General features: G+C 37.7%; 3 protein-coding genes across 4 annotated transcripts in view; all 3 read right to left on the reverse strand.

The window, feature by feature from the left end:
- Nucleotides 1-6,700: 6,700 nt before the first annotated feature.
- Nucleotides 6,701-45,294, reverse strand: Nab2 (Nuclear polyadenosine RNA-binding 2). 2 transcript variants are annotated; one of them, XM_071585139.1, is made up of 13 exons: nt 45,125-45,294; nt 44,944-44,986; nt 41,461-41,625; nt 40,567-40,971; nt 39,192-39,643; nt 36,693-36,992; nt 36,389-36,485; nt 35,935-36,297; nt 33,748-34,338; nt 30,549-30,657; nt 29,601-29,737; nt 22,286-22,377; nt 6,701-8,395 (listed from the first exon to the last, which is right to left on the reverse strand). In XM_071585139.1, exons 1-13 carry the CDS (start codon nt 45,161-45,163, stop codon nt 8,285-8,287), a joined length of 2,904 nt encoding a protein of 967 aa, XP_071441240.1. In that variant the 5' UTR covers nt 45,164-45,294; the 3' UTR covers nt 6,701-8,284. The 2 variants fall into 2 exon arrangements, with proteins under 2 accessions (XP_071441240.1, XP_071441241.1); XM_071585140.1 differs by lacking the exon at nt 44,944-44,986 and having other exon boundaries at nt 45,125-45,142.
- Nucleotides 45,295-48,437: 3,143 nt separating this feature from the next.
- Nucleotides 48,438-81,986, reverse strand: BTBD9 (BTB (POZ) domain containing 9). The gene is made up of 10 exons (XM_071584924.1): nt 81,882-81,986; nt 80,791-81,041; nt 69,351-69,480; nt 65,414-65,644; nt 62,630-62,981; nt 61,706-61,949; nt 57,605-57,834; nt 53,494-53,683; nt 52,850-53,036; nt 48,438-50,946 (listed from the first exon to the last, which is right to left on the reverse strand). The coding sequence occupies exons 2-10, from the start codon at nt 80,976-80,978 to the stop codon at nt 50,605-50,607; spliced, it is 2,094 nt and encodes a 697-aa protein (XP_071441025.1). The 5' UTR covers nt 80,979-81,041; nt 81,882-81,986; the 3' UTR covers nt 48,438-50,604.
- Nucleotides 81,987-96,022: 14,036 nt separating this feature from the next.
- Nucleotides 96,023-144,179, reverse strand: part of LOC139687510 (myelin regulatory factor) — a 51,395-nt gene continuing 3,238 nt past the window's right edge. Inside the window, exons 2-21 of the mRNA XM_071584702.1 lie at nt 139,703-139,838; nt 139,563-139,645; nt 136,073-136,155; nt 132,988-133,539; nt 130,891-131,098; nt 129,239-129,332; nt 126,244-126,422; nt 125,502-125,709; nt 124,843-125,043; nt 123,999-124,247; nt 119,628-119,784; nt 119,296-119,491; nt 117,049-117,126; nt 112,545-112,839; nt 107,701-107,815; nt 103,820-103,968; nt 100,490-100,655; nt 100,213-100,393; nt 98,620-98,827; nt 96,023-96,315 (exon numbers count right to left, since the gene is read on the reverse strand). Of these exons, the coding sequence (XP_071440803.1) occupies nt 96,232-96,315; nt 98,620-98,827; nt 100,213-100,393; nt 100,490-100,655; nt 103,820-103,968; nt 107,701-107,815; nt 112,545-112,839; nt 117,049-117,126; nt 119,296-119,491; nt 119,628-119,784; nt 123,999-124,247; nt 124,843-125,043; nt 125,502-125,709; nt 126,244-126,422; nt 129,239-129,332; nt 130,891-131,098; nt 132,988-133,539; nt 136,073-136,155; nt 139,563-139,645; nt 139,703-139,838 (3,622 nt within the window). The 3' untranslated portion in view covers nt 96,023-96,231. The remainder of the gene's footprint in view (nt 96,316-98,619; nt 98,828-100,212; nt 100,394-100,489; nt 100,656-103,819; nt 103,969-107,700; nt 107,816-112,544; nt 112,840-117,048; nt 117,127-119,295; nt 119,492-119,627; nt 119,785-123,998; nt 124,248-124,842; nt 125,044-125,501; nt 125,710-126,243; nt 126,423-129,238; nt 129,333-130,890; nt 131,099-132,987; nt 133,540-136,072; nt 136,156-139,562; nt 139,646-139,702; nt 139,839-144,179) is intronic.

A 144,179-nucleotide genomic window follows, 5' to 3' on the forward strand; every position in this document is an offset into this window, starting at 1 on the left:
TTCCTTCTGATCCAAGGGCTTCTTGGCGGGAAGAAACAATATTTAAACCTCGACGGAATCACGAGCACAGTTTATGTAAATGGAGAGATTTTTTAAATGGTGTGCACGAACATTAAATGGATCAGGGAAATCCTCTCGGGTCTTCCACCAAGCTAGAGTCTCCATTGCTGCCGACGTTTCGATAACCATCGTCCTCGGGGCTCCTGAATGACCGAGTCGGTTATCGAAACGTCGGCAGCTATGGAGACACTAACCCGGTAGTGGACTCGAGGTGTTTCACTCATCAGATACGCCGCGAAAGCACGTGTTCTCACATTATTGGATGGACTGCTTGAAAATGAAAACCAATTCCTGCAGCAAAATGAATTTAAAAAATATTAGTCTAAATCAATTGCTCATATCGTCATTAATATGCGCGGAAACACATTTAATGGTTTCCTGGGTTAAAAACACGATGTGCACACAAATTGCCCGCCAAATAAGAACAAAGGAGCAATACTACCTTTATTATTCACTTGAGTTTACACAAATTCGTAGGATTAGTTTAGAAATATATTTTAGAGAAACAAAGATATGTGGACGGCCTTGGGTATGCATTTATAGATGCTACACTATGATTGGGACCGGCAGTCACATCCGCGAGGGAGTAAAACACTATGTAGGTCAATGAAAAATTGCAAAACGTGGCTCACCTACCATTTTTATAAATTCAAACAACTCATTAGGATTGGTTTAGAGTCATAAGAAAATTAATTTGCTTGTTTAGGAGCACACCACGCCAAGGCAGTACATAGTGAGGGCTTCAATTTTTTTGCATAAATAGGGAACACTCACAAATCAACTCAGGCTAGGTCCGATTGGAATACACGAATCTGGAAATTTTTGAAATCGAAAAGCGTCTTTTGGAAAAAACCATTTTCCCATGTAGGTGGCAGCACGTTTCACTCGGAATTATCAAGGATTTCAATTCTAATATGTACTTCCGAGAGGAGCGACAATTATTAAACTGTCACAACCTCTATCTAACTATTACATAATTTACTAATGTGTATTATGATGCATGCCGACAGCTGAGCAGACGATTCGTACAAAATCATCAGCTTCCGCTAAATTCGATAGTCTTGGATTATTTCTTTAAATTTGCATCAATTACTTGGTAAACTGCTGCTGCAAAACTGGGCGTCTCGCATTCTTTAAAAGTTAACTTTTAAAGTCCATCAGTTCGTATTTTCGAATCAGTGTTCATTGTGCCCGGCAGAATCAAATCGTATCAGTCGAAAGCATTTGCAAAATCCCGTGATCACAGACGACAACGTGAAGAAGAAGAATAAATTGCCCGCCTGCATAAATAGGCCTACAACACGAATTTAAACCATTCACATCTGTACGGATAAATTGGCCCGGCGAAGCCGCGAGTTTCACTCATAAATCTAGTTCCTATCTCGCGTAAGAGCCAATTATTATTGATCAGGTTGACAAGGTGGGTAGCGTGATGCTGCTTACATTTACTCATACCACCAGTGACCGTGAAGATTCTTGGGGTTGTGCGCGCTGGCAGGGCGGGGACCTGATCCAAGACATGACTTCGCGTTATATAACCCAAGTCTCGAGTGTAGGAATTTGACAATACAAAAGAGAAATCAAGAGTCTTTTGCCTCTTAATTATCAGCAGACAGACTAATTCCTTTCAGACCCTGTACTGCTATTCTAAAATCGCAGTTCAAACATTTTTCATTTTACATGGGTTTCTCATATAATTGTGAAACGGGTTACGCGCAGAGCCACGAAATTATTTTCACGGAAAGATATTAAGCCAGGTACCTTTGTCCCTAATCCGTGCAATGAAATTATTTATGCCCCTTGAGGAATAAGTGAAAGAATGAGATTCACAAGCTAACAGCTTCATTAATCTAAGACGCACTTATGCTTCCAATGGACTGACTACCCCTGCTCATCAAAAACACACGCAAATAATTTCATGCTAATGACCAACTCAAAGAATGAAATGCGCCAACGTTCTATATGAAGGGTTAGTGATATTTCTTCATGGATTAAAAAATAGATTGGAGAGTGCAGCGAATCAAACATTATGAAAACATCTACTAAAATGATACATACCTGAAAACAGTGTTTCCCGAGATCGCTTCGCTGCGCTTTATGTGCAAACTTGATACAATCGTCTTTAGAAGTGCCAGAAATCGCAGTAATTTGAGAAACAGGCAATTGTTTTTTTTTACAACGCGAAAAGCAATTACGTGCGGTATCGAAGTGTTGACCCCGTTTAGTGCACTGCTCAATTTCTCTATCGTCAACTGTCTACCCTGTGGTATTTCGTCATTAAGACGATGCTCATATAATGAATGATGAAGTAATTTAATGGCCAGTATTCATTAACAAAAGGGAGGTTTTTAAAAACAGCGATTTTTTAATTGTTCTCCCACTACAAAATCGTATGTTTCTTGGTCTATCACAGAATCCTTTCAATGCATAGCAAAGGATTTATCGTAGATACGGCCTAAAGGCAGTAAAAACTAGTGGTTCTCATACTGTAAGCTATTAAGGTGTTGCACAGGAAAGAGGAAATGGATGGGAAATGTCAAATAGGTATTACATGCTTTTACAAAAAATGTTAACATTGAAATTCCCACTGGAATTTCATTATTTGATGGCTCAATATTTCATGTAATGAGTTAAACTGTCCATGAAAATTTTTGGAGAATTTTATTTTAAATTTTAATTCGACATTTAAAAAATTGCTCGTGGAGATCAATGTATCAGGAGATTGGCTTTTCTTCTTTCCCACAAAAATTAGTCCTAATTACACAAACTTCCCTTTACGGCTTGTGATTTTTCCCTCGGATTACTATGACGAATGTTATGCTAAGACAATCACATGCAAACGGCAACATTACCAACAAGTTCTAAGTCTCATTGGGACATTTTCAGCAACCCCTGTAAAATTTTCATGCTGAATCACATTTAATATATTCAATAATCACAAAAGTGCAATTTTAACGCAGATTTTGATTCATAACAAGTTGGTTGAGCAGGCCAACCCTCTAACCAATTCAGAATGGGCTTTTATTTTACTGCCATAGCTAAGAAACTAAACTGATCAGTGGAGGAATGCTCAACTGATTTGCATTGTATTTCCAAAGGAATGGGATTCTTCAGCTGGTACACCTACGGCTCATACCGTGATGCAATTTTTGACAAAAAACGGCATGAAATAGATTGTCCACCCCTTCCCCCCTACTCGCCGGATTTAGGTCCCCATGACTTCTTTTTGTCCCCCAGACTCAAAAGGGACATGAAAGGAAAGCGTTTTGACACTGTGGAGGAGGAGGTAAAACAAAAATTGCTAGAAGCCCTAAAGGACATCCCGATAAATGAATTTCAGAAATGTTTCGAACAATGGAAGCATCGTTTGGGGAAGTGCACTGCGGTCAATGGGGAATACTTTGAAGGTGAACAAAATATAATGTAAATATATTGAGAACTAAAGACTCTATAATAACATCCCTGTTATTTTTGGGTCCCCCCTCGTAATCATCTAATTAATGGGGGGTTTGCATCCCCATATTCCTCCATATCCAATGTTCTAAGATAACACGATAGGTTTCCCTATTACATCCCTCCAAAATATGCTTAAATGGCTGTTTACTGGTCAACTCTATGGTTTGTCTTCTACCATGAGTCAATTTCGTTCATGTGGCAAATTTGGATCTTGAGGATATTCAATTCCTTTAGCTCTTCTTGCCCCTATACTGAGTAACGGACCTGCCTTTCCCCCTATTCTCAGCCCCTTCCTGGAAACTGCAGATGGTCAGCCTATGCTGATGACGTTGTGATCACAATGCCTGCAAATTCCAGGAGAGAAATAGAAAAACTCGCAAAAGAATGTTGCCATATAGTGGAGTCATGGAGTACGAAAGTGAAATTAAAAATTTCTGTTAATAAGACTAAGTACGTCCTATTCGGGAAAAAATTGTCACGAAACCCAACTATAAAAATCTAAGGTCAAAACATCAAAAGATCCTCCACATTCAGATACCTGGGCATTGAATTCGACGAGAGACTAACATTCCAAGAGCACGCAAATTACGCAGCAGGCAAGGTCAAGAAAATATTTAACTGCTTAAGAAGGCTGTGCAGAAACCGATTTGGCATCACCACTAATAGCATAAGAACTATATACAATGGAGTCACCATCCCAATATTGGCATATGGCTGTGAGGTGTGGGGAGAGAGACTCAATTACAGCAGAATCCGGAGAAAACTGGAGGACGCCCAAAGATCTTGCCTAATTGCAATATCTGGGAGCTACAATACGGTCTGCAATGAAGCTCTACAAATAATAAATGGGATACAGCCGATAACGTTCTCAATAGAGGAAAGAAGAATCAAGGTACGAATGAAGCAGATGGAAGAGGCTGCTCTGGGAGATGTAGCTTTGTCTCCAACTGAGAAATGGAGCAGGAACAGGAATTTTATACGAGCGTATTTCCTGGATATGTGGGAACGGGAATGGGAAACATTAAGAAAGGGTAAAACAACCAGACAATTTTGACCTAGCGTGAAGGAAAGAATGAAGATCTACTTTAAAACTTACAACGGTATTACGCAAATTTTAACGGGCCACCGGGAGTTTAGATCATACCTCAAGAAAATAGGGAAAAAAAAGGAGGGGACGTGTGAATGCATGATGGAGGAAAATACGGCAATACACAGAGTCCTTTATTGCCCAATTTATGCCAAGGAAAGACGTGAACTGGAGGCTATACTTGGATATTTGCATAACGTCCAACAAATTGGGCAATACCTACAAGAGGAACCGATTAGGAAAATATTGGAAAGATTTATCAACAAAAGATAAAGAAAGAACGGGGAGATTAACGGAAAGGAATGGCATGTAACTCATATTTTGTATTTTGTAAAATTAACAAAATTGTATTGGGGGTTTAAACATAAGGCACCCCAAAAAAAACTGAAATTGAAACAATAAATTGCCCGATCCTGCTCGAACGGGCCCAATTATTATTATTATTAGTTAACTTCCTCTCCCTAATTTGATCTCAAATATGCGCCTCCCATGGTATTAGCCTTTCATCTATTCCCATCATGATACTAGCCCATAGCCTCCCACTGCCTTTCAAAGTTCTCTCAAACATCAACAACTCTGTTCCATAGAATGCCAAACTCCACCCAAAAGCCTTTCACGCAGACACTGCTTCCATGTACTTTAAGAACTGTTGCCTCTGTCATTCATGACTTGGCATTGAGGTTTCTGCACCACGTCCATATTTTATGAAGGATGAAGTCACCTGCAAAAGTGAGCACCCTTTTTGTTGGCCTGCCGGCATGTTGAAATATTACTCATCCCCTTTTCATGATGGAAAAACTACATTCTCTGCTCAGTGCCTCATTCATATGACATTTTTTTAAAGCTTAAAGCAAATCATTACCTTACTGAAAATCATACGTATTCTTCTAGTTCGAGAATTTTTTCATGCATTGTTCTTGGATTGCTTCAAATCTATTATTAGGGCACTCGATAAAATACAGTCCAGGAACATAAGAAACCCCATGTATATTTGAAGGATAACTACCATGCATTGAAATTTTCCAATTCATTAAACGTTCCATCAAATGTAAATTTGGGATAAATTATGTTTCTATCATTTGGGGCCAACGCCTGCATTGCTAATTTGGGAAATTGCATTAATTTGTCAATGCATGCATTGTTGATGCATTGTTGAGGCAATGCATAGGTACCAAACTTAAATCGCCCAGTATCGACAGTCACCATAAATTTCTTTGAAAACTTGAAGATAATTTAGACTACAGCTTATAATTCATGCAAATTATTTTACCTATTAAAGTTAGCTTTTGCATGGTTCCAAATGACTACATGTTATGTTCAACATACCTTCACCCAACATTAATTCCTTATTTCTTTGCAAATTCATTCTAACTTCATAGAGTCTAAACAGATTATTTTTCTGCTTCCTCCAATCCTTTCGCAAACCTTTCTCCCTTCTATCACGGCCTACATCATCTCATGCCCTTTCAAATATTTCCTACACAGACTTTTTTGTCTTTTCCAGATTTCCGTTGAAACTTCAACACCCACCACATTGCGAATTGGCTTGCCCCTCCGTCCAACTTATTCACTCACTTCTTCACAAAACCCAAATCTCAAAAGCCTCTTAGTTACACACGTCCTCTCGCCTCCAACACTGGATTCAGACCCAAGTTCAGCTCATATTTTCTATGTTAAAGTTAAAAGTCTTTCCTATGAAATAATCTTCTCTTCACATCTTTACTTAGTGTTTTCCCATTACCAATTCTCTCCTTGTAAATGCTTCTTTTGCTGACACAACTCTCCTTCTAATATCCCCATTACCATGCCCATTTCCCCCTTTCTTGGGAATGCCATCACTTTCATGCGTGGCTGCAAAACTTGGTGCGTACAAAATTAATCCAGTGAATGGAAATTCCTTGGATCTGGACAAATACTGCTAACACCAACTTGAGTGATTTTCCGGTAACAAGAAGTTGTGGTTTTCCATGAATGCAATTTCTCGTTCGGGTTAGGGGGATAGGAATTGAAGCCCATATTGGATCTTAGAGCATGATGAAGTCACCCCATAACCTAGATAAAGTCATCAGGTTAAAAATAATCCTCGTAATCTATTACAGCCTGTTAAATAATGGAGGATCAATTAAATATAAACTTTTGAGAATATTTTATAATTTTCATTCAAAGCAATAATTCCAAAATGCCCTCTTTATATTGACCTGGTTTTGTAGTTTTCTAAATTGCATGTTATATATTACAGCTATGTAAGACTTCTAAGGATTAACCAATTCCAATAGAAATCATTACACTTCTGTAGCACTATAAAAGGCAGTCTCCATTTGTTCTCACACAATTTTCACAGTAAAAACTTATAATGAGGTATTTGCTTCTAACAGCTATGCTGACTATTTTCACTGACATTTTGTTTTATAACATCCATTAACAACATCTCCACAGATGTAGATCAATACAATGCAAGTTTCTAAACCCACATATGTGTCATCAGTGCAGCATTAATTTCCAATGCATTGCAAGTGCAATAAATACAGAGAATACAGCAACAAACAAATTAAATATATAGGCACATGTGGATATTATGCCTGGGCAAGTTTTAATCGAGGTTTACCTTTCATGGGGTAAAAAATAAAACTATCTAAATTGCTCTGTGTACAGACAGAAGAGATATTCCTCATCCATATTTTATTACTCATATGGCCATGATTAATATCAAGCAAATTAGAAACCATGATAGAGAACCATTAAAATGAATTCATGAATAAATAAAAATGGACAACACAAACTCCTGCACAATTGCCACCATTCTGACTAGAGCAAATACTCCCAGCACCAATACGACGACACTCTCCTAAATAATGAATGCCATGCCTGCCTCAATAAGTTAGCATTATATATCAACACTTCCCATCATAAATATCCTAAATCCATTTTAACATTTTTTATCTCATCAGTGCAGCACCAATATTCAATGCATTGAATGATTCTAGCAGATCTATAATGGAAGGCACTCATATAACACCTAATAAGCTTTGAAATAATGAAAAATGCAGGTACGTACGCTACACCTGCAAGTATCATAACAAGGGCATTAAGGTTTGGAGCAACTAATACCATATCCTTAATGGCTGCAATTTAAAAACTTATTTCTTAAATATACAACTGCATAAGGGATAAGGAAAACAGGACAAGAATTATGACAATTCCTAATCTGGCTGTACCAATAACTAATGTTTGACCCTTGACAAAATTTGCAATTGGGAAATTTCCTCAGACTGCCCAATTTGACGGGTGGAGACATTCTGAATCGACTAGGTGGCAGGAACCCACCTTCACTCAGTGGTAACTGCAAAGGCACAAAAAATTAAAATAATTGCTTGGATAATGAAAATTATTCCTACTTGTTTAATTCAAAGAGGACTCATCCTTTCAGGTAATAAATAATGTTATTCAACATTAAATTTTGCCAAAAGGAGAAGAATATTCACACGTATCCAAGGAGTGAGGATGACAGAGGGAAGGAACAGAAGGCAATGATTTCCACCACACTATAGAGAGGCATTTATGAAGGTGGCAACCTTGTGTCCGACATGCGAAATCACAAATGAGCACAGATGGCATCAGCTCCGTGAGGGTAGCAACGGCCCTCTTCCTGCTATCAGACGGAATTCCGCTCAGACAGGTTCCTCAGGCTTTGGTCGGGCACACCCACTTCAGCTTCTCCTTGGCTGGGATTGGCTCGCGCTCATGCATATAGGGGCAGTCATACTTGTTGCAGCCATTCCCAAATCGGCACGGCTGGAAACAAATTAAAGTAAAACAGGCTTAAACAATGATTCGTATCTAATGCATACAATAGCTTATGACAATTGTTTGTGGCCAAGTGACACCTAATTTATAGTTGCATGGGCTTTTAATTAATATCCTTACAGCTGTTCACTATTGCCCACATGATAGATTAAACTTCTGTCAATATTCACCACCCAGCTGCTCTAAAAATAGGCCCTCATTATGAAGAGAGAATGTTTCCAATGAAAATGACGGTCGGTACAAGTGAGACTTTGTCTGCTATTGGCATTAAAAAAATAAAACAAACTGACAATTATTATACACATGAGGATTTCACATGGTAATCATTGCCACAGAACAAGTTATGTGTAAATTACATGTGTTACACTTCCTCGTTGCCCCCTTCTACACTTTCGAGCATAAAATGGTTTCATATCATGAAACAAAATTTCTAAATCAGAGTAGTGCAAGATTCACAAAGAGCTGCAAAGTGTAATTTTAGAGTTCCATCTGTGCACCACAATTATAAAGCACTAACACCAGCAAATCACCAAAAATATACCTTTAAATAACATGAAGATTGTTGAATACATAAGTGAGGAAAATTAGGTTTTTAATTAATGAACTTAATGTGTGAGAGTTAAGTTAAAATTTATATTCGGGAAATGTACACCAGGATAAATTAACTAAAAATTATTAAGTTTATTTTTAACTTCATAATAACTTGAAAAATTCTCCCTGGAAAACAATCACATTCTTTGTACTCATGTACTACATCTTCATACCAGAACATCTTGTGCAATGTTTCTTTCAAAATAGCACCAAATATTTTTCCCAAAGACACTCCTAGAATTATTTTTGCCTCTGAAAGTTAAATTGTCATATACCTGTAAGTATTAGACGGCAATTAAGTGACTTCATGTTTTCAGATTACATAATATAATTATAGTTATTTTAATTGCATGCCTTAGCATTGATATTTTGATCATACTTTGGGGTTTCAATATTTCAATTTACCACACCCTATTTTACTATTACCATTGATTTATGGCCCAGTAAAAATATTCTGATAATCCTTAAAGCATTTTAGGTAGCACAAATCTCAGTTCAATGTCTACATGGATGAATCTGAAGTTGTAGAAACAATAATATCCTTATTCACTGAATTATTTTATTCCAAAAGGTAAGCATATCACTAGGTTAAGGTAAGCATACCACTAGGTGAAGTTCCACAAATTCTAATCACACAAAAACATAACAACCTATCGATCAGATCCCTCTTAACTAGAGGATCCCAGATCACTCTTGTTTTGTCTGATATGTGTGAAATACATTAACAGATTCACAGCCAATAGCATTCCTTTATTATTTTCATTCTTTGATTCTTAAATTTTTACTTGAGTACATTGGTTTTAAGCTTAAGGTTCTAAGCTTAAGGAAAACAACAAAAAGGAGGTTCATCTTACATTATTACACACATTTCATCCTTATTATTTGTTTATCTATCCAGGATAATGGAAAAAATAACAACAACAAATGTTTCATCTATTCTGAAGGCATACATTGCGGATTTTTAATAAGGGAGAGACAGGATTTCAAAAAGTCCTTCGATGGTTGTTGAATGGACAGGTTTGATAAGCATAAAAAATCAAATGCCTACCGCAGCATTCCAATTTGAGGAATAGAATGGGTCTTACACAATTGTGTTCACTATTGATCATTACTATAGTTTATTGATTTTTAATTTGAGGAATAGATTGGGTCTTACACAACTGTGTTCATTATTTATCATTACTAGAGTTTATTTATTTTTCAAAGTTTATTTTATTTTCAAAAAAGTCACAAGAATTAAAAAAGATATTTCAATAAATTTCAAAGAAATAAATCAGCAGAGTAAAATTAACACAAAGAGGGATCCAAAAACATTCATGTATATAAGGCTGAGTACAGAAACAAAGCATTAAGTTCAGAGGGCCAAACAGAGATCTCATGAAGGGCTCAAGATAGATATTCTCTTGGAACAATGCAGAAAATAGTCAAATGTAAAAGGAAACAAATGAGTATGATAGTATACAGACTGCAGGGAACAGAGGAAATAAGAAAATTAGAGGAATATGGACTGAGGGCTGATGTAAAAACTTTTAAGAAAGAAAACTGCAGATGTAATAATGGGAAACGAGGATTTCGCATCGAGATGGAACAAATTGTAAAAGGCTGAAATATATACAGCACAATTTCGTGCAAGAATTGTATTAAGAAGATTTAGGAAATATTCTGGAAATTCTGGAAGAACGGTAAACAGTTTATGCAAACTTATTCAAACATTGTGGCATTGTAAAAGGAAAAAGATGGGCCATGCTAGAAAAATACAAAGAGAAAACTTGCATTTTTAAATGTGTTGGCGCTTATATTGATGATAACCAGGACAAACAAGCATTGATGAAGTTCTGGACAGAGTGAGACAAGTACCCTTTGATAGAAGCTAGAGAAAGCAGAATAAACAGGTAAATAGGGCATTTCAGTTAAGTTGAAGAATTTCATATAAGCCTACAAGATAATTGTAGCATTGTACAGGGTTGTTGAAAGCCAAGCCATCCTCAGAAAAGAGGGGGAATCAGAATGCTTGATAGCTCCTATGCTTATGTGCACGATACCCTGTAATGCACCGAGATTGCATGTACGAGGGTCATCCGGAAAGTAGTACCCGTTCGTGCCGCATGAAGTGCTGACGACGCGAGTAGCTGCTGGACGAGGTCAGATAGCTTCAGTGGCTTGTCTGCCTTCTCTGAGCCAAGTTGCGTGACGCTAGCATTGCCTGTGTTGTTTCTGTGATTGTTTACAATGTTTAAAAAAATTGAGAACGCCGCCAGTTGTGAAGTGAGGGCAGTGATTAAATTCCTCAATGCAAGAAACGTTCGCCCATGTGATATTCATCGCCAATTAAAGGAGGTGTATGGAGACAATGTAATGGACGAGTCGTCTGTTCGGCGGTGGTGTCGCAACTTCAACATGGGGAGGGGGAACACACACGACGATGAGCGTTCGGAGAGACCGTCTGTCATTACAGACCAACTGGTGAGCTCAGTTGACGAATTCGTGAGGAACGATCGGCGCGTCACAATTGATGACATCTGTGAGCATTTTCCCAATGTTTCTCGAACAATTGTTCATGAAATTGTTAAACACCATCTGCATTATGCAAAAATTTGTGCAAGATGGGTCCCTCGCGTATCTCAATGAGCTGGCGGCGAAGGACTATGCAGCAGGAATACAGAAACTTGTCACACGTTATGACAAATGCCTTAATTTGCTTGGAGATTATGTTGAGAAGTAGTTTAAAGTATCCTCTTTCAAATAAAATTTTTTATGTTTGTTAATATTTACTTTTGTGTCTTTATTTCACGAACGGGTACTACTTTCCGGATGACCCTCGTAAATCTCATTGGGGCAGAGTAGACGCAATAAAGGAAAGAGGAAGACCTAGTCATTGAGATATTTGAAAGATATACTTCTTTCATAATTTATTTCTAATCTCAAAATAAGTTTTTAGTCATGCAGATGATTGGCATTGCATTAAAAATATTTGGGCATCACTACAGTAGTTCCATCAACACCCAATTTGCTGAAATATTTTTGAATATCATATTTATACCTATCTTGCTTCCATTTATTTTAATCCATCTTCCATGCTTTAAATTGTTTGTAGAGTAATTTTCCATTATTAAGTCATTCCACATAGATCTTACTAAAGGGGGGATTTAAGCTCAATACATATATTGGTTGCTTACTCAAGCAACCAACGTATGATCATTAATCATATTCATTTGAGCCCTCAGCTCATCCAACATCAAGTTTGGTGTGAATGGAAATTTTATTTTATACGAGCCTGTTTCCCTAGTTTTTTCCCAATTCAGTTTACCAGATTCAAATGAAACAGAATAAACTACAAACATTTACCCTTTCCAAATCATTTCATTTGCAGATACCTAATTGCACACTTTATGTAAACTGTGACTGAACTGATCACGGCAATGCTCAATGAAATTCTATGTTTGATATTTTAGATTGAGAAACTTCTCACCGTATTCCATTGAAAAATCAATGTAGGAGTCTTGCCCTTGGTTTTACATCACACAAGGTAGTGACCTATGCAAGTTAATATGAATAAATCAGTAAATTAATGGCCTTTGAAAGGTGCCCACGGTAATTGCCCCCATGAGATCACAATAAACAAGAAACCTCTTTTTCATTTTCAACAAGATACTGTTTTCTTGAATGTCTTTGCTAATGAATTAAAATGTTTGATGACTAAAAAGAATATTAAAGCAATAGATTAGTCCTTACACAATAGTGTACCAAAGTATAATTAGCTAAAAAATCACTTATCAGATCACATAAGTAGCTCACAAATTCTTCATTGCCTCATTTAATATTGAAAAAGGGATCATACCTATTTTTAATAGCATAAACATTGAAGAGTAATAATTCAGTGTAGCACCGCAAAATTAACGATATTTAACCAAGAATGTCTAAAGAATAGAGGAATAGATTTGGCAAATCACAATTATGCGCACACAAATCAATACCTAACATATATCACATACAGGGACGGAATGTTCCACAAATTCATCTTTACTTATTTCAAAGTGATTACCTGCATCACTTATTTATAATTATGTCCTTTCGAGTATTTATTCTAAACATAAACGATATTCCATGCATTATTTCTCCAATTATGCTCAAGCGACGAATGCAAATTAAAGAGAAGTATTTACAATAAAAAATCAAACAAGTTCTGAGTTGAAATCAACTAAATATATGCCGCATATAACATACGTATCGCTAAACAAAATTAATTTAGACATTACATTCATAAAATAGAGTGAGTAGTTCAGCATAGTTTTTACCAGATACTTTTTCGAAGAACCAAAATTGCTAATTTCACTTCATTTTTCCCTCAACCATTCTGGATATTTTTAATGCAAAATAATAGTTTTGAACGCACTCATACGCTCAACTCTAATGGTTTTAATGGGTCACGTGATGATCGCCGATGTAAACAAACCGCTGCCATTTTGAAAATAAACACAGGCGGAGTTACTAAGGTAGGAAACCCTGGCCGGGGTGTGATTCCGACCCGTTAGCGCGGTATCACTCCGTCCGACACTCGTTCATAGTCGCTTTGGATTGTGATAACCACTCCCAGTGGTATAATACCGACAGGCAGAATCACTCTGCGGCTCGTAATCGCTCCGGGTGGTGAGGCTCATTTTGGGCGGTATCATACCGCAGGCAGGTGAACTTCGCCGGCATCGGTATGCGGTTCGTAATGGACAGGCCTCAACCGCATTGCCTTTAGTACTTGGGCGCCACGCTGGACTTGGGCTCTCCTGATCACCACCAACTATCATGCTTCACGCGGTCTCACTCTCCTTCGCCTTAGAATATTTTCTTATTCAGTTATCAGAACCACTGGTCTTCTAGCCGTCCTCATGTAAAATTCTTCCTTCTATTTAACATCCCACTCTATCATTATAAACCCATTGTCTGTCTTATTCGGATTTCGTAAAACAATGACTTCTCTTCGTCTACCACATTTTCAACCAGCGGAGAGAGCGCCTCGCGCATGCCGGTTGCAGACGACTGTAAACAGGCCAACACGAGCAACCACATCGGCGGCAGCGTGGCGCCCAAGTACTAAAGGCAATGCGATTGAGGCCTGTCCGTTTATTACATTTGGGGACAGAAGAGGCGTGCCATTTCCCTACGAGAGGCGGAGGGAAATTAGGAGGAAACTTACGCAATGTTTGTATGTATTTACCTCCAAGTAAATATAAATAGTTTTTTTTAATTAAAGTGTAGATCAGCGTGTAGGTCAATGAGTGAGTCTATAAAGTCTTCTTTGGTAAATTATGAACCTTAGAATGAAGTGAGGGTAGGGCGAGCAATAGTGCATTAAACACGAATCAGACAGCACCAGACGGCAAATTTTATAAGAGATTAAGGAAGCGATCCTCGTTAAAAATTCAAAAACACCGTAATTTCTAGTAAACATTATCCTAATTAATAGCCAATTTCCGAATTTAAAAAGCAAAATCGCAGAATGTCATCACCTCTTTCAAAGCACAGGCGTAGATATAATTATTCGTAGACAATAGTAAATAGACAGAAGGTGTATTGCCGACGGTGAACTTATCCCGAAATCCTTTTCCATTTTTACAGAAATGAGAGAACAAATAGAATCGGGGGCAGTGTTTTTATTGCAGTCAAAACATTCTTGCGTCAGCAGTGCTGCGGTAATTCCAGGTAATGGTTTGGAACGCGTTTCGTGCTCAATTTAAAGTCCTCAATCCAAAATAATTTATGTACACGCATTTTACGGACCGCCGGACGACAGACATGAATCAAAACTAGAATAAGATCAGCGAATCAAAGGTTTCTCATCCCAACACAATGATCGCGACGTCAAAATGGGTGGAGATTTCAATATCCCTGCTATTGACTAGAGCACATTAGGTTTTAAAACAGGTGGACAAAGACATCGGCGAATCGCTATTGAATTCTTTTACGTTGAACTCCTTGCATCAGGTTGTCACTTCACGCACTAGGGGCGCTAATATTCTTGATCAGTTAGCAACGAGCAATCCCGAAAAAGACGAAACAATAGGAACTATAGAAGGAATTAGTGACCACAGGACAGTAAATGCTAAGTGTTCGCTATACGGGGTCACATATAAGAAGCCAAAAGAAAAATGTACTCGCTTAAAGAAGGGGACTATAATGGCCTACAGAGTCAATTTGCAAATTTTAAGAAAGATTGCAATCACCAAAATACTGAGGATACATGAAATCACTTCCTTGAGATCACGCGCTCAGCAATCAACAAGTTTATTCCCTGTAAATTTATAAAAGATCTACACCCACACAATTCCCCGCAAGCCGCCGAAAGGGCGTGGGGTGTTACGTCACCAACCGTAAAAAGGAACAATACCACATGCAAAACAACAAAATGGAAAATTACACCCACAGCAGCGCACACACGCATGCAAAAATCCCTTCATCCAATACTCATGCAAAAACATATGCCATAAATCAACAAACAACTACACCCCAGGATGTGCAGCACGAAAGCCATCCAACAACAGCAGCAAAAAGATAACACGGCTCCTATACTGTACAACGCGAATGTTAGAAAAGCATTACGACGTCAAAGATATCTCGGGCGTATGCCAAGAAGGAATTTCAGAGAGCGTTAAGCGAATTCAAAAGGAAAAGATAATTGGAAAATTTGATTGAGAATCCGAAAGCATTTTGGTCGTTCGTCAGTGAGGCCCAGGAAAATTAGTCAACTGTTCATTCGCTCGAAAAAGATAAAGGCGAAAAAGTAACCAACAGTTTGGAAAAGGCTAACTTATTAAATTCCTTCTTTCAAAGCGTCTTAACTAATAGCTCACAGAATAAATACCCCTGACAGCTTACCAAATCGTGCCGGTCAACCGATGCCCAAAAATTGAAATCTCATTTAATGGAATAGAATGTTTTCTGAAAAAAATTAAGCCTAATAAATCCTCCGGTCCCTATTAAATACCCGCTCGTATATTTAAGGATCTAGCTTCCGAAATTACGCCTTATCTATAAATCATATTTAAGACGTCGCTGGTAGATCAAAAGGCTCCAAGTGATTGGAAAACGGCTAACGTAACACCAAAATTTAAAAACGGAGACAAGGAGGAACCGAGCAATGACAAACCTATTACCCTCATATCCATTTCGTACAAGGTTATGGAACACATACTATAGTTGCTAATTCGACCGTGAAAAAACTCGATAACCAGGAGTTATTAATGAAAAGCAGCACGTTTTCCGAAAGGGTATATCCTGCGAGACACAACTTATGCTTTTTGTCCATGATATTCTTATTTCGGGAGAAGGCAATGTTCCAGTGGACGTGATTTTTCTAGATTTTAAGAAGGCCTTCGACTAAGTACCAGATAGTAAACTACTCGCAAAGCTAAAAGCATATGGCATAGACATAAACATCCGAGGTTGGATTAAAGAATTTTTGAATGGTCGGGTACAAAGAGCAGTCATACATGGAGTTAGCTCAAATCCAGTAGAAGTTACTTCATGTGTTTCCCAGAGAAGTGTTATCGAACCTCTTTTATTCCTACTTTACGTTGACGCCATTGACTCCGTAGTCCCTAGTAAGATACGTTTATTAGCCCATGATGCAGGGGTATACCGTGATATCCGTGATCCTGGGGACACAGCAGCTTTGTCAGATAATGTTAATGCTACACAACGCTGGTGCGACACTGGGCAATTAGAATTAAACTTAAAATAGAGCGTAGTGATGAATTTTCGGAAAAAGAGCGATTCCCTCCCGAACACTTACTGCATCGAAAACACCGAAATGGAATGGGTCGACTCGATTAAATACCTAGGCGTTACCCTCACTCACGACCTCTCCAGGGTGAAGGAGGATTCCACGAGGAGGAGGGAGGATTCCACGGGAAATACGTGGACAAGCCAAGAAAAATTATTATTTATTAGAAGAGGGCTGGAGAGATGTGATTAAAAGGCCAAAGAGATATGTTATCTTTCGCTAGCTATTCCCAATTTAGAACATGCTGCTAGTATGTGGGATCCTCATGACGTTGGATTAATTGCCGAATTTAATGGCGTGCAGCGTAGAGGAGCTAGATTTGTAAAACGTCGTTATGATCAACTTAGTACTGCATCCAATATATTAGAGCAACAAGAATGGGAATTACTCATGGAGCGAAGGTTGAATTACAGATTAAAGTAGTAGTAGTTTTTAGGGGAGGCGACCGACAGCGAAGGTCATTTGCGCCATGGGGGATGGACAGGAAAGGATGAAGGGTGGAGAGAAACCCGGCGTCGGCATTAGCCTACTCTTTACGAAAGGTGCCAAGGGGTCCGCAGTTTAACGTCCCATCCGACGGACGGTGTACTCACTCTCAAGTGCCCTCCACAAAGCACCTCAAGTAGGGATCGAGATACCTCTGAAAAATATTCAACACCGCCGGGATTTGAACCCGCGCCCTCATGGTGGGAAGCCAGTACGTTAGCCCCCGCACCATCTCGATCCCCACTGATTAAATCTCTCGCATAAATTGGAAGGACGACTCTCTAGCAGTGATATTGAAAATGTATTATTACCCCTATCGTATTACGGTAGGAGAGATCATAATGTTAAAATTAAAGAGATTAAGTGTAGAACAGTTTATGATGTCATTTTTTCCACGAGCGATAAGGGATCATAATAACATAGTCCACTCGCGGTGGGGTTGTGTTCGGGTCAAATTATTCTGGTGTGTATTCACCCCCTGCCACACACACTGGCGCTGGCTTGTAGGGTATATATAAATAAAAAAATATACATAAAGAAATAATCTTTCTGACGTTAAGAGATAGACAAATCACTGGGGATCAAGTTTCGGCTGCAGGACCTTAACCTTGCCACTCTTCGACGCCATGAGTAGCGTGCAAGCGTACGCTAGCTGCCGATAGACAAACAATTACCGATTATCCTGACTTTCTGGCATCGATGCACTTTCAATCAGGGCGCCACAGCATCATTTTTAAGATGATCAAATCCAACATTTCGCTGCTCATTAAATTTGTTTTTTTGAACCTCCTGATGTTGAAATTTGCTCAATTTAAATTTTTTGAAATCCCCGGCAGGCATAAAACCAGTATAAATTTAGCTGCATTCATCCTTGAGCCACCCTTTCACGAATAAGGTTAAACAAAAACAGAGAACCAGTTGGTCCTGATACTTGAATTGGAGAAATTTATGACAAAAAACCTCTTGCATAAAAACAAAAAACCGCCAAATCTCGAATTGCGGGGTCCAAAGAGCCTTGAAGTGCGGAAAGTAGAAACGTCCGCTAAATAAGAGAGAAAAGCAAGTTCTCCCGTGGTGGGACTTGTTGCCAAACTCAACACGATGAAGCTTCGTAATGAGGTATAAGACGACTGAAGAAGACTTCGAGAAAAGGGGACTGTAAAATGAGGGCACGTTGAGGAGGCAGGAGAAGGCGCCCATAACGATCTCGCGATTCCAAAGGCAGGGGCCCTTTGCAGGGACTGGGAGCGCCTCTTGGGCAGGGGTGCACTCTCCCAGTCTGGGCTGAAGGGCTCTCGGTCGGCCGAGGAGATAGAATACGAAAGAAGTGACCACCATTTTCACACACGGACTCGGTGGCTTGGACGTGGAGAATCCGCTCCGTCACGGCCACCCAAACAAATCACTCGAAGGAATACCACGCTTGAGAGAGAGAGAGAGAAGTTGACTGTAACCGTGGCGTTAAATAGCCTACGTTTATAAATGACACAACATTCTCAACAGAGGAAAGAAAAATCAAGTCACGGATGAGGCAGATGGCAGAGGCTACTCGAGGAGATGTAACTTAGTCTCCGACTGAGAAATGGAGCAGGAAAAGGAAGGTGCATTGATATAAGAGCGCATTGCCGTCGGCGAATTGAGAACGGGTAACATTAGAATAGGGGAAAACAACCGGACAATTCCTACCTAGCATGAAAGGAAAGAATGAAGATCAACTTTGAAACTTACAAAGACATTGCACAAATTTTAACAGGACTCGGGGAGCTTAGATTATAACTCAAGAAAATAGGGAATAAAAAGTAAGGGACGTGTGAATGCATGATGGAGGAGGAGACGGAAATACACAAGAGTCCTTCATGGCCCAATTCATTATACCAAGGAAAGACGCGAACTGGAAGCTGTTCTTGGATAATTGCATATCGTCAAACAAATTGGGAAATATCTACACGAGGAACCGAATAGGAAAATATCGGATAGATTTATCTACAAAAGATGAAGTGGGAACGGAGAGAACGACGGAAAGGAAGGGCAGGTAACTCACATTTTGTATTTTGTAAAAATTAACGAAATTGTATTGGGTGTTTAAAAATAAGGTACCCCGAAAAAATTGAAACAATAAATTGCCCAATTCTAATCGAACGGGCCAAATTATTATTATTATTTCTAAATGAGTTGAATGTTCAAACCCGATGATTCTAATTTCTGATTCTTTCCATTAGGATTAAATTTTAAGTTAACCCTCACGATATATGTATTTCAAAAATGTTTTTGCTTCCGAGATTACTAAATCAAAACAATGTGTTTACTTCTCAAAGAAAACGAGGATTTATTGAGGAAGGTGATAAGTATCTGCATTTCTCTAAATACATTTCAGTCAAATTTTGCAGCTTCTAATTCTCCCCCCTTTCGCCGCGGACTAGTGGTAATATCCAATTATTTTTACGTGACTTCTCTTTGTCTAACGAATCAACTTTCAAGATATCAAGTTTTTCTTTATGTTTACTAATAAAATAAATTGGTTATGTTAAAAAATTAAATAAAGAGTAGAGATTTCCTGGAAATTTTAAATTTTTTCTCCAATATGCAAGAATTTTACGTGGAAATTCTCCAGTTTCCGAAATATCACGGCACGGTACAGAATATTTGATTTCAATTCCCTTGAAGATGTTCCAATGTCTAAATTTGCTATGCTAATAACTTCACAATCGGGTGCGGCGCTTAAAACCGGACGAATTTCAATTTGGATTTCCCGCCACATCGTAGTTCCATTGATGGTTGTGATTGGCGTTCTTGAAAGCTATGGGCATCTATTGAACAGTCATAATGGCCTCAAAATGGATATTGTGGCTAAGTATAATGCTTCGGAAAAGTCTGGGGAAGGTTTCTCTAATCCGGCGAGGAAATCTCATTCTCACTGGAAACGCGTGCTTGCCCGGATTTAAGCGCCGCACCCTCGAAGATTATCCACACATTATTTCCATTTCTCTCAATTTTTTCCTGGTTCAATTAGAAATGTCCTCACTGCACCTTGCAATAACGTGCACTGATTTTCCCTTCTTGCTTCCTCATAGATCTTTCGCCTTCATGTAGGGTGCAACATGAATCTCCGTTCATCACCAAAGCACGATGAATGATACTCAAAGATTCTCCTCAGCTGATGTAAATATATGCAATAAAATATCTCATCATTTCACCTGGATTCAAGCCTAGACCCTCCAATCAGGAGTGGAGCACTCTACACCACCCTCTTGAGGATTATCACAAGACAAAAACTACCATTGTCATCAGATTCCTTGGGCATACCCCCATTTATTGATTGGTGATAGGTTTTCAATAGTGTCGTGATTCTATATTGAAAGATTTTGTACTTTTTCACAGACTCCATTTTAAGTAACAATAAGCAGTCACCGGCTTGCGAAATCATCAGGTAAATTTTTCTTGAAAAGCCGCACTGGAATATATATGCCTGGGAAATAGGGGAGGGGGGTTGCTATACCTGGGGGGTGAGCAAGGTGGGATGTTAATGGTGGGGGTCTGAAGTCTGTGGAGAAGTACAAAATCTTTTAATGTGGATTATAAATACTTCTACAAAATGGAGCCTGAAACCATAAGAGCATATGAGGGTTGTATGAAAAGTTTCCGACCTCAACATGAAGATGGCAGCACTCTTCAACAATTGTTGTAGAATGTGTTTGCACACGCGTTCAAAGGTCCTCACCAAAATATCAGCTATCTTGGACACTCAGTTGTTGTTAGACAATCATTTAAGGGCGTGATTGTGAGGATTTTTGTGAAAATGGAAAATATTTAGTATCGAGCTGCCATTAATATTAGTTTTTAAAAGGCAACACAACTCTGCAAATCAGAGAAGAGATGGGAACTGTGTATGGGGATTCCGCAGCATCATTTAAGGCCATTACAATTAGGGCAGGCGAATTTAAAAGTGGCCATACCAGCTTGGTTGATGATGAGCACTTGGGACAGCCAAAACCTGAGACTACCACCGATAACATCAACAAATTTCACCACATGGTCCAGAACATCCATTGAATTAAGGGCAGAGAGAGACAGCAGAGGCTATGGGCAAGTGGAAAGAATGCCATTGTCATCACTGCATGAAGAATTGGACATGCATAAGCTATCCCCGCGCTGGGTGCCACGTTGGCTCACTTTGGACCAAAAATGCATTCCAATGAGAATTTCCAAGGACCATATTTAGAGTAGTTTTAGCAAAGAGTCATATTTTAAATTGATTGTTAACTGTGGATGAAACTTGGATCCACCTCTATCGTACACTTCCGAGACAAAAGAGCAGTCGTAACAGTGGACTGTGAAGGGTGAACCTCCTCTGAAAAAGTCAAAGACCGCTCTTTCAGCTGGGAGGGTGATGGAGATGTTTTTTGGGATAGTGATGAAATTGCATTCATTGATTATCTCCAGAATGGTAAAACAACAATGGGAGAGTCACTGCTAGGCAAGCAAAGGCAGAAATTGCAAAGAAAATGACTGCATTATAAGAAGAGAGCGCTTTTCCATCAGGACAACACACCTGCTCACACTTCAGTGATCTTCATGGCTAAAATTCACGAATTGCACTTCAAATTGGTCGACCACTCGCCATATTCACCAGATCTGGTCCCCACGCCTTTGTCCTAACCTTCAAGTCTTGCCTGGAGGACAGAGGTTTCACATCGGACGAGGAGGTTATTGCATATGTCAATGCCTATATTGCAGAGAAAGACCTCAACTTTCATTTGGAAGGGTAAAAAAAGTTTAGAGCATCGCTGGAAAAAGTGTATCACCTTAAAAGACGACTATGTTGGCATAAAATATAAATTTGAAGGAAAATGCCTCTCATTTTTTTTAGGTCCGAAACTTGACCACCCTCAAACTGTGATTCCACTCAATGAACATCAAACTAAATGATACTTTAAAATTAATCCATGCATATTGAAGCAGCAAATGATGCTGAAACGATGAGATATTTGTAAACCTAACTATTAGCACCATGCAAAATGTGCACTTACCTTTGGATGATAGAATTTACAGTTGACATTTGTGCATTTTGGGAAGAACCTGCACTGAACTGCCATGGGTCTGGGAGGAAACCGGGTCGGAGCTGAAAAAGAGTGAACATATTTTTCATAAAATCAATAAAATGAGAAGAAAAAACCAATAAGGAGGCTGTCGCTCAGAGCTTTCAGATCATAACAAGAGCCGTATGCCAGCACTGGGAGAATCCCTCCATTAAAATTTCACAAATGATATCCTTAATTCTAGATGATCCCAAGAAATGTACTGTATCAAAAAACAAATGGAAATGTTAGATACAGGGTTAGGCCCCTTTGAGGCTCCCAGAGCTGGGTGACCACAATTAGAATGGGACTAAGTCAACTAACTGTCCTTGCAGTTTGCCCATTGAGAATAATTATTATGAGGTAATCTACCGGTTGAGGTAGGTTTTTGGATGGACATAATTACTACTTAAATAATTTGTGACCCCTAGCAAAACACAACATCCTACTCTACATCAGGTCCCTCTTCAGCTCTGAGTACTTTCTTCCTCCCTTTATCCCATCCAACATCCCTATCCTGTTCCTTCCCTTTCCTCGTTCGCCTAACATTCTCCCCTCTATTACAGTCTTCAACATCCCACTGCCGGTCAATACCCCCTTGATCCACTTTTCCTGTCTCCATAGGATTTCTCTCAACAAGCCACTCTCTTCGCCCACCATACCAAGTACTTCCTCGTTTGTTTTCTTCTCTGTCTATTTCACCTTCTCCATTCTTCTACACGCCCACATTTCAAAAGCCTCCAGTCTACGTCTATCCTCCTGCTTCAATGACCACGTTTCCGCGCCGTAAATAGCTACGCTCCAAATCAAAGTTTTTATGAGTCTTTTCTTAACATCCTTACTCAATGTCCCCATCATCAACTCCCTCCTCCTTGTGAAAGCCTTTTTGCCTAGCGCAATTCTTCTCCTTACATCCTTACTACTTTGACCGTGTTGGTCCAAAACACTACCGAGATACGTAAACTTTTCTACCTGCTCTAGTTTTTGCCCTCCTATTTTAATGTTATCACCTCAATTTATTGTTTAATTCTTTGTATTTCATTTTGCCTAACTTTGTATTTACATTCTTCCATTTTCTCCGCTCATCCATCCTTGTAATCATCTCATCCGTGATCCATGGTTACCTAGTCCTTGAGAATAATAATAAACAGATGTTAACACCATCAACTTGTCTCAATTTCACATAAAGGTTTTGCTATTTTAGAAGTAATGACAATGACTTCTAGCTTTTAGAAACAGAAAACATTAATGTAACAAACGCCAAGAAATATTGGGGCATCAAGTTTCCATTTTTAGCTTCTTTACTCAGGTCACATTTCAGATACTTTCCATGACTTTTTAGTGTCTTGATTCCATTTTTTAGTGTAAAAGGCTCTACTGCCAAAATTCATCAGAAGTTGTGCCTAATTTATGGACCAACAATAATGAGCTAAAGAAAGGTTAGACAATGGTGCCCATACTTCAAAAATGGCCACAGAAATGTCCATGATTAGGAGTGGAGTCCCAGTATCCAGACGGACAAAATCATTCCACAAAAAGGCTAACAAGTGCAATATGATTAACGATTGATGATTAGTGCTATGGTTGGTTAATTTCCTCCTAAAGGACATACCTTGTACTAATGCGGTTGATATGGAAAAGCTTGGATATCACAAACTGTGTCAAAGGTGGGTACCAAATGCTGAACGACCAACACAAAGAGCAAAGAATGTTGAGAGGACAAGCATTTTTGGGCCACTACCAACAGTCCCGACATCGCACCTACAAACTATTTCCTCTTCTTACACAAGAAACAGCGGTTTGGTGGACAATGATTTTAAGATAATGAAGAACAAGAGGCCACCAGTAAGAACTGGTTCAATTCCCAGCCAGCAAACTTCTATGCTAAAAGATTAAAGAGCTGGTGCAGCATTGTGAAAAGTGCTTAAAAGTGAACACTGATATTGCACAAAAGCGAAGTAGGTTACTAGGAAACTAAAACGGTCAATATAAACGATTTCTAATGCATACCTGTAAATTTCATAATCAAATGGACCTTACTCTTTTTATACGCCTCATACATAATACATGCTACGAAAACAATGGGTCCTAATTGAACTTTATTATTAATGTGTTCACTTAATTAACTACATTGCCATGAATTTAATTTTAAAGAAAATATTACGAAGTTTACTATTTAACATAAAGAACTTGACCACAAACATTCTACTGCCTAAAAATCATGATTTCCATTGCCAACATCATCATCATAGTGAGTCTCATTAATTGGCAGCAGCAGGTTCTGGAAATTTTCTAACAAATCATTACCTGCTTGTAGTCATGGGCTTCCTTCAGCGTGAACTCGGTGGTTAGCCCAACGTTTTTCCTTCTTCAGTCCTCCATATTCCCACCTTCAATCCACCCAAAATTCCACTATTCTCTTCTCCCCAATCATTCTCCCGTCTAGCATGGAATTCCACACTAAAATACCCCTCAATGTCTCCTTCATACATATTTCATAGCTTTTTCCAGTTTCACCCCAAATTTCCTCTCTTTGCCCCACCCCCCAATATGTAACACTTCGGCATTGATCTTTTACTTTATCTAACTTACAATGCAGCAATTTCAAGGAGTAAAAAGCGTTTGCCTAGACCGGAATTCAAATTTGCATCCCTCTATGTCCAGCCAAGTGCTGTAGCCAGTTAAGATGCCTCTTACCTTACAATTTGTCCTGCTTTTCTAAGAATTGGTCAAAGGTAAACCCTTTCCGTTTAAAGTTGGCTTCAACCTCAAGGACTTCGGTGTAACATGCACCAACAAAAATAACCCATGACCCTGTATGGTATTTGATAATGACATCTCGTTCCTTTAAAGTCTCTAAAATTTCAGATTGTAAGAAGATGCCTCTTAGGGTAGCTTAACTGGCTAGAGAACTCGGCCAAAGACATCGAGAGATCCGGCTTAAAATCCTGGTCAAGGCGAATGACCTTTACACTCTGAAACTGTTGCATTGTAATGCACATTAGGGGATGATTCCGCTGCAAATTACTGTTGTGGCATCTTCCTCAGTTTTTTAGAATATTTATCTAACTTATTTTCTAAACTCTTGCCAGAGCCCCATTCCACACTGAATATCTAATAAATGTAAATAATTTACATGCTGTGAAGCCTAAACCATAAAATTCATCAAATAAATGTATCTATCACCCAGTTACAGCCAATCTGTTGCACCTACATGGTATGGTTGACCATTTCCCTCAGTTCGCATTTAGCTAAAAGTATAATGAATACTCATTGACCGTATTACTTTGCAAATATTTCTGGGGGAAAAATGATATACCCAGGAATCCTGCTTAACAAGCACCTCACATAATGAACAAAAAATACACTGCCATATGTGTTTCAGTTTTATTGTGTTTTGTCATTTAAAGTGAAGAAAATTTTCCAAATTCAGAACACTTTACATTACAATAACAGATAAAATTAAAGTGACCATTGCAAGTTTTCAGGAACAAATGGCCACGAAATAGTAAATACTTGCACATTACAAAGTTCTACTTCATGATGTGTATAGATCTATCCCAAAGTTAATTAGTACCCATTAACTGCCAAGCACATACATTTTAAATTCTTCCATTTCCTTTAAAAATTTGGAGTATAGATTAGAGAAATACTACTATTTAAGCACGATAAAGCATTGACACTCCTAAACATGGGGAAATTATGACAATCACTACTGGAGACACATTCACTGACTCCTTGTCTTTTCCCAGTTTCTCTGATATTTTTGCAACTGCTTATACTTAAGCACTCTTTCCTCCCGTGCACACTGCTTGAGAACAAAGTTTAAATCCTAAGTTCATCCTGATGCAAACAAAACTGACCAGTATTTGAAATGTTACCGGTCACATTGTGGCTCATTAACTCCCTAGTTAGCAGGACGCTGGCAAAGCCTGAATCCTGATCAGAAGAATATATTTGAAGAAATAACTTGCATATTATTTATATAAAGGTGATGCAATAGGCCTGCTCTACAGTTTCTTTCCTGGAAAGAATAAATTGAGCTTCTTACTTTTTAGACAATATATTAACTAATATTTCCTTAAGCTGTAACAGGTTCATTAATTATTATAAAAATATTACTCGATACAGTCAGTCTGTTCTTTTTCCTAACAAAACTGTCGCTAGATGGTGTGCTGCTAAAAGATGGTGAATGTAATTTGCAATGTCCAGAAGAAATTCTGCATCCAGCAGGTCGGTTTAGATCAGCCTTTTGGCACATAAAGAAATTGGTAAAAAGAATGAATGTAATGTTTTATTAACATTGTTGAGCAGTTTATGACATTCAAGAAGTACCTAGGTTTGGTGCTAGATTGAACTGCTGATGAAATATCAAGCAATGGACAGGCTCTGAGTGATTGAAACATTATACTTCTAAGTTGCTTCTATGGGTTCAATAATTCTATGCTTTGTTTGCATATTAATACAAGTTTTCAATGTATATTTTTATTATCATTGTGTCAGGGAATGTAGACAGTTGTAAATTTCATACCAAATACAGACGAAACCTATATTTGCATGGTCAGAATTTAAGTTTTACCAAAATTCACAACTTTTTTTTTATCACATCCCATGCAATTTCCTATTATTCCAACGTATGCAGTACCCCATATTCATTCAATTTCATTTTCAGTTTTCTTGCTATTTTCATCACTGTGCTGGATTTAAAAAAAATACACATTCTAAAACAGTTGCTCATGTAGATCAGCCTTGGTAAAAAACTATTTTGACTTTGTTTCATACAAATATACGCCCAAAAAAAGATAAGAGAGAGCAGTAATGTTTTAGTGAAGAATTTGAATATGGAAAGCAGCGCGGAGTGCTACTATTGGCAAGAATGTGAACTACTTGAACTCATAACCTCTGTCCGCCAGGAAAGGATTCGTGCTAAGAAACGGATTCATTATTTACCGACTATGAGTTAGCTACGTAATTAATGCATTGCGATAACACCTGAGGTAAACTACTCATATTGCGCAAACGTTGAAATTATGAGGAATGAAAGTGACCTCTGACCCAAACATGATGAAGTTAGAAAAGTGCCAAAATTGGTGACAGATGACTGGGATCATTTGTACTGCCTTGAGGCAACAGATATAACAGCGATGCACTCCTGATCGATAAAATCCATTGAAACTTGCTCTATCACATCAAAACTACACTGAATCAAAATTATTTTTATTTTCTTTGAACAAATTTGAAGTTGGACAACAGACTGCTCTGGTCAAATGGACAGGTAGATCGGATCAGATCATGAGTTAAGTTTTCCTCAATTACTCAGAAATGTAAATTTCATCCTGCTCGATAATGATAGGAGAAAAGAACATTTCCAACATTGAAACGTCTTCTTTCCCCACTATTTACATTGCCCCACATTTTACACTTTTTCCAGGGGTCCTTGGAAAAGTGCAAAAGGGTGTACCGGGTGCATCAGCTTAAATCCACCGTTTACTCACAGATGGCAATAGTAAGCTATTAAGTTACTATGGACACGCCATTCTTATGTTTTTAGAAAATTGACATCTGTAAACAACATAATCCATGAACATCATCAGCAACTTCATACAACAACCTAAATTTTCATTAGGTGATAATGTCAAGTTTCTTGTTTAAAAAAGAGCTACGTGGGAAGCTCTGCTCTAATTTGAAGAAATCGGCTGCTGAATCGCATCGATTGCTCACTAAGGCCTATGGCTACAGCTCTTTATCAGAAACAATGCGCAGAGATTGATTTCGTCAGTTTAAATACAGCCATTTTGACCCGAGCGATAAGGAGCGTGAAAATCGGCCCAGGAAGGTTGAGGACCATCAATTGCAGGCTCTTTTGGACGAAGATGATACGCAATTGCAAAAAATACTTGCCGAGCAATTGGGTCTTACTCAATCAGCCATTTCCATGTGCTGCCATGGGAAAGGTTCAAAAGTTCGGAAAATGGGTGCCACATGCATTGGACGATGGGCAGATGGAGCGACTTCAAAACACATGCAAAATCTTGCTTGGCAGACAAAAAAGGAAATCATTCTTGCGTTAGATTGTGACTGGCAATGAAAAGTGGATATACTTTGAAATCCTAAACGCAGAAAATCATGGGTTGATTCTGGTCAACCATCAACATCATCCACAAGACCAAATTGCTTCGGAAGGAAGTCGATGCTGTGCATTTGGTGAGACCAGCAGTTGCTGACCATCCCTCATTGCTTTGCATTCAAATGGTGGAACCAAAGCTGGTTCCTCATAATAGTCTCCATTTCTGTCAGGGTCTGCAAGCATCTTGGCCCGGCACAAACTATCTCACTACTAAAAGGATCATTGCACTTCTTGAGAATTCCTGACTTGCACACCATAATGTGATTCGAATAGCAAATTCCCATGATTTTCAAAATATTCAACCCAATTTTATTTTAACTTTTTCAAATATATTGTTGCAACTTGACAATACATGTTATGAAAATCAAATCAAGTCAAAAAGTAGGGCAAATCTTTATAAATAATATCCTGGATGAGATCCTTACACTCTACGATAAAAAAGACCCTCAGTGAAGACTATATTATCCTTTAATTGCATTTGAATCGGCTAATAAGTGAGCATAAAATTGGCATTGGTAATAGTTGAATTTTTTTAGAAATTTTGAGTGCTGGTTATATCAAGAGTTCTCATTTAACTCAATTAATGAATAAGCACAGGCACCTAACACATAGCAATTGTTGGCCATTATAAACTTTGTAATTTTTCACTAAGTTTTTATTTTTCTAACAGATATAGATGCCACAATGTTAGGGTAACTTTACTGTGGCCATGATGCTGTCATATCACATTTGACCTAAAAAATAAAAACTATGTAGAAAATTACGAAGTGTCTAATTATGTACCAATAATGGGTATCATACTATTCCACAAAGTAAAGCTTGAGTGAATTATTTAAAAACCAAGAGTATAAGTTATTTCAGGAATTCAAATACCGCCCACTCAGAAAATTTACTACAACTACCATGAGTGTGAAGAAGGGTCTTTAAAAAATGTACGCAAAGAACAATTCTCATTACATATATTGATATCAATCAAATATTTTTAATTGACATCATACAATTAAATTAATAATAATATCAATTAAAAGAATAAAAATAGTGGCAGGTGTTAACTGAAGTTTCCCTAGATGTTTCACCAATCTCACAATCAATGAAATTCTCTATGCATAGGTAAAATGAGTCAAGAAAACTTCAGCTTACGTGGAACAGGAGCCGCAACAATGGAGCGAGGCAATGCGTGCGTGAATGGACAATCCTTGCGAGTGCAGGCAGCATCAAATTTGCAATTGGGATGAATATACAAGCACTTATCACCAAATTTACATGATGGGAAAGCTCTGGAAATAAAGAATCAGGAAGGTCATCAATATTTTTGCACATTAAATTGAGCAATATGTTTCAGGTGAACAGGTTCAGCAAAAAATTATACATAAATGAATCTCAATGTTACACTCATAATAATGAATAATCACATATTAAATGAAACTATGAGGCTGGCTGGTTTTTTGATCCTTGTTTATCATAGCCAGCCATTTGGATAGCATACTATTATGCACCAACTGCGAGATGCTTTATTCACAACACGCATTTATATTACATCATTGCATTAAACATTGCAAAAAACACAGTAATCAACCAGAAGGTCGGTTTGGTAGGTGATTGTGGAGTTCACCAAGCCCAACGGCATGAGAAATTCACACATCAGGATAGGGGAGCCAGTTCCTTTCCCTGAGCCAGTTATGGTTTCCCAGGAAGATCTGGTACCAAAAAAATCACATAGCTTGGGTGGAGCTGCAGGTGCCCAAAGAGTGAAAGAACTGGAGGGCCTGGGAATCGAACCCGGGCCCTCCAGTCAGTAGTCCAATGCTCTACCCCTGCACTACCACAAACCACATCATTACCATCACGTTACATCATTTATACAGCGCATAAAGAAGATTAAACAAAGCTTTTGTAGATTATTTTCAGGGGCAGACTTCTCTAAATTATGCACACATTTTATTTTGTTTATACTATCATTTTGTTAAAAGAAATGTAAGAGATGGAGAATTTTGACACCTTCCAATGAGTACACGGAAGTCATTACTTAATTCAGTGTCTTTTGATACAACCCACTACACACTCGTGGGTCCATAAGCTTACACTTACTTGCAAGGTATAGTAGGATGGTGGTATTCACACCTCTCCCCATGTCTACATGCAGGCCAAAACCTACACCTTTCTACATTCTTGGGCTTTGCAGAGGACTCCACAATATCTAAAATGACAGTAAAAAAAGAGGCAGAGGAAGTGAAAAATGTCTTGAGCATAACCCACACAAATCAAAGCATTGGCACTTTTAAGAATTCACTGTTTCATGGCTCAAAAGCCTGCAAAACATCTGTGGAGATTATTTTCTGTCGTCACTGTTTTAAGAGCAATCAAGGCAATTAGCTTCCTCTCTTCTTCCTCTGCTTTTGCTACATGGACTCGAGGAAAACTACTTTCTACTTCCCTGTTTTGAGGTACCATTATCACTGCTTTCTCCAGAGAACTCAAAAAAGGGCTCTGATTACTGTCCTCTCACCAAGAACACAGCCTATCTTCATCGAGACAGTCACCAGTGCAAAAAAATGTAAAGAGTAGCCAGCACATTACTTTCTCCAGGAGGTGTGTTTCATGACCAAAGATAAGGAGAGTATTGACTATTGATGATGTTAACAGGGGATAAGCATTACTCAAGTCTTACCATGTCTTTGCGCCTCTAGAAGGAAAAATCAAGGAATATCCATTATATCACCTCATCTGTGGAGAAGGACACCTATTGTGAAAATGATGGAATAGAGTACGATGAATCACACAGCATCCTTGAAACATTTGGCATCTTCATCTGGAGTGATTAAGACCTGGTATCCCCAGACAATGAGTCAGACTTTCCAAATAAGGGGTTATTTCCTACGACAGAGAAGCAGGGTGCTGCATGGGGCCCTCAGGGTATCCCCCTTGTGTGCACTGTACCCAACAAAAGTTATCCTCTCCCTGCAGTGTAATAATTTTACCATGATAAGGGTTTTGCTCAATTGCTACAAAACATAGGGCAAACAAAAGGATAGTTTGTTTACTTTAACATGTAAAATTTTCAGGAAATTATTATAAATGATAATGTTTTTACAGGCATTTTTTATAAATTTTCATTTCTCTTTTTAAAATAGCCTGGTATATTTCACATGAAATCAAACATTTTTGCATGGCATGAGTAAATGTGTTATCTTTTTAGAAATCTTTCCTTCCGAGTGAGAACAGATTCAACATTCACCATAATAAGAAGAATGAGCTTGAACGGATGATTGAGTTGCTATGATGCCACAATCTTACGGCTAAAACATCATTGCAAATCCACAGTTTATGGTCTTTGAAAAATGTTGTGAGTGCTACTATAAATGGTGAACAGAATAACAACACATCATTCTTTTTCAGTATCATGTCCCAAATCTCCCTTGGTGGCTTATTTAGATTTTATTTAAATTTAGCATCTTTTTTATGGCAACACAACAGGAAGCCAATACAGTCAAATCTCGCTACTATGCCACTCTCGCTATTATACCAATTTTGCTCAGTCCCGACAAAATTCAATACAAAATAAATTTACTATGCCACCCCCTACTCTCACTACTATGCTTCTTTTATGCTGAGCTTTTCAAGGAGATGTTGCTTGCGTGGGATGGACGTCTCGGCCGGCAGGGAAGCAAGAGTACTGGTCTGTCTCAATAACTTCTCCGGCCATCCTCCCGAGCTCCAGCTAAACAACATCCAACTGGTCTTCTTCCCACCCAGCACGACAGCCAATATGCAACCAATGGATCAAGGAATCATAGAGAACCGCAAATGCCACCACAAGAAGCTCCCGCTATGCCACCGGCTCGAGGCCATGGACGAGGGAAAGGAGCTCCAGTTCACGTAGATCGACGCTCTACTAGTCGCCCAGCATGCTTGGGAACAGGTCGGCAAGTCGACCATCGGGAATTGTTTCGAGAAGACCAAGTTCATCCAAGAGAAGATCCAAACTGAGGCACAGGATGAGGAACTGCTCGAGATCTGGGAAGCTCTGCCTGCCAAGGAAAAGATACCCGAGAACGGGGAGATCAAGCTGTCTGACTTTCTTGAAGCCGGCGAGCACCTCGCAACTGGCGGGGCTTTTATGCTGGAGAAGATTCCGGAGGAGATGCTGTTCAGTGCGGAGCCGGTGGAAAGCGAAGATGACGAGATAACATTCGAGGAAGAAATCGTTCCATTTGAGGATGCCCAGCGCACTTGGAGCACTGTCTGGAAGTCCATGCACCAGAGAAGCGGGAAGCCCGATGTGATGCTGGTGTGCCATCGGCTAGACAACGAGATCCGCCGAAAGAAGATGCGACAGCCGACGATTCTTAAGAGCTTCGGACTGATGGGTAACTTGGCAAAATAAAGTCATTTTTACCAATCCTCGTTACTACGCCACTCTCGCTACTATGCCACTCTTGCTTGGTCCCCACAGGTGGCATAGCAACGAGATTTGACTGTATTTGTAAAAGACTAATACTATCACTATAAATGAATGGATATTGACCAAAATGTAATCATTTCACCGACTCTTGCTAAGATGTTACGCATGAAGTAAAAAATTAAGCAAATATCATGTCACTTATTTTAATGGATTTTACGTAATTGTGCCGGCAAAAAACCTATCACATACAAAAAGATGTGATTGTGACCATTTTCCAAATTGTGTCTGCCTGAGTGTCTCTTGGTCCACGAAACATACATTCCAACTTCTATCCCAAAGTCAAATATTATCATGAACAGAACAACGTTCCCTGTACCAAGTGTGAAGAAAGTAAAAATCATGCTTACATAAATAGAAATGGCATGAACCAAGCTTCAGAGCAACAAGCTTATCTTTTAAGCCACATGGCTTGCTCTTGAAATATTGTCCCAAACTCAAGTAACAAATGGAGAGAAAAAAAAACAGCCAAGCTAATTCCATTACATTTTTTAATTTTATGACTTGTGCTTCAATGCATAGTAACCTGATGATAATAACTATGCATTGAAACTGGGTCATAAAATAAAAAAATCAAGTGGCATTAACATAACTGTTTTTTCTTCCCACAGTGAAAGCGTTCCACAAAATCGAGCCTGAAACTACGAAGGTTACTATCAAATAACAAAGTTTTGAAACAGACTGCAGGGATCATTACAGAGTCAACTCAACCCTTATCAATCATAATCCAGCCTGAATCGATCACTGCAGTTCCACCAAGTTCAATGTCTCAGATGAACTGAAGGGCACAATTATAGACTTGCAAAGAGGTAAAATTTCTGAACTTACCAGATACATTCAGCGTGGAAGTCCTAAAGATTACTGATCCTGAGGAGTGGGTCACCGCCCTCTTGTCCTTTGAGGCAGTGGTGTCTGCAACAGCTATCAATTCCCCCTCTTGCATGCTCTCCTTTGAGTCCTCCTCCCCAATACCCTCGTCCAAGCACTCATCCACACCCGAAGGGAGGAAGCACCTTGCCTCTACGCCCAAATCACTCCTCACAACCCTCCCGGCACCACTCACAGTGCATGGGTCATAGCCACTTAGGGTCACAAAAAACTGAGGGCTGCTCGCACGAGCCTCATTCAACGTCTCCTCCGTAGTTTGCGGCACTTGCCTCTCAACAATTCCAATGGGGGTCTCTTCTGGAATGGAGCAGATCATAGTTGGACCCACTTCATTCCCTTCCGAGTAAATTAAGTGTCCCGAAGTCCTTCCAACATTTTGACTATTTTGCTGACTTTCATCGACCCCTTCCATTATTCTCGAGTCTTCAACTTCCGAGGTCACTGCATTCATAAGATTTCTTGGTTGAGATAAACTGATCACACCATTACCATCATCATTTAATATTACATCTTCTACAATGTTACCACCGGCTGTAAATAAATAAGGAATATATTAAAATGGAAATTGAAAACATATCTAGAAAATAAATATCTATTTCCGAATAACAAAAAACATCCAGGTCCTGATCTTACTGCCATACACCAATGTCTAATCATTGAATGCTGTGCCCTGGAGCTCAAACTTTCTTTAAAGTATGTTCCTGTACACGCATACCGAAGTTATCATTCTATTTTTAGGCTACCACAAAGGCTAACGCATAAGCTTCTTTCTCTTCATTAGTTTTAGAGTCAGTTTCGTGAGTGCTCTAGGATACTTGTAACCTCTTTTTACCACTTTTTAATTTTTTTTTAAATTGGTTATTTAGGCACAATCCAGTTTTAATTACTCTAATTTGCCAACCTAGAATGTTCAATTAAAGCATCAATTTTTGTATTGTTTTAATTTTATATTTTGAGTGAACTTTTTGTAGTGATTATTTTGTTTTTAAATAATGAAAAAGTCCAAGATAATGCTTAGAGAAGTAATATTAATGTTAGTCTGAGAATGTCGGCAATCATGCCATAGACATTGGTGCTATTTGCTAATACTTCCAGAGCATAAAATATCCCTAACATATGAAAGTGTATATTTTTTATAAGAATGTAGGTAATTATATTTTTCTCAAAAAACCTAATTTTTTTCTCAGAGTAAGCTTACGATGATCTGGGATTATTATAGTATAATTTTGGAAATAGTGTGAGTTGGCACTTGAAAATTTTTGATAAACTATTTTTTATGCACCTTATTGCAATATTCACATTATAATTTAACTCTAATTGTGTTCCAGTCTAAAACTTAAGTACAAAACATTAGCCTCATTTTGACACCAATGCATTACAATAGGTTCATAAACAAGCAACCTGTGACTATTTTAACAACTACTGTTGACTAAGGAGGAACGCATTTAACACAAAACATTTCAAAGTAGATAACATAAGACTAAAACAATCTGAAAATAACAATTTAATCATAACTCACTATGTCCACACCTGAGAAAAATTTTAAGAAAATCCACGTCACGAGGCCACATCTAGAGGTATCTAGCCAAATGATTGGTGATTTCAAATGGCATGATCCTCACATAAGCCGGCATCAGGGTGAAAATATAAAGCCTCTTTCTTTGACACTAAGTCCAAACAAGTTCCCAGGCAATGAAAGTGTCAAGATAGAGGTCCAAATAAGGCCTATGATTTGCATTGACATTTCATGCGAATGAGAATGAACTATGGAGCCACTGATGCTATTTAAAGACACTATGGAACTCTGCGAACTAAATAAATGACTAGATGGTGTCTTGGACCTGGCCAGAATGTCATAGACATGTTCATTCGAGCAATGATGTGAATCCTCATAGTTTACATCTTAATTACCAATGCCAGTAGCCTTGAACAGAATGTCAGTTAATTATATGCTATGCGTATGCCATTCCTAAGTATAAACTTGTATAATACTAGCACGCTTTGAACACTTGCCCAAACAGCTTACTCTCCACATGTATAATCATATCAGTGCATGCACTCACAGCACAAATTCACAGCAAAGAAGATTATAGAGCAAGATGGGAATATAAAAGCAAAATGTCTTACCTGAAGCAAGACTTGACTGAGAAGACATGCCATCATGTAAACTAGCAACCAAGTCGGGTTGTGGCTGGTTCTGCATTAGATTAGGTGGACTTTGAGCAGTCCTTGATGGACTTTCACCGGATTGAGGCTGAGACTGAAGTAACTGTGCCTGAGTTTGAACTAAGAGCCTTTGGGTATGAATTAATTGATCTTGGCTTTGAATGGTCTGTGCTTGGTTCTGAAGCAGTCCTGAAACAGCATGGATTGGTTGCTGCTGACAATTCTGAACTGGTGGTTTCTGATTTTGAAACAACTGGACCATTATCTTTGGTTTGTTTTCAAATGTTTTTGGGTGATTGACTTCATCCTGAGATGACCATCCCTCTGTTTCAAGGAAGAAGTTGCATGGTGATGAGAAATCATTAAAATTATTTACCATCAACGACTGGTTAGGCATTATCAATTTAATAACTACCTTGGTCATAATGAGAAGTAACTCTTGGATTAGGAAGTGTGACAGCAATTTTACTTGAATTTTCCCTATTCTTTCTGGTCAATAAACCCGGATTCCTCTGTAATTAATACACAAAAGATAAAGATGTAATTACATCAAAAAGGACACAAAAAGTGCAATCCGATCATATTTTTTTGCTCGGGTACAAATCACAAAACGACATCCATGAAAAATAATGACTGAAGGACAGAAATGGCCAGCTATATATTCCTTAAGGATGACTAAATGTTTAATAGAAATAGTTAAATCTTGAAACTCTTCTTACCAATTGCGGCTCAACTCTGATCGGAGCAGATGCCACTGACTTCTGCGCTTCTGCCACTGCTTTAAGGATTAGATTCTTGTTGGCTTGTGCAGCTAATGGAACCTTTGGCCTGCCCTTGACCCTCACCACACTCGTCACCCCCACTGCCCTCACGGGCCCCAGGGATACCCGAGACTCCTCCCTTGCACCAGGTCTCTTCCCCAGCCTGGATTTGATTGATCCAACACGAGAAACCGGCATGACTTTGCTGGTAGGTTGGACATGAGTTTCATCTGAATGCCTTTTTTCATTCGGCTCAGCCTTGAAAATGAAAAGGGTACACCACACGGGTAGGTAGAGAGAGCCATTCAAACAAACAGAGAGGCATGTTGAGGTTTCACAAATGAACAGTGATGTCGATAATTCCAGCACTAATTATGCAACCCAACCTTTTTGAAGTTGACAACAGTACGTCAATCTACGTAAAAGTCCCCCTATAGACAAATTACAGAACTGTGCTTTAAAACTTGCTCCCCTTGAATTCTCCCTCCCATTATTTTCAATCAAGAATACATTGTTTAGTAACTTACAAAGTCTAAAAAGAAAGTGCAAATGTTCTTAATTATCTCAATAGTTTTAGCCTCAACTTTGTGGAAGTTCATTTTAATAAATGAAAAAGAAACACTTTGTTCCAATCCACTTAAAGTGGTGGATTGGAACAAAGTGTTTCTTTTTCATTTTTTAAGTCCAAATGTGTCTGAGGATAATAAAAGCAGGTGACATTTTCATTAAGATCAATTACTTATTCAATATGTGCTGGTATTTGTTCCCTAAATTGAAGTTTTTTTTAAATATTATATTAAAGTGTTAATTTTTCCTAATACTACATTAGGAATGTATGAAAGTGAATTTTATTAAAATTTTATAGAGTTCAATTCACTTTCTCAAACACAAAAGTTCATGCACCCATCTAACTTGTAGATGGGCTTGATCCCAACACATTTTCTAGAAAAATAAAATGCACTAAGGGATGGGTACATGCAGGCCCCAACTATTCAGTGATCTATTTTCTGCGGACAGAAAATGTCACCAACAACACTTAAAACAGAGTTCCTTTGGAAAGTTTTCCAGATTTCATGAGTGACACAAATGTTTTCAACACACTACTAATGTGAAATATTGAGCGTGAATTATCAAACAGTGAAGAATGAGACAGTATATGTTTCCCATTAGCATGCATCCCATTTGCATTTGGGCACTGTTTTCTATTTTTTCTTCGAAAAGTATGGGGGTGGAGTAGGCAGTGAGCTGGAAGACGAAAAATGAAAATTCAGAGGAGAATAAGGGGGAGTGGCACCTATGAAGGCACCTAGACGTGTGGTTCAATCACAGACTTGAACTTCAAATTGGAATACGTAAGAGTACTCGGAGCAATGGAAAAATAAACAAGCAATGCCATGCACATTATGAGAGAAGTCTTAAATCAGTGAAATTTAAGCAGGAAAAGGTATGTGAAGCACCAAAACTAATGGGGCACCATGACATCTGCCTCCTGGCTAAAGCAAAGGACAAGGAAGTTGTTTTCATTGGGAAAAATCCAATTACATGAAACTGCAAATAATTTTAATGTCAAATACATGATCTTAATTGCACCTAAATAAATAAATCCAACTGTCCTCGGTGAAACGGCTGAATATGGCAAGTAAAAAAATAAGTCTGTAAGACATGCACTTGTTAGCATCATTAAAAATCAAAGTACCATATTTTTCCATCAATAATGCGCACCTAATCTATAATGCCCAATCAGAACTTTGTAATTATCATCAATTTGTATAGATACCGCACACCCAGGGCTTCATTGTTATCTTGAACGTGTATAGATGCTGCGCATCTGTATACACACACACACACACATATATATATATATATATATATACATATACACACACACACACATATATATATACACACATATATATACATACATACATATATATATATATATATATATATATATATATATACATAAAAATTATGTATAGTGTGAGTAAAAACACATCTATATCAGATGTGTGTAAAAATACGTCTATGTTTGGATTTTTTCAATGTTTGTTACATAACATGCATCATCAGTTTTTAGATAATCTGAACATTTTTGTGTAGATAACGAGCGCGTTATCGATGGGAAAAACAGTGGTCAAAAAATGTAGAATGCGCGTCATGTCACAGTGAATCTCAAAAACTAGGATAATTAGATACACATAAAATACATCAATTCTTATGCAGCATGAGTTTCAATCATTTATCTCATCTCCACCCAAGCATATGTCATTAGGTGAATTTTGGGAATGATTTCAAAACGCCATAATTGACCTTAAGTGCATCATCACCAAGTGGTGCAAGCAAGAAGGAAGAGTAAGCTATTGAGATTTAAATGCACCACCCGCCCGCCACAGTTCCTGTTCCAGGATTCACAGGCTAAATGCTCCAAAGAGAACACATTCCCTCTTTATTTTATACCTGAATAAAAGAAGAAGCGAGGGAGTTCCTAGAACTTCCTTCAGGAGGGGGAATTGCAGGTGTCCTCCTGACGGAAGGAAGTCTGCTGCTAAGTAGTTCAGAGCTTTTTGCAACTGCCCTCGACTGAGGTGCATGAGATGATGATGGCAACGATGAAGTGCCAACTACTGGCGACTCTGGCTTATGCCATCCGCCGCTTGCCTTCACCTCCTTTTCTGCGGTTCCTCCTTCATTGGCATGTTTCAATCTGACATCCTTGGGGCCCAAGACAACCGACTCTTTGAGTACATCCTGCACAGGAAGCAAACTGGGGCTTTGTCGGCTACCAGAAACTGATCTGTCAGGAAGTTGCTGGGATACTGAAGTCATAACCTTTAGTGCAGGACCTAGAACCGACTGCTTCTGAGGGATCATTCTTATCTCTTCTTGCAATTCACTCACAAGAAGATCGGCTGAAATAGATAGAAACAATATTGCTAATTGAGGCTCTCCATCAAAACACCAATGCCTTGCCAATATAACATCGAATAATGATTTCATGAGCACATATCAGAGACAACGACTATCCACCATGAACTTCTACACCTACATCTTACCCTGCGATTCACCATGAGGGTGTGCGGCAGAGAGTAATACGTCGCCAGCCATTTGGGTAATTACTGATTATTAACATTCCATGTTATTATACTTTTGGAAATTTCAACTGTCAAATGTGACGTTTTATACTCCTGTGACCATGAATTTTGTGAGGGAATAAATGCATAGATAATATTTATATTTTCCAACACAAAGTGACTCCGAAACTAATACTTATAGTAGACTGCCTTATGATCATTTAAGATTTTTCACAAAACAGTATTTCTCTGTGTTTTGTTAATTTCTGATATTTCTACTTTGGTTCATAGTCAAGATGAGCTCTAACCAATATGAAATAAAAACATTTTTAATTCAAAAAATACTTTTTTCATTCAAGTATTTGCTCACTATTCATTTGTCAGACCAAGTTCCTTAAATTCAACTCAGCAGATGCTGCACAGTAAACTCTCACAAATCCAGAATTTATAGGGACAGAGGTGTTCTGTATTTAGCAAAATATGGATCATTTTCTGGATGGATGATCTGGAGCACACAAAATCATAACGACAGGACCAGGGCATATCATAGCCAGAAGAAAGTAACAAGCCACATTGGCCATATACACACTCAAACACGAAAACCCACCACATGACTAACACATATTCAATCACATGGAAAATAGATATAAGGAAAAGAGATAAGAACACAGAGAAGACGAATACAGGAATGGTGAAGAGAGAAGAAAGCACTTGTTTTAACTACATGTAAGATTTCAGTTTGCTCTTGAATGTAAAATTACCTGCTTCTGCATCTGCCCTGATGTTAATAAAGTCCTCGTCATCTTCATCACTGACCATGAGCACAGGTTTTGGATTGGCACGAGAGGCAGTTGGAAGATTTAGCGGTATAGTTTTGGTGACATTGCCAGATGCTTTCTCCTTAGGTTTCATTACAGCCTCTTTCTTCTCCTTGTTGACACTTTCATCAAGCCTTTTTTCACCACCTGCCTTCACAGCTTCCAGCTTGCCTGACTTATTCTTCAACCCTTTCTTCCCCTTCTTTCCACCAAGATCCTTCTTGGTCACCTCTACCTTCTTCTTGCGGTCCCTCTTGGCAGAATCCACATCACCATCAGCTCCAGGGATTTTCCTTTTTTTGGCTGCCTTCTCCTTATCCAAGCCACTTGAAGTGGCTTTCCTGGCATCTGTTGTGGCAACATACAAAGTATAGGGTAAACTTAAACAGCAAGGTTGCAGAAATGTACCAAATTAAAAAAATAATATTTCCCTCAGAGAACTGTATAGTATTATCACATTTTTGTGTCACTGATGCCGACTTTTCCAAGAGTCTTTACTGTGCCATTTTACATATTAATCATGCTAAACTTCATCAAATTAGGGCCAAAAATAGATATATCAAAAAATATTTCCTTTGTGATGTCAAATATTCCAATCTCACAGCAGCAGCCAATGAAAAATTATATGACATGTACCACATATCTCTATTAATTATTCCCCTAGTTAAAATTTTACAAAAACCTGAGCTCATAGATGGGAAATTTAAGGGAACTTGTAGCATTCGATAAGAAAGAGAAACAGACAATCAACCTTATTTATCTTTAACACATAAATGGCTACATATTAAATTCAGAGTTCTGGTGCACTATTCAATTACTTAAAGGAAAGTATCTCACCTAAGCTAGCAAGGGTAACCTCTTGTAGCTTCTGTAGAACTTGAAGTAACCATGATATAAATTTTTCAGTGTGTGTTCCAAGGAAAAGTTGTAAATCCTCGACCATTTCAATTTTAGTTCTGTTGTTGGCAACCATTACCATTATGTAATCAGGAAGTTCTTCATCTGAAATTAAGCATGATGTAAAATTAAAATTTTTTCAAACAATGATTTCAACATATGTTAAAGCATCTGTTTTTTAACACATCATATAAATGCAACTCTTGAGTTTAAAATGCCCACTAATACTCACTACAAGCATAATTATTTAGTACATACTCAGGATAGTCATTAGCTTCCAACATTTATTATTAGCAATGACAACACCTAACGAATTTATTAGTAATTGACTAACATATCACATTAGTAGATGGATACAGAGCAGGAGAAAAAAATAACATGTGGAAGTATATTCATCACTTTGGGAAGTGAGCCATGAACTTTGATTGATGTTCATAGAACAATCTGAAATGTGAAAATAATATTTGACTCAATTTACGGGTAACATTTTTGAACACAAGGTCATACTCTTTAGATAGCATGGAAAATTATTTATGATCATTAATTCTCCGTAACTGCCAGCTAGGCAGGTTAAACACCAGTTATAAGGATTTTTATGGCCATTCCTCATGCATTGCACCATTTTCCAGAGCATGACAGCTCACTTCCTGAGGTCAATGCAGACAATCATGGCCACAAACCATGTTTGTGTGCATTTGATTGTTTGAAAGTCATTAGTGTGTTTTGCAGAGCGATCCGAAGTGAAATAAGCACTCAGTAAGATTGATTTTACTTTCCTTTTCTTACTCCGCAAGGTGCTTGGTGGGAGCCTTTTAAAGGAGTCATTCTTCAGACTCCTTGTTCATGTGTGTGAGTTTCATGTGGACACTGGCCAAAAAAGCTAATAGGCCAGTGTCCAGCACCAGCCTACATGTGGGAATAATAATAGTGTCATGCTTAAAAAAGTGAATCATTGGAAACTCTTTAAACCCTCCTCCCTTTGGCACATCCAAAATTGCTCTTCATTTCAATGGGAATGCATAGCTTGAATACACACACACTTTGTTTACTGCTCAAACTGATTACCTGGACAGACATCTCTTCAGAGAGCACAGATGTGATGGACAATCCTTTACCTTCTTGCAAAATACAATATACACTGAAAGCTGTTAGTTTACGAAAAAAATGGGTTAATCCTTTACATTGACTCCAAATCAACGAAATACTAAAGTTCTTTCTCCTCCTACTTTCCACCCGTGCTTTCCAAGAAAACATTTTACATTTTCTGATATTACAGTTTTCACTGCTCAATAGCAGGTTTTTTTTACAAAATTTCTCTAGGTACTTCAAAATAACAAGTTGGTCTGGTAAAAACCTATATTTAATTAATATGTATATAAACTGGTAACTTCCAATTCCCCCTGCATTTCCCATGTGTATTCACCCCTAAGATGGAGTTTGAACCAGGTGCTAGCCATTATCAAATTCCTTCTCGCGCAAATCTGAATAGGCTTTATCTGTAACTTCTATCCTAAATCGTATCATTATCTGTAACTCTATCATTGCCTACCATGTTCCTATCCCCCATCACTTCTATTGGCACATCTTTTTGAATATCCTACTACGTTTTCTACCCCACTCCCTTTGCTACAGCCATTACACCTCATTTTCATTAATTGATAAAAATGCCATATAATTTTCCTCCTTCATTGACCATAAACAAAGATACCTAGAAGATATTTTTATGAATTACTTCAATGAGTTTACTAAACTTCAATATTTTATTCATAGAAAATTCTAATTTCTTAAAATAGGGTTAGTTAAATAGGATATGTGTAGAACAGAAAGTTTGCTCCGTTTATATGGAGAACCAGTCAATTTCAGAACATTACTTTATCGAGGGTTTTGGAGTAGCAAGCAGCAATCACTAGGTATACTCGCAGTGACAGAATAAAACCCCATAAGATGTATGTCGGTCCACTTTCCAAAAATAATGGCAGAAGTCCATTTTCCTGTCGAATGCCCAGGCAATGTTTCCTAGTAGTGTCCATAAAAAAATATATCTGCAATGAACCTCTAGGGAATATTTTGAAGCTGAGTGTAAGTGCAACAAAAAGAACAGCATGGACAACCTAATGTAAGTACATTGTTGATTGAACCCCGTATTTTTATTCAGAAATAGCCAATCAAAAACAGCCAAGTTGGCTGTTGATTGACAAAAAAATGCAAAAACTATAACGAAAAATAAGTTACTAGTATATAAAAAAGGATTTAACACACTTAACATAAAATCTTGAACTAGGTTTTAGGAAGAAAACCTTTCAAATGGACAAGCTAACGAGAATATATAACACAAAGTCCATCATAGTGCACCATAGGGTACATACGTAGGTAAATTGAACTAATAAGCCAAGCAGTTTCTTGATTGAGGATTTGAATGATGATGAGTAAAAAAAAAGATTTCAGAAGTTAGAAAGAGAGTGGGTGTGTGACCGTGGGCAAGCAGAATGCAATCCCCTGGTTACAAAAGATGACAGCTGGAAAAACCTTTAAATGATTCAGTCTGCTTTGCATTTAATTAATTTACACTATTAATAACAATATTTTTCGCAAATTTAAGTTATTTCTCCAACTAACTCTAGTAAATCAATGCAGAAATAAAAATCATACTGACCAGAAGAAACCCTACGTCTACGAGGAACTAATTCAAGCATACTTAAGTTAAATTCCGCTAATTCAGACTTAACACAACATATTGTATACCATACGCATAACATATGATATTAGTTATTATTTCAATACTATTACCTAATGAATAAATATTTCTGCCAACTGTTGACTACGATTTCTCTTGCGGTAACGTTAGTCTATCGCAAAAGATCATTTCTATAAACATACAATGGATTCAAAAACTTTAAGACTGCCTACTTTATTTCCAATTTCTTTTGCAGTCCATCACTAGTTACGTATAGAAAATAATAATATAAATCTTTTAGCCTAAATAGGAAATCACCGTATTATATACATTTCGAAGATTACGTATGGCATAAAAAATAAGACCATATTAAATGTGAATATATATGGAATGCAAAACGTAAACTTAGCTCTGGTGGCAAAGATAAAGAATTACATCGGTGTAAATGTGCACGAGACAGATTGTAACTTAACATAAAAATTGTCCTAAAGACACGTCTATGTCCTTTCTAACCTCCGATATTTTTGCAACAACCCGAACATAATACGATTCGCGTATTCAGAGGCATTCACACCAAGAAAATTTAATCGCCTTGTCTTTGGTTCGAGAAATAAGCGTCGGAACTTGCCACTAGACTGAGTTTTGATTCAATAAAGACATTTTCTTACCCTTTCTTTGCTCAAATTGATAGCTCTGACCAAATAGCAAAAACAGAAATTTCATCGCTATAAAAACCTGTTTTCACTCACCTACATAGACTCCCAGCTCCACGAGTTTTGCTTTGATTGCAGACTGAAACAAATAATTTTATTGTACATAATCCAAAGCAAATAGTTCCGGAACGTACAAATTAATGAACTATCACTCCGTTCTGTTCATTTTTCATTACGGTAAATATTTTTTTGGACACTCAATTGAAATTCACTTTACCTTAATTTTTTGACTCACTTCAACACCAATTCCTTCCATATTGTTCTAAATGAATTGACTTGAACAAATTTTGCATAAAACAGCTATCCACAATGAGCTTGGCATGTCCGCGTACTGTCACGCTTGCAATATGTCACCACTCTCCCCAACACCCCTTCCAACAACTTTCTTCGTCCTAAACATACGCACGAAAGAAATCATTTGTTATCGATCGTTTTCTTGATGTTCTTTTCTCTTTTCCATTGTCTATTTAGACCAATGAGGGAAATTTGAGAAGCGAATATTTTAGGCAAAGGAAATGTAGTCGTAGGATTTATTGCATCTGGAATATAAGAAATATATTAAATTTTTGTGATATACTAGGAACACTTCAGTATTGTACATGAAACACCATAAACTGAAGTCCTTGGTCAGTTTTTTTTTAATATTAAAATTTGAAATCTTAAGGAGGCAGGAAAAATGGATGCCGGACATATTGACTGGCATTCCAGATGATGCAATGCCTTAGAAATGCAGTGTTTCGTCTTTTGTTATGTGCGCATACATGTATGATATATCACTCCTTTTAATATTCCCCAACCTGGAAGTTGCTTTTGAAGGGGATTGTCTGAGCCCTCCATGATTCATGTCTACGGGCACGTTAAATTCAGACAACTAAATACCGTGGCCCTTTCCTGCCACAATCTACCACAGTTTAATATCATTTATTAGGGTCAAAAACATTCCACAGCTTAACATTTTGGACAGGATTGTTCAGAGGCATCACCCAACATTTGAATCTGGCACCCTCAGGTCAGCAGCCAAAAGTCCCACTTACTTTACTACACATTGTAATGACACAGGTGTTATTTCATACAGATATGTGCAAAATTGTTAAGGATAGGCCTAATATAGGGTTTCATCAGTGGAGCAATAAGATAGGTTATTTTTTTTTTGAATTAACATTTCTCACAATTTCAAATTATCATGAAAATCTGGTATTATTTTGCATTAGATATTGGTGGATGGAGTAAGTTCTCAAATAAAATATGTACATTTCTAATAAGTAGCTTTTCAATGATGAAGTTATAATAAAATATAAATTTTTTTACATATATAATTTGTGATAAAATAATGATAGTATCTTTATGATTATCATCTGAACTCATTAAATTTCATTTAGTGGCCATAGGACTTAAAAATATAATCAGAAAGCTTTTTGAGAGGTGCTCCTGCTGAGCTACTTACATACTGAGTTTCCTAGCTCATACCTGCACAATTATTCTGAGCAGTCCACCCCCAAGATGGCAACCAGAAATAATATATATGTATATATATTGCCCCAAAAAGTTTGGCTTTGTGGATATTGTGAATTATCAACAATTCTTGCTATTTTTGTTACGTAAATATGGTATTAAGCCCACTTCTGTAGTAGCACTATTATAATTTATCAAGCCAATGTAGGTATAGTGCATGAACTGGTGCTTCCTAATTTTTTTTTTAAGTGAGCTAAAGAGAGGAAATATCAAGTGAAACTATAATTGCATGAGACTGTTAACCTGAATCGGAGCACTTGCACTGCTCTCTTCTTTGCAGCTAACAATGCTCCTGTACTCCCTCAGACCAACTTAAAATGGGCATGGGAGCAGAGCAGCTACTGTCAATTGCTCACCATCTCTTGTAGTGCTCAGTTGTGTTGTAGTCAGGCTAATTACAACATTTCAGTGTTGCCAATAGATTGCCAAATTCATCACCAGTGATCTACGTTTCATAAGTGCATGTTCGGTTGGCATGGCACATTGCCTCCAACATATAGTGTAAAATTTCCAGTGGCAACTTCTGTATCTCATCAGGCTTTCCCTGCATAACTTGTGGCTGCCCATCAGTACAATACCTCATCTATGGACAGGGGATGTCAGTGAGATTGTTGGTTTCCTGATGCTGCCACATTCCGTGATTGAAACATGTCATCTGGCAAGAACATCAGTTCCTCTTTGGTGGATGCATGTGATGTGGCCATACCTTATCGATAGGATAGGGATTCATGAGATTAATCTTGGGTAATGCATGGTCAAGCAAATCTGTTGTCAAGTGTCTTAATGTTTTGAAGGATTTTCATGTTACATAGCCAAGCCCCTAGAATCTATTGGACTACTTTCCTCTGGAATTTGTAACAATGATGTAATGAAAAAATTAGGAAGCACCAGTTCATGCACTATACCTACATTGGCTTGATAAATTATAATAGTGCTACTACAGAAGTGGGCTTAATACCATATTTACGTAACAAAAATAGCAAGAATTGTTGATAATTCACAATATCCACAAAGCCAAACTTTTTGGGGCAATATATATACATATATATTATTTCTGGTTGCCATCTTGGGGGTGGACTGCTCAGAATAATTGTGCAGGTATGAGCTAGGAAACTCAGTATGTAAGTAGCTCAGCAGGAGCACCTCTCAAAAAGCTTTCTGATTATATTTTTAAGTCCTATGGCCACTAAATGAAATTTAATGAGTTCAGATGATAATCATAAAGATACTATCATTATTTTATCACAAATTATATATGTAAAAAAATTTATATTTTATTATAACTTCATCATTGAAAAGCTACTTATTAGAAATGTACATATTTTATTTGAGAACTTACTCCATCCACCAATATCTAATGCAAAATAATACCAGATTTTCATGATAATTTGAAATTGTGAGAAATGTTAATTCAAAAAAAAAATAACCTATCTTATTGCTCCACTGATGAAACCCTATATTAGGCCTATCCTTAACAATTTTGCACATATCTGTATGAAATAACACCTGTGTCATTACAATGTGTAGTAAAGTAAGTGGGACTTTTGGCTGCTGACCTGAGGGTGCCAGATTCAAATGTTGGGTGATGCCTCTGAACAATCCTGTCCAAAATGTTAAGCTGTGGAATGTTTTTGACCCTAATAAATGATATTAAACTGTGGTAGATTGTGGCAGGAAAGGGCCACGGTATTTAGTTGTCTGAATTTAACGTGCCCGTAGACATGAATCATGGAGGGCTCAGACAATCCCCTTCAAAAGCAACTTCCAGGTTGGGGAATATTAAAAGGAGTGATATATCATACATGTATGCGCACATAACAAAAGACGAAACACTGCATTTCTAAGGTGCTATGATAAACAAGTTCAGATAATATACTTTAATTCAGCAGTTTCTTCATGCAAAAATATGCTACAACGAAAGCTTTAACATTGTGATATCCATATCCATTAAGCATAAACACTGTATTATAAGACCAATAGGAGAGCCATTTAAGGCTACAATTTATAAAAATCTATAGAAATAAATAAATATAAGTTCAAATGAAATTAGCACTTTAATAAAATAAAAGCTACAAAATATTTGTGACAATGCTCCATACATCAGGTACAGCGTTATAAAATGTGATGTGCACATTACATTACTCTTGGCATACAATTCTATCGTCAGTAAAATAAGATTTTTCTCCACAACTATCTGTAATAGAATTTACAATATTTATTACATCTTTGCACACAATTGTGCTAAACTGAAAGTTGCCTTCTGAAATATTTCCAACTTGTAATACATCATTTATACCCTTTTTTAACCAACATTACTATATACATGCACAACTTGTACAGCTCAGAAATAAAATAAAAAAGAATCCTTTGAAAAGAAATGAATTTGTCTGAGCCTAATAAACCGAAGTATTAAAATAAATGAAGTCATTTCTATCGCAATTCATATACCTGTTTAAAATCTTGCCTCAACAAAACACTGCCTATGCAAATTAGGCATGTTGCATTAGACATACTTTTAATGTTAGGTAATAAGGAAAAAATGATGATGCGTTAGGGGTCCCGTAAATCCTGCTTACACAAACAACACTCACTCCAAAATATGCAAGGGAACCAAACCAGCTCATAATTGGGAACACCAAAATTTGGCATAAAAACCTGTTGTTTCAAATGTAATTCTTACCTGTTTCACCAATCACTATTGTTCATATTTTATCATCCATAGAAGTAAAAAACCTGGAGTAAAAATATGTAAAACTTCAAACAATTTCACTTTCTACCATACAAAAGAATCCAGGGAAATGCTTCACAATGGTATATGTTAACCCCATCTTTAAATTGTGAACCATGAGAGTCCCTATGATGTAATAACATTTCTTTTCTTACAACAAAATTTATAATAAAATAAACATACATAGCATACCTTTTATTTTTAAATGACTATTTCTACAGGTTTACATTATTAGGCAGATTAGTATTTCAACTGTCAGTGTTAGTTATCATAGTATTCATGAAGTTTTCCAGGCCAATTATATCCACCAATAATATGTTTTAGCAGGAAAAAACCCATAATAGAACAAATGTGATGAACTGAGTCATTTGGAATGATAAAAATATAAGTAACAATTACACTGATGAGTGTTTAACAACTCCGAGTGAGCCTAGGCACTAATTATTGAAATATCTGTTATGAATCTACTAAAGAATTTTTGCACCATTTTAGTAAAATAAAAAACAGTAGGGCATTGTTCTCAATGTGTGATGAAATTACACAAAGAGAATTTTCCCATAGATTGTTACAAAATAATATTTCTAAACTTTAGTGTTCTAAGATGATAAAATAAAATAGCAAACAAAATAATTAATGCAAGAGGATGTCCATAGTATAGAGTCCACTGCATTAACTACAACCTTAGAATTTGCAATCAAACACAAATAAAGTTGATAATCACATGGAATTGAACATTGCATCACAAAATTTTGGTAAAAATGAAAATATTACAAAATGAAATGTGAGTAAGGGCACTGTAGGGAGGTAGCCATCAATACATTCACTTAACGTGACAAAATGTTTTACTAAACTTCATAGGGGAGTCATGTGCCATTTTATACTATATTTCTGACCTTAGTACATGGCTTTTAATTACAAAAGTGCACTGAAACTAACTCATCACTCTTTCCTGGTGGACAATATGCGATATACAAGCATTAGTTTAACTCTCACTCCATTTGAATAAACTCTTGCATTAGATGTTATACCTCGAGTATTTTACACATTTCAATAACAGATACAAGGAATATGACAAGATTAAATTTAGAAATAAATAAAATCTACATAAGAAATATATAACATGATCCCCAGATGCCACAAATAAATACTTTAATGTATTTACCTGCAAACATTCTTTCGCGAAACTTTTGACTAGAAAAGTTACTTAAGCACCACTACATTAATTGGCATTTATAAATGAGGAACCTTAGAATTACTAATTCCACTGATTATAACAGAGAATACTGCTTGCAAAAACAATAAAATTACTTAACTTCAAAACAACCAGTTAAAATAACTAGAAACCATGAAACACGATCAAAAATACAATCACAGATAACAACTTCATTGCTGAGAATTTTCACTCCATTTGAAAGGCCTGCCATACTGAAATGTGGCCTCTCCTTACAGCCGTGGCATTACTTCCTGTGGTCACGGTGCTCCCGCCCACCTTCTCGTGCATCCTGGCCACCACCACCCATCCCACTTGCCTGAAGCACCTGGTGCTCTCTTGACCCATCTGCTGTGACTTCAGCACCAGCCCCACCTGTCACATCTGGAGCCTTGGCTAGCCTCGGCTGGTGAGGAGTGTGCACTGCAGGATTCCTATCACCCTCCCCACTCTCGTCGGGCCCTCTTGTGCCCTTCAAAGGGGACGTGCTTCCTTTTGCAGGACTGGTGGCCAGAGCTGGCTTGGCTGAGTTTGAACAGCACGGCTCATCAACCTGTGCTGGACACTCAAAATGCACACAGTGGAAAACCTGATTGGAAAAGAAAACAATTCCATTGAATTATTTAATCATTTTTCAGAAAATATATTAAAAAATTGATTTGTAATTAATGTGAAATATCTAACCAATTTGACCACTTCAAAGGAAGAATAAATCCAAGGATCCAATTCAAAGTTGAAAACAAAGATTTATATAGAAACTACAAACTAATATCAAAGTGGTACACTAAATTAGCCACCTTTATAAATAATTTTATTTATATTTCAATAATTTTACTCGCATCTACAGCAAAATCTCTATTACATCAATGACAATTTCCAGAATACAAAGTATGAACTTGAAACGCATATTCAATGCTCTCTACTGGTACATAATAATTAAATATTCACTTTTCTTTTGAGTCGCAAAAACGACATTTGAGTCCAGCAAAATATCACAAAGCACATCCGCTAACAAATTTTTTTGTACTAATTGTTTGCATGATGGTACACAACAAATGTATACAATGCATCCCCCAGTTGCTTGAGTGGTGGCCTCCATTCCCATTCCAGTCTGAAGCAGTCACAGGCCCATGTTGACATGCCACGGTCCATACCAGCAAATGTTCCTTCAATTATGGCTCTCCAAGGTGCAACATTTGTATGTCTGGACTTGTTGATGACCCTTCCGACCACGCATAGTAGACCAACGGATTTAAATCTGGGCTGTTGGGAGGCTAGAATTCTTCGGAACAAAATCTATCAATGTTTTCCGACAACCAACTTTGCACCAAATGACTCGTTTGAGCTGATGTACCGTCCTGCTGGAAAACGTGTGGCCTTCCAGATGACACACTTTCCATCCGTGGCTCCACTGCATTTATTAGAATAGACAAATAAACTTCTTTGTTGATATCCTTCGTTAAAGAAATGCGGTGGCATGACATCACCCTCACAAGGCACAACTCATAGCACATGAACATTTGCCAGAAGTTCCATTCTGGAAACAACAGGAACATCTTTAGAATCGTGGGCCAGCCAGCGGTCATTCATACAATTGGTTTTAGCATCCACTGTAAAAAAATTTTCGTCAGAGAAAATCTGATTCGTCCAGCAGCATTATTTCTTAAGGAACCCAAAAGCAGGTCCCAATGTTCAACTCGCTTTGCCCTCGTAGCTTCGGAAAGCATCTGTCTGATTTTGATGGTGTAAGACTCATAGCGGAGATACTTGTTGATGATGCGACGCGTAGTCTTTTCACTCATACCAACAACTGACGACAATTTTTGGATCGATTGCCTGATATCCTCAAAATGAGCTCCTGAGTCTGTTGGGATGACGGGGCATCCTGACAATGCACTTCTTCAAGTGAGTTTCCCTCGTAGGTGTCGCAAAACTGCCATCGAAATTTTCCAACGGCATTATGTTATCAGCATTATAATGCACATTTACACATCGTGAATGTTAATACGGAATATCTCACAAAATCCAATGTGAAGTGTGTTCTCTAATCCTGCCTATACAGTTCACACCTAGCCTCATGTGACTTCTGCCCACTCCTCAAAATGAAGAAACATTTTTCACATCATAAGCAGTGGTGAGGGCTGCTCAGGTGATTTTGAAGGGCCCATTAAAAAAAATGGCCTAAAGCATGTATTCAAAGTCTGGAAATGAAGGTGGGAAAAGTGAATTGAATCCAATGGGGATTACTTGGCAGAGAATCATTAACATTCGGAGGACAAGCAAAGGTATGATGTTAAAAAAATCATTATTATTCTTTGCAAAATGTCCCTCTCATTTTTCTTCAATTGTATTTTTTAACATTCTGATGCCATGGATTATTATTTTATTGATAAAAATGAATGTAATATCTTTCACCTGCAGAGGTTAAGTCTCTCTATTTTCTGAACAATGAGGGCTTTCATTTGAGTGCTGCTTTCTTGAAAGTTCCTCACCTCATTAGCAGTGTTGTGCGTCCCCACAATACGGATGAAGACCACAGGACGGCGTTCAAACCTCAAAGTCTGCCATGAGCGACATGCTTCACGTGTCTTGTCGACCACCAACTCCCAGTCACATGAGTTCACTGAGACTTCTATGTAGTAACTGTAGCTGCGATCATCACAATCCCAGAGGAGCAACCTATTTGATGAATTAAGCTTTCAGTTATAGCAAAGAACATATGCATGCATCACAAATTACAAAACTGAATGTGGATTGACTATGCCACTCGATAAAATGTGAATCTGGATTTAAAAACCATAGCAAAAGTTGAGCGTCAATACCCACAATATTCAATTATCAAAAGTACACAGATTTGATCAAATTTTTTAAGTGACAAGGGATAAGGGTTTTGGGCAGTCAGGGTATCTCTAAGGGACGACGAGACACCCTGATGCAAAGGATTGCCCAAAAGCCTTATCCATTGAGGATAACACTGTGAAAACCTCAGATTCTTTCCGAAGTGACCTATTCTTGATGGTTTTTACAGTGTGATCAAAAAGCTCTGCATTTGTATATTTTCAAGAACAACTCTCTGGTAAGTGATGCATGGGCACAAAAACCAACTATATTGGCAGTTTAAATATTGGATACATACCTCATGGAGTCAATAAGATATGGCTGGCTGAGTTGAATGAGAATGGCACCAGAGCCCAATTGGTGACAAGTGTATCCCGAGTCCCAATTATAGTTGCTAGTGTCTCCATTGAGAAGAGCATTACGACTTCGACTCACACCTTCAATAACCGATGCACTGCATTCTACTCGAGCAACATTGTGCTTTGGAACTAGAAAATAATATTATCACTTACATAAAAGAAAATACAAGAACAGATTAACAGCAGCTTTTCCATTGGGCACTTTTTCCATTATATAAAAGACAAATTAATCACTTTGCCATGTGAAAATAGCTTTAAAGATCGAGTTACTGACTCAATCCATTGCCCCAGGATGCATCATTGAATGGATGACTCCTCTCCTGTATACATCTACATGCAACAACATCTTATCTACCCGGCATCCTTACCATTGCACCTTTCTCTGTACCAAATTTCATGCCTTAAAGTTAATGAAAAATGATATATATTCTGAGTAAACATAAAAGTCATCTTAGATTTGGGTGAATAGATACAAAAATAATATTTCCCACAAGAGCATTTCATGCAGTTTATCCTTTCATTCATGTCACAGGAAATGTAGCCCTAGTCCCTAGCAATCAGGCCAGCTGCCATTTCCATTGTCTTGAACTTGTCACCTTCATGTTACATTTGCCAAGTTTCATGGCTATTTTTTCGGCGTGCCCCTTGCATAACAGATGGTGGCACTTGCCACTACTTTCTTTTAATCTTTTACTCCTCAGAAGTCCTTTTCAGAGACAAGGGATAATGTTTTCTTCTTTTTACCTTCCTACTTAGCAGTCGTCCTTTGAATCACTATTGATCTTTGATATTAATGTTCCTCTACTGCAGCCAATAGGTCTTGTTTCTCCCTTGGCCTTGGGAGTCAGCTTTTGACATGGCAGAACCTCAGTGGACCAATCTGGATGGCATGAATACCACAACGGGTAGTGGTGGGAGGCAATATTTAAAGAGCAGTAGGTGGGGTCCCATTATTAGGCATTAAGAGTCACCTGGTCTTTTGGGGACACGAACATTTAAATAGGCAATCTTTATCCAACTCGAGTCATAGTCAGTTGTTTCTGGAACTTCTTTTATAAGTAAATACCGCCTTTCCTATTCTACCTTATCATTCTTCTGGCCTTGGAATTCTATCACATAAAGGTTTCAAAACCTAAAGTAGGCAGCTAAAAAACAAGTACACAGTGCAAAAAAATTAATTTTGCAGTTTAAATAAATGGAACTAATTTTTTAAGTAATTTTTTTTTTTGAAGCCTTAATGACTAAGATCATTTGCAGCAAAAGACTAAATCTTGTAGGTTCTTACATTTAAATATGGAAAAACAACCTTTCAACACTTTCAACTTTCCTTTGAACCATTTATTACAATATGTGAGAAAAATAGGCTATAAATAAAGGATATTTAGAAGAAGAAGGTACACCCAGCTCATTCTTACAAAATAATGTTTTTGGATTTTCCTTCTGCTAATGGAGCACTTGCAAAAACTCAACATTTTGTTCTACCTGAGAATGTTGTCAGGGGCTGACTGAAGAGTTAATTTTTTTATTTGCAATGTGTTTTACTGTGATGGCCATCAACTACAGTTGACCATATTTATGAATTCATTGCAATTAGGTGACCTTTCCACACAAGAGCTAAGATGATAACCATCGCCCGAGTAATGGTGCTCTGCACAAGCAAACTGCCGTAAACTGTTCTATGCACATCTTAGTTCTAAAGAAACTTAAACCTTAGAGCTATCAGAGGCACTTTCATCCCATAAGCTGATAATGGGAACAGAGCAGCACCAACTTTCCCTCTTGGAAGAAAAGAAGGATTCAATAATAAAAATGGAAAGTTCAACATGGGAAGCTAAAAAATCATCTTTTCTAATGGATACCACTGAGTTATTTTAGCATGCATCAATAACTTTAACTTTATGAGATAGAAGCACAATATGAAGAGTGCAGCATACATCAAGAATCTTTGTATACCATGTACGAGGATAATCTCAAAGCTTTCTGACCTCAAAATGTACAAAAACTTTTAATGGATTACATATAAATACTTCCACAAAGTGAAGCCTCAAACCAGAGAGCATGTGAGGCTTGTATGAAAAGTTTTCAACATCAACATGGCGATGGCAGCACTCTTCAACCAAAGTAGAGGAATCTTCGTGAGCATGTTGAAAGATACTCACCCAACTTCTATCCATTTTAAATAATCAGTTGTTGTTTGACAATCCTTTGAGTGAGTCATTGTGGGGGTTTTGGTGAAAATGAAATAAATTGTACATGAAGCTGCCATTGAATATTTGTTTTTGAAAGGCAATGCGCTTACATAAATCAAAGATTAGTTGGGCATTGAGTACGGGGACTGCGCAGCATCATTAATGACCGTTAAACTTTGGGCAGCTGAATTTAAGCATGGCCATACACCAAATGCACTTGAATAAGCATTTCCAAGCTCCTTGGCTGGAGTGGTTTCAGTGAAGCGAGTCAGATATTTTGCATTGATTTATAATAGCAGATGGAACTTGGATTCACCACTATCATAAACTCCTGAGACAAAAGAGCACTCATAGCAGTGGACTGCGAAACTGCTCTGTAAAAGCAAAGAAAGTTCCATCGGCCAAAAAAAAAAATGGAGACTGATTTTTGGGATAGTCATGAAACCTTGGTCATTGATTACCTTCACAAAGATAAAAAACCCCGGGAGAGTCATTACTTGACAAGCTGGAGGCAGAAATTGCAAAAAGATGACCACATTTGAAGAAGAAATGAAATGCACATTAGCGGACGACTCTATTTAAGGTTACCATTGCAGCATCTCCCGCAGTTTCTCGGAATACGACAAAACACTAGAGCCATGTCTCAAATTCAGTGAATGGCACTTCAAATTGGTCAACCACTCACGCCATTCACCAGATCCGACCTCCAGTGACTTCCTCCTGTTTCCTAACCTTTAAGTCTTACTTTAAGGACAGAGATTTAACATCAGATGAGGAGGTCATCGCAAGCACAAATGCTTATTTTGCAGAGAAAAGTGCGGAAGAGTATTTAAAAAATTTAGGGTATTGATGAAAACAGTGTATCGACTAAAAAGGAGACTATAATGAAAAATAAACATGAATGAAAAATGTATCAATTATATTTGTTAGGTTGGAAACTTTTCAGACTACCCATTTACAAAGTTTGTATAAAAAGTCTTGATAAGATTTTTTTCCCAGAGATGTGCATGAAGTGCTGAATTCAGACCATGGGTCAAGTGTGTGCATGATCGCAGATTGCATTGGCATTGTTAAGATGACAGTAGGCACCATTACGAGAACCACTGAACATTTGGTGATGTGAAAGACCAGCACTAAACTCGTCTCCAAGGTCTTGACGAATGACTATTTATTTTATTTATTCAGTATTAGTCCGAAAACAGCACATTTTGGCCTTTACATCGAACTATTAACAACGATAACAATGGTCACATTTACAAACACCCAAGCCCTAGGTGGAGGAAAACTCACCCAGGTGGGAATCGAACCCGCGACCCTTGGAATGGCTGACTAAGAGCCGAGTTGAGTGTCTGCTAGCAAAGACCTTCTGCACCGGCATTGCAACAATTCCCCAACCCCCTTACAGTCCCAACCTGGCACCACCACACTATTTTCTATTCCCAAAAGTGAAATCCTTCCTCAAAGGACACCACCATAGGACCCCAAGTGCTGTCAATGAAGCTTGCTAGTGTACCCTTGAGGACCTTCTGGAATTTACCCACCAGGGAGCCTTGGAGTTGTGGAAAAGCCGGTGGCAAAAGTGCGTGTACACTCAAGGTATGTACCTTGGAGAATTTTGAGGCATTGTGGCAACATCTGAAATAAGTCTATTTTTCTGAATATTTTATCGATAGTAATGATACAAACCATGCAAATTCTGTATAAACATGCAAAGGCGACCAACGCATTGTGCCTGAAAAACATAACTTTCCGTAAACATAACCATACTACAAGTATGAATAGATTTACAAAACTAAAACCGACTTTTAATATACATAGAAAGCATTTGGTAAGCTAAAATTAATACAGACATGACACTTACCAATAAGACCTCTTTCAAGTGTCACAGGCACAGGATTATATGATGCCTCCATGGACACAACGTGGAAAACTTTATTCACAGTGTTATAAGTGCCAACAATGCGAATATATTTCACCACTCTCGGAGCAAAATAAAGAATTTGCCAGGAACGACAGTGGTATCTAGTATGATCTACGACCCTGAACCATTCCTTGTGATCCATCGACACCTCTATGTAATAAGAATATGACCTATAAACAAAGAAAGGATATGCAGTCATTTATATTTCAAAAAGCTGTGTAATCACATGATAAACAATGAAAGCAGGACAGAAATGAGACATGAACCCAAATGCCAATACCTTTCACCAAATATAATAATTAGATTCATATTACAAAGGAATGCAGCACAATTATCCATCATTATGACCCTGCAAGATTAACTGCTATCCTCAAAATTTTATTGGTAGCAACAGCATTGCTTATAATAAAATCTTTTTTTTCGACATAACTTGATTCAAAAGGCACATATTCAAAACTATGTGTAGCACCAGATAAAAATCCAAGGATATAGAATGATTTTCATTACAGACTTGAAACACCATTTAAATGAAATTCAAAGCCGTAACCCGACTGATCCAAAACTTAAAAAAATGTGAACATCCAAATCTTGCATCTTAACCTTTTTTTTAAGCTTTTGAGAATTGGAAAGAGTGAGCATCACTTTAAAAATGGCATGAGTAATATCTTGATTATCCATGATAATGGAAACTCTCCTTAATAGTTCCATGTGATTAATTTGAATTCATTTTAGAAATGGAATGTACAATTTTTTCATTTTTATTTCAGCCATTTTTAGATGGGTGGAAAAACAGTTTTACAAGGGCGCAGAAACTTTTAATAGTGCATGTCATCAAACAAAATGATTGCGAATTTCCCTGGAAAAGAACACTAGACATTGATGGGAATTGGAGGGTGACGGTAGGCAAAGGGAAAGATGGGAGTAGGTAGGAGAGTATAGTTTAGGAGAAGGAAATGACCCCAAGAAGAAATGGAGGAATTATAACTAACACCTGGTTTAAACACCGCAGCAGCTGTAAGTACGGTGGAACCTCATAAAAGAAGCATAATTTGTTCTGGGGCTTTCCTCTTAAGTGAAACAACTCTTCCCATAGAAATTAATGTACAATATGATATGTTCTATCCAAAAAAAATTCATTATGTACAAGGTTTATTTAAAGAAAATTATATATATATTATATTGCTTAGGATGGTTGATCATATTCACCTTTCTTCTATCACAGAATGAAGCAACCAGGAATGCAAACTTAATTTGTAAAAGCAAAAAAATTGAAATAAATTGTTTATTATCATGATACATACCTAATTCCTTTTTACTAGAACACTACCTAGAGACATTTGTTTTTTCCAGCAGCTGAAAATTTTGAAAAAAAAAAAAGAGATTAAGGAAAGTCGTTCGATAAATTTCTGGTTCACATCATCACTGCCTCGTTAGGGCAATACCTCGCAAACATGGCGCAATGCAACAGCTTGTTGTGTCCTCCAGGTAAACAAGCAAGGGTTTGACTTTCGATTCCCTGCTTGCATATTTGCAGAGTGAGATGACCCTGTCATTGGCTTGTGACCAGGAGATGGATTCCGCTCCACTGTTATGGGTACAAATATGTACTCACTCACATTGGCATCTTCTTCCCAAAGAGACCCATGTTGTCACAATCAAAACCCTGCTGCAGCTTTTGGTAATCACCCATGAAGTTCTCCGTTGCCTTGGGCTAAGAGCTTGTCGCCTCACCACGTACTGGACGACGGTTCTTCTCGTTAACTTCTCGAATCACGCACGGCTCCCCATGAAAATACTTGTACAAGCATTGATGATCCCGTCATTTGTTTAACGAGATCCGTGGAAATCACTTCCCCTTCTCACAAATTATATTCTTGTCACTAGTGTCACGTTGCATTTGCTTTTCATTCACCCACGTGAGAAGCAACCTTTCAACAATGTTGAGAATTTGCAGTGCCAGCTGAGTGTAGATATTCTTGTCACTCTCTTTGAAGCACATATCTCCTAAACTTATTCCTTTCTCTTGAACAAAATGCCAATCGCTGATGTCAACTGATTGTTGATGAGCATACTAGATCAGCCCTGCTGCTCACATCTTATTCCCAATTTTCAATGATTTTACTTTCAATTTCTACCATTGTTTTTATTCTTTCGCAGATTTCTTCTCACAGATTTTTCTTCGGGGTCATTTTGTAAATTATTCACAAAATATTTCTAAACTTTGCAACCAAGTATCACTAATAATAATCCTGAACACAAGTTTGGAAAAATGTGTGATCACTAGCAACTCTAAGGTTAGCGGTAAGAGTGCTAAACACAAACTAAAGCAGCAGGTGCACAATCATTCCAGGACCAATATTTTTGCTCGTAATGCGAATTACTTGCTGTGCGAGGTGCTCGTTAAATGAGGTTCCACTGTGCACATGGAAAATGGGTGATAAGGGAGATATCAGCTGGACTATATTACCGCTGTGCATGGATTTAAGAATAGCATAAACAACTCATGTACGAGGGTAATCCAAGAAGTACCCGAATCAACAAAGAAAACAAAAATTTTGGAAAAAAATTATTTACTTTTCAACATAATCTCCTTTCAGCTCTATACACTTTTCCCAGTGTTGTTTAATAAATTTGATACCCTTTTCATAATAAGAACTGTCTTACTCCTTAAAATAGCCATTAACTGCTGACATCACTTCTTAACGGTTGGAAAATCTTTGACCAATTTTTTCAAGTTTGAGAGCAGAAAACGATCCGAGGAGACTAAATCCGGCGAAAAGGGGAGCATGATGGAGCAATTCAAACTGGAATTCATGAATTTTGGCCACTGCAATAGTGTAACGGATTTGTGAGCTGGTGCGTTGTCTTGATGAAACAACACTTTCTTCTCGGCCAAATGCGGCCGGCCGCTTTTGCTTGATTGCTTCGCTCAAATAAGTTTGCATGATACTAGTTGATAGTTTTTCCTTTTTCAAGAGTGTCAATGAAAATTACCCCAAGGGTATCCCAAAAAACCAACGCCACGACCTTGCCTGCAGATGACACATCTTTGCCTTCTTTGGAGTGGGTTCTCTCTTTTAAATCCATTGTTTTGATTGTTCTTTTGTCTCCAATGTGAAGCAATGGACCCATGTTTCATCCATGGTTATAAAACGTCGCAAAAATTCTGCTTTGTTGCTGTGAAACTTTGCTAAACACTCAATTGAAACACCTTCATGACACTGGTTTTGCTCAAGTGTGAACTAACAGGCCACCCAGCTTGCACACAGCTTTCTCATGTCCAAGTTTTCAGTTAACATGCGATGTATCACACTTTTTGAAATGACTACTATGTCTGCTAGCTCGTGGACTTTCAGTCGACGATCATCCAGTATCACTTTGTGGATTTTCTTCACTGCTTCTGGAGTCGTCACCTCATTTGGTCGACCAATGCCTCGCTCATCTTGACAGCTCGTATGGTCTCGTTTAAACTCTGCTACCCAATACTTGACTGTTGTAAACGAAGAAGCAGACTCTCCCAGAGTAGAATCCACTTCAGCTTTCACATTGGTTGGGCTGAGGCCTTTCAAATAAAGGTATTATATCACATAATGATGACCAATTTTCTCCATTTTCACAAATTCACGGACAATGCTCACTAATGATGGCTGCCAAACAAATACTAACCAAAGTGGCGTCTTCAAACTTGAAACATTTGCTTTATAGATGGCGTTCTTTCTAATACAGTGATATTTTTCAAACAATTACCACCATCTCTCGGTCAGGCTGGGTACTTCAGGGCCATCCCATGTAGATTCAGATTACATTTCAGTGCTTATGAAGTTTAATGTTTAATTAAAGAGAATTACAGGGAAGAAGTAGATGAAAACTGAATGTACAAGATTTAGCTTTGGTGATAAATGTGCTTCAGTACGTTCAATTAATTAAGACTGATACTCTTACAGTTTAAGAAAGATAGTATAGCCCACACAAGAATGGTATTCTCTCTCACAATGGGTCAGGTTTAAAAGGGAACGTAACGAGAAACCCTAGGACACCTACCTCACATCTCGATCCCACAGCAGCATGGAAATTTGATTTATTATGCATGGCATTCCAAGCTCTATAAGAATTCCTGGTTCACCACAAGAAGCATCAGCAGCTGCCCCTGAGTCACAAATCGTATGCCTGGTATATCCAAGTTCCATGTCATAATTAATACAGTTTCCATCCAGCAAAGCAGAACGCATTTCTCCTTGAAGTACCTTGGCACCTAGTCGGACTGTGGCCACATTCTTCCCAGGAACTGAAATGCGCAGGGAAACATAATTCTAATAATTAATATAATAAATAAAAATGCTTTTATTTCAAGCCAAAGATGTATCACGCATAAAGCTTTTTGAGCCACTGGTGAATTGGGTCAGTAGTTTATTTGGGACAAATCCCATAGAACGGAAGTGGACCAAAAAGAGCAGTGAAGTTTTCTTCATTACACTGGTGCAGTGCATTATCTTTTATATGTTTACCGGGGGCATGAATGAGTTTCTGTAGAACTCTAATTTACAATAAAAGTTCATCTAAATCAACTATATATAACTACGCCCCAGCCCCAAGGTGGAGCAATCCCTGGGAATGAAAATTTAATTCAGTGAAACCCACAGGCAAATTCTTGGCAATCACAACAGTGGGTAAAAACATTTAAAGGAACTTTAGGGTAGCTTATAGCATACAAAGGAAAATGCTGCTTTACCACATGATCAAAACTACACAACAACACTCCAACTTAAACAGTCTACATTTCAGAAATGCAAATCACACATGTAAAAGAATATTGTCACAACTTGTTTATCCCATTAGCATTTTTGTATTGTAAATGCATTTAGATTTCCATGTTCCATTAAACTATGCCAACAAAATTCCACCACCTTGTGCATGATTAAGTCACCCAATTGCGTGCTTCAGTGAAGAAACTCATGAAATACTCACGCAAGTGGCCACGATACTTCAAGTCAGTATCCTTCCCCGTTTGCTCCTCAATGGCATCGAGGATGGCATCTGGAGAAATGAGACCAGACTGACGCACTTCCTTAAGCAACTCTGGTAAAGAGATAAGAGGGAGTCGGACCACAGAAAGTGCTTCTTTCTTGGCAATAAACCGAGCTTCTTCTTCATCCGAATCATCCTCAAGATTGTCCTCACAGCCACCAGGATGCACATTGGCTGTTTCCTCCTCCGGGTGGCTATCTATGTTGTGCTTCACCCACCGACACACGGAGCGGAACATTTGGACTTCTGGGGCACAGAAGGAGTCTCTGCAGCATATTTCTTTCAGCGCACCCTACAATGAATAACAACATCATGCTCCTGACATATTCAGTTTCATGAACCAAGTTCACCTTCTTCAATGTGGTTGCTCATCAACTATGGCTGATAATTTTAATGAATATTTAACAGTACAACAGAAACTCACTTGACGAGCACCTTGCATTAACGAGTAATTCACATTATGAGCAAAGTTGTGGGTCCCGAAAATGGCTTGCTTAGAGAGTGACTTTTCGCATAGCGAGTGACGAGGAGGGGGGCATCCCAGAATGCATGCGCACCTGGCACTTCGGCTGGTGTTCAGCACTCATTCCTCTCGCATCTCGGTGTGGCTAGTGATCACACATTTTTCCAAACTTGCATTCAGGCTTATTGTTAGTGATTCTTTAGCGCAGAGTTTAATAATATTTTGAGCATAATGTTAAAAATGACCCCGAAGGAAAATCCGTAACAAGAAAGCCACATAAGAATAAAAATAACATAAGAAATGAAAAGAAAAGTCATTGAAAATCAGGAACAGGATCGTGTACTAAATCAGCCACGGGTTTGCCAGGCTGATCTAGTGGGCACATCAACAATTGGTGGACACCAACGACTTGCATATTCTTACAGAAAATGGACAAAATTAAGGACATTGCAATGTGACGCTATTGAAGAGAATATCATTTCTGAGAAGTCAAAGGTGATTTTTGCTGACCACATGAATAAGACACCAAGATGATCAACGCCCAAAGAAGTATTTAAGGGGAGCTGTGCGTGATTTGAGAAGTTTACGAGACAACCCTGCATCCACAGCATTGTGAAGCAGTAAGCCCCAAAGGCCACAAAGAACTTCAAGAAACTTATAGAATTTGAGGGTTACAGGCCCCAAAAGGTTTTAAATTGTGATGAGGTGGGTCCCTTCTGGAAAAAGTTACCGAAGCAAACATATATTTGTGCAAATAACAGGAGAAGAGAATGCATTAACTGGCAACAAGCCAATCAAAGGCTGTCTCATGCCGTTATTTTAAACAAATGCAAGTGGGGACATAGAAATTAAACCTCCGCTTGCTTACTGATCATAAGTCCGCGATCCTTCAAGAATTGTGAAGTCCAAAACAGCAGGCTAAATGTGGAGTGGAAATCAAAGGAAACTGTTGAATCGAAACATGCAAGTGAGGCATCGCGACCCTTATACGAAGTGGCAACGCATGCCAGTGATTTAATTTATGATACATCTGAGCCGCATTTTTACAAATTTTTGAAGCTTCAGAAAAAATTAATGCCCCTAGACAGTTCTCTAGCAAAAAGGAATTAGATATGTATCATAAATAATAACTATTTGTCTCAATTCTTTTTTCTTTCACAAATCGAATTTGCATTTCCAATTGCTTGCTTATGCAAGAGCAGGAAAGGTAAACACCATCCTAAACAATGAACACATAATTTTCTTTGAATAAACCTTGTACATATTTATTTTTTTGGCAAGGAACGCATTACCATATTTTACATTTTTATACAAAATGCTGTTTCACTAAATGAGTGATTTTCTTTAGAAGAAAGATCACTGAACAAATTATGCTCATTGTAAGTGTTTCCACTGTATCAGAAATGTGTCCATTAACATTTGATAAAATCAATTAGACAATGAGTGAAACTTAAAAGTCCACTTTTCAAAATGTAATTTAACCTTGGAATATCGCTTCAATACTTCAGCAGCTCCATAATTTTACCCAATGACAATACATATACAAGTTTGACAAGGTTTAATTGGATCAAACCAACAAATAGAAACCAACAAATACCGTATTTTCCCATTGATATAACGTGTACGTTATCTATACAAAAATGTTCAGATGATCGAAAAAATGACGCGCATTATGTAATTAAAATTGAAAAAATCAAAACATGGACGTATTTTTACACACACACACATCCGACATAGACGTATTCTTACACACTCTTTATATATTTTATACGCGTGCATTATCTGTACACAAATGTTCAGATGATCGAAAAAATGACAATGCGCGTTACTTAATGAAAATTGAAAAAATCCAAACATGGACGTATTTTTACACACACACATCCGACATAGACGTATTCTTACACACATATTTATCTTTATATAATTTTTACGCGCATATATATATAAGTATATACAGATGCGTGGCATCTATACACGTTCAAGATAACTATGAAGTCCTGGGCGCGCAGTATCTCTACAAATTCGTGAGAACTACAAAGTTCTGGGTGCATGTTATACATGAGGTGCATGTTATGGATGGGAAAATATGGTACTTCTCATCAATAGTCAAAAGGAAAAAACTCATAAAATTTTACATGACCATACATTCTCTTTTCTTATTGGATGTCAAAACAATGCAAATCTGACATTGAAATATTACTTCTACTGGGCAATACATCACGAAATCAAACAATTACGAGCTGCTCATTTTAATTACTCACAGGCGATAACAGAAGAAATGATGGATGTTCAATGATAGCCTCTGCATGCTTATCAAAAAATGTGCAACACATTTGGGTGAGAGCATCCAGTTGGTAAAGACGGGCAGCATCGTAAATGGCACCAACATTTCTTATCTGCAGTGCTTCCCGCAAATGGTCTGATATTGAAGTCTCCAAATCTACAAAGCCATATTGATGTGCCAAACCCAGCATGTCCAGTATAACATCTTCCTATAAGAATATCATTAACAAGTTTAAAAAAAAGCTGAAATGGTAAAAGCCAACATTTAGTCTCAATATCTAAGGCTTTCCATCAGAAGATTGTTTTGCAGCTGCTCTCCAAACTTTTCCCATGTCCCTCGTCTCTGAACCACCAAGCACCATACCTACACCTCCCTACCCTTTTGATGCATTTTATGGCAACTAAATCTTAATCTGTATCCACACCTGGGAAGCTGTAGAGGTTAACGAAGCTGTTTCTAAATCTAAGTCCCACTATGATTTACTAACTGCCATTCACCTGTTTCTTATAGCATTTTCCATGCGCATAAATGCCTAGGATGATCTATGAACCAGGATTTGGTTATTATCGAACTTCTTCTCCTTCAGAACTGCACTGATTTTGCTCCTTGACCGTACGTAATTCCTAAACTCTACTCTCATACCCTTCTCTCATCTTTCCGTTCACCTTCCACTCTGTTCCACCCCATTACTACAATGCAACAATTTCAGAGCGCAAAAATCATTTGCATTGACCGAGATGAGTGTCTTCCCTGTCCAGACGAGTGATTTTTACACTTTGAAATTGCTGCATTGTAACGTACATCAGGGGATAACGCCATTAGAAATTACTGGCATGGCATATCCACCAGTTTCTTTGAATACCCCACTACTATTTGGTGCTTCCTTTCTTGAAGGTCCCAAATTATTTCTTCTGACTGATCATACAAACTCTTTTCTTTTTTCTCCCAGTGACCACTCGTTGGCATATATGTACATCTGGATTACCACCAGATTGGTCAGGTCAGCTATCTCTGTCAATAGAATATTACCACTCCGCTGCTCTATATTTACTACCATCTCCCTAGATGAAGTTTTCTCGGGTCTTCCACCGGGTCAGGGGTTCCATACACCTGGCTGACCCGGTGGAAGACCCAAGAAAACTTCATCAAGCAAATACGCCGGGGAAGCACCAGATCTTACTTTACCCTCTCCCTAGTTTCCCATTCAGTGCTACAGCCACTCCATGTACAATCTGTAAATTACTCTGCGCCTCTCTCCATTTTTCTCCATGCCACCTTATAAAATACACTCACCAATCTACAAGTACTTCCTTTCTCCATCTCTCAATTGGTGTTTCCTAGCTTCCCTGTTCATATCCTAGCATTTCATGTACCTATCACAATCATTATGGTCCTCTTTTTCTCTGCTTTCAACCCGGGAAGACCACCAAGGCACAGCCTTTCCCAATGCCAATGCCAAGCCTTTCCCAATGCCAATGTGAGACAACACCAAGAGGGTTGAGTTCCATAGTTGCCATGATTCATTTTGATTTTAGATTCCATCACCATTTCTAATACCTGTAGGCAGAATGCATTGGTAATGGTATGATCCTTTTTGAAAGAGTAACAGGATTGTTCCGTATGGGCAACCCAGTCTTGTGAATTTTGCTCAGAAAGCTTTAAATTGGCTCAAGAACATTTCACATGATATTTCATTTTTGGACAACTGAGAGCCAAAGAGGCATCCATCTGGCAGATAGCTTCTTCATGTCCAAATGTTGATGTAAAAATACTACCCTGATCAAAAATTTCCCGGAATTTATTCAGAAAATTAAAAATACAAGTTTATTCATCTAAATCTATATTGTCCCCTTCAAAGTAATCCCCATCGACTGCAACACACTTATGCCAGCGCTTGATCCAATCCTCGAAACATTTTTTATATTCGGTTTTCGGTATGTCCATCAGTGCTTCCTGCGATTTTTCCATTGCTTCCTCTCGGCTGCTAAAACACGTTCCCCGTAATGGTTTTTTAACTCGATTGAACAGAAAGAAGTCACAGGGAGCCAAATCAGGTGAATTTGGTGGCTGTTGGATGGTATTTGTTGCATTTTTCGTCAAAAAATTACGAATAATGATAGCACTGTGCGACGGTGCGTTATCATGGTGCAAAATCCACGAGTTTTCTGCCCACATTTCTGGTCTCTTTCGGCGAATTGCTTCACGCAAACGTCTCATAACGCCCAAATAATACTCTTTGTTTACTGTCTGGCCTTCTGGCAAAAATTCATGATGCACTACACCGTTGTAATCCATGAAAACCGTCAGCATTGCCTTCTTTTTTGACTGAAAACGACGTGGTTTTTTTGGTCTCGGCTCATTTGGTGAACGCCATTCACTTGCCTGATGTCTGGATTGCGTGTCGTACTCATAAACCCACGTCTCGTCTCCAGTAATGATCCTTTTGATGAATGTGGGATCGGATTCAGCCTCGCAAATCATGTCTTTTGCGACGTCAACACGGTCTCTTTTTTGCATGAAATTGAGGTCTTTTGGAACCAACTTTGCTGCTACACGACGGAAACCCAAATCATTAACCACAATGTCTTGGGCGGATCCATAGGCAATGTTCAAGTCCTCCGCTATTTCTCTGATGGTTAATTTGCGGTTATTGACCAACATTTCTTTTACTTTATCAATTTTTTCACCGACTTTCGATGTCGATGGTCTGCCACTGCGTTCATCATCTTCGATTGACTCACGACCACTTCTGAACCGCTCGTGCCACTGGTAAACGACCGTTTTTTTTAGAGAATCGTTGCCGAAACACTTTTCCAACATTTCCAACGTCCGTGCGCCACTAAATCCGTTTTTTACGCAAAATTTAATACAAGTTCGTTGTTGCAAATTTAAATCCATTTCTGCAATTGTAAAAAATCGCCAACACACACAGAGATAGATGTACTCTTGGCTACGTAACTTTTGCAAACAAACAAATTTAACAAAAAAAACAGAACTCAAATCGGAATGATGGGAGCGCCACACGGTGGTTATTCCGGGAACTTTTTGATCAAGGTAGTATTATGCACCCATTTTCTTGATATGCCGGCAACATTAGGGAACTCAGACCCTTCACTCTTCTATCATTCATCACGACCTCTGGAGTAGTGACCTCAACAGGGCATCCTGAATATTCAGCATCACTTGTGCTCACAGGGCCACTTTGAAAAAAAAAACCCTGACAGGGTAGTCCAAACAAAGGCTCAGATTATCATGCTGTTCATCAAATGTCTCTTTAGTCTACAGGGACAATTTCCTGCTCATAAAATAACTATGACTTCTGCATCCACTCTTTGGAAATCACATGGCTAGATTCAAATGAATACTTAACTAAGAGAACAATCTGGCTGAAACTTGGTGGGTTCCAAAAAGATTCTACTAAATGAACATAACTTTGATGTGTACCATTGGAGCCATTTCTTAGACCCTCCGCCATCTTTCCAAACCACTCTCATCATGTGACTCATGAAAACATTTCTGAAATATCCACTATTATTCCGTCTATCATCTCCTCAAGATACTGAATATCTGAACTGATGCATATGCTTCCAATGTTCACTCACTTATGAATATTGCTGATCCACATTCTGACAATGTTTCAAATGATTCATTACAAAAAACTACGTCAATACCCACCCTTCTCCACTATGGATGTCTCATATTGCATGCTGCTGTAGAATCATCGCAAGGATTGCCACCATCCAAAATTGCCAATGGTAAATATTTTGAAATTAAAACAATTTTGACAGTTGCTTACAGCTAGATTGATGCAAATGAATTAAATTTGAGTAGAAATTTTACCAACGTAATGCTCTTCCTACAGAATGCAAGAGCCATGTAATGAGGAGCACATATATACATTTGCTAGGATTTACCTTTTGATTAACCAAACTCATGTGTCCAGTGTAGATGTACTTCAGCAGTGCTTTGACAGCCACAACTGATGTTCCTTTCAGTTCAATTTCTGTCTGCTGGGACTCTCTTAAGCCACCAAATAACAGAGCTCTGAAATAAGATGTCCATCATGGTCAGTGCACCAGGGAATATTTGTATTGGCAGATGACTAATGACAAAAATTTTACACAAATTGAAAAAATATAAACTTAAAAGCAATTTGCATTACACAAATAATATGATAAGAGGGTTATTTTACATAAAATCCTGTTAAGGACTGATCATAATAAACCGAATTATTTTTAGTCAACAAATGCTTAATTGTAAGTTACCTTGCTTTGTTAGCAAAAACTACCTGTGCCTCATCTTCCTAACAAGACTTGTAAATGTTACGTGAAAACCTCCTGCGGCTGAACTTCTATGCAAGAGTTCAATGTACTGGGTTGTGGATGGTGTGTTGACCACAAGTTACAAAAGTTAGTTTAAAAATAAGCGAATTTACCCAAAGAAGAAGTTTAATGGACAATTATAAGGGCTACTCACAGGTTGTGGAAGCCCATCCTTGGGTAAGATGACCTGAATATTCTACAAAAACCTATTAAAGAGCCATGAGGAAGAGGGGAGTAGTCCTCCTTTGCATGAGCGAAACTAGAGACTAAAGAGGTCATCACTGTTGATTCAACCCTGATTATTTCTTAGTAATAATCTAGAGTTGACGGCACCTCCAAGCATTCTCTTGATGGGTATTGCAAAAATTTCTGTAAATGCAGCAGAACTGATGAAAAAGGCAAAAAGAAACCTCCACATAATCATTCCAAAGAACAGCAGCTCATTAAATTGCTCATTTGCTCTCATTGAATGAAATAAGTTGTGATGAGACTCTCTCATGAAAAATATTTCAGCAGTGATCCCCCATTCAGATATCCTGGTGGGAACTACCCGAGAGTACATCAGTTCAATGTTACAATCAGTTTATGACCCGAACTTGGACTGTCTGGTCACTCCATGAATCTGGGAGGCTAGAGAATTCAAAGGTAGACATGTTTATGATGGGGTTGCATTTCTTTGGGTTGAGTGAAATGAAATGGCCAGAAGAAGATGAGTTTTGAAGGAGCAGGTACAGGATCATTTACACTAACTAGGTCCACAAATGGCAATGCAACAATGGCCATAATAGCTCAAAAAGTTTTTCTTTCAATACAATGAAAGGAAGATTATGGTGAAAATAGCAAAACACTCCATAGATACTACGTTGTCACAATTTTCCATACAAACAATAGTGTACGATGGTATAATGGTGACAAAATGGAGTTCAATGAAGATGCAGCTGCATGAAGGAAAGGGAGATAATAAATTCAAAGTGTCCTTTCATTATCAAAACGATCATCATCAGCCAAGCTGGTATGGCCACATTTAATTCACCTGGCCAAAGTTGAATGGTCATAAATGATACTATGGAGTCCTCGTACACAATGCCCAACTTGTCTTTGACTTGCATACGCATATTGCCTTTCAAAAACAAATATTAATGACAGCTCGATGCACAATTTTCTCATTTTCCCAAAAACCCTCGCAAGCATTCACTCAAACAACAACTGAGCCATCAAAACAGCTGACGTTTGGGTGAGTAATTTTCCATGTGCATTCAAACATTTCTGTACTTTTATTGAATAGTGCTGCAATCTTCATGTCATGATCTGAAAGTCTGCAGATCAACCACCCACAGACACATGTGGGAGATACCAGTAAATGTAAGACCAAATTGACTACATGCTCATGTAGCTAACATTTAAGAATCTAAAAAATGACTGCAAAATCTAAATGGAGCACATTTCAACATTCACCACAACTTGGGGCTACTGCAGCGCTATCCAAAATACAATAAAGATAAAGAAGAAAATTAAGACTAAATGATAGCGGAGAGAGAGAAGGAAATTGAGTCAAGGATGGACTTTCAACGGGAATTGGAAAATAAAAATGAAACAACACTAGATCCATTGAAGAAAAATTTCAAGATATAAGGAAGGAATTTATTTACCCTGTAAAGAAAACTATAAGCTAAAATAACCTGTGTGAATGAAGACATAGACCACAGATGGACCTAACAAAAGAAGAGGATCTAATAGAAGTCCTGGACCAAATAAAAGAGGATTGAAGTAAAAAAATCGAGAACTGAGGAAGAACAGATATACTAAAAAGAAGGCTAAGAAATGAAATTATTTAGAAAGTGAGAAGAGAGAGTGAAAATTGGATGATTGCTCTTGCTGAAGGATTTCAGCATAACCTGGGCCCGGGAATGTTGCAGCGACTTATAGAATAGCATAAGACACCATTTCAATTTTTGTACTTCAAGGCAGAGCCATTCAGAATTGCGATGGAGAATGTCGTACGCAAGATGAAAACAAAGAGAAGAAATGAAAGAATACCACTAGGAGAATATTTGAAGGAAAAGAAATTCATACAAGATACTGGAAGAAGAGGAGACTGTTGATGTTTCTGAGAGAAAGGAGGCTATACGAGGGTAATCCCAAAAGTACCTGGCCCAACAAAGAAAACAAACAAATTTTGGAAAAAAATTTATTTATTTTTCAATATGATCCCCTTTCAGCTCTATACACTTTTCCCAGCGATGTTCAATAAGTTCGATACCCTTGTCATAATAAGAATGGTCTTGCCCCTCAAAATAGTCATTAACTGCCAACATCACTTCTTCATGGTTGGAAATTCTTTGACCACCAAGCCATTTTTCAAGTTGGCAAACATAAAATAATGTGAGGGGGCTAAATCTGGCAAATGGGGTGCATGAGGTAGCAATTCATCCTGTAATTTATGAATTTTGGCCATTGCCATAACGAAATTGTGAGCTGGTGCATTGCCTTGATGGAACAACACTTTCTTCTTAGCCAGATGCATAAACTTACGCTAGATTTCTTCACTCAAACGTTACAATAAGTTTGTATAATACTCGCCGTTTGATATTTTTTCCTTTTTCAAGATAGTCACTGAAAATCACCCCACGCACATCCAAAAAAAGCGACACCATGACCTTGCCTGCAGATGAAACCGTCTTTGCCTTCTTTGGAGCGAGTCAGTTATTTTTGAATCCATTGTTCTTTTGCCTCGGTGCAAAAATTCTGCTTTGCTGCAGTGAAACTTTGCTAAACACTCAATTGAAACATCTTCACAACACTGGTTTTGCTAGAGTGTGGCAAAGCCCATCTTGCCCACAGTCTTCTCATGTCCAAATTTTCAGTTGAAATGCAATGTACCACACTTTTTTAAATGCCTACTATGTCTGCTAGTTGGCACACTTTCTGTTGACAATCACTTCGTGGATTTTCTTCACCGTTTCTGGAGTCGTCACCTCATTTGGTCTACCAATGTGATGCTCGACTTGACAGCTCATACGGCCTTGTTTAAACTCTGCAACCCAATATTTTACAGTTGTAAACAAAGGAGCAGACTCACCCAGAGTAGAATCCAGTTCTGCTTTTATATTGGTTGGCCTCAGGCCTTTCAAATAAAAGTATTGTATCGCATAACGATGACCAATTTTCTCCATTTTCACAAATTCACTGAAAACGTTCACTATTGATGGCTGCCAAACGAATACTTAACTACATAGAGTCTTCAAACTTGAAAAATATGCTTTATAGATTGCATACTTTCTGATAGTGATATTTTTCAAACAACTACTGCCATCTCCGGGTCAGGCCGGGTACTTCAGGGCGATACAAACGATCTACAGACCTATATAGGATTCATTGATCTGGGTAAGGCATTGGACAATGTGAAATGGGATGATACATGCAGCAAAATAAATTGGAATGAACTAAAATGCTAGGAGAATGATGCACTTTCTAGGCATGCAGTGAGCACACAGAAGTGATTACATGAGGTGAAAGTCATTATGAAGATAAAAATAAAAGAGTAGAGCAGGGTTACTCATTATCACAATTGTTATTTAATGCACATTATGTTTAGTGAAAATACCACATTGAAAACGCAATTGAGGAAGGAAAGGCAAAACCGCCACAAATTTTCATCAAAGGAAATGTGCGCAAAATAATGAGAATGAGATGTGGCCATGACAGCTCACTGGGTTGTGTGTTGCGTCAAACCGATGGTAAAAGAAAGCTTCTGCCGTCATCATTACATGGAATACTTGCAAAGAGGAATCAACAGTGGAAAAGACACATGGGAGGACCAAACCAGAGAGAAAAAACAATTGGAATGCTAGGGCAATATTCAAGACAAGGGAATTAGAAAATAAAAAGTGAGAGATTGTGGAGGAAATCTAAATATCTTTGGGTTACGTGAGGTGAAATGGAAGGATAGTGGAGACTATAAGAGCAATAATTGCAGAGTAATACACAGCAGAGAGGAAACATGCCAGCGTAGGGAGGCAGTGGTGCTGAACAAAAATGTAGGAAGAAGTATTATAAACACTGCAAGTGAATGACATTATTATAAGATGAAAAACTACACCAATGAACTTGGACAATACATTTTAGCAAATTCCAAAGAAACTGCGGGAGATGCCGCAACAGTAACTTTTAACGGAGTCATCCGCTAATGTGCATTTCAATGCAACGATTTCAGAGTGTAAAAATCATTCGCCTTGACTGGGATCCCAGTCAAGGCGAATGATTTTTACACTCTGAAATCGTTGCATTGAAATACATTTTAGGTCTAAAGAAAGATAGGTGAGCATAGGGCGGAAGAAAAAGTGCAAGAGTACAATTATGGGAATCAATTGCAGAAGCCCATTGGGGAACACACATGATAATGAGGGTTGAAATGTAATGGGCAATAGATGCATGGTGAGGGACCAGGTTTGAGGAACCAGGAAAACAACAGACAGATAGGAACTGAGTTCCGCAGGATATATTCATTATAATGAGCACTTGGTTTAAATACTACAATATGTGTAGGTATGAGTAGGAAATGCCCGAAAATCCAAGGAGATCAAAATTTGCCATGGTTGGACACATTTTAGAGGAGTGCAATTTATTTACACAGATATTCAGTGCAAATAATGGAGTGTTCGGTAAGATTCAAGGGGAGAAAAAAGGGAAGATAGATAAGGAAATGGAATGCATTAACTGGAATAAAAAGTAAAGATTACTAAGGGCAGAGGAAAAATTTATGAGGGCTGGAAGACAGATAGTGCAAGGGAAAGAAGGGAATCTAACAAACAAAAGATATCAAAAGCTAGAAAAGAAAATACAGGAATAATATATTGGTAAAAGACAAGGAAACCATGGATTATGGATAAGATGATTAGAATGATACATGAGAGGAGGAAATGGGAGAGGAGAAACAGAATTAAAATGAAGTGCAACAAGATAAAAATAAACTCGGTGGAACACCATTCAGCTGAAAGAAGTATGGTGGAAGATGCAGGGTGAGTATGAAGAGTTTATAGAAGAAGGGTGAAATGAGGGCACAGTCCAGGACAGTGAAAGGGCTTATGAGAAGCAAGAAGGGAAAAGCTATGTATGTCATCAAAGATACAAAAAGAAAATTATCAATCGGCCTGAGGAAGAGTCAGGAGTGATGGAAAGAAAACCTGGAGGAGCTATATGGTAAATAAGTCAGGCCAGCATGTTGGGACATGGAGAATATTGAGTCAACAGTATTAGCTAAGGCCCAGGCATAGTTGATTGCAAAAGAACATCGGAATGGATAACATCTCTGCAGAGCTACTTAATGGTTTATGAAAATGTAGAAGAACATAATTCATCACTCACTCACGGACCCTCAAGGGAGACTGACGTGTTTCCAAGCAGTGCATTAGCGACCACTCAAGGGGATTAGTGACCGCTAGAAGGCACACTCCCTTGGGCGAAATGGGAAAGGGCATGGCGGTGGATGTAAAGTGTATTATTTGCCAAAGAAAATTGAGAAATGGAGTCCAGTGTAGTGGGTGTTGCTCTTGGTACCACTTTAATTGCTCTATGAGTAAACTGGAGGATTGCGTGAGTGATAATTGGCAGTGCAGTAAGTGTGAATGTCAGGAGAATCGAAGAGGTTTAGAAGAAAAAGAGGAGGTCATTGAAAAGCCGCAAGCGGATTTAAACATCGCTCGTAAGACAATTTTCAGTCTTTCCGCTGAAAATGAGGAACTGAAAGCATCATTAACAGAGATGAGGCGGCGGGTGAAACAGCAAGTCGAAGATGATCTCCACTTTGTCCGAAGGTGTGATAAGAGGAAACCGGAAGATTTAAGGCCGACCAGAAGTGGAACAAGCTCATGTGACGCGGATGCCGATCGGGCTGGAGGAATACGGGAAAGCATCCTACAGAGAGAGCAGCCAAAGAAGCGAGGAGATGGAAGGAAGGATAGGATAAACGTGAGACCGAAGAGGGAAGTGCTTCCGATGAGGGAGGTCATAGTGTCAAGGGAGGGGAGGTCTCTTGGTGATCCAGGGCCACCCAAAGTGAAAATATTTGGTGATTCCATAATACGTTTCGTTGGAGATTGTGGCGAAAGTATCAATGAAGGCGTTCAGTGTTTTCCGGGGATAAGAGTGGAACAATTGGACAATAAAATAGCTAATATGGCTAGTGATGGTGATGAAAGTGTTGTCATAATTCACGTAGGGACAAATGACGTAAAAAGTGCTAAGACCATCTAATCGGTTTTATTTGGGATTTGGCAACCTCGGCCAAAAATAAGTTCAAAAGTGCTCAAATTGTCATTAGTGGAATTCTTCGTAGAAGGGACATACATTGGAAGAGAATTGACGCCATAAACGAAGGAATAGAGTGGGTTTGCGTGCAACAAAGTCTGACATTTGTGGACCCGAATTGTTGGGTCGGTGATAGACACCTGGGCCGCGATGGAGTGCATTTAAACAGGGAGGGATCCCTGGTTTTGTCAAATCTGTTTCAAAATGTCGCACTAAAGCTCAGTGAGCAGGGAAACCTGTAATGGGCACAAGAGGTGGACCTCGCAATACCGAAGGAAAGGAAGGTAAGGGCTTAATAGTTTTGCAGGTAAACTGCCGAAGTATTCTAAATAAAGTATGCCATTTCGAGATGTTAGTTGATGCAAGTAATCCGGATATTGTGATAGGCACGGAGTCATGGCTAAGTGATCACATTATGTCAAATGAGATTTTTCCTCAAAATTTGGCAGTTTACAGAAGGGATAGGGATGGTCGTGGAGGGGGGATATTCATATGTGTAGATAAAAACCTAATAAGTACATTGGAATGGGTAAGAAATAATTGTGAGATGATGTGTGCTCATGTTAAAGGTAGGAATGGAGGGAAAAATTTAAAAATAGTTGCCATGTACAGAAGCCCCAACGAAGGGATGTACGCAGTCGAGGTATTAGCAGACATATGCTCGGCTAACCCTGAGGATCACACCCTCTTAGCGGGGGACTTGAACCTTCCAGGCATTCAATGGTCGGCAGACGAGGTCACGGTGGGGGTTGGGAAGGCCCAAGAAATCGTTGGTCGTCTTATAAACGAGGAGGGTTTTGTACAGTTCATGGAAAAACCCACGCGTGGGGGAAACATCCTCGACGTCAAACTTGTGAGACCGAAAAAGTGGGTCGGGGAAGTCGAGGTCCTTCCGGGAATAAGTGACCATTCAGCTGTTCGTATGTATCTAAACTGGGAGAGGGCTCAGTTTAAGGGGCTAGTAAACAAAAAGATAGTTTGGCAATATAAACGTGGTGATAGGGAAGGGTTCCAGACCTTTTTAAGGGAAAAGTATTCGGAATGGGTAAGTGGTGGGCAGAATGTAGAAGAAATCTGGAAAACACTTAAGGGGATAATGGAGGAGGGATTAAATAAATTTGTCCCAAAAAAAATTCTTAAAATACTGACTCAGAGTTCTACAACCGCAAAATTAGATCCTTGAAGAAAAAACAGAGTGATTCACAGAAAACGGAACGAGAGCTCGGAATGGCTCACAATTTACAAAAAATTAGTTTGTGAATTGAATAGAGAAAAGAAAATAGGCAAATAAAGTTTTCTACAGAAAATAATCGGCATAGATAATGGAAATAAATTTTACAAGTACCTCCGAAGGAGGAAAGACAACAGGGAAAACATAACAGCTTTAAAAAAAGAGGATGGAACACTAATCGTAGACAATAAGGAAAAGGCTAATGCGTTTAATAATTGGTATGCAAGTGTATTTAAGGTTATGGTAAATAAAAAGGATTCTGTAGATACATCTCTGAGTCAACAAGGAGGCGAAAAAATATTAAATACCAAAAGTATTAAAACGACGAGCGCAGAAAATTATTGAAAAATTATGAAAATGAGGGCAAATAAATCAAAATGGCCAGATGGTATCTCAATTGACTAGCTTAAATTGGGTGGTAGTGTAGTTTCAAATTATATAAATCATTTATTCAATGTTACCTTAAACAATAATGCCCTGCCAAATGCTTGGAAGGAGGCATATAGTATGTTACCCCCATTTTCAAAGGAGGAGATAAGGCAGTAGTTGATAATTATAGACCGGTAAGCTTGACATCAGTTGTATGCAAGCTATTAGAAAAGATAATGGCTGATTATCTCTGGGATTTGTGGGAGAGTGAGAATTGGTTGTATAGTCACCAATACGGTTTTAGAAAAGGGTACTCTTGCAAAACTCAGCTATTAGGGTTCTGCCAAGAAATGTTCGACTCTATGGATGTGGGAATAGAAGTGGATGCTATAATAATCGACCTGTCAAAAGCCTTTGACAAAGTTGACCACGATCGCTTAATGCTTAAGATAGGCCAATTGCCACTACACACAGATGGAAGAGTATTCTCTTGGGTCAAAAATTTCATGGAGGGTCGAACACAAAGGGTCAAATTAGGAGAAGTGTATTCTGAAAAAACAAGGGTAACATCGGGAGTCCCACAAGGAAGCGTACTTGGCCCGCTCCCTTTTTTAATCTATATAAATGATCTACCAGTAAATAGTAATTCTCAGATAAGACTTTTTGCAGACGACTGTATTATCTACAGGAAAGTCGAAAACGACAGAGACCACGACATACTTCAAAGGGACATTAATAAAATGGCGGATTGGGTGACAAAAAATGGGATGATATTAATGTTAGCAAATGCAAATCCATCACTTTTAGTAACAAGGTAAATGGAAACAATAAGGAATATAAATTCTCAGAAAATGTCATTCCTAGAAGTGATACTTGCAAATACTTAGGTGTATATTTAACTAAGGACTTAGGGTGGGGGCTAAAAGTGAAGTACATTTTTAAGAAAGCTTTCAAAACTCTTCATTGGGCGATGAGAAACCTCAAAGAGAGCATTAGAGCAACCAAGGAGAAGGCGTATCACACCCTAGTAAGACCAATTTTAGAGTACGCTTCTCTTGTATGGGACCCTCATGAAGAAGGTCTTATCAAAAAACTGGAAAAGGTGCAAAGAAAGGCTGCCCGATATGTACTAGGAAAGCCTAGGAGGATGGAGAGTGTGTCTGACATGCTAGAAACGCTGGGCTGGGAACCTCTACAAACTAGAAGGAAAGTAAGCAGACTTTGTGGAATGTTCCAAATTCTGAAGGGGGAGAAAGCTTGGGCAGATCTTGCGTAAAGAGGCGGGGAACCCAAATTTCATAGGGAAAAATGATCTCAAATTTAAGGTAAAATGCCGGGCACAGAGAACAAATTTAAAAAAATTTCTTTTCTAAATAGAACAATTGTTGATTGGAACACCTTACCTGCAAAAATATTCGAGCCCTTTCCTAACAGAGTGTATACTTTTAAGAATAGATGTAAGAAATATATGTAATAATTTGATTGATCTGTGGTATATTGTATTATATGTAATAGCTAAATTTATTTAATTTATCTTTTTTTCTTGCTGATTAATGGATGTAAATGGGATGGGGATTCGCTTGTTTTGTTAAAGAGATTTGTGTTTTGAAGTCTGATTTTATCTACTGTCTTTTGCGATTATTTGGGACTTGTGTGCCACCTGACACTGTCTATCAGCACATGTATATTTTTAATAATAATAATTAGATCTAATTAAATGAACGATGATACATAACATAATGGGGTAAGAGTTTTTTAACCAAAAGACTGTCAGATCAGTAATAGTTTCGAACAATGGAAAGGCAGCTGTATGCTAGAACTATACACAAAACATTAAAGCTAATTTCACATCACACTAAAGTGATACTTAAGATCATCAATAAGTGGATGGAAAGGTTGAGCAAATGATTGTCTAGGGGATGATCTGTTTGCATTTAGAAAATGGAGGGGTAAGCATGGTGCCATTACATTAATGAGGTCATAGATTGAAAGATACATAGAAAACAGCCAGGATGTATTTATTTCATGGAATTTGAGAAGGCATTCTACAGAGAAAACAGGGTTCAATTCAAGAATAATCACAGAAAATAGGAGAGAGGTGACTAGTTTGCAACCTAATGCAGTAAAGGAAGAATCAAATATCTTGAACTAGGCATGCTATAGTGTAGCGAAAATAACATTCCAGAAAGTATCGGACTCAGCTATCTCTCAAATTATTTCAACCTGTCCATCTAAGGACTGCTCAGGTCAACGTGGCAGACTGAGAGTCAAGATGGGTAGTGTGGGGCAAGATAGGGCATCGAATGCCAATTTTCCAGATATTCCACCATATTCCCTGAGTTTCCCAGATTAACAAGGCTGAATGACAATGATATAAACTGAATGACGACATTTTCAAATTAATGAATAATTAATAGCAACGACCTTAGAGAGTGGCTCAATAATCTTCGCAAAACCTATGATTACATTGCACTTCCTTCACTGAGTATTTGGAAGATGAACACTAAAAAACTGTGAACACATGCACAACACTTAATAATTCTGAAATCTATTATTCATAAGCATGATAACAAATAAGCTGCCGTGAAAAATGTTATGTTCAGATAAAATATCTTTTGCTTAACTTCATCACAATAAACAATCAGAAAGTTACACTATCAGGACATTAACACTAGTATTTGTCAGTACGTTGAGTGCATTAGCACCTTTCAAAGTAGGTGAAAAATATGGGGAATTCATATGGACTGGAAGAACAGCAGAAGGATACCTTGGCATGGCATTAACCTACTCCTGAACACTCGTCAAAAGGCAATGGTTTGGTGTCACATCAAGATGATAAGCTCAGCTGAAGAGCTATCCAAAAAACACTAGTAAGAGAGGATAAGAACACCACTGACATCACCACAGTGGCCAGGATTTCAACTCAAGTCCATGGCATGAGAAACAAGTACCCTAACTGATGCATCAACACAATCCCACAACATCGTTAGCCATAAGGCTAAAGGGGCATAGCAATGTATGGTGGTGGTAACTCAAAGTGTTGACCTGTCTTTTAAATCTACAAGCAATTTAGCATCACTGGCCGGAAAATTTCATCAAGAAACTTTTACAATAGAATTTACGCACCTGAAATATTCACTGCGAGCTGCTAGGATGGCCTTGTGCCCATGAAAGCGGTGACCCTCCACAAGAAGCACAACGTCACTGTATTCATCATTAAGGTACAGAGCTCCAATGTGCTCAGACAAGTGGTGAACGTGGTCTATCTCCCCGAGAGGAGTTTGCGTCCCCAAGTGGTGATGATGGCTGCTCATCGCTGATGGTATGAGACCTACCACAACTGGCTTCAACGTTGACACTTCCTAGCCCTTGACTTACTGTGAATAAAAAACATGCATGTTACGAAAATAAATTCATATGAGGCTTAAGGCATACTTAGCATTAATACACATAATAAAAACCATGGTTAACATAGCCCCATTTTTGATTGAGTACATCCATGATAACGGATTACGATTGTCCCTTTCTTTGAACATACAGAGCCACAAAACTTGGGGCAAATATAATTGTCCAAGTTTCATAATATACCATTACATATCAAGGCATGAAAGAAATTCTAATATTCGCCGCGGACAAATGAAGTTCCTGAAAGAACCGGGCATGTATACGGGAAATCTCATTTCAGCTCGTTTTACAATTGAGAACTATTTGTACATTATTATTCGGTACATCGTACATTTTGAGCCACCGCTAAAATACAAAGTTATCACCGTAAATATGCCGCCACAAAAAATTTGGCGTTTATAATCACGTTCCGCAAGACAACCAAGGGCAATCCCCTGTGAATTCCTGTTTGCAGCCTTACTCAATGGACTGACAGTCTATTTACATTTGATTAATGCCCAGTAGTGACCATTAAAAGAAGTATTAACAATTACTCAGTATGACACTTTAAATACTCGAACGATACCCACTATGACATTTACCAAGACCAATAACATGCTCTAATACCTCAAAGAATTTCAATTCCTATGTTATTGGCATTCCTATTGTTTCTCTGAACAAACAAACGGAGGCCGACAGAAAAATAGCAGAAGAAAACTTTCGGCGTGTTGCGTTACGTTTAACTGACAGCGACTATTGCGCTTAAAATTACAAATCTATCCAGCATTAACCCTTTGAAAAAGCCATAATTACATATTTTTCAATATTCATACCGTGAATATAGTCAATATCCTTCTCCTAGCAGTAACATGACCGTTACCATTAAACACAGGCGGCCAACAAAACCATTCGGAAGCAGCTTGGCGACTGTGGGAGATGTTGCGCCGTTACCAAAATAAACGAGAAATTACACTTTCGCCATCTTTTGATTACATTATGAAATAGCAATTCTGGCGAGGGTGTTACAAACTACTTCAGATGATACAAATAAACAAAAATTCTCCATTTAGATTTATTAAAATTATAGTTGCATTGGTAAATGCATAGGTTGTAATAAACTAAGCAAAACTGTTTATATGTTAAGAAAGCTCAATTTTCTCATTTCAAATGAGTATCGTTTAACACTTTACCATGCCTTCTTTCAATGTCATTTAAATTATGGTGTTGAGTTATGGGGTCATTCCCCTCATGTTAAACAAATTTGCTACTACAAAACAGCTATTCGCTCTCTTGCTATATACCTGTACGGTGGAGTACATGTACTCTGTCTATTTCTTCCCAATCATAAGGCGTCTCCAAACTTTTCAGGTCAAGGGCCGCATTTACAATAAATGGTGTATAGATCAGAAACTTGATTTTTCTCTCCTTGTAGTTTTAGGTTCAGAAAATTTAAATGACTAGTTATGTCTGCAGCAAAGGCCAATTTCCATATCTACCCTTCATCAGTTAGTAATGGCTGTGGCTTGCCTTCACTTCCCAGGATGTCACCTATTTTCTTTCTTAATTCAAATACTCTGCTCAGAATCCAGTTCAGAGTTCAGCTTTTTCATAGCTTAGCCGTCTTACTGCTGTGTAATATGGTAAATCATGCGATTCTGTGTCTGTATCTTTCAATATGTCTCCTAACTGTCTATGGTGGAGTCCATGTGAATTATTAAATTCACCATCTTCACCACAGGATTCAGTACATTGCTAATGTCCACATATTTAGCACACAAAGCTTGCTGGTGAATAATACAGTGCAGGAACATTGGTTGTGGAATGATTTTCTCATTACACATCTGCTTAACTTGTCCGATCAAGCCTTTCTTTATGCCTTTCATTTTATTTCTTTCATCAAAAGTCAGACAATTGAAGCTAGTCCAGTCCAAGTTATAATCAGCAAATGTTTTTTTTCGATTCATTGAATATATCCCCTCCGTTAACAGTGCCATACATGCTGTTTAGGGAAGCCAGCTCTTGTATTATGTTCCTGTATTCATCCACACCTCTAATGAACACATGAATTTTAGAGGTAGAACAGATGTCCAGCTATTCATCCATTACAATTGAAAAATGGCAAAACTTGCTTGCATTTTTTAATATTTGAGTCACAATGTCTGATAATAATAATAATAGCTCCACTGAAAGTTCATATCATACTTATTGTGCTATTACTTTAATACTTTTTAAAATGTAACTAATAGAATGGCATTTGCGGGTGTATACTCTTAAAACAATGTCAGTTATCACAAATGTTTGGTCAAAGTTTGTAGACATACTGGTGTATGGCAGCGCTTATAACTTTACCAAATTTATAAAAAACTGCAGCTGTGATAGGTTTTTTCAAGAGAATTCTCACTTCTTTCAACTATACATTTGAACAATTAAAAAAAATGCTATTCTGTAACGTTCAGGCAGAAAAGGAGTCTGTGGCGGCTCAACCCTTGAATCATCATTGAGCGCCATTGCGAACGCGCCTTCGCCGGCAAGTGTTTTGGCTTCCGGCGTTCGCCACCAGGGTCCGCCGCCAGGGCGCAACCACGCCGCCAGAGCCACTCTCAGTCTCACTCTCTCTCTGACTGGCTCTGGACCGTCACGCGCGCCGCCATCGTGGTCAACCCAAGGACGCTGCTTCCTGGTGAAGGATTCTCTCCTGGCTTCGCCACCGCACGGCCGAATATTTACTGAATAATTACTGTTCAATCGCCTCATCAAGGTTTTAATTTTCTGAGCACAATAAACTTTACCTCCTTCAGAGTCCACAGCATTAGGAATATTGACTAAGCAATTAGCCTATGGCCCAATTAACAAATATAAAAGACCTCGGAGTTATATTTAACTCACAGTTAACATTCAATCAACATTATAGCTATGTCCAATCTAAAGCATACAAATGTCTTGGATTTATCTTCCGATACTGTAATAACTTAAGCATGTTGAGCCATATAAAGATCTATTCATCTCATTAGTAAGGTCACTCACTCTTTGAATACTGCTCTTCTGCTTGGTCACCTTACCACAAACTCCATATTCATACAATTGAATATGTTAACAGAAATTTTGGTTGCAAAATTGCATTCAAATTCAATCTTCTCAAAGATATTTATAGTTATCATGAAATGTTACCTCTACTAAATCTTCCCTCCTTGCATAAATGTAGACAAATTAATCACATAACTTTTCTATATAAATTACTGCATAACAAGATTGATTCCTTATAACTCCTAAGGGCAATATCTTTCTGTGTACCTTCACATAACACAAGATATGAAGCACTCTTTGAAATTAGATATCAGGCACAAAACTACACTTACTACTTGCCTATAGGCCAGATTATGAGAGATGCCAACAGTTGTGGTTATATTGACCTACTTTCTATCTCACCAGGATCCCTTAAACAAATGTTATTAAAAGTATCTGAATAATTTAAGGATGCTAATTATTGCTGTGTGGATATCTGTTCATATCAATAATTAATTCCTAATGCCTACTGGGAAAATGTTCCTAATTGATGCCACAAGGTGTAGTTAATAGCTACTTCTAACATTTATCATTTTGTACCATCATCTGGCCTGTAGCAAATACCATATTTCTAATATTCTGTTACCATTTTTTAATTTGAATATTATTTAATATTGATATTTAGTCTACATTAATTGACCTAACTAGGTATGTTTATGAACCTGTATTACCATCTGAAAATGTCTTTCATGCATTGCAAATCAAAATTTTTCTTTCACTTTTAATTACATTTTAATTTTCAATAATGAGTGTGTAAATGTATGTAATTTGTATCTGTTTGTTAGTGTTTTTTTAACAATTGTGAAACCAATATACGTATTTTGCCTTTCTTTGTGTAAAAGGGTTATTCCCATTAAATGAATGAAATAAAATAAAAACTATAATATTACCTGCACCTTCCCAATTACCATTCCTTGACTCTTTCTGCGGCTGTATTTCCTGTCGATGTGTCCATCTAGAATTTATATGATGGCCCTTTCATTTTCTTACATGTTGTACCTACCTCTCTTGTCACTATATTTGAATAATAAAAGTTTCCTTTCCTCCCATTTTTAAGTATATATATTTTCCTACAAATTGTTAACAAATTCTTCCCCTATATTATTTTATACCTAGCCATCTATGGTTTCAATGATTCAGTATTATTTCTTATATCTGCTTAATTAAAAATTTTTCACTTCAGGGATGAAAATTGCTACTGTGAATGATTCTGAAATTGCAATTGATGGCAGGAATATATTACAGAGTGAAATGGACGTACCATCATAACAGACAGAAGTTCAAGTGGTTGTTGGGAATGAAGAGAGTAATAACTTCCACTATGAAGGAGGGAGTTAATGAAGGGGACGTAAATTAATGGCAGGATGTTGAGTAAAGACTCATAAAAACTTTGATATGGAGCGTAATTATGTACGGTGCGGAAACATGGCTGTTGAAGCAGGATGATAGGTGTAGATTAAAGGCTTTTGAAATGTGGGTGTAAAGAAGGAAGGAAAAGGTGAAATGGACCGAAAGGGAAAAAATGAGAAAGTGCTAGGCCTGATGGGCGAGGATAATGGTTTGTTGGGAGAAATCATAAGGAGGCAGGCAAAATGGATGAAGAGCGTATTGGCCAGCGGTGGAATGTTGTAGATTGTAATATGAGAAAATAAAAAAATCAAGAAAAAGCCGATCGAAAATCAAAGTCATGATGCTCCTGGTTTTCTTTGATCTGGAAGGTATTGTTCATCATGAATTTCTTCCTGAAGGACAAACAGTAAATGCTGAGTCCTACCTTACAGTGCTCAAGCGTTTGAGAGATTGCGTGCGTTGTGTGCGACCAAATTTGACTCGTGGCAATGGATGGATCCTCCACACTATGACAATGCACCAATGCACATTCAGCATTGATTGTTCGCCAGTTTCCGGCGAATAATTCAATCGCCTTGATCCTTAATCATCCTCCTCATTTGCCAGATCTCGCCCCCTAGGACTTATTCCCAAAATGCAAAAGTGTGCTGAGGGGACATCACTGGGAAGATGTGGACACAATAAAGCGAGAAACGACGAGGAAACTAAAAAGCCTAACTGCCAAGGGGACTTCTTTAAAGGGTGCTTTAAACAGTGTATGAATAGAAAATGGAATAAGAAGGCATAGCCCTTGAATGGAAGGAGTACTTTGAAGAAGGGGACAAAATCGATGTAGACTAAATTGTGCAAAATGAAGTTTTTATGGCGTCAGTGCACATATTTATTGGACAGACCTCTTAGAGGGGGGCGGGGATTGTTAGGTAAAAGAGGAAAAAACATGAATAGGATAGGGATTTTGGATGGTTTGAGGAGGGAAAGTAGTACACATAGATGAAGAGGGAATTTTTGTTGAGTAGGATGTTAGATTTTCTTTTGTTAGGAGTCACAAAATATTTATTTAATACTCGTAGTTTTTTGAATTCAAAACCTACCTTAAACGGTATATTACCTATTAAAAAATGCATAATGGCCGTCGAGATCACAGTTGAAATAAATGGCACTTATATGGGCAAATTATTTCTCACCCCCGAGGAATAGACCAAAAACTGTTCATTTTTAATTATACTGTTGACAAGGGCAACAGTAGTTTTACACGTCTTGGCATCGGCAGAATATCTTTTCATTATATTCCGAGACCAGCCCAAATGGCTTAATGTGGAACATGGGAAACGGAGATCATCACAATGAAATTATCTCCCCAGCCCACAAGTACTGACTTCTTTACCTCCAGTAACAGTATCCACTGATCCTCATTCTCTAGCTTTTTTCCAAATTCTTCAAATCCAGACACACCCTGTGCTCGCCTCCCATCTCATCCCACTCCAATGACTTACGCAAGTCAATACTAATTAAATATGAACATGATTTGTCCATATTCAATAATTACATCACTATACAAAATTTGCACTAACATACGAGTACATATTTTTTATGTGATGCAAACTGACAATCAGTGATGATATCACGTCAAAAACACTTTTGAGGAAGGCGACTGGAAACCTTCCAATAACTAATACTAAGAAATGGTGTTTAAAATTAATATTGAAATGAGTCCTGACAGCTAAAGGACCCGCCCCAAAGGCCACTTTCACAGCAGCAAAAAAGGCAAGGCCGCCACGGTTGCCATCGCTCCGGTGAAAACGAAAATAATTGGAGTTGGAGTCATTTGATGCGGAGAGTCAATAAAGTAAATGGTAAGACACGTTTATATATATATGTATATATATATATATATAAAAATATCTTCGAAATGGAACACTCTTTGGCGACGCACAAATATATATAAACACAGATGTAGATTTTTACAATATAGAGACACAAAGAAAGGACACTCACAATTTGTTATTTGACGTTTCAACAGCACGGCTGTCGTCTTCAGAATCAGAATCCTTCTGAAACGACAGCCAAGCTATCGAAACGTCAAATAACAAATTGTGAGTGTCCTTTCTTTGTGTCTCTATATTCTAAAAATCTACATATGTGTTTATCTATATATATAAAGGAGAGTGTTTGTTTGTATATATGTAATTTGTTTACTCTTTTGCTGTCATAGAAACAGCATTTTTCCAACTATGCCAGCAGGATACTTTTGCAAGAACACTATTGTATTAAGAATTGCCGAGATATTATACGTGGAATACATCAAGGAATGTCTTTTGCAGAAGAAAAATGGGCAACTTTGATCCTGAGAATAATATTTATTCATGTGACGCATTGGGCCGAGTCTACACAGTCCATCCTAACAACGCCGAATGTTATTTTTTAAGAATGCTTCTACATACCATTAGAGGACCTCGCTCATTTGCAGAATTAAGAACAGTAAACGGAGAAATATGTGAGACATTCAGAAAAGCTTGCCAGAATTTAGGGTTGCTAGAAGGAGATCAACACTGGGATGACTCATTGCGAGAGGCCAGTTTGATTTCTCTTCCAGGACAAATCCGAATTTTGTTTGCCATCATAATAACCTCCTGTAATCCATCTAACCCAAAAACAGTATGGGAAAAATATAAAGACTCAATGAGTGAGGATATACTGGCTAAAGTTCGAAGTGAAAATCCTACATTGGATATTACGTTTAACTCCGACATTTTTAATAAAACTTTGATTATTTTGGAGGAAAAGTGTATCACCATGGTTAACAAGACTTTAGTGGAACTCGGTCTTTTTGCACCTGTACAAGATCAACAGGGTGTATTTTATCCAGATTATATACGTGAAACTAGTTACAATGTCTTAGACTTAGAAGCATACATCGCGGATAAAAAGCCACTTCTTAATGAAGATCAGAAATTCGCGTACGAAACAATAATGGATCAAGTAGATAAATAAGAAGGAGGTATCATTTTTCTTGATGCTGCTGGTGGCACGGGAAAAACATTTTTAATTAATTTAGTTCTCGCTGAAATCAGGGTTCATGGAGAAATTGCTCTAGCCGTTGCATCTTCAGGTATTGCAGCGACATTAATGGAAGGAGGAAGAACAGCCCACTCTGCCCTTAAGTTGCCACTTAATATTTCCCGACAAGAAAATCCCACATGTCATATAAATAAAACAATCTGCCAGGCACAAGTTCTTATAGAATGTAAATTGATAGTATGGGATGAGTGTACGATGGCTCATAAAAAAATCTCTTGAGGCCCTCAACGCAACACTTCAAGATCTTAGAGGAAACTGCAGTTTAATGGGAGGAGCTCTGGTACTCCTGTGTGGAGACTTCCGTCAAACTCTGCCTGTCATTCCAAAATCGACTCCAACCGATGAAATTTATGCCTGTTTAAAACATTCTGTTCTATGGAATCATGTCCAAGAAATTAGCCTTAAACAAAACATGCGAATCCTCTTAAGAGATGGGAATGCTCAAAATTTTGCAAATAAACTTTTGGAGATTGGAGAAGATAGATTAGTTATTGAAGCATCTGGTATGATAAAATTGTCATCAGATTTATGTGTATCGGTGAAAACTGTCCGCGATATGATACAAGCAGTCTATCCTAACGTTAATCAAAATTATAAAAATTTAGAATGGTTGCGAGAAAGAGCCATTCTTGCTCCTAAGAACGATGATGTTAATGAAATTAACAAGGAGATACTAGCCATGCTGCCAGGAGACGTGATTGAATATAAATCGGTTGATACCGTAGTGGATGCTGACGAAGCCGTCAATTATCCAACAGAATTCCTAAATTCACTTGATCCAGCTGGATTGCCGCAACATCGCATTATACTTAAAGGAGGATCTCCAATCATTTTATAGCGAAATTTAGATCCACCAAAACTCTGCAATGGGACACGATTGTGTGTGACAAAATTAATGAAAAATATAATCCAGGCAGTCATTTTAACTGGAAAAGGAAAAGGTGAAATAATTTTTATTCCACGGATACCTCTAATCCCAACTGTTCTTCCCTTCAACTTTAAAAGATTACAGTTTCCAGTCCGGGTAGCTTTTTCAGTTACCATTAATAAATCACAGGGACAGTCTTTAAAGTTTTGTGGTGTTGATCTAAGATCGCCATGTTTTAGCCACGGGCAACTTTATGTTGCTTGCTCCAGAGTAGGTTCGCCTAAAAATTTATATATGCTTTCTCCCGGATATGAAACAAAAAATGTAGTTTATAAACAGGTGTTAAATAAAAAAGATTCTTAAATTTGTATGAAGTAGTGTATTATTGTACTTTATAATTTGTTGTTTTTATTTATGTAGTATATTTATATCATTGTTTCTCCCTAACCCGTGCAAAGCCGGGTATTCAGCTAGTATATATATATATATATATATATATATATATATATATATATATATATATATATATATATATATATATATATATATATATATATAAATAGGGTAGCACCCAAAAGTGCTAGGACTGATTTTCTCTGGCGCAAACGGAGCGGTGGAGAGGGGTCTGCCTGGCAGGGTAAGGCGGAGGGGATTCTTAGCAACAGACCAACACCAACCTCAGTCGCCTGCGGACTGTCGTTGAGTGAGGACACCGTTTTTAGTGAAGCAAGATTTTGTCCGCGACGAAAAACAAAATGAATCTGAATTTAGAGCAACGTTATTCCGTGAAGTTTTGTGCGAAACTCGGGAAGACGGTAACTGAGACCCTCGATATGATCAAGCAGGCTTATGGGGACACTGCCTTAAGCCGTTCCACAGTATTTGAGTGGTACAAGTTGTTTAAAGAGGGTAGGGAGCTCGTTGAATACAACCATCGCTCCGGACGGCCGTCGACGGCAAGAACCGACACGAATGTGGACAGAGTGAGGACACTGCTGAACACAGACCGACGCTTAGCCAGTGAAGAAATTGCAGACCAGTTGGGTCTGTCTGCATCCAACGTCCAACGCATTATTTCACAGGATTTGGCCATGTGCAAGGTGTGCGCCAAATTGGTGCCGAAAATTCTGCCATGGCGCGCTCGTCGTCAGACAGCTCCTGGCCAAATACGGCATTGCCACGTTGCCGCACCCGCCCTATTCTCCCGATCTGGCACCACCGGACTTCTTCTTCTTCCCCCTGATGAAAAGACAGCTCAAGGGACGACGTTTTGACTCGATAAAGGCCGTTCAAGAGGCTTCGACGAGAGTCATCAACGGCATCCCCAAAGAAAATTTCCAGCGGGCATATGGGGGATGGGAGCAACGTTATACTAAGTGTGTAGCAGCTCAAGGAGCATACTTTGAAGATTATTAAGTCGATGTAAGTATATCGTCAATAAAATTCTTGTAAAAAAATCAGTCACTTTTGGGTGCGACCCTGAAAAAAAAATATATATATATATATATATATATTATTTTATGATATATATATATATATATATATATATATATATATATATATATATATATATATATATATATATATATATATATATATATATATATATCGTACATATACACGTGTCTTACTATTTTACCTCAGGGTTAATAATTTCCATAACATTTTTAATTTATTGATAAATATTTTGTCTAGAATATTATGTAAAAAATGCGAAAAGATTTATTATGAATGTTGGCTCGTTTGTTTAAAATATAAAAAATGTCTGATTCATGCCAAAATTTGGAAAACACAATAATTTAATTTTTTGTTGAAATTTATTTCCACCGTTCGAGTTATATAATATCCCATGTGGTTAGTACCTTGTAAGTCACTCTGAATTTTGTGTCGTTTTGATGTGCGATGCCACACACCCTAGAGGCGGCGCTCAGGATAACATGCAGATGCACTCAACCGAAACACCACAGAGATCTGGGGAGAAACGCGAGGGAGCAGCCTGCTCACAATCCCTCAAGTCATAGGGAACCCATGTGAGCGTCCCACTCTGTCCCCACCCTCCTTCCTGAATCGATACCCCTACTCTGCTTTCTTCCTCGTGGGTCAGCTCGTCCCTTGATCGTAATGACCCACTCGCTATTAATTCCTTATCCGGGGTAGTTCCCCAATTCATTTGGAGTAGAAAATAGTTCGAGATATTGGTTTCCTCGCATAAGAAGAGGAAATAAGCAATCTTAGAGGGGAAAAGTTGCAGCAACTTATATCGTCGCATAACACAATCTTTCTGACTTCTCGGCATTAATTACATTTGGAAACCAATGGAAATGTCGCTACTTGCCGTTTCATTGCAAATTTTGACGTAATTTCACTTTTCCCAAGCTAACTTAAAAGTCACCAGCAATCACAGGAAAAATCAGTTGACACAGGTGTCCCATAATTGTGAGGTAATTCACATATCCGTGGCTTTCGCAACAATACTTATAAAATTACCTCGCATTGAAAGAATCACACCCTTTTTCCCAAGTGCAGCCCAGAGCTTAAGGCAACCAACATTAATCAGAAGAGGCGCAAATATTAGACAAGTATGCATACACTCACCTCCTTCCAACACGACGACATGCCATGCAGCTAAAGTTGTTCTCAGGATCATAAATAAAAGGATAGAGAGTAGGGCAAATGATTACTTAGGGGATGATCAGTTTAGATTTAGGAAGGGGAGGGGCATTCGCAATGTCATTGCAGTAATGATATCACTAATCTAGATGAATATAAAATACAATCAGGACGTACAGGGTTGGTTCCAAAAGAAATGCTTTTATTTTTTTAAGTATTTTATTGAACAGATGTTCACAACCACTTAAAATTCTCCAAAGTACTGTCCTTTGGCCTCAACACATTTATTCCAGCGACTCTGCCATGACCGGTATGCGCCCTGGAAGGCATCTTCGGGGACCTCTTGCAAGGTTTGCAAGGTTTCTCTTGTGTTTTGGTAAGGCACGTTGTCGTGATAGAGTTGCCAGTTAGCAGAGATGTCTTTTCTCATCCTGATGACCCTTTTTCAGAGTCTTTTCAGCTCATCCATGCGGTAAGCAGCATTCCCTGTCTGTCCTTGAGGAACAGACTCCTTAATGACAACTACTTAGCTGTCAAAAAAGACAATGGGCAATTGGTTCACTTTTGATCTGCTCATTCTTGCCTTTTGGACTTGAAAGAAATGGTCGGTGTGTCACTCAGAGCTTTGGCATTTTGTTTCTGGGTCCTATTGAAAAACCCAGGTTTCATCACCAGTGGTAACGTTGCCCAAATAATCAGGTTCATTTTCAATACGTTGCAAAAGTTCAATTGAAATTTCAGCTCTGTTGGCCCACTGTGACACGGTCGGCACACAGAGGTTTACAATAACTGATGTCCTTCCGCTTGCACAGCTTGGAGAGCACTGAGATCAAATTCACCGCAAAGCTTTGAGTTGTTTCCACTTACTCCAAGCAGCTTCATCCCAATCCGACCAATAGGAGCGGGGCAGGAAATTCAATTGCATTACTTTTGGATCGCATTCTGCATATCAAATAAGAGATATGGAAAGCTACAAAGAAAACTATAGGAATATTAAATATGTGAAGGACAAGGAAACCATATTTTACCGATGACATGATTGGGAAGATTGATAAAGAGATGAAAATGGAAGAATGTAAATGCAGAATTAAGTGGAAAGAAGTACAAAGACATTAATAATAAACTGAGTTGGGAAACTTATGGTGTGAAAGAAATATATTGGAAAATGCGAGGATATGGAGAATTTATAGAGGTTGGGTAAAAAGGGTGTACTTCACAGAAAGGTGAAAGCACGAGACATCAAGAAGTAAGATGGGAAAATCCATATTGTAGAAAGATACCAAACTTATATTTTGACACATGAAAGATTTGAAGAGAGATGGAAAGAATGCATAGATGATTGATATGGTAAAGCTATGAAGCCATAAAATTAAGGAATGGAAATTATAGCATAGGGAAAGCCAAGGTTCAGGCTAATGTGATTGTGAGATAGGAAGGTAATTTAGGGAATTGAGATCAAACAGGGATGTGGGGATGGACAACATCTCCATGAAACTACTTAAGATTTCGAAAACCATGAAATGAGTTTTTATGAGCTGATTAATAGCACTTTGAGGAAAGAATTTGGCCGGAAAGTTTTGTTAGATCAGTGCTAGTTCCCATTTAAAAAAAAATGAAGGCTACATCATGTGCAGATTACAGATCAATAAGTTTGATTTTACACACAGCTTAAGTATTATCTCAGAATCATCAACAAAAGGGTTGAGAGTAGTTCAAATGATTAATTAAGGATGATCAGTTGGGGTTTAGGAAGGGGAGGGGCACGTGCAATGCCATTGCAGTAATGGGATCACTCATCGAGAGAAATAGAATATATTATACATTTTTGATCCAAATGGATTAATTAACTCAGCAAATATACTTCCAAAAATTTATCTTCTTCCAATTTGGTAGGCCTAAGTCAGTGGGAAGATTGTGGGAACACAGAGAGGAGAAAAATTATGGGCAAAGCAGCTATTACTATGGCATCAAGGGAGTAATGCCCTGAGAGTAAATTATGTTAGAAAATATATATAGGTCTAATGTAATGGATTGTATTTAACGGGGAAAAAACTCTTCATTCTTAATAATCTTGGATTCATTCCCTCATGAGGAGTTGATAACGATGAGGAGCAAGAGGAAACAGCCGTAGAAGTGCAAAGAGCAATGCTTTAGGTTAAGCTACATTATTAAACACCAGATTATTTCATCCATTAAAATTTATTTATTTAAATACCATTATTTCATCCATTTTCATGGATTTCTGGAGAAAAGGGTGTGGTTTTTGGAAGAAAAAGTGAGGGTTAATGATTTAATTCTAGAAAAATGATATCTGATTAGGTTCATATATTTATTTCCCCTTAGAAATACATAGGTAAGTGGTATCTTCTTTCTACATCTTACAGTAACATGGTAGGTTTTAAATATTTAACTCAGCAAAATATATGTACAGCCAATATGATCATTTCTTTTTACAACTCATTAAGCACTGTTTATATATGCTTGTGAATAATGGCTTGCAAATAGATTCATCTATTTCAATATGAATTATAACTCACACATTTCCACAGTCTGATACCAATTGTTTTTAGTGAAATATGCACTCTGTCATGACTAACTTCACTAGAAAATTTTGAGAACATTGGGAATGAATTATGTGTACACTATTTACAATATTGTCGTAGAAATTCAATTTTGGTTTCTTGTCAACTACTGATAGGTATAAATTTTCTTAAGAGCAAAAACCAGAGTGCCTTTGCATGTGACACATTAGAGTATCTACAAAGTATTACGATGAAATGGCTAATCATGGAAAATGATTATTTATAATCTTTTATGTAACTATGTGAAAAAATATTATGCATGAGCTCATTCTCTATCATATTTACCTTAAGGCATTTGATTCATATTATATTCCTATTTTGGCCCCTGCTTTAATATGCTGTACTTACATTTAAGTTACTGTGCCTTTCAAAAATATGAATAGCATATAATTCTAGATTAAATTATCCAAAATTAATCACAGATTAAAAAACCAAAATAAACCCTAATGCAGTAAAAAATCTTTGATTTAGAACAGGTACTTACAGAAAAGAAAATGGAAGTAAATTCCATGGACTACAAATGGGCCTGTCATTGAAAAAACAAGTGAAATTTATTTAGGCACACCAACATTTCAGGCTTTTACCCAATTTGTATAGAAACATAGATCACTTCACATTAAATATGGGGATTGTCTTCCTTGGCTATAAAACACAAAACATAGACAACAAAAAATAAAGCTAAGGGTTAAGTATATGTCGTTTTTTTCAATGTTTTCTTTGGAGAGATCAACTTCATTTGTACCGTTGAAACACGGTCAAACTTACATAATTACAATACATTCATATTACATATTCTTGATCGATATAATACCATCAATATCAACACGGTAATTATTGGATAGAAGTTATTCCTTCTCGTAGATGTTTTGTTTGTAGTATATAGGTAGGAAACCAGTTCATATTGATTACTGGAGAGTTCAACTATTTGAACTCTGAATTAAGTCTACCATTACATACTTGATATGTAATTGTCACTACCATTCATCATAATATTGTGATGAAAATAACAATAAAGAATTTAGTAAAATAATAAAACTTTTCATTCATTTTTCAATAATTCCCAGCTAAATTGAGCTTCATTTACTGTACAAAATTTAAACTAGTTTTGAACTTAAAACGATGACATTATGTCTAAAAATGAAATATATATTATCCAAAGTAAGAGTAGGTAAGTTCTACGACACAAAAGAGCTTAATTGAATAGATTCAAATCATTTCAGTTCATGGAAGTCCTAAATATTGTCTCTTTATGATCTTAGATTTACTTTCAAACACATTTGCTAGGATAATTCATAAATTAATTGTTTCATATTAAAAGTTTATACGTCAAAATTGGTGATTTTAAACATATACTATACATATTTATAATTGTGAACTAATGGTAGCTGTTTTTTAGGGCATGGTAATAGGATATGGTTAAGAACATATCAAACGACGCCTCAGCATCCATTTTTGAAGGACTAGTTCAGCTTCAAAGATAGCCATATCTCCAATTTATAATTGGTTATAATCTATCTCCTTTCCAAACACCAAATATGGTGAGTAGACAACTGAATTTTTTACTTTAAACTGAGGCCTAAAGCTCATTATAGACTTCAATTTTGAGATGAAAATTTTACTTCCTTAAATTGGTCATTCATCACATATTCTATAAAAATGCAAATTGTACTCAAGGAATTTAGTTCCCAGATCACTGTCGGGAAGCAAACAGGCATTCTGAAAGTAATAAAGCACAAGCATTAACAAATAACAGAATTAATGAGCATACATGTGAGTAACAAAAACATACAAACATGAATAAATGATATTGGGATTACTTCAAATTAAATGTCCATCACTGTACTAACTAATCTACTAATTACTGATTCACTAACTAATATTACTAATACTACTAACTAATTCACTAATCAGAATACAAACATAATCCAAGTGGTGATTCTCAGCTTAAAACTAATGGATATTGAAACACCAGTGTAGTAGTACACTTGTAGCACATTAGGTTGCGGAAGCATCCCAGAAGCATACAATTTGCCGTGGATAATTAATGGCTCCTTAAGAATATGACACCTGAATACGCGCAAAGCTGCAGGAAGGAGGATAGATTTACAACATGGACTACTTTGAATGATTACTCTTCTTTCATATGTGCATAGTATACAGTTAAAACTTCCCCTAATTGAATTTTTTACAACCTGAAAGAAACTGAATTCCCTTGAAATAGTTTAGATTTAATTTGTCACATTTGTTCCATACCTCAAAAATGAAAGGCCAAAATTTGAAATAGCTCTAAAAAACATCTCTCCACAATTATTGAAACCCACCTCAAACTCAAATGACTCTCCTCAAAGTTTCACCATTTCAACAAACATGAGATGCACATGCTTTTAAGAAGGGCATTTTTAGGAATGGCCTCACAAAATGACTGAGGCTCAGGATGAAAAAATGTGATTTGCCTTTCTCCTGTGAAACTCTTAAAATGCTCATCTGTCCATCACTTGGCATCAATCCAAGCATCAAAGATGGATGCCTGAGATGAAGAAAGGATGACAAGAAAAAAAATATTTTTTCCTTCCGGAAATATTCTTTAGAAGATTGTCATTTAGTGTCATTATCATTTTGGTGATTGCCTTTCTTGAATACCTCCGCTAGTCTAACCCATTCTAACTTTTTTCCGACTACCAAGTCTTTTATGTTGACCCATTTTAATTGCAATCCCATGGACTACAACCCTTATGTTGTGGATGGCCCCATAGACTATATTCCTGCTGACCTACTTATAGATTTAAGAAGGGAAGAAGAGTTTTTTTGGAATATTTTGTAGCCTATATGAGGGAGGAATTTGCCTAGAAGACTGTCAAATGAGCATTAGTTCCTATTCCACTAAAGTTAACAGCTACTTTATATGAGGATTACAGAACAATTACTTTGAATTTACGCACAGCTTAAGTGGTTCTCTGGATTATCAACAAAAAGGGGGAGAGCAGGGCAAATGATTACTTTGGAGACAATCAGTTAGGGTTTTGGAAGGGAAGAGGCACGCACAATGTCATTGCAGTAATGAGAATACTAACCAAGAGGAATATAGTATACAATCAGGATGTTTTTCCTGTTTTGTAGATTTAAAAAAGGCTTATGACAGTGTGAATTGGATCAAAATGGTCAAAAGTAGAAGGGCCAAAAGGAGAATAATTGCATTAGGCAAGTACTTCCACAGGGAGGGAACTGATGACAGGGACATTGAGCAAGGATGCTAAGAAAAGGCTCATTAAAACTTTGATATGGAGCGTAGCTATGTACGGCGCGGAAACGTGGTCATTGAAGCAGCAGGATAGACGTATTCCAAGATTATTCGGGTCTCCCACCGGGTCCACGTTCGTAGGGTTGCCGACGTTTCGATGGCCGAGTCATCCATCGTCTTCAGGGCATGTCGGTACTCAGGTATTTGGCCGCCTTATATAGTTTGGTCGGGGGTTCAGGTCACGTCTGATTGGTCAAAGTGAATGATTAAATGTAATGAAATCTCTTCTCCCTCCTCCAAAATTGTACGCTCAATGTTTGTGCTAAGGTTCCCCTTCACTTCTCCCCCCCACTTTTCCAACGGTTGATTTCTCGATCGTGCAGCTCCCCTTCACAACATACCCAATCTTCTGAAAACCCTCAACTGTCAGTTCAGCCTATTGGCTCCAGTCTGTCTCACCACCCCCCACATTACACAGCATATATTCTTTGGATGCCTTTAACCCCCTCTCACTTCAAATTGTGTTACCATAACAATTCCCTTCAGTACACTGAAGAGGGCTACTTTGTGGCTGAAATATGCGTATTTGTATTTACCTTTCCCATCCCTTTCCTTATTTACCCCATCCTTTGACTTGTGGTGTTAGCCAACTAATCTCATTTGTACTTTGTTTTGAAAGTTAAACTTTTTACAGCCATTGGAGTTTTTTTCATTTATTCAATACTACTTGGTTATTTATGACTTAATTTAGCTTAAAAAACAATATTTCCAACTGTACTTACAGTAAGTAGTTTGCGCAGGGGTATCCTAAACTGGAATGACTTGGCAAGATATGGACCAACATTCAAGATGAATGCATGAGATCCATTAGAAGAATGCAGAGTAGGAAGAGAAGAGTCCGAGGAAGTATCTAAGAAAGCTAGAGGACAGTCCTTTGAATCAACTCTCAAGTTACATTCCACTGGCTGCACTCGTAAATCCGCTGGCAAACTAAAAATAAGGGTTGACCTTGGTTATCACAACATCTATTCATATAAAAATTGTGCGTGTTTGTGAAGGTCTGGCGTATGAACTAAGCACTAGCATAGGAAGAGTACTACCTACTTCCGTAATGTACTTCCTTCTGCTTCACTCTGTGAAGCAGAAGGAAGTACATTATCAGCATGCAGCTTCCAAATGTAATTATGCAGGCCTACAGGTTATGCAGGTTTTAAGTTTGATTGGAGAGTTGGCGGATGATAGTGAGGCAATTATAGAAATTTTGTGAAACCTATTGAATGAAACACTATGGAGGAACGATGTTTTGGGACTGGGAGACCAAACAATAATGGGGATGCTCCACCATTGCTAAAAGTATACCCCACTAAACCTCTAAATTTATCTTTTCTCTCCTTGGGTTTTCCATATATTCCACTGGGCAATTTAAGTGAACATAGAAAATATCTGACCTTTGAATGAAGCCATACTAGGTATCAGAATAGGAGGGTGCTTAATATTGGTGTTTCAGGAAATAAATTCAGTTTGGCAATGCAACATGTCTTCACTTGGTTGTGACAAGGGTAACAAAGAGTGTTGACAGGGCAGGTAGGGAAATGTCCGAGGGATCCTCCTTAGCAGCAGGTGATTGGGTGGATTGAAGAGGATAGGGAAGAAGGAAACAAGTGTGGCCTGTTGAGTAGGGGGATGGAACTCTCTCAAAACTCTCCTCTAAATCACCACTAGAACCTTTTATGCAAAGACCCAAGGAAAGAGTACTCTAATCTTCTCTTTCCCTCCAAACACTCACTGTCCTTTAGTTTCATCTTCCTGGGTCACGTCACAGGAGACCTTCCTTCCTTAAGACTCATCTTTCTCTAATTTAATCGGAACACACAATGCCCATCGGCACTTTCTCCACACATGTAGCCAGTTTTGGATTATACTTTAATAATTTTGATACCAGAAGTATTTTTTCAGGCAGGAAAAATGAATGAAATATACATCGCCAATTTCCAACCATGTAAATTTCAGTGGTATTTAAATAATTCAGAGCTGTCATAATTTCCAGATTCCATGAAATAAATGTCATTTACACTCAAGCTAAGACAAAGAAACAATGAAAGTGGTATAGATTTATTGCTTTGATAGAGCATGCAACCAAAGTTACCTAAGATTAGCCAAATTGCATGGAATCTTGAAATGATGACCACCTTACTTAGGACCACTTTCTTACAATCATGCACAAACCTTTGTGGGAACTCATTTCTTACCGATTTAGCTTTTAATTGCAAAAGGTGAATTAGGCCAATACCAAGAGCCAAACAGGCTAATGATTAAGTTAATTTCTTTTTACAATAGCCTCTGTAGGACCTTATACCAACAATGTGTCAACTTACAGGATTTGAAGGCTGAGGGTTGTATCTGGCATAAATCGACTCAAAGGCATTCCATAGGTCAAATTGTAGCCCTCTCTTAAAATACATTTCCTATACTCATCCACATTTGGCTGGCAGTACTCCGTGGTGATTGTTTGGTTGAAGTTTTGTCCAGAAAGCATGAATTTCACTCTGTTGTTCACTGTACAACAAAAATATTTGTTAAAAATGAAATTATTAAAAGATATTATTTTATTAATTTCTATTTGACAACATTAACTATAAATGTATTCCTTACCATAGAGAGATCCATCATGGCTGTGATAACTTCCTCTGGCACTCTCCCTACCTGTCCCACTTTGGTCGTTTCTTTGGACCAAGTCAACCTTGTTTATTTCTCTCTTGCGCTTTCTTAAATTAAACCCACCTATTTTTTCCTCCTCTCTGTTCTCCCAAAGTGGTGACTGTCATTAAAGAAGTGAATAAAATAGCAATTAATAAGTTAAAATTAAAGCATCTGGGTTTTTCAAAATAGTTACTAATATCACCAGTGCATAATCTAGAAACTCCACTGGTTCACACTCCTTTTGTTAGAAAAATTACTAAGGGATTTTAAATGCAATTTAAAACATAAGTTTTATGATTTTATGATGCATATCCATAGGAGTTCCTGAGGCATCTTCTAATAAGTCCTTTCCAGGATTGTGCAAGAACTAAAGTGTGATGAAAGTAAAAGAACTCAAAGGTTATTCTAAAGGGCTTTGTCAGAAATAAACCAGAAGTCATTAAACTCATCAAAAGAAAATGTTCCTATACACACCCCTTAAACTAAGATAAAAATAATGTAATAGCAAAGATTTATATCCAAAATTGAAGTGAAGATAAATGACACAAAGTACTATCTTCACAAGGCAATGTTATTATCATGATTATCTAGGGCAACCTGCCAAAAATCCCTCCCTAAAAATGACCTTTTTGCAATTTTTTGCCATTAACATTAATTTAAAATACATATTGAAATAATTTGTCTATATCTCTAGGAAAAAATTGCTGACTGTCAATGAAATTACCTAACACTTCCATAAAGTCTTCCAGTAATGGTGATTTCCCTGACTTTTCTGTTTCCACCCTGCCACTAGTATGTATGGATAGTAATTATTTTTTCAGACTTTTACTCTTTTTCTTTCCAGTGCTCACATTTTGGTAGAGTGCATTTTTTGATAGAGATACTCACTTTAGCAGTTTATAGCTAACATTTAAAGAAACATATTCTTCTTTGTTGTAATCAGACTGTTTTTTTATTCATATTGATACTTCTTGACCAAAAAAATGCTTTTTGCTTGTAATCTAAGAGTCTTATCATGGAAACAAGAAAGACGTTGGAGAGGCACTTTTTTGCTACATTTATACAGGCAGTTTCCACTGCTACCACTGGGACTAAACAGATTAAATTTAGTACTTGGTAACTTGCATGTGGCAACATGAATTTTGCTTGGTTTCTTGAGTTATTGCGCTTTACTCATATCCTCTCCTTCATAGATACTTTCAATGCCCTTTTGAATAGGTATGGCAAAAGGAGATAACACAGGACTTTTTTCAAATTTCTTCTCGGCAGACACTCACTGGAAGACGTGCACCTTAAGGTGTAGGATACAGAGGGTCGTGGAAGTTTGCAGACATTTTAGGTAATCCTCCAACGGTGATGCATGTTTAACTTTCCAGCTATAACATAGGTTGACAAAAAGCAGAACTTAAAGTTTTATAATAATATTTAGACCTCTTCATGTTCGGCCATTGCTTGCATTTAAGTGACATATTTCAAAGGGTACCCGAGTAATTAGCTAAATGTCAGTGTATATGAAAGTATCTAGAAAGTATGGAGAGAAACAGAGTATTTGAAATGTACTGAACCCACACATCTACTAGAATCATGAGATTTCTTTCTTTACAATTTGCTTGCAAAGTAAGCATAGCTTCCTCATACATATTCCATTGCCTTCAAATCAGAAAACATAGATGTGGGTAATTTTGGGTACCTTTTTAAGGTATTTTTTCAGTTGTAGGTACTTTCCTTGTTTGGCAATTTTCACCTGGGTATCTCCAAAGCACACCTCAAGTCATTGAAAATCATGTTGTGTTTCTTCCACTTCCACCATTCTTTCTTACTTTAAGTCTTACTTTCTTTCACAATTTTAATTCTCCTGAATGCACCTTTCCCATAGGTGGGCACTTTCAGTTCATTCAATAAACATTCCACTTTCGATTGATTTGATGCTCGAACATTCCTTCCATCAATTTCTTTCCAGATCTACTTTACTTTTTAAGCTGAAAATTTTCAATTGTTGATATCTTCAAAATTTTCACCCAATGGGCACTTTACCAGAAGCATGTGCCTTATTAATTTGACCTCTCCTTCATCCAATACAATTTAATCAGGACCTTCCAATGACTGCGGAGTCCCATCAATTTCAAAATAATACTCAATTTGTATGAACTAGTAGAATTTAGTCAAGAGTACAATTCCTTATTCATTTACAGTTACTGGAATCTAAGCATTTCATACAGGTATCCTATGGCAGGTATGGTACCAGATGACGGTAAATGTGTGCTTCCGTGGAACAGGGGTGAGCTTGGACCTTTAGCCGTGAAAGTTGCACTAGGAGATAAAGACTGTATGCATACGCTAATGCTTCAAACCAAAGACTTCAATTTGAACCTTATGTGGAAGGTTTTTTTAAGATGCCTTTGGTGCCTATTCCAGTTCCCATTCATAAATCACAAGGAAAACACTGAGGGTACTGTAGATAAACTCCATAGGACAAAATGATTAACTGCAGTCCTATTAGCACCTCTTGATAAGATCATGACTGATCCTAAGTTTCTCCTCAATTTTCCCCCACTCATCAATCCATATACTCATCAAATTACCATTCTAATTAAAACATTTCAAGAGGCAGTCCACCTGTGCCTTTCACAATAAATAACAAACTAATACCTTAAATATATACTGAAGAAATTTCTCTAGGTCACCCAAAACACAATGGGTAAAGGATGGATCCCTTTAGTAAAATCAATTTTACATCAGAATTGCTTCATACCATTAGAGGCTTTATTACAACAGTATTTGTGCTCTTCAATCGTTTATTTTAAGCTAAAAATTGAGTGAGATTTCCAGTATGTTCCAACACACTGAAACCATGTGGTTGCTCGGCAAAAAATTAGAGCTTCATATTAATTTGTGCTTAAAGTCAGTAATTAATGCAATGCAATCTTGAAATATAATCAAAACAAGAAGATAAAGAATTTTTGTAAAAATCAACAGGATATTTCACTTTATAACTTTAAGAAAAAACTTGTGAATCCACTTAACAGTATTTTTCAAATTTTATTTAGTTGGAATTACAGCTACAATTATTTTTTGATGAGATATGTACCTGTATGAATTTCATAATGACGAGCAGACAGTTACCTGTGAATATGCAGTTTGCTTCTGAACTCCACCAAAAATTGTTTGAGAGACATGCACTTTGAAGTTGATGGTAGATGTCTTAGTGGTGGAATGGTGAATGCGGTAGTAGTATTATATCTTAGTATAGTAAGGTAAATGAATATATGGTGGACTACTCACTTGATTCAACAAGGATTGGTCATTATGTGCCTTTGGTTCATCCATTACAATCACAGTATCATCTGCATTCATCTTGCCTTCCATCTCATCCAATTCACCAATAGGTGGGGTTTTGTCAGGGTCCATTTGCGAACCCAGCTGATTGTATGCTAGACCAAAAGGTGTGAAAACATGTATTATTATTATTATATAGGTAATCTACCTGTTAAGGTAGGTTTGGGATAGACCCAATAAACAAATATTTCTCTTGTATCTCCAAACAAAAGACAACCCAAAATCCTACTCTACAAGAAACCCCTCTTCATCTCTTTCAAATTGAACGGCAAAGGGTTGACAAAATCGATTAGTTTTTATACATTTTTGTTTCTAGAGGTTCAGAGGATTAAATTGACCTTGTGACCTAGGCAAATGGCTATGTATTCCATGTAGGTAATTTAAGTTGCTTGGAAAAAGAATGTTCATCTAGTGGAATTGAGTGCAGGCACTTTAGAAGCAAATGAAAAGTGGAGTCTTCGTATTTGAAATGGCGAAAGGAATTTCATTGGAACTCTTTTGATTAAAATGTCTGAGAAATTAACAGCAAATGTTGGATCCAGTTTCCATAGTGAAAGGCATGGATGGGGAAAATAGTGCTGAGGCTGGAGAGGAAGTCATGTATGTTGGCCGAGGAAGTATCAAAGATATTGACAAGGTGATCAATATGATAAATTGTAATGGATATAGATGTTGCTTTCAAAACTTTTAAAGATATATTTGGCTAGGAAGGGAGAAAGACAGTTATCACTAATTCCATTCAAAAAACCTAGGATTAACCATGCAGCTTGGTTTATAAGCTACTCTCTCACCTAATCCAGAATGGGGAAGATGGGGGAGAACTTCAGAGGGAAGGGGTGGCAATGAACATTGACTCTGCACATTTGTTTAGCTCACTGAAAACTACCAAATGCATGTGGCTTTATTGCACTGCACTGCCTCATCAACTTTTGGTTTAAAAAGTTGTTTCTTTTCAAACCAACTTCATAATTTGATATTTGAAATAAAATGGATATAGTAAAAAATTGACAGTTATCAATGCATCATCAGATTCACTTTAAACTACTTTCAGACTACCCTTGGTCCTGTGGAATGAGTTATCATCATGAAGTAGAGGGTCATTCATTGCATTTCAATACGGACTGTTCCAATACTAATATATGCATAAATGTGTATGTATGTGTATGTATGTGTATATATATATATATATATATATATATATATATATATATATATATATATATATATATATATATATATATATATATATATATATATAAACAAAGTCTTAAATCGTGTTAGTTACACCATTTATAAATCAAGAACAGCTGCATTGATTTTAATAATATTTGGTTTTTTCCATACAACTCAGCCCAGAATAGCAGAATAACCCTTAAAATATCATAAAAGTATCATATCGTAAAATATCATATCGTCGATTGGAATGATATTTGGTTTTTTGGATTCATCTCAGCCAAGAATAGCAGGATAACCATTAAAATATCGTAGAAGTATCGTATTTGGATATAGTATCGGAAAATATCTTATCATATGACATTGTTTCTGGTCATCTGGATGTGCATTCTACTGATGCTCTTTGAAATATTTAAACAGTTCATTCAAAGAATGCTGAACGCTTCTATTTGCGGTTGTTACTGGCGAATATTTGGGGACCATCATCGTTCGAATCACTATGATCTGTCAATGGTATGGGGAACCCAACATTTTGTGCCGCATGTCAAGAGCTCAATTTGCTTGAAAACGATAATCATTGGGACACGACCATGGCTGAAGACTATTTCTGCATCTCCAAGTCAGATACACACATTATTTGCTCTCATCCTTTCGACATGCTACCCATCCAATCCACGTGACCTGTGGAGTGAATACAAGGATAACATGTCAGAAGGCATTTTACATCAAGTTCGTGAAAGTTCAAGAAATCTCGATATTGAGGTTTATGAATAGATGAATAAACAGACTTAGCTGTTGATTGAAGACATGTGTTACCTCATGTGCGGCAGTTTATTAGTGAAGTTAGGAATGCCAGCGCCAGATTGTGGAATAAACGATGTCTTTAATCAAGAATTGGAATTTGAGCGTGAATATAATCAAAATAAATTTGACCAATCAGTTCAAACGAATGTACCCCTGCTGAACCCCCCCACAGAAGGTAGTATATGATACATTAATGAAGGCAATTGATGAAGGAAATGGTGGCTTATTTTTCCGGGATGCCCCTGGTGGAACTGGGAAGACATTCCTCATATCATTGCTTTTGAGCACTGTTCTTGTGAGATCGGATATTATGGTAGCAGTTGCTTCTTCTGGCATAGTGGCCACATTTTTGGCAGGATGCCGTACGGCTCATTCAGCGTTTAAGTTGCCATTGAACCTACAAAACTCTGAACAAGTGACATGTAACATATCAAAACGGTCCGCAATGGCCAAAATTTGAGTAATATCTCAAATCATCATATGGGACGAATGCACAATGGCACACAAACGTGCATTGGAAGCCCTTAGCTGGACATTGAAAGATCTGCGCAATGACTCGAGATGCTTTGGTGGCGCAATGATTTTACCGTCTGGCGACTTCCGCCAACTACTGCCAGTCACTCCAAGATCAACTGCTGCCGATGAAATAAATGTTTGCCTCAAATCATCAAATCTGTGGCACTATGTGAAGAAACTTCAGCTGACAACAAACGTGAGAGTTGCATTGCTGAACGATCCGTCTGCTGAAGATGTCTCCAAGCAATTGTTAATTATCAATAATGGCCATGTTCCTGTCGACAAATTGAGCCAATTGATTTAATTTCCTTAGAATTTTTGCAATTCAGTTTCATCGAAAGATGAGCTCATCAACAAAGTGTTCCCGATCATCATTGATAACCATAAAAATCACTAATGGTTGAGAGAGCAAGCTATTTTGGTGGATAAGGACAAAGATGTGGATGACTTAAATTTTGTAATTCAGAATCAAATCGTTGGTACTCTGTATTCATTCAAACCTATTGACTGTGTAACAAACGAAGACAAAGTCACCAACTGTACATCTGAATTTTCAAACTCCTGGGATGTGCCTGGCTTACCACTGCACAATTTACAGCAGAAGGTTGACTCGGTGGTCATGATACTGCAAAACCTAAACCAACCAAAACTATGCATTGGAACGCGTTTGGTGATTAAAAAAACTGGTGATCAATGTTATTCACATGACTATACTCAAAGGAAAATTCAAAGATGAGGAAGTTCTCATTCTGAGGATTCCCATGATCCCAACCGATATGCCCTTTGAGTTTAAACGAATTCAATTTCCAATTCGTGTTGCATTCGTGATGACGATTTACAAATCACAAGGCCCATCGTTGAGTGTTTGTGGTCTGAATCTTTATTACCCATGGTCATTTCTCATGGTCAATTATGTGTGGTATGTACACTGGCAGACCATCCACTTTATTTGTTCTGGCGCCTGATAACAAAACAAAAAATGTTATATATCAGAAGGTGCTTGACTCGAGAGAATAAACCCGAATGTATATATGTATATATTGAATAAAGAAAAGCCTTTCTGACAAGCCATTGTAATACTTATTTTTGTAGTTTTATTGACTTTTTTCCTTATATTATTATAACAAGTTGAATATGATTAAAATCAGTACAGCCGTTCTAAATTTATAAATGTTGTAACTAAACTGTTCATTGTTTCTTAGGCGGTACGAAGTTCGTCGGGTTAGCTATTATCTTAATAAACTAAAAAACAAACTCTTGAAGATGCTATTGATTTGAATTCTACATTGATCACTTATTCTAGGCTATTGTGAAGAAATACAATTAATACCTACCAGTTAAATCCTGAAGAACTTCGCTACTTGTTGGTGAAACACCTAGCTTTCTTGGTATAGCAAAGGGGTAATGGCCAATGGAATCAGGCAGCTCCAATGGTTGACAACAAAAAATCTGTGAGGATTAGAATATAAAAAAATTGAGTTTTACATTAAAATATAATTTCACATTTTTGTTACATGATAGAGACTATTAGTTAATATATTTTTCAAAAATTGTATCACCATATGATATAAAGAAATAGCATCACAGATAGAAATAGAAACATTAAGGAAAAAATGTATCTGGATCCATGAATAATGATAAAGTTTGCCCTAATTGTAACCCTGTTGAGTAACCGGAATACTGTTGAGAGCGTTTGTCGTCATAGCAAGAGAAAAGGGCAAAGATATATTTTTATAGAGACTGGATTGATGGCATATGGTAGAACCTACCTACTGGATATTTTTCCCTTGTGTGTACAAACCATTGAATCTTAGGGACAATCACTTTGAATGGTTGCAATAATTTTAGTATACATCCGTTTATTTTATTGAAAATGCACAACATACTTCTATGCAATACTGGATCCACGTATGTTATATATGATATGATCCATATATCGGGCAATATGGCCGCCAGTGACACATTGCTCTGTGGATTGTGCTCTGCAATATTTGAAGTTAACGACGAAATAATCGCTTGTGATTACGGGTGCTCTGCCAGATTTCATTTTAAATGCACTAGTCTTAATTCTACATCGTTTAGCGCTCTGAAAAAGTGCAACGAATTAGTGTATCGATGCAAGCACTGTGTAGCTATACCTTTGCGCCATTTTCAGGATGTTCTCCTTACGTTTGACAAAGTTGCTGCCTCTCAAAATGAGCTGAGCTCTAATATATCCTCGCTCCAATCAACTGCTGAAGCCTGTGTTGATTTAATCCGTCGGCAGTCGGATGAAATGCAGTCGCTGAAAGCTGAAATCTTGGCTCTTAAATCGCCGATTTGTGTTGCTCCTAGCGTACCCACTCGCATCTCTGTCTCTCATGCTTCACCGGCTGCGCTGCCGATGCCGAATCAGCCAAATGGTGAATCAAACAACCCTTCAAATACCAAAATGATTCGTATGAATTATTCCCGTGCATGTTCCAGTACTGATCAACCGCCTGCCCAAGCGGTCGTTGATGATGACACAACATCGTCGAAGATCGCTGTACCTGCCAGAAGCGTACAAAATCAAGCTCGGAGTGTTTCCTTTTATAATGTCCCTAGTATTGATTGTAAGTTCAGTGAATGGTGATAAAAAGAAAAATGATTGCCCTAATTTGAGTTCTAACTTCCCTGTGTCGCAAGTTAACTCGCCTATTACGGGTGATAATGTGACCCGGTCGATGGGTCACGAGTGGGTTTAGGTTACTGGTTCAAGAATGAGATCTAAACCTCCCCCAATTGTTGGTACTGCCAAATCTGACGCTTTATTATGTGGAAATCCTAGGAAAACCCACATACATGTTTGGAACTTCAAAGAAAAAACGGTGGTAAAATCAGTTCTGGACTACGTTCGAGACAAAATTCCAGGTCATGACGTCGAAATTGAAGAATTTAAGGTGACTAAAGGTACTCATGCATCCTTTTGCGTGTCAGTAGACATCAAACTTAAAGAAGTGTTATCTAACCCAGAGTTTTGGCCCACTGATGTATTTGTAAGGCCATTGTTTTTTCGGAGAGTCTCAGCGAACCCATCAAAAGGTTAACCGAGCCTAAAAACCGATCTGTATCTTGTAAAAGTTGACCTGTGTTAAAAATTATGGTATTAAATATCCAGTGCCTAAGTAATAAACTTGCGGGTCTTGAAGCTGTGGCCAAAAGTGAAAAACCTGACATTATATGTATAAGTGAACATTGGTCAAAAGACGTATCCGTGACAATACCAGGTTATGTAATTGTTGATGCATATTGCCGTCGGAGTCATCAGCATGGTGGTGAGGTTATTAATGCCAAAGATAGCTTAGTTTTTAATACTTTATCACGAGATATCTGGAAGCTTATTGACGAATTAACGTTCGAATGTTCGGCTGTAAGGCTCAAAATGGCTGACCGTGATTTGGTTGTTTTGGTCATATATAGGTCTCCCCTGGCTAATTTCGAGTCATTTCTCGAAAAACTCAAGAGTTTACTGTATACAATAACTTATCACTCGTCCAGACCCTCAATCATACTAACTGGTGACCTTAATTGTAACCTATTGGTTGATGGTAGAGACCAAAGACTACTTTTGCAAGTTTTTGACTCCTATAACATGAAACCACTAGTGAGTTCCCCTACTAGGACTACAGCCAAAAGTAAATCACTATGAGACAATGTCTTCACTGATTACCCCATCAGCAGAACTGAAACAAAAGTGTTTGATCCAGCAGTGTCTGTGATCACTCTGCCATTATGTCTACTTTTTATCTATGTAAAAATGCTTCATCATCAAGTGCTTTCAAATATCAGAGGTACTTCAGTGAGTCGAATGTTAATCACTTTCGTGTGTTGCTAAACCAACATAACTGGCTGGGGACACTTCAGATGGCCACTGTTAATGAAAATTTTGAAGTCTTCTACAGTTACTTCATACATTATCCAAACCTTGCTTTTCCTTATGAGCCAGTGAAAATCAGGAGTGGTAACATGAAAAGTTGTCTCACGCCCGAAATCCGCATTATGTCAAAAAAATTGAAAACAATGTACTTAGTAAAACATATCAACACTACTTCCAGCAAAAAAGAGAGTACAGGTATCTAATAAAACAGGCAAAAAATAGAGTACAATGATCGGCGGAATACGAATGCCTCCAATTTCTCAAAAATAGCATGGGAAATCATAAAAAGCTACAGCAACCTAAATTCCACGACATCGCCTCCCCAGGTAAATGATAACTTTGGCAACATAATCTCTGAACCAGGTAAAATATCTAATGATTTTAACAAAGCTTTTCTGTCTCTGCCAAATTCACCTCATCCTGTGTCTCTTGGGCCCATGCCATCCAATAGAGTAACTTATACATCAATGTACCTTAAACCCTGCAATGAGAGTGAATTACGCCTTTATCTTAATGAGATAGGGAAAAAGAAATCTGCTGACATTGATGGAGTGTCTGGCAAGTTATTAAAAGACTGTGGTGACCTTATTCTAGCACCACTACTAATGCTGGTGAACCAGTCCTTAGCTGAGGGCATTTATCCGACTACCCTTAAAATGGCTAAGGTCTTACCTGTCTACAAGAACAAGGGGGACCGAAATGATTTAAATAATTACAGACCCAATTCTATAATTTCACAATTTGGTAAAATCCTAGTGTGTTTTCTGCAAAAGATTGTTAGAATTTCTTGAAAATCAAAATGTGCTATCTGAAAACCAGTTTGGATTCCAAAAGGGGAAGTCAACAAATCTTGCTCTTTTCGAAGCGGTAAATTTTGTAATTCAAGAAATTGATTCTAAATGTAAGGTCCTGGGCATTTTCTATGACTTGAGCAAAGCATTTGATGCTGTTGATCACGGTAAGCTGATCTCAAAATGTGAGCTATTGGGCATTAGGGGTGTGGCATTAAGCTGGTTGAAGTCCTATCTTGCTAAACGGCACCAAAGGGTGGCCTACAAAAGTGATGGGAATATTTACCTCTCCAATCCCTTGGAGGTCAACAGAGGGGTTCCCCAGGGGTCAGTACTTGGCCCAGTATTGTTTTTGATCTTTATTAATGATCTTCATGGGCAGCTGCAGATCAATGGTACAAAAAAATTTGTAATGTATGCTGATGATGTGAGTGTAATGACATCCAGTAAAAATTTATGTGAACTGGCTGTGGCTGGTGACCTGCTGATGAAATGTATGTCTACATGGTGCAAGGGAAACAGTTTGCTCCTTAATGTTGAAAAAACTCAAGCAATGGTCTTCTCGTCTTCACACAGCATAATTGACACTAACTCTTAAACAACATATGGTAGTAACTTAAACACAGTAAATTATTTTAAGTTCCTAGGAATTCATATAGATAGTAACTTGAAATGGAATCTCCATGTTCTGAACCTAATTAAAAAATTAAATTCTGTGTTCTACTTACTATCTATATTAAAACACTCTGTAAGCCAAATTGTACTGATGACATTATATTATGGATTATTCCACTCAAGAATTTCATATGGAATTGTACTGTGGGGACTACCCTCTCACCTTCTCAGTATCCTGAAGTTACAGAAAAAGATGGTGAGAGTTACGTGTAATGAAAAATATTATGCTCACTGTCAACCTCTTTTTAAAAGGTTAAAATTGTTAACTGTACCTTGTGTATATATTTATCAATGTGTAATACTTGTTAAATTGCATAGCGCTGACTTTGAAACTAATAACAGCATCCACTTATATAATACGAGACAAAATTACAACCTACATGTGAGGTCAACTAATTTAACCTTGGCTACAAATGGCTCCAAGTCTATGAGTATAAAACTATATAATAATCTACCTGAATGTATAAAAAGAGAAGGACGTGTACCTGTGTTTAAGAGAATGGTCCGTGAATTGCTCATTGAAAAGTGTTATTATAGTGTCAAAGAATACCTGAGGCCTAATTTATAAATTTGTAGCATTTTCTAATTTTGTAATATTTCTTATTTTTGTAATAATTTCTATTTTTGTAAATCTTGTACTTGACAAATCCTATGCACTTGCCAGTATTATTACTATGCACTGCGTCTCTTGGACGAATAAATATTATTATTATAATCCCATAGAGGGTTTTACAGTGACTGGGAAGGGCATTTCTTAGAGTTGTGGTAATGGACATCTTGGTAGATGATATAATTTGCAAACGCCACTACTTACTTGGCATGGTTGGAAAGTCTGGTATGAATGAATTCTTTGATTGCTGTTGAGGGAAGAGGAGATATCTGGGTAACAATTAATTGGTTGTCCAATGATGGGAGGCCGGAATACAGTCTTTTTTCTTGAAGAGAGAACATTTTCAGATGCTGCAGGTCTGAAGCCTTGAGATCCAAATCTTAAGTGTTGTTGTTCTAATGGAGGCTGGATGGAATTTTGGCCTTTAAGTCTTGAATGTAGTGAATACTTATCAATAGCAGCTAAATACCGATCTGCTTCAATTTGTCTCTCCGGATACCTGTCAAAAAAGAGACAAAGTTATAGTCAAAGGAACTCACTTTTAGGTACAATTTCCATGCAATGTATATATTTTGCAAATATTATCTCTATTAACACTGGAATGTCAGTAAATAGTCATTTCATAATTTTTTCCGGTACATCCATTTCTTTTAGTGTCCTTTAATTAAAATACTGCATAAAGTAATAAGAGCCTGATCTGATATTACAAAAATATTCAACCAAACATTTCATAGAATGTCAATACCTATCAAATTGAGAAAAGAACACAAACACTAAATATACTCAAGAAAAGTAGAAAATTTTAAACTTCTAGTCATACATGCAGATGATTTTGTCATTCTGCTGTGAAAACATTTACAATAAATAAAACATTTGGCACTTAACAATAATTCACAGCTGTTTTTATTTTACTATAACCTGATAAATTTATAGAGCACCAAATATGTATTGTAAAATAAAACAGTAAAAAAAGTAAGTAACACCAAATGATATGAAATGTTTAAAAACTAGCGTACATTTAAAGAAACGGGGAACATGTATCTTCTAGTAGGTAGTGAATTATATGAAAGACAATGCATTCTATTTAGACAGAAATATTAATAAAAAATACTTGGCTTGAGCATAAGTTGAAGACAATAAAAGCGATTGAAGTTATCCTAAATATTAACATTGAAGCTGCAAAAATAAATGTGCACATTTACATGCAAATCCAAATAATCTTGGACAAATGAAATAGGTTAGAAAATAATTCATTGTAATGGAAAAATTGACAAATAAATCATATATATTTATGTTTCTCAGTAGCCTATATTACACATAAGCCATTGCAAAACATAAGCAATCTGATTTTTATTAGATACGATGAATCATAGCCACATGATTTTTTGAAATCATAGAAAAGTCACATAATTTTGCAACCTTAAGTCAAAGTTAGCCAAAGTTATATTTTCACAGGTGTAAAAAAGTTTAACATAATTTCTTGACTCATACCTTAAGACTTACAGTTCATGTATTAGATGTGTCCTACCATGTGAATCAATTCTTTTAATAGTGCTTTTCTCAAGGGAAAACAGAAAACATGACAATTTTTACTTTTAATAATACTTATTACAAAAATTTCTTTAGTAAAACATCATGATAAATTGTATGTACTGGCTGCTTATGGTTAACCCTTTTAGTGCTAACTTATGCCAAGGGGACTAATAAAAAATGTGGGTATTTTAGTAAAATGTATCATCTTAAGAAAGATAGTATTCTGAAGTTATTGTTTTAGATATCAATATGTGTTTTGTAAAAATACGATATAAATTTCTTTATTTAATAATGATACTCATCTTTTTCATCATTTGGAAATTTTATTTCAATGTAATTAAGTAGAACAATTATTTTTTGCAATATTATTTTGAAATGTAATTAAGTAGAACAATTATTTTTTGCAATATTATTTTGAATTTTAGGCACAATAGTAACATAATTGTTTTTAACATTTTCTAATAAAACTGCTATGGTTACATTGAAGAAATAAAAAAAAAGAAATGTGGAAAATGTTGTAAATATATAAGGAAAAGATAGCAAATGGCATAAAACTTGTCGGCCTCTACATAGTCCCTTTTCAGAGTCTGACCATACCTTTGTGTAATATTAGGGCTTTTCTCAATATTTGAGGCCTTTCCATCAAATTTTTGGAGTTTTAAGAATAAGTGGAAAGCAGCCACTAGGTGATAAACTTCATCAAACAGCGATTATTATACTGTTGTACTTATTAAAATATTGTTTGCATGTGATGTGCACGGTGTGAGAAGTGAATGAAGCGGTAATGGTGGGTGATTTTGAATGGCGAATGAAATTGAAGAGTACGTGATGACAGACGGAGTGTGGTGATTGATGGAGCATTGTAGGTATGGTGTGAACCCAGCCCTTATGTGATGGTAAAGGTGTGGTTGGTAATCTTAAAGTGTCATTGCATATTAGAGCATTTTGTCTTATATTTGTTCTTATTGTGTATGTATGTATGCACATTTTGTGAGTGATAGTTGACCAGACTTGACTGTTTCCACCAGGACAATTGCCTAATTCCAACGATATAATTTCTCAAATAAATAAATAAACATTGTCTGGCCATTCATTTAGCCCCTATGGGGTGCCAAACAAATGCTGAGCACACCTTTACTGCAGTGTATGCACACAGTATGGGACCTTTTTCTCCCTTGCCATGTTTTTCACTACAAACAACCCAATTTTCAGTAAAATAGCAATAAACCATATCTTAAGCATTTCTGCCACTGTGACAATGACAAGATGAATCCACCACTGCCTCACTCAATTTTAGGGATAATGTTTTATGGGTGGTTAGGAACTGTGCGCAATACCTGTTGGTTTCATGTGTAAACAGATTATGTGGTGCAGGGGTTAAAAAAAATTGAAGAATGCCATGGAATCTGCAGTCAGTGTTGGCAGTGCATGCTTGAGAGTTGGTATTTCTGCATGACTAAAGGCATTACTACTCCAAGTGTCATGGCCTTCGAAGATAGCATTGAACTCCAGTAGTGTAATAACATCAGTCACATTGCTGATTGTATCATCTTTTTCTTTTCCCTATACAACTCTTGTATTTTTCCCCTGCATCACTATGTCAGAGTCATCTGAATCCAAATGTACAATTTACCATCACTCAGACGTCCGCTCTTGCCTTATTCCTCAGGGTAATCATCATCACTTAGCAATAACAAGTATTTCACCAATTCTTTATCTACTACATCTTTTGAAGTCCTATTAGTTGCCATTTTAGGAAACCAAAATGAACACAAAAATAAAAATGTCATATTTACTTGCAATTGTACTCGATTCAACCACATGCTTTCAAGGGAAAAACCACAGTGAACCTCAAAGCAAAACGAAAACCATGTGTGTTCTTTGCATACTATCAATAATGCACACACTATCTGAAGACAGAAAAACAAATGCCCTATCTCAAAGAGAAATGCTTACAATGTCATCACAATACAAAGAACCTAAATGACCACCTAGAACAGAAGGCAAGAGAAACCAAAAGGGTTCATAAAGTAATGCTTTCATTACCATTGTATCACCCAAGCCTTAACAGTTTGTATCAAATAGGTTCATCATAAGGCATTAAAAATGTTGGAGAATTAAACAGATTTGCCTTTCAGGGGGATATCATAGGGAAAAGACCACTCAGCTCAAAAAATGAGCGTATGAATAAGCTGAGCTTCCCGACATGTAAACAGTTCATTCCAAGTTACACTAAGATACTTGTCTCTACATTTCTGGGCTCTCAATCCATGTTGGTTGTCTTCAGATGATGACAGTTTCACTGGCCATCCTGCCTGTGTCTACAGATCGAAGGCCTGACCTTTGACCTTAAGATGCAGGCAGGATGGTGAGCAAAATTATCGCCACCCAAAGACAACCAATGCAGAAGGAGAACCCAGAAATGCAGAGACAAGCAGTCCAACACTGCAGAAACATTGGTATGAAAGTTACTCTTAGATTCCTAAAACTTTCTTTACCAAAAGTTTTTAAAATAAAAAAACATGCCAGAGAAATCATACTTTTGATAAGAGAAACAATACACAAAATGTAAAAAAATAATTAATCAATTACAGCAATTGAAACAATAGCCTACATTTGAGGCAATATAGGGGCCCGCCGCACTTTTCGCCCGCAATGCAAAAGCTGACATATCAGACTGCTGAACAACAAAATTTAAACACAGTCCATTATAAAATAGGCCCAATAACAATGAATAATATTAGTAATTATTATTTTTTTATTTTATATGGCTAAACAACAAAATAGATTTCAATAAAAAAAATGTATAATACTATACATAACTAATCATACTGATCATTCCTTCAAAAGTGAGATTACTGAAATCAGCTTCAATAGACTTCAATTGAATATAATGCCTTTAATAACAGGTAGGATTGGAGTTTAGCCAAAAATTTATCGCAATTAACACTCGACATAGCTAGGTAATCTATTAAATAATTTAGTACCCATAATTGATTAAAATGTTTTGGGTCTTTGACAACTGACATTATGACATCTCAAGCTTCAAACATTTTTCTACATCTTGGTTATGAATTTTAGACTTCATATAGCCAGGCCATAGAAAATATAAGTAAAAATTAATTATTAAAACAATATTTCATGATTCCAGAGTCTCTTTATAGGCTATACTTACAATGCTGCCGCATTTGAATAGTCAAACTTGCTTCTTTTTTGGTATTCAAGAAAGTATAATGTTGCCATTGCAACTAAACTGGAAAAAAATAATTAAACATAGCATTAGGTAATTACTTGATATTTATGATGCAGTAAAATTGAAAAATCGAAAATTCGGCCTATATAACATAAAAATTTCTAAGCAAACCTTAGGGCTTACTCAACCTGTGTAATTGTACTTTAAATACTAAACAATCAATAAATAATATTGTTCCTAATGGACATATAACAAGGCAAATCAACAACAGGGATTTTCCTTCAACATTTCTATTCTCATTTTATTTAAATATTTAGGGAAATATGGATGCCAGTGACAGTGATTGAGGGTAAAGAGTTAATCAAATTTAATCTTGATGTAAAAATTCAAGAAAAATTAATACAGAACTCATCAGCATCATTGAAATCATCATTCCCCCTAGTCCTCTCCTTCCAGATAGAGTCTATGGGTCCCCTCCATTCAACATTTAATACATGCAAATAATAATAACAGAACTACAAAATTAAAATTGACCAATTTGCTATAAAACTTTCTTCTCCTGCCATGGCAGTCTATTTTATTGGAATAGGTAGGATAAGGCTGTACTTCCTGAACACTAACTTACTTTACTAATAATTATCTTATGGGCTCAAACCAACTGAACAAAGATACAAAATACCACTGAGAACAAACACATGGGGTATCCATGTGACCACAGCCAATGTACGTTGACCATTATTCAATGGATGTTGGTCAAATTGGCTGAAGCAGGTTATGCACTATGTTTGCTGAAATCAGCACAGTCACCGATTATCAGGGATGCCCAGAAGGGGGAGACTATGGGCGCAAACTGCCTTGAACCCAAAGGAACGTGGGGGCCGCAAAGAGCAAAGATTTTTGTGATATTCCATTATACTTCGACATAAAAATTTGGAGGAATGCAGGGAAAGTGTAAATAGGTCAAAATGCGGTAAACAAACCAAAAACATTTTAAGGTATGGTTTTCCATTTTGATACCAGTACCTTTTTTTGCAAATATTGAATGGTTTTACAGGCCTTAACCAGGTATGATATAATGACTCTACCAATCCAAGAGACTTTCTCAATACATAGTTCAAAATATGAGCAGTGAAGTACCTCATATTTTCATGCATAAGAGGATTTCACTCTTTCCAGGGAATTGTATCATGAAATCCCTTTATTATGTCATTATTTCCTAATGTCATAATTCCCATGTATTTTGATAATTATGGCACATAATTTAAAAGTATCCTTAAATAATTTCTTATGACCACTCAAATAGTTTTCATGGCTGGGATCAATGACAATAAAAAAATACAACTAATTTTTCAATGTGAAGAGAGATTCCAGTGTCATGAGTATATGGATTAGGTTAGGTAAGGCTTTGATAGGTTACTTTATAATCATGTTAAAAAGCATGTGAATGATTTGAATAACAGAAAACTAACATTTCAAAATGATGCAAAAACGATATAAAATCTGAAATAAGTATCCTGGTATTAGTTATATGTGATTCATTAATGTGGTTTCAATTATATGGAATTTGAATATGCCATGCTATTGGTTCAAGTGAGAGCCCCCATGTCCTTGGAGAACGATTTGTCCCCATTACCTAGTTGAGAGGATGCCATAACCAGGATGCCAAAGAGAGGTGCCTTGATTTTTTTCCATTACTCTACCTGCATGAGTGGGAGCCCCATCTAGCATGCACCAAAAGCTCAATAATTAGTTAATTTCCTTCCTCTACATTAAGTCACTCTTCCATCTCCGACAATAATTTTATAATCCGATTTTTACTCCATTTTTTAGGGATGAGTCGCAACTGAAGTGATTGACTGAAGTTCGATGGGATATGTTAGGTTAAAGCTCACCTAATAAAAAGCCAAATAGAGTTTAAGAATCACACATTAAAAGGGAAGGGGGGGGGAGGCAGTTCATTTCCTGTGCCATTTGTGGTCTTAATGGAAGATTTGGTACCCAAAAAATCACACAGCTTGGGTGAATTTGAGGGTGCCCGGAGGTGTCGCCAGGGATCAAATCCAGGCCCTCTGGTCAATAGCCCAATGCTCTACCCACTGAACTACCACACCCACCACTCATTTCCATGCCGCAAAATTAAGCCAATTCATAAAAATGACAAGAGTATCTTTAATTAATTTATAAATGCAAAAGTCTTAAATCATTAAAATGAAAATATTAAACACTTACCAGATTGCCATTATAAGAATTAGAACAGCTATGATGATTTGTATAAATTTATTTGAACAAAAAATTGCAGAATAAGGTAAACAATCCTCTTCACTCCTTGGAACTTGTTTTCCTGAACAACTGGTATAATTTTTATGCCTTTGTATACATCGAGGTCCACTACTCCACGATTTGTTGGAAGGCGCACTGCTGGACACTGTATAAAATTTTAGATATTTAATTATGCATGCACTAGTAACATTGTTCATGCGCCAATTACATCACTAGGAACAAAAATGAAGTTGTCATGGGGAGCGAAAACTGCTAACAGAATGAAGTACCAAACTACTCACCAGTACAGGTGCTTGGATTCGACTTCAAGCTATCCATCCTCTTCAGATTTACTAACTTTCGATTCATTCTTTCCAACTCATCAATTCGAGTCTCCAAATTATCAGTAACTTTACATAATTCTTTCACTGCACCAACATTCTCCATAAATATTCGTTCCTATTGGTTAAAATTGAAACATTTTTGGTATAGTAGATTCTACTGTTAAAATTTAAAAACATAAACTAAAGTAAAAAAATTCTCAATACTACCACCCTTGGTTCATGAGGCCATTTGACTTGATCACTTCATCACCATACATACAATTTTTCATGCTTTCTGAAAACTAAACTTTCTTAAACTACAACATAGCAGTGGAGTTCGATTTGCTATAAATTTCTGTATATAATATGTATAGTTCCACAAAGATTTGGCCTGGCAGTTTGAATTAATAATGAATACGAAATACTTCTCAAAGTCATAACTCTAATTACACTTCCACATTGGATATCGCCATAGCTGCACTTGGATTAGGGATACAGGGTAGCATGTCTTTCTAAATTAAACTAAAACACAACATCTTATATGCTCTCTTAAAAGTGTCCATGTAAAAAATGATCCTGGAAAGTTATTATGTTTCAATATTAATGGGAAGCTAATTTGGAATTCTCACATCCTCCAAGTCAGTGAAAAACTTTCGAGGGCTTTGTACTTCTTAAAGAGACTAAAAGCATGTGTAAGTGAAGAATACTTGAAGAGTATCCTACTTTGATTTCTTTCAGAGCATACTTATCTATGGTCTTAGACTATGGGGGCATGCTGTTGAAAGTGTAGAAATACTTTTACTGCAGAAATAGGCAATGAGGATTCCAAGCAATTTTGGGTCCCATGAATATTGCAGATCAATATTCAAAAACCAGGAAATTCTAACAATCTACAGCCTGTTTGTGCTACTCAACCTCATGTACAGTTTAAAAAAAAAACAGAATTTATTCCCAATCCGGTCGTCAGTTCACTCACATGACAAGATCAAAACACAACCTTGACATCTGTCAGTATGGGTTATCTAAGACCTGCTGTCAATCTGACAACTTGCAATAAAATTTTTCAACAGGATGCCAATCAAGACCCCTTCAGTACATGTGATACAAAAATGTCATTGAAAAGCGGTTGTGCACCAACCCACTGTACTCCATCAATGAATATTTCAAGCTGGACTTAGAAACTACAGTATTTTAGATGCATTTTTGTCCATTCCTTACTCGCTTGCAATCTTTTCGTATCATTGAGCTGTTTGACGACGTCAACGTGGGTATCTATCTCAATGGCATGGATGAATAAAGATTATTTTTATTATTATTCTTATTACTAGTTAGTTCAAATATCTCCACAGTGAAATTCTAAGCCAGCCTGATGATCAACCAGCACAAGTGTTTACCTCAAAACCATTTAACAGGTTGTGTATATGTGTAACAGTGTTTGGCCCCCAATTTCCAGAAGCTTTCTGATAACGATTCTGAACATGTGGTCTGATATGAGTAGTCATGGTTAGAAATGGAAAACTCTTGTGGGCATTTTAGAACCCACCCGAATTTGTCAGTGAATGTATATTATTGTGTTCAGAGCAGATTTGATGTTTCAGTAAGTTAGAATTAGGGGTTGCTTGTGATAAGATAAGAGGAAAATAGAGCATCCTCCAGAGGCAGAGGAATATGGAGGATATTTGTAAATGCCATGACAACTGCTTAATATTTCATATGTTTGTGCTCATTTCAAATATCGAGCAAACTCAATGAAAATGCTACTGCCGAGTGACTTTTCTCAATAGACCATAATTTCCTATCATTTTGTGAGAGGGGGTCACTTTAGTAATTGGGGAGGATGGAACAATGAGTAGGTACTCAATTATTAAGCATTCCCCTATTTCTTGAAACCTAAATAAACGATAGTTGCACAATGCAAATAATGTTTTTTAATTTCCCTCATCAACAGAACCATCGGGATAGCATGCTTCATGTGAGTTAAAATAATATGAAAAGTAAAATGCAGAGGACATTGGCCATTGTTAAAAACACAACAATGGTATATTTTATCCATGTGCATTACAAAGCTACTTAGAGCCAGAAGGTTCACCCATGCATGAAATAGTAAATTGTACATTTATGAAATTTATCTAGTTACTGAAAGGGAGAGAAGCCACCTTATAAGATATGCTTGGATTTAGAAGCCACCATGAAAGGGTTTCCTACCTATCTCTATGTTAAGAGCTACGTACACTGTATTTGTCTGAAATAAGTACTCCAATTTAAAATAACACAAATACTAAAAAATGACCTGAGAGTAATAAGGATAATGCTTCATATCAAAGACCCCTCTATCTCTATTTTAAATGAATACAAATACTCCCAAAATTTGCCAACATTAATATCACCTCCTATTCCCCCACTGACTCTCATTTAACTTACTCTCTCTGATCTCTCTGAACAATATGTAACTTTCATGAAGCTTACGAGTACATGTATGCACTCTACAACTGTCATTGCCTACTTTGCAACTGCTTCCCTAGTATCGCCCTCAACTAATGCCTCCCTTGTAACTATTGTCTGCCAGCCATTTTGACATGTCTACCTTACTCAAAGTCCCTCTCATCAACTCCTTCCTCCTTGTGAAAGCCTCTTTGCCTAGTGCAATTCTTCTCCTTGCGTCCCTACTACTTTGACCGGGTTGGTCCAAAACACTTCCGAGATACATAAACTGTTCTACCTGCTCTAGTTTTTGCCCTCCTATTTTAATGTTTAGCTTAGCCTTTCTCTTTCTAGAAAATCGCATAACCTTTATTTTATTAATATTGATTCTCATCCCATACCTGTCACACTGAATTACCAATTCACTAAGCGAAGCTTGCAACCCCTTGGCTGACTGCCAACCTAAAGCTTGGTCATCAGCAAACCTAACTGATTTTATGAATTCCCCGCCCACTTTCATCCCTACTTCCAGTTCTTCCCATGCCTCTTTAATCATTTCCTCTGCATACAGGTTGAACAGCAACGGTGATAATGGGCGACCCTGCCTTACACTGCCCATCCAGACTCCCCTTTCTCCACTCGCACCTGAGCAGGTCTGATACATGTACAGGTTGCGGATTAGCCTCCTTTCCCTCCAATCTATTTCTATCTACTGGTATATTCCCCTAGTTTTCCCAATTCACTCTATCAAATGCCTTTTTCTAATCTACGAAACAGGCAAATACCTCCTGGTTGTGTTCTATATTCTTCTAGATTAATAATCTCATTACTGCAATGGCATCACGCTTACCTCTCCCCTTCCTAAACCCAAACTGATCATCCCCTAAGTAATCATTTGCCCTACTCTCTATCCTTTTATTTCTGATCCTGAGAACAACTTCAGCTGTGTGGGATATCAAACTTATTGTCCTGTAGTCCTCACATGATTTAGCCTTTACCTTTTTCAGAAAAGGAACTAAAACTGATCTCACAATGTCTTCCGGCCAGATTCCTTCCTCATAAATACTACGGATCAGCCCATATAGCCTCTTCCTCCCACGTTTTCCTAAACATTTCAATAGTTCTGCGGGAATGTTATCCACCCCTACGGCCTTATTTAGTTTCATCTCCCTTAATGCCCTTTCTATCTCATCGTCTAGTATGTCTGGACCTGAGCTATCTTCCTCTACCTCATGTTCCTTTTCTATATCTAACTCTGTTGGTCAAAGTTCTTTGCTTTACAGTTCTTCTATATATTCCTTCAATCTGTCTTGGATCTTTGCTGTGTATATTATTATCTTACCCGCCTTATCTTTAACAGTTAGCATAGATCTTCCTTTCTTACTTCCTGATAAAGATTTAACTTTGCTGTATAGCGGACCAATTTCACCTTTTCTCTGCAAACTTTCCATATCCTCACACTGCGTCTTCCACCATGCTTCTTTTGCTTTATTTGTTGCCCTCCTCAATTTAATACTTAGTACTTCATTTTGCCTAACTCTGTATTTACAATCTTTGTGCAAATCCATTATCTGTTTAATGGTCAGGTCAATTGATGATATCTTGCACTGAACCAATTATGCGCTATCATTCCTAATGAATAGTATTAGCTGATGTTTCTCTGTGATTGAGGCAAGAAAACATTTAGAGAGACTTGTGGCAGGAAGCCAGCATTAAAAACTAGAGAGAGGAAGAGACTCAGTGTCTGGATTACCATTTTTCTGTGATTTGGTGAATAATGAAAGAAATATAATGGTTGATAGAATTATATTTTTGTGAACAAAAATTATAGATTTCAAAAAAATAAAATTAATGGTGGATCATGGATTCAATTCTTATGTTTCAAAGAATTATTGTACTCCATTGTTATATAATCTGATTTTAGCTCACCTTATTCACCACAAGGAAGTTATCTATACGGCTGCCATCAGGTAGCACCACATCTCCTGCAGCTCTTACTGCCTCTGGGATGATTCTTTGGACCTCTTGTGCAATGACACCCATGTCAGTCAGGTCTTCCTCACATTCTCCTTGCCTCCCATCTTTAATGAGGCCAACATGCCTTGCAAATTCTCGGGCATATCGATACCTAACCACTCTTAGTCGTTGAACATTTCTCAATTGCTCCCTTGTGTCTACCTATTTTATTAATAAGTGAAAAAAACCATTTAATCCACTAATAAAAATACAGTTGTGTCACAGAGCATGTGTTCAGAGACTTTTCAATCACTTAAAATATCCATCATACATTAATCAAATGTAACTAGGTAGTTAAATACAACAGATTTAAGAATATCATATTTTTCAGATATCACAGCACCAATTTATTGGTTTCCATTGCTTTCAAAATATGATCTTTTCCTTTCCCAGCACATGACCATTCCTCATATTCCAGTTAATCTGCCCCTAGTTAACCTAGTCTACTCTTCTGCAAACTGGCAAAGGTGAGTTTAGAGGTGTAATTATACGTGAAGATAAGTTGAAAATTTCAACTTTGAATTAAATGGCAAACCTTCCAGTCTTTAGTTTGCTTATGATCCCTGAAACATTTTATCAAGCTTAGTGAACCCTTGTAATGCTTCAGTTTCAAGGTTTTCAGAAAAAAGTGGATAACCTATCTTAGAAGTTTCACCAATCATTTTGCCTCATGGCATAATGTCACGCTCTGAGTCATGTTAATATGATTCCAAAAGAATAATTACGAGAAGATGGCCTTCCCATAGGAATTGCTTGCCTCAGATATGTTCTCCTTTGCTCTCATGTCACTCGGTTGAACAATATGCCCAGTAACTTTCATGTTTCCATGAACCACGAGGGCTTCATCTGGTCTATCGGTGTTGATGCCGACTCTCCCTGCATGGAAAACAGACTCAGGGGTGTGACCTCGCTGCCAGCATAGTTCCACATCGCTCTCGAACTGGCCCGGGTTTGAGGCCTGAAACAGGAAGGCCTAGTGTCTTCAGGCAGGAGAAGTCCTCCATAATTTCTAAATGGTACCACACAACTGATTGGGAGCCATATATATACACACACATACTTCCCTCAACTGAAATTATTTGTCTGTGAGTTAAATAGCCACTGATGAAAAGTTAACTGGCTCCATTGAATTTTGTTCAACAGTAAAACTAATCTCAGTTTAAGTAATTACAGAAGCAAATTCATAGAACCATGGATCTTCAACTTGCACACCCAAAATTAAAACACAATAATCATTTTAAGGAGTTTAGGAGCTCTCCAACAAATCTTATTTTAACAAATCAAGATAAACGCCAAATTAGAACATCAAAGTAGATAAGTACACCATTAAAATGTAGAGAAAAGAATGGCGATATAGAAAAAAATGAGCAGGTATGCATTGACGTTACAATGGACAAGCATTGACAAGCCGCTTACCCTGACAATTATCCGTTCAGAGGCATGCGCTACCACAGGGTAATCAGTGGGATCCCCTGGGCAATGTGCATGGAGACCCACAACAAGATGGAAGTAGCGCTGGTCTGGATTTGGCTTCCCCTTCTTCCTCATGTTGTTCGAAGTGGTCTCACTGAAGTGTAGGCGTCCCACTGTCACTTTGGTCACCTGCTCCCCCTGGAGATCCACCCTGGGCCCCCCACCACCCCCAAGGAAGCCACAGCCAGGCAGACAGGAGGGTCCGTGGATGAGATCAGGGGATTGGGGTGGCACGGGAGGAAGGGCAAAGGCAGATGGCCACGATTACCACAAGGAAGAAATCTCACACAATATCAAATGTTATTCTTCGGAAAAACAAGTGGCATTGCATACCATGCAAAGAAGCACACTATTTTCACAACGTGGGAAAATAATTACATTAAATATTGATGTACTTGTGAAAATGTAACTTTTCTTGTAATATGAAAATATACTTTGAATAGTTTTTTCAATAAATGTTGTGAAATCTCCTATTGAGATATGCGCATGGAAAGTCATATTCAAAATACCTCCAAAGTAAAAGCTTGAGTACAATTTTTAAGATTAAACTCGTGCATGGAACAATAGTAAAAGGGAAAAAAAGGTGTTCCCTTAAGACTCACTTTTATTACCATGCATAAATCTGAAAATAGAAGGATAGGGACCAAAGAACTAGGGAAAATGAGAATGAGGGTCAGATACTCACAGCACAGGATGGAAGGCTTTTTTACTTCTGTCGCTCTGAGATTGTTCCACTTTGATGGTTTGTGACGGAGACTCCACTTTGACACCATAAAAGTGTAAGTGGTAGGACCCAATTTTTTTCAGACCTTCAGGAGTTTTCACAAACTGTGCGTCCCCTTGAAGCTGCGCATGACATGTTATCTGAAATTAGAATTTTGTATTCATTAAGATACACTTGATATTGCTAACAAAACTATTAACCTGCACTGGATAAAATGCTATTTTAATATAAATATGCCAATTGTAAACAGTAAATCACTCTAAAATGGGGAAATGTGCTATCAAAACTGTTTTATTTAAAATTTGCTCTCCATGAAATGAGTTTTTATGATGCTTTGAAACCTATAATAATAAGCATCTCACATAGTGAGCAAAAACATTTTGACCAATAATGACTCGCTTAACAAGCAAATTTTGTCATAATGAGTAATGAGAAGGGAATGCCTAGAATGATCGCACAAGTGATGCTTAACTTTTCATTTAGCACTCATTCTGCTAGCATCTTAGTGTTGCTATTTCTCAAACATTTTCCCAAAATTATGTTCAGATATATTATTTGGGATTTTATTTTTGCTAAGTTTAATAATATTTTGGGAATGGTTTTAAGAATTTCTCCAAAGAAAAGTCTACAAGAAAACAGCCACAAGAGAATAAAATAAACATTAAAATGAAAATCATTGAGAAGTGGGAACAAGGTGTGAGCATGGCTGATCTAGTGCACACATCAACAATCAATCAACATCAATGGCTCTCATTTTCTTCTAGAACAAGGACAAGGTTAAAGAGATAAATGTTTCAAAGGGAGTGACAAGAATATCTATTCAACAGCTACCTATTCTCAAGGGTGTTGAAAGGTTGCTTCTCAAATGGATCAACAAAAAGTAATTGCAATGCAACACTATTGGTGAGAATATCATTTGTGAGAAGATGAAAGTGATTTTCGCCGACTTCTTTAAGAAGATATCAGGATTATCAACAGCTGAAGAAGTGTTTAAGGGGAGCTGTGTGTGGTTTGAGAAGTATAAGAGAAGAACTGGCATCCATGGTATTATGAGGCATGGCCAAGCAGCAAGCTCTGAGTCAAAGGTAGCAGAGAACTTCATCATTGACTTCAAGAAACTCATAGATTCTCAGAGTTACCTGCCACTAAAGGTTTTTCATTGTGACAAGACGGCTTTCTTCTGAAAGAAGATATCAAAGCAAAATTGAGTATGTATAAGTAACATCAGCAAAAAATGCATTGCCCAGCTATAAGCTAATGAAAGGCTATCTTGCACTGCTATTTGAGCCAATGCAAGCAGCAATTTAAAAATTAAACCCCCGCTTGTTTACCATCCAGAAATTCAACGAGCCCTCAAGAAGTGTTAAGCTCAAAAGAGGAGGCTAAATGTGATGTGAAACTGTTGCATTGTACCTTGCGTACAAAGCATTGCCCTAATAAAGCAGTGCCTATGTGCCCCAGGAATTAATTTAATGATAATTCTGAGTCCAAATTTTAAAATATTTTGAAGCATCAGCAAAAACAAATGTCTCTCGACAGTTTTTTAGTAAAACAGCATGACCCTAAGCAATACACATTGCCATATGTAAATGACAGATATACATATGGCAACTGACATATATGCCTTTTGACATGCCATCATATAGCAATTTTTTAGTACTTTACACCGCTAGAGCAGGACCTAGGCATGCAATGGTGGATGACATAACTTGGCAGAACTCCTTCATGGTGCATAGGAAAGGAGACATTCCACAAAATATTTTGTGGAATGGCAGACAGAGTGTTGCCTTCCCTACTCATAGTCCTCATACCTATGCATGCCAACAGAATATGATTTGAATTATAAGTCTTCTGTGGTGAGATTTTGTCAATGTGCGTATTTCATCTTTCCTTTTATAAATTTTTCTGTTGAGTATGTAATACATTGCAAAGCATAATGTGTAATGATGTATTGAAATTTGCCCTGGATGCATAGTTCTGCGTAGATAGTGGGTACAATATCATTATTAGTGGGCTCGTGTGAAGAAAAGCCTGGCAACAGAAGTGCTCAGCTGGCATTGGTAGGGGATCAGGATGGTGCGGAGGCTAACGCATTGGCTTCCCACCAAAAGGGCCTGGGTTTGAATCCTGGAGATGGCAGATATTTTTCACTCATAGCCCCATCCCTACTTGAGGTACTTTGTGGAGAGCACTTTGAGTGAGTACGCTGTCCGTTGGATGGGATGTTTAAATGCGTACCCCTTAGTGCCTTTTGTTAAGAGTAGGCTAATGGCAACACTGGGTTTCTCTCCACCATTCTACCTTTCCCATCCATCCGCAATGGGGAAAATGACCTCAGCTGACGATCGACTCCCCTTAAACTACCATTAGGTTTAGGTAACCACTCGCAAATTTGGGGGCACCCTAACCTTCAATTCAATCACCTTTTCCATGAAATAATAAATTATAATTATGTACAACTGTAATACTTGTTATTTCTAATTATTTTCCTCTGAGTTCTCTTCTTAGAGTATAATAAAACAGTAATTAGGACTTTTATTACATATGTTTAGTTTGATTACATGTAATCAAAATAATACCCAATTCATAATAATACATTAATGCAATCATTAATCATGACTATTTACTTGTTTTTATAAGTAATAAGTAATTTATTAAATTGGCACAGTAATATATTATGCCCTGGATGTAGCCAAAGTAGGGTTTCTCTCCAGTCTTTTGGTTTTCAATTAGTTGTTAAACTTTCATATAAATCTGTATTAGAGTTTTTGTCCTTCTAACCAGCTTGAAATATTGTGTGCCTTCATTGCTCACCTGGGGGCGTTTCTAAATGTGTCCATGAAAAGGTTACAAGTATTGGCCATTAGTTTTTTGCATAAACTAATTTAAACATACATAATTAGCAAGATGTTAAAGTAATTTCATTATTGATTCAGGAAAATGGGAATGGTCATACCTGGAAATGATTTTTCTTCTGGCAGACAAATGCATCATCTGCATTGGAAAAGTTGAACCCTTTGTCTGCATCAACTCTGTAGTGTGGAACAGGACTGTTTGGGAAAATAGAATATCGATGGATTTTAATAATATTCAGGTAACAATTTTTTGCCCATATAAAAAAATATTTTATGTAATTGTGCATGCTTAACACATTTTAAAAGGAACCAAAATATCCAATGCACGTAGGACTTGGTCCAAAGACGAGACAACTAGAACTTTAAAAATGATTCTTATGAATAGGCACCTATATTGACTATTTTTCATCTTCAAAATGAATTGAAATAAAAAAATAGAATTGATGAAAGAAAGTACAATAAGGTAGCTTTAATAAGGATTAATCCATCATAGTAAATTATAATATTTTATAGCTAATTATGAAAAACTCATTTCTCAGACTATTTGAAACTGTGAAAGAGGATTCTGCAATCAAAATCCATTTGGACCTTTGAAAGGCCATCTCCATAATCATGGCAATGACGAGCAGAAGAGTTAACCCTACTCCACCTCTCCCTTTCTTCTTTTTCAGCAAGCTTCCAATGGGATCACAATGAAATACTCTGTTGCTTTCCGGCTCAAACCCTGCCATAAAAACTATCCATTCAGTCGACTCAAAAAGTTCTTGAGCTTTTTTATTGCAAATAATACTTCACTAACAAATTATAGGTCAAGGTCCCCTTCAAAGTAATCTCCACCCCAACATATACACTTATCCCAATGGTGTCTCCACTTTTTGATACAGTCCTGGAAGACTTCTTCCTGAATGTTAATAAGCTCCTCCGTCAAATTTTTCTCTGTCTCTGGAATTGTGGCAAATCTTTTTTCCTTTGAGAGGGGAGGCCACATCTGGTGAGTGGGGTGGTTGGGGAAGCATAGCAGTCTTGGTTTTGGCTAAAAACTCACATGAGTTCTGAGAGACGAATGTACCAGCACATTGTTGTGTTGAAAGTACCACTTGCCACTCCAAAGTTCAGGCCGTTTTCACCTGATTCTCTCTCTTAGGCATTTCATAACCCCTAGGAAGTACTCTGTGTTGACTGTCTGGCATTTAGGTAGGTATTTTGCAACTATTTGGACAGACCACTTAAAAACTCTGGACTATTCATGTTTATGGCACATATTATTCAATTATAATTTAAACTATCTTAACTTGGATCCAACAATTAAAATGAGAAAAGAGCAATAGGCAATAAAAGTGCATATACAGAATACAGTAGAAAACTATTATTTCTTGTCTAGTCTCCTCTATTCAATTATCGATGGATAAAGTTTTTATAGTTTCTTGCTATCACTAAAGTTATCTTTCTAATTCTAATATATGTAGTGTTGGAGACCTTGTTTTAATAACTAGCAGAAATAGACTGAACGTCAAAAGAGCCACAACATAATTTTCATAAGATGAAATTTTGACATGATAAATTCACTATCACTTTTGATTACAAAGTAATAAGAACTTATAATTCATAAAATCATAATAAAACTCTGTAAGCATTACTTAAATTGCTTATTTCAGGGAAATAATATGGAAACTCTGTGAGGTACACACTGGCACATGCTGGGCATGATGACTGTGATGATTATCAACCTGAATATTTCAAATGAGCTACTTACAGCTCTTTGAGGTTTTGGTCACACAGTGTGTGCCAGGAGGATTGCTGGAATGGTTGGAAGCGAATGCATTGGTAGCTGGAATCAAGGTATACTCCAGCCTCTCCTCCTGTGTTGTTGTTGCTGACACCCCCTGTGCTTGAGCTGTCAAACCCTGCATAGTCTTCATCAAGTAATGCAGTTTGATTTGTACTGGGGTCAGGAGACATGTCTGTAAGCATTGCAGAGCAAATTAAATATGCATTAGATTTAGTCCATTAGGATTACTTAGGAAATATAAACAGCAGAAAAAATCCAAAAATAACAAAGTATCAATTATGAGCAATAACAATCATTAATTGTTTGCATTCTGTTTCAAATTTGTTCTAAACCTGGGCTAATTTTTTTTGCTAACTAAAACTTGTTATCTTTCAGAGGCATAGAATAGATTAAAGCCAAAATTTAAAATAAAAGCATCTTTTTCACCATATTTTGAAAAAATTTTTTTCCACCCACACACAGCAAAAAAAAAAAAAAATATATATATATATATATATATATATATATATATATATATATTATATATATATATTATATATATATATTATATATATATTATATATATATATATATTATATATATATATATATATATTATATATATATATATATATATATATATATATATATATATATATATATATATATATATATATATATATATATATATATATATATACATATACATATTATTATAGGGAACTGAACCCAGGACCCTCTGGACAGCAGTCCAACGCTCTACCCCCCTGGACTACCCCTAATTAAAACTTACACTACCGAAAATTTTGACTTAAGTAGAGGTTCAAGGCCATTGAATAATAATAAGTTGATCAAAATCAGCATGTATTTTTAGTAGATCCTACACTACTGAGGTTGTTACACACGTATACTTTTGTTGTAACCTCTGAGAGAGTTTTTATAATAGATTGTGCACATCTGCTCACATTTTAGTGTCTTGCAACTCCTGCATTTATTTAGTAGCATCCTTCCTCATACTGATCAGGATATGTAAATTATTGCCACTCTCCCAATTATGTGAATATCTACATAGTACCTTTTTGTATGTCAAGCAGGTGGCTCTGTTGGGATTTGAATGGATAGTGAACATTTTTCTACATCAAAAATTATTATTCAGGATTTACAATTGAATTTATTGCATTAAATTTGAGATGAGCAACATACTACAAGGTGTTAACTATGCAACAAGATATATATTATGCAATACTTGAAGTATAATCATGGTATGTAGATGAGAACACTCTTGCTGAGTTCTCTCGTCCTCATTACCCTCTCACACATTCAATTAGTGAAATGGAAACATCTTAGCAAAGGGTCGGAATACCTAAGCAGCCCTTCCACTACTTCCCCCTTCATTTACTGCTTTGCCAGGAGAAGCAGGCAGGCATGCTTCCTTGCCTCACTAAACTTATTTCCTTGTCAAGTGGTAGTGGATGAACCCTAGCTCTAATATCTATTTGTACAAATTATTTTTTATGTGAGTACACACATTTAAAAAAATGGCATTTTAAATTATTTTAAATACATACTCATTGATAGAGCTGCAATTTCCCATGACAAATAAATCTTTATACACTCATGACAAATGGGTAGCAAATACCTACTATAAACCTTTACCAGAATTGGTATACTTAAAATGAATTAGTGTGCTAGTTGTTATAAGACACTAATTATACAATGTTTCTTTGTAATAAAAAATGCAGAAATATACCAAAAGTAATGACTACAAAATTGATCAGAGTTACCAATTCATAGAAATCAGTGCCCACCAAAAATTCAGGATTTTACTTTCAGATAGGCAAATCAAGTTGAATATGCATTTGAAGAGTTCTCCAAATAAGAATGTTTAGCATCACTTTCCAGGGTAAATAAATATATTCAGAAATTTATGATAACTTTGACTTCTGACACACAGCAATGCCCGGCTTGTCCTTAACTCTCCTCTCAGTAAGAGACCAGGTGCGATGGGAATCACTGCATAGACATAGTCCTGTGAATGGACTGTCCATTGCTGCACCCTTTTGCATTTGCCCGGGGGCCTTACCAGAGGGCAACCCTGCCAGCAGCAGGCCTCCTTCTGATGGCTCCGCCTTGACCTGCACGCCGAGGGCACTCCCATCGCACATTCTCCGCCGCTTGCCGGCACTCTGCGTGGACGTGTAGAGGGTGGTGAGGCCGGGGGAGTGTGGGGATAGGGGAGACGGTGCCCCATTGCCCACCATGATGGGGGCCATGGCTGGGGGTGGGGGAGGGACTGGGGGTGTGGCCATCCCGTGCTGCTGTTGGGGTGGTGGCGGCTGCTGCATCAGGAGGGGCACAGGGGTGAGGTGCACGGCAGGAGAGGGTAGGATTGCTGTGCCCACTACGGATGGCTGTGGCTCGGGGGGCACCGGTGGCAGGAGGGAGGGAGGGGGGCCTTTGGGGGGAGCAAAGGCATTGTTCAGTTTGAATGAGTCTGTGGTGATGCCCCCCGGCCCTCCCGGGTGGTGCTGGGCCAAGTGGTGCTGTTGGTGCAGGTGGGAATGGGGGAGGTGGGAATGGTGGTGGTGATGAATGAGCATGTCCTGCTGCATTGGTGGTGCAATGGGTTTTTGTTCTGGTGAAGACAAAATATTTATGAATTTATAACTTCTGCATCCACCGGATTATTCTGCAATCAGTTTTTACCAGTATTTTAGAATAGTAAATGTCTCCTTTCCCCACAAAGCAGAGGATTTTAAAATTTGTATTACAACAGAATGGATTAGTTTTAATTAAGTAATAATCATTTTCTCCTCTAACATATTGAATCAAGCTGCGAAATGAATTTTCGACTAATTTATTGAATGAGAAGATGGAAACACAAGCCATTGTTTGGTGCTGGAAATTGCTGCATACTAGGATAACTTCTTCCTGGATTGATTTAATGTTTACTATGCCCTGAGGCAAATTTCATTGAATCATAGTCACAACAAGCCATGTCGCTTGCAAGTTAGTGTCCACCACATCTGTTCATATTTAATAGAATAGTGGCTGACCTCTGGTGGAATTTTTAGAAACTACATTCAGTACGATCCCATGCCATAAGACTCACCATGCCTCAACCTGCTTGAGCAAATCCTCAATCATTGTGACTCGATTATCATAATCATTGATTATAGTTCCTAGGAGTTTCCAGACACATATTTATAAGATACAAAGAAATGGTAGAAAAAATAATCCGCATTAGAAAAAATGGTGTTAGTCTTTCACTTTGACTTTGCAGAGAACTGGTCAGTTATTTTTCTTGGAATGACTGGCCAGTTTGAGTTAATTATTCTAGGATGTAATTTCAGTTAGTTTCCATGGTTTAAAAATGATACACAGATTAAAAAGCAAAAAAAATTACTAGTGAATAAATTTGTTCATTATTTTTCTTTGCTGAAAAGAACAATCACATTTCAGCTGTTTGCCAAAGGTTGATGAGTAATTTCAGGAACTGACTGTACCACAGGTCAGAGATAAAGTTATTAACAAGACTCAACAGATTTACCAAACATGGATACTGAATGGCAAAGATGTTTAATGTATTCAAGCCCTCTCCATGGATTAAGAAAAAATAAAACTTTGAAAAAATATAAGATTTTTAGAACGTAAACTGATTTTTTAAAGAAATAATTAACTTACACTCCAGAAACTTCACAAAAGCATTTTTCAAGTACTGAATAACTGAAATAATATGGAAGTCTCCACTCCAAATAGTTTCCAAGAACTTGAAATTTCAGTGTTTGCTTTCCACATGAATTTCTTGATTTTTTGCCATTTTTTTATGAGTTTCCAAATTTTACTTGAGAAAATGCTTTAGTCTACCCTGCCTGCTGTTAAATTTATAAAGTTTAAAAAGCCACAATGTTAAATATTTAAAGATGTCCGAGCTGTTAGAACTCAAAAAGTTTTCACCTGATAATTCTCAATTTTTTGGAAATTGTTCCAAAACAACACCAAGATAAAGTTCACATTAATCCAATTCATGATGGAGTGGGCCTCATTCAAATTCTGAGATTCGCACAGATGATGCCCCTGGCAACAAGAATTCCTTACATTTTGTTCATGTTTAACTTCACCTTTGTGCAATCAGTGTGACATTAATCCTTATCATATTTCTAGTTAACAAATTAATTAAAAAATATGAGACCAGGAGCATTAAATCTATCACCAGAGCAGCACATGGATGAACAACCCATTCCAATGTTGATTGATTATACCACACTACCACGTCATACCTATTTCATTGGCAGTGCTACTGCCTATGGTTGCTTGTAAACATGACTAGGAGGAAACTGGTCCTCAAGATAAAAAAAGAGCCCTTAGTTTGATCAAAGTTTGAGAGTTGAGAGCAACCTCATAGCGCACTGAGCTCCTCTCGATTCTCATATCTCAGGCTGAAGCAAAATATAAAGGATGATGAGCCCAGTTTCCCTCTTTGAGTCAAGGGATCAACATTTAATTTTTACATTTGAAATGCTCTTACTCGTTCGTGTATGTTCTTTGATTCTTAATGATACAAATCAAAGGCACTTGACTGATCTGACTTTTCCTTCACCAGCAGCTCCACAATGCGTAAGCCCCCAATTGCGGTGGCATCCATAGAGGAATAGGAGCAATTTTATTCAGCATGGATGGAAACTGTGACATTAGTCACGCATACATTTACATTTTGATTTAAGTGCTTTCATGAATTTGATGATATCAGGGAATTCACAATATCTCTTCTGTACGTTTCTATATCATATTAGGCAACAGAGAATGCAAAGTACTAGAAGAAACTGGATAACTGACTACTAAATAATTGTGTAACAATCAACGATAAATAATGAATGGTCACAGGTTGTAATTATTAATTGTCACCAAAGGTAACTGCAACTATCTAATTACATTATGCATCATTATCAGAGGCTCAAATTTAGAAGAATAGATGTGTAGATTGTAGTCAAACATAAGTTACAGTTCAAAACTACGTACCTTATGTCTTCATCACCTCAAGGTTACTTTGCTTATGACTACAATTATTGTTACATTTTGCAGCAGGGTGACTATGTTTAAATGACTATGATGTTTGGTAGACATGAAAATATATCACCAACGTCATCAATATTGATCGAGATACATACGGGGTGAGTGTCCTCCATTTGCATCCTGGGGTGAGTAAGGTGGCTCAGATCCTGAATCTGGTGGACTATCAGGAAGGCTGTGACTGTAGATTATTGGAAATCATATCACTCTATCAATCGGTGACATACAGCACATTCAAAGAAATTTTTAGATGGGTTTCATTCACACTTAAAGAGCTACAGTATATATATCTTTTAATATGCATGCAAATTAGAGTTTTGGAGAAACAACAACAAGTAAGTATTTTTATCCATCAAAAATTACTTTGAAATTTTACTAAAAACGTTCTTTCTAAATAATTACTCATGTTTCAGTCTTCCTCTTCTACCATTACCATTCCTACTTAAAAATACTTCACTCTTTTGGTTTGAGACTCCAAATTCAATAATGAGATATTTTCAGAAAGAAGTATATTGCATTTGTAGATTAAATAATACTATAGTAGTATCTCCCATACATGGTGAGACTGGACATCCGATAAGATGACCAAAAGATCAGTTAGACAAAAATCCATTTCTAAAATCATTACAGGGTTAAAACTTGAGTGAAAATATTTATTTGATTAGTTCCTACTTTAAACTTCTAATGGAAAGAGTAGATATCTTTATTACTTGGATGGCTCCCATATTAGGTAGGTTTCACGCCAACTGAACATGCCTACACTTCTTAGCCTTGACGAATAAGCCAACAACCAGACATCTTTCTTGCTTCCTAATGATTTCTCCCAGCAATTCCCCTCCCTTCCCTTACCCTACCTAGTACTTCCTCATTTGTTTTCCTTTCTATCCATTCTGCCTTCTCCATCCTTCTTCACACCCACATTTCAATAATCTCCAATCTAAGCCTATCATCCTGCATATATGGCCATATTTCCTCACTGTATTGAACCACAATCATATCAAAGTTTTAGTGAGCCTTTTCTTAACATCCTCACCAAATGTCCTTGTCATCAATTGTCCCCTTTCTGTGAAAGCTTCTTTGTCTAACACAATTCTTCTTCCAATACTACTTGAACCATTTTGGTCCAAGCAGTATTGGAAGAAGAATTCTGGTTTATCTAGTTTTTGCCTTCCTATTTTGATATTTACCCTAGCCATCTCCTTCTCAAATACATACTCACCTTTCTTTTGCTTGCATTGATTTACATCCTATACCTGGCACACTGATTTTCTGATGTACCCAGCAATTACTGAAACCCTTTGACTGACTGGCTAAGGAATGCTTGATCAATGGCAGACCTATCTGATGTAATGCATCCCAAACTGAAGTTCATCCTGACCTCCAGTTCTTCCCATGCCACTTTACTCATTTCCTCCACTTTTACACTGAACAGCACCGTTAATAATGGACAACACTGCCTTACACGTCTCCCTAACACTGCCCATCCGGGCTATTCGTCCACTACTCGTACCTGAGGAGTCTGAGACTCGCACAGGTTGCGGATTAGCCTCCTTTCCCTCCAATCTATTCCAGTTTTCTTCAATATACTCATTATTTTTTCCCAATTCACCCTATCAAACACATCTCAAAATCTATGAAACAGGCAAATATCTCCAGATTTTATTCTATATTTCTCTCCGCTAGTGATCTCATTACTGCAATGGCATTGCACGTGCCTCTCCCCTTCCTAAACCCCAGCTGATCATCCCTTTAGTAATCATTTTCCCTACTCTCTATCCTTTTGTAAACGATCCTGAGAACCACTTTAGCTGTGAGGGATATTAAACTTATTGTTCTGTAATCTGCATATGGTGTGGCCTTTATCTTTTTTGAAATGGGAAGTAACACTGATCTAACAAAATTTTCTCATCAAATTCTTTCCTCAAAGTGCTATTAATCAGCTCATAAAAACTCCTTTCATGGTTTTCGAAATCTGAAGTAGTTTCATGGAGATGTTGTCCATCCCCACATCCCTGTTTGATCTCAATTCCCTAAATGACCTTCCTATCTCACAATCACATTAGCCTGAACCTTGGCTTTCCCTATGCCATAATTTCCATTCTTTAATTTTATGGCCTCATAGCTTTACCATATCAATCATCTATTTATTCTTTCCGTCTCTCTTCAAATCTTTCATGGGTCGAAATATGATTTTCCCGTCATACCTTTAATAGTGTTTATGGATTTTCCCTTCTTACTTGCGGATAGTGCTTTTACCTTTCTGTAGAGTACATTTTACCCAACCTAGGTAAATTCTTCATATCATCAAATCTTCCAATATATTTCTTTCACACCATCAGTTTCCCACCTCAGTTTATTATTTATGTCTTTGTACTTTTCTCCACTTAATTCTACATTGACATTCTTCCATTATCTTCTCTTTATCTATCTTCCTAATCATTTCATTGCCGATCCTGGTGGCGGCGGGGTAACGTCCTCGTCTGCCATTCCAAGGGTCGCGGGTTCGATTCCCGCCTGGGTGAGTTTCCCTCCACCTAGGGCTTGGGTGTTTGTGAATGTGACCATTGTTATCGTTGTTAATAGTTCGATGTAAAGGCCAAAATGTGCTGTTTTCGGACTAATACTGAATAAATAAATAAAATAAATAAATAAAATATGATTTCCTTCTTCTTCATATATTTACTATTCCTATAGTTTTCTTTGTTGCTTTCCATATCTCTCATTTGACATTTTCCCATTTTTCTTCTATTATTCTCCTTTCACTGTCATCATCCACAATTTTTCTACAGCCTCCAGACACTACTTTGTTATTGCCCTGGTCAATCCTTCTACATTCCATTTCCTCATCTTTTTTCCATGTTTTATTTTTGTGAATCTGATGTTGCATTTCATTACAACTAAATTATGAATTGTAGCTGCATCCACTCCTGGGTGACTTGGAAAAATGTATTTGATGTTCCTTATTCTGTGCCCAACTCAGAAGTGTAGCAGAGATGAGTTCCATGGTTCACCGCAAACCATCCATGACCAGTGTGTTAATGTGAAAAATATTCATTAAAAACTAAGATCAGGGAAAACATTGAAAGTATTAAATGCTTCATCCTGCTAGCCTTGCAGTAGCAGGGCAATACCCTCGCCAACCATTGTGGCTTTGATTCCTGCCATGGTGGATTTTCCTCCCACTAGACCAGAAGCGTTAACGATTGCAAAATGTCTACCCTGTAAATAGTGCACAAATAAAATTAATTTGACTAAACTGAAGCCACATAAGATGGGGACTACTTTTATACTACACAATCCCATGGAGATAAAGTAACGCCTTTAGCTAAGTTACCTTCATTAAAAACTGTAAAAACAATGAAATTATGCATATTTCTAGAATACTAATAAATGACTCACTCTCTGACCAACAAATGGGCATTTACAGAACTAGGAATCAAGACCGCTAATATTTATTTCACCCCATTAATATGCTTGCTTGTATATTCTACTGTTTCAGGCTTCACTTCATGGAAGTATTTCATATTCATACAAATCTGTGGAAAGGTACCAAGTCCTTTTAATATGGATATGCTTGCTTGTACTTACGGGTGCGAGTATGCCGCTCCTCCGTCCGAAGGCGGTCCCTTGCCGTACCCCAGAGGCTGCTGTGGGGGAGGCGGGGGAGGTGGCGGGGGAGGTGGCGGGGGCGGGGGCGGCGGCGGCGGAGGGGGCCCTTGGGAGCCCACCGGAGGCGGCGGCTGAGGACCCCCAGGGTGGATGCTCGGGGGTGGCGTGGAGGCGTGGTGGTCCGCCGCCTGGGCAGCCGCCACGCCCGGCGCGTGCCTGGACACTTCGTTGCTCGCCAGGGTGTCTGCGAAGTAGCTGCGCGCGGCGCATGGGGGAACAATAGCAAGGGGACGTGTGAGAGGGGGAGGGGAAAGGGGGCGGGGCGACGTCAAATACCGTCAACGCGACCCAACGAAGTTGAACAATGCAAGTCCAGTGGACCATGCATTGGGATGGGAAGGGTCGAACACTTCCGCTCATCACAACCGCTTCTGTCCCATTATAGCCCTTTGACCCACTACGGAGCAAGGAGTGCATTATACCCTAAGGTTAATGTTAAAAGGGATAAAGGGTACTTTGTTCCAACGGAATTTCTTCTAGCGCGCCATTCTAAAAATATGTTCCCATAGTTGCAACTGTTTCGTCAGTTGCTTGGAATCGACCACTTGCCATCGGCCACTATCCACCTGGAACCTGTTTCTCAATGCTACAAGTTCATTAACAAGGCCTCTAATAACTTAAGCCTTTATTGCTTCATATAATTTTAAAATTTGAACACTATTTCATAAACGCAAGTAATGCCTGCTGTTTAATTTATTTCAATCTGCATACTCAGTACGTTCAATTACAATGACTTGCAAACTGACTTGTAGCTTAGTACCAAATATTATACACACGTTCTGTGGAAACCTGTGATAAATTGCAGTATGAGATTTTTTCTGATGATGATCCCAATAAAAATTAATTTCTCCCTTGAAATTGCTTAGGAGATGATCAGTTTGGGTTCATGAAGAGGAGAGGCACGCGCAATGCCATGGCAGTAATGAGATCGCCAATCGAGAGAAATATAGAATACAATGAGGGCTTATTTGCCTGTTTCGTGAAGTTCTAATAGGCGTTCGATAGAGCGAATTGGGAAAACTAATGAATATATTGAAAAAATAGGGGTAGATTGGAGGGACAGGAGGCTAATCCGCAACTTGTACATTTCTCAGAGTGCTCAGGTACGAGTGAGGAACGGTGAGTCTGGATGGGTTGCATTAGGGAGAGGAGTAAGGCAGGGTTGTCCATTATCACCTGTTCTCCCCGATGTACGATGCCTGTTAAAAGGCTCCCGTGCTTGAATAGCGCTTGAATGAATCCTCTTTAAATTGTTGTGATTTAATCCGCTTGGAATCAATCTGTCCGCTGAAACAGCCCAAATTACCGCCTTCAGCCAGTATCTTGTTTTGTTGATTAGTTACGGCCGATTATGTGAAGGGGTGTCCGTGGAGTGCGGCGCGAAATCGGATTTGGGGAAATGAGCTCTTTGAAGGAGCAACGCTGTTCTGTGAAATTCTGCGTGAAACTTTGCAAATCATCCACGGAAACTTTTGAGTTGATTACCAAGGCTTTTGATGAGAATCCTATGAAACGTACCGCGTGTAATGAGCGAGTTATCCGGGTTAAAAAGGGGCGGCAATCAGTGGGAGACGACGAGGGTTCCAGAAAACCATCGACGTCGGCTGATGACCCCCACATCGCGAAAGTGAACAATCTCGTTCGTGCGAATCGACGCTCGACTGTCAACGAACTTGCAGAAGGGTGTGGCATCTCGATTGGTTCGTGCTTTGATATCCTGAGTGAAAAGTTGAGGATGCATCGAGTCGCCGCCGAATTCGTGCCTCGCCTGATGACAGCAAACCAGAAACAACATCGAGTTCAAGTCCATCGGGAACTGTTTGATGGAATTGAAGACGATGGAACCTTCTTGTCCAGGATCATAACAGATGATGAGTCACGGGTTTATGGATATGACTTCTTCAAAACAAAAGTGCCATTTCAAAAAAGGATTGGTGAAACATCCTTCCCCCCTTAGAAACCTCGACAAGTTCGACCGAATGTCAAGGTGATTTTGACTGTTTATTTCGATGCAGAGGAGGTTGTTCATCACGAATATCTTCCCCAAGGATGGGGATGGTGAAATGGACCGAAAGGAAAACAAATGAGGAGGTGCTGGATTATGATGTAGGAAGGAGAAGGAGTTGTTGGGAGAAATCGTAAAGAGACAGGAAAAATGGATGAAGGGCGTATTATTTGGCGATGAGAAGCTGAAGACTTTTATAGAGGGGAGAATATTAGGTCAACTGGGAAGGGTCAGGAATAGGATTGGGATATTGGACGGAATGAAGAGAGGAAGAAAGCATACGGAGGTGCAGAGGGACCAGTTGTAGAGTAGGATGTTGGGTTGAGTTTTTTTCAAGAGACACAAGATATTTATATAGTATTTCTATCCATCCATAACCTACCTACACCACTGGATTACCTATGAAAATAATTCATAATAAAAACTATAAACGCAATAATCAACCCGGGGATCGATTTGGTAGGTGATGGTAGAGATCACCCAGTACTAAGCCCTATACGGCGTGTGAAATTCACACATCAAGGTTGGGGGGCCAGTTCCTTTTCCTGTGCCGGTTACGGTTTCCCAGGAAGTTCTGGTACCCGAAAAATCACATAGCTTGGGTGGGGCTGCAGGTGCCCAGAGAGGCCGGAGGGCCCGGGAATCGAACTCGGGCCTTCCAGCCAGTAGTCCAACGCTCTACTCCCTGGACTACCGCGACCCACATTATTCATAATAATCCCTGTAATAAATACGCCTAATCGTTTCGTACGGTGAAAGTAATCACTTCGGTAAAGATTGCTTGCTCTTGTTCCTTCGAGTTAGACTGTATCCAGCTAAAATATAGTCAGTGTTAATATTTGCGTTGGCAGCTACCTTTTCGGGACACAGGAAGTAACTATTTGTGAAATTTGAGTGATTGTTGGATATCAACAACGTGTATCGAGCGCTTCAGAGCACTTAAAGCATTATACCAAGTACATTTAGACATCCAACTCTAGTAAACGTTTTGAGTTGAAAGTCTTCAAAGGTCTTGGGACCTTTGAGGGACATTGGTACCGTTTGACACCGCCCGTTATACTGACAAGTAACGTTCATAAACGTTCAAACGATCACATATGGGATAATGTGAGGGCTAGGACTATGCGTACATATTTTAAATTGCATAAGCAGGAAGAATTTTCAAGGAAATCATTAATGACTGAACCATCATCATTCAAAAGGTATGTTCACCCTTTAATTACTTTTCATTAGTAAGAGCACAACTGTGAATGGTACATCAAATAACGCAGGCATGTAACGTTTAATCTTCGAGTACTCGATTAGAGTCATACGAGTATACTGGCATTCTTGGTTCTTCCGGGCGCATCTGATCCTCTTTAAGCCCCACTCCCGACTGTCTGTAAGGTGTCCGAAGGCCGAACCAACAAAGCATATTCCACATCACCCATTATGGAGGCGAGACTCGAACCCGCGCCCTTTCGTTTAGCAGCTAAGAGCGTGACCCGACAGGTCGCCATCTGTACGAAATGTCATATGATATATATTCATACACATATTCCCAACGAAGGAGAAGCTTTCAGAAAAGTACAGTGCCTGGTTTGAAACTTTTTTTCTTTCCTACAAAGAGTTGATATTAAGATGGCTAGGCTTAGTTCACCCAGAAGACTTACCGGGCCAATTCAACCCTTTCCATTCCACCGGATTTGAATTCCGTTTATTTCCGAGAACGGCGATTTTAGATCTATAAAAACGGAGATGGAGGAGTCCGACGAAGGAGACGAAAACCAAAAAGGTGCCCTACAGACAGCCTGGGAACAATTGCCAATATTTCTAACCCTAAATCCTCCGCGTTCGTAATAGGGATTCTAAGAAGAAGCGGCCGTAGCAATTAACCGATTCATTTTTGTTAAAACTTCACCGCACATTCACATGCGCCCTTGTTCCAGGAAAGTTGACAAATGGTCGTGCAACTCTTTTCAATTTCGGCGCGCGGGACGGACGGGGAAAATGGCTCACTCTTCGACAATCGGTCGACTCGGATGCAATTAGTTTTAAGTGCGCCTTTCCCTCATCAACCGAAATCCTCCATCCGCAGCTCACGGCAACTCAAGACTTCGAAGGGGCACGAGGGGCCGATTCGTGATTTGGAGAAAAGGCCTTGGAGGCAATGCATATTTTTACATTCCTTTCCGTCTCTACTACACGAGGGAGACATGAGAATTGAGCTCTGAGGAAATAAACACAGCAGAGAGGATTTAAAAAAGTGGTTCTCGTGGTGATAGGGGTCTCGCCCCCTCCTTCCTTAAGCCCCTCCCTAACCGCAAATGACCGAGGAGAACGGCAGGAGGGCGGAGCAAAGAGATTTGAGGGGAGATATGGAGGGGAGGCAGAGGAAGGAAACGTTTAGGGGTGGAAATGGAAAGATAGTATCGGAGCGAGTTATTTAAACAGCCGCGCGTGCTCATGATTTCCTTAGCCCGCCCTCTCCCTCCTCCTCCCCTCCCCATCTCCCCCTCCCAACCTCATTCACCCTCGCTCGAATTAGTGAA

Source organism: Hetaerina americana, unplaced genomic scaffold, assembly GCF_022747635.1.
Source record: "Hetaerina americana unplaced genomic scaffold, ioHetAmer1.1.p SCAF_2, whole genome shotgun sequence".
Taxonomy (NCBI): domain Eukaryota; kingdom Metazoa; phylum Arthropoda; class Insecta; order Odonata; family Calopterygidae; genus Hetaerina; species Hetaerina americana.

What these genes read in the sequence shown, in the direction of transcription:
- BTBD9 (XM_071584924.1), bottom strand. Translation starts at nt 80,978, where the DNA reads ATGAGCAGCCATCATCACCACTTGGGGACGCAAACTCCTCTCGGGGAG. An exon ending in GCTCGCAGTGAATATTTCAG is followed by an intron (nt 69,481 to 80,790) that starts GTGCGTAAATTC and finishes ATCTTATTTCAG; the next exon opens with AGCTCTGTTATTTGGTGGCT. An exon ending in CTGTGGGATCGAGATGTGAG is followed by an intron (nt 57,835 to 61,705) that starts GTAGGTGTCCTA and finishes CTTTGTTTATAG; the next exon opens with GTCATATTCTTATTACATAG.
- Nab2 (XM_071585139.1), bottom strand. Translation starts at nt 45,163, where the DNA reads ATGGAAGGAATTGGTGTTGAAGTGAGTCAAAAAATTAAG. An exon ending in TCGCTTCTTCTTTTATTCAG is followed by an intron (nt 36,993 to 39,191) that starts GTATAAAATAAA and finishes TTCATTTTCAAG; the next exon opens with GCTGAGCCGAATGAAAAAAG. An exon ending in TTCCACGCTGAATGTATCTG is followed by an intron (nt 30,658 to 33,747) that starts GTAAGTTCAGAA and finishes CTGTCATTTTAG; the next exon opens with ATATTGTGGAGTCCTCTGCA.